The sequence below is a fragment of the Ochotona princeps genome, chromosome 27 (assembly GCF_030435755.1).
Source record: "Ochotona princeps isolate mOchPri1 chromosome 27, mOchPri1.hap1, whole genome shotgun sequence".
Classification (NCBI taxonomy): Eukaryota; Metazoa; Chordata; class Mammalia; order Lagomorpha; family Ochotonidae; genus Ochotona; species Ochotona princeps.
In genome coordinates, this window is record NC_080858.1 from 18,591,757 (window position 1) to 18,707,005 (window position 115,249).

General features: G+C 38.3%; 6 protein-coding genes across 6 annotated transcripts; 5 read left to right on the forward strand and 1 right to left on the reverse strand.

Moving 5' to 3' along the window:
- The first annotated feature begins 25,397 nt into the window (after window positions 1-25,397).
- On the forward strand, window positions 25,398-26,338 carry TAS2R42 (taste 2 receptor member 42). Its single transcript, XM_012931152.2, is given in 2 exon segments — window positions 25,398-26,184; window positions 26,187-26,338. Coding segments are annotated over 2 exon segments (939 nt in total).
- A 9,244-nt stretch (window positions 26,339-35,582) lies between these two features.
- SMIM10L1 (small integral membrane protein 10 like 1) lies at window positions 35,583-35,901 on the reverse strand. The gene has a single exon (XM_004599596.2). The coding sequence runs from the start codon at window positions 35,788-35,790 to the stop codon at window positions 35,584-35,586; it is 207 nt and encodes a 68-aa protein (XP_004599653.2). The 5' UTR covers window positions 35,791-35,901; the 3' UTR covers window position 35,583.
- A 9,646-nt stretch (window positions 35,902-45,547) lies between these two features.
- LOC118760279 (putative taste receptor type 2 member 33) lies at window positions 45,548-63,681 on the forward strand. The gene is made up of 4 exons (XM_058655685.1): window positions 45,548-45,610; window positions 59,918-59,957; window positions 62,756-63,133; window positions 63,200-63,681. Exons 1-4 carry the CDS (start codon window positions 45,548-45,550, stop codon window positions 63,679-63,681), a joined length of 963 nt encoding a protein of 320 aa, XP_058511668.1.
- A 1,732-nt stretch (window positions 63,682-65,413) lies between these two features.
- Window positions 65,414-66,371, forward strand: LOC101531556 (taste receptor type 2 member 14-like). The gene has a single exon (XM_004599602.2). The coding sequence runs from the start codon at window positions 65,457-65,459 to the stop codon at window positions 66,369-66,371; it is 915 nt and encodes a 304-aa protein (XP_004599659.2). The 5' UTR covers window positions 65,414-65,456.
- Window positions 66,372-74,621: 8,250 nt separating this feature from the next.
- Window positions 74,622-75,557, forward strand: LOC101531783 (taste receptor type 2 member 31-like). The gene has a single exon (XM_012931153.3). The coding sequence runs from the start codon at window positions 74,631-74,633 to the stop codon at window positions 75,555-75,557; it is 927 nt and encodes a 308-aa protein (XP_012786607.3). The 5' UTR covers window positions 74,622-74,630.
- Window positions 75,558-91,117: 15,560 nt separating this feature from the next.
- LOC101532258 (taste receptor type 2 member 14-like) lies at window positions 91,118-92,041 on the forward strand. Its single transcript, XM_004599605.2, has one exon. It carries the CDS (start codon window positions 91,118-91,120, stop codon window positions 92,039-92,041), a length of 924 nt encoding a protein of 307 aa, XP_004599662.2.
- Window positions 92,042-115,249: the final 23,208 nt, after the last annotated feature.

Consider the following 115,249-nt stretch of genomic DNA (forward strand, 5'->3'; position numbering starts at 1 on the left):
TTGTTTGGGGCCCAATCCTCACTTGGAGACATGCTGACAGAGAGAAGTGAAACTCAACAAAGCAGGTCTTGTAGCGTCCTCCAGGGAGCGGGACTTTTGTTCATCTTCAGGGACACAGCAGCGCTCAGAATCATAAAGAGGGTCCAAGCACAAATGTCTCACAGATCACCTCAGAACCCATGGAAATAGAGAGAGGAGAGTTGGGAAAACCATGTCCCCGAGTATTTGTCTGTTCAAAGGAGGGCCACGCATGCAGGGACCCGCCTCCGTGGTTCACGTCTCAGAATTGCTGTCTGTCTCAGGGGAGGAGAAAACTGCAGACATGCAGTTTGGAGAAGGTTGGCCTGTATTTTTGAGGCTTTTCCCATGCATAAATCCCCACCTCCAAGTGATGAGCAGAGAGACTCCCTAGAGAAGGGAAATATTGCTGAGGAGAAAAAGGATGAGGAGACTGGTTGAGAAGGATGGAGCTTTACCTGGTATCAGTGAGGCATAGCCATGGTGCTTGACATCTAGGTGAAGAAGAAAAAATGGCATGAGTGAGAATGTGAGTTAGCACTCTTCTTGTCTATGGGAAAAGAAGCTCCCACCACAATCTGAAGCCTGTAAGGTCCTGTATTAGCCTCTCTCTGGAGCTTTCTTGAAAGGGAAGAGAGCGTTTCAGGGCTGCTGTGCTACTGAGTTCCACCCCCGAAGTCAACGTGTGGAAAGCCTCTGTCCTTTCTCAGATCCCTGAGACCTTCCTGCTGGAGATCAGAGCTCTGGGTCCATTCTTGTGTTGTGTTTTGCTCTCTTTTTCTGTGTCAGCACTTTGCTTCTATTAACCTCCTTTAGTGTCTGAATGCTGCATTGTGTTCCAGTTTACTTTCACATCAAGTACACAAAAGCCTTGGCCTGTCTCAAAGATGCGAAGTGCAAAATGTGTTGCAGGTTCCCAGTTGAGAGCTGCATAATCCTGTCTTTATTATTATTTTTTAAATCAGTCTTTCCTCCTCCACCCAAGCTGAAATGTTTTCCTCTAACCCTGGGGAGAGTCGTAGGTGCTACTTGCCACCCGTTTTTGCCTACCTCTAGGTGCGCTCTGAACGGAGCTCAGGGCCAGCAGGGCCACGGAGAGCAGGATCAGCAGCATGTTGCAGGAGACTCTGGAGTTGCTCCCGAGTGTGTGTTGGGAGAGTCAGGGCAGCTTGCTTTATACAGAGTGGCAGAACAAGGGCAGCTTTGAGCTGCATACTGGGTGCCCCTGTGCTGCTGACATCATGTCAACTGCATCCTTTCCTTCTGTTTGGGACCAGAGCCCAGCAGGATGGAGGGCAGTGGAGGAAGTGAGTGTCTCATTTCCCAAATGTACCACCTGTGACTTTGGCCAAGCCCCTGAAGGAACACTGTGCAGTCTTCTCTGTAATATTTATGTTCAGGTTCAGTGCTGTTGGCTCTTGAGTCTGTTTTGTGTGTCTGTTTCTCACCCTCTGCTTCCTTTGCCCTGGTTTTTGCGTGTGTGCCTCTGCATTGGCAGTGGTCCTGTAGCCAGCAAAGAAATTCTTCCATATGTTTGGCTCTTAGGGTAGACAAGCAGCCTGGACCACCATCATGGATGGTGTGTACCTGAATGAAGTTTATTTCCTTACATTTCACCAATAGAAATGGTGTGCCTTTCCCTTTCGGTTTGGGTAACAGAGCTCCTGTTGTTCGCATATGTTGGTGTAAGATGCTGATGCAGTTTTCTTGGTGCTGTGAAGTCTCTGGATCTGGCATTCATCCAGGAAGTGTGGTTCTGGGGTACATGAGCAAGCAAGAACTTTCTGTCTTTTGGTATATGTTGTGGTGTTAAGGCCCAAGTGGCTGACATCACGTAGTCATTTTCTCAACAGCCACATGAATGTAGCCTTCTTGCTGGAATGGTTCAAGGCATTTTGTGTCTGTGTAGGACTCTCCCGAGGTCCTCTTCTTGACTCAGGTGTTCAGTAAGACTCAGGTTAGGCATTATTTCCACCAGAAAATCATTGTACTTATCCCCACTCCTGAAGTGAGTCTGGCTTTGCTTTCAACACCTTGGCTTTCTTGCAAGAAGCGGTTTTGTGGGCCCGGCGGCGTGGCCTAGCGGCTAAAGTCCTCGCCTTGAAAGCCCCGGGATCCCATATGGGCGCCGGTTCTAATCCCGGCAGCTCCACTTCCCATCCAGCTCCCTGCTTGTGGCCTGGGAAAGCAGTTGAGGACGGCCCAATGCATTGGGATCCTGCACCCGCGTGGGATACCCGGAAGAGGTTCCAGGTTCCCGGCTTCGGATCGGCGCGGATCGGCCCGTTGCGGCTCACTTGGGGAGTGAATCATCGGACGGAAGATCTTCCTCTCTGTCTCTCCTCTGTGTATATCTGGCTGTAATAAAATGAATAAATCTTAAAAAAAAAAAAAAAGAAGCGGTTTTGTATCCTGTCCTGCTAGCCAAGATGTGCTTCAATGCCATGTTCTCTGTAAGATCCTCTTGTTCCTCCATTCCCATTCTCCTTCTGAAACGTACTGTTTTGTATTTTATGTCTTATTATGTTGTATTGTGTATATGTACCAAAATTGTGTATTTGTTTCCCACCTTGCAACTGAGATGAACTCGTGGAAAGAACACAGCGGAAATGAGTTAACGCTTTAATTTTTTGGTGCAGTTGTTTGGTCTTGCATTTATTTCATAATGTGTGATGCCTATGTCCTTTTCAAGGAGTTGTTGGTGTTAGAGGCTACCTCCACAGTAATTTCCAGCTTTTTGCTAGTGCACACCATGGTGGCCAGTAAGTGATGGCTCAAGGACTGGCTGCGCTGCCACTTACGTTGGAGACCTGCTGCATGTTTACCTTGTGGATTCCTGGGGAGGAGAGCAACCAAAAAGAAATAGGGGAGCAGTGGTCTTTTGGGCAACTGGCGATGTTTATTTCCAGGGTTCCAGGTTAGATACACTCAACAAAACAATAGTTCAAGGACTACTCAGACTTTGGTCATGCCTGTAAGCAGGGAGTTCAAGGAAAGCTAACTCGGTGCCTTGGTCAAAGAGCATTATTGAAATGGGGACTAGATAAAGCTACTGTCTGCCCTTGGATAGCTGATAAGTCAGAGCACAGATGCTTGGCCTTTATCAAGGGAAGTGCGAAAACACCAGCTAGGACACACTGTAGACAGCGTGCATGGTGGGTGAGGGGCTCTTTACCTCCTTTCCTTAAGCTGCTTCTCAACAGGTTCCCAGCATTGCATGTATCATCCCTTATCTTGTTGGAGGTGTTGCGACACCTGGTCTTCTTGTTTCATCCTCTCCAAAGTTAGTCAGTAGCACTTGGGGAATGAAGCAGAACTCCATTCATTAAAACAGTGCTAGCATTGCTACTGTTCCTCCTGAGAGGTTGAGAGTTACTGATTTGGTCTAGAGGTTCCCATGAAGTTCTTTTTGTTGTTGTTGTTGTTATTTTTCCATACAGAAATGTGGGAATGCAAGCTGGAGATGTGTTGAGCTGAATGGAACTGAAGAGGTGGCTTGTGGTAGACCCTCATGTGGAAAAGTGAGGTCAGAGAAAGCAACAGAGTCAAGATGCAGGCAAAGCTGGTCACGTGGTGTGAGCAGCTGCTGAGAGGGCTGTCATGCTAGAAGGCAACCTTGACCTTCGTGTGGTGTATGGTGGAGGAGACCAGGTGATCCTTGAAATGCCACTGAGCTCAAGCCCTTTCCCTAACCTTCTCCTGTGTCAGCAATAAGTGAAAAGATTAGTGCATGTCGGAAGAATAAATATCAGCTCTGAACGCACCAGACAGACAGAGGCAAAACAGAGACTGTGGGATGTTGATAGGAAAGAGTGTCAGGTGGGGATGGTGTTGTTGAAGTACGAGTGCATCTGTAGTCTACCTGTTTGGAAGCTCAGGTGATTTCAAAGCCTTAGTTGCCTTCGGGTAGGATGTTAAAGCTGGTGAATCCCAAGGGAGTCTTGATTTGTCCATCTGAAAATCAGTTCTCTTCCTTGTTGTTGTTCCCTGGGTGCCATAATAGAACAGCAGATCATCAGTTGGTAACAGAACAGTTTGTTTACATGCACTTCTGGGGGCTAGAAATTCATGTGATTTCCAATTGTAAAGACCATGCTTTGGCGCTTTTCATTAGGTATCAGAGATTGTATTTCTTTGTCATAAAACACCATTTTACTTAAAAGAAGTATTGAATTTTCCCCAAAGTCATGGGACACGTGCGACAGAGAGAGAGGGAGAGAGAGAGAGAGAGAGAGAGCGAGCGAGAGAGAGAGCGAGAGAGAGAGAGAGAGAGAGCGCACGAGAGAAATGCTCTTCAATCCATTGTTGCCTAGCTATTGAACAGCTGAGAAATCGGAAATTCTCCAAGGTCTCCCACATTGTTGCAGTGTCTTAGTGCCTTTGTTGTACTTTTCTGCTTTTCTCACTATGAGCAGGGATGTGGGTCAGAAGTGGACCCTGTGACTTGAAGCATCACCCATATTGGATGTTCTTCCCACATGGTAGACTTTGTCGGTTATGTTTCCATGCCTGGCAGAACCTATTGAATTTCAGCTGAGGGCTTCTGCATTGGCTTCCCGTCGGATACTTTGTTTTGTATGGGCACTTGGGTTTTCTGTGTGTCCACAGGGATCAGACTGCATTAAATTGTTACAGCCCATTTAACCTTATTCACATCCTCCTTAAATTTTAGTTTTCATATTTACTTACTTTTTTGAGCAACAGAGGTAGAGAGGAAGATGAACCAGGAGCTTCTTCTGGGACTCCAACACATGGCGGCATCTGTTACTTGGGGCATGTTCTGATGCTCTTCCAGGTGCATTAGGAAGTAACTGGAGCAGAGCTGGAACAGCCAGGACTGAAACTAGTGCCTTTGTAGGATACCTTCATGACAGGTAGTGGTTTCATCCACTTCACCAGTTCCCAAGCCATCTCCTTTCCAAAGCTTCTGGTACAGGAGTGTCAGATTGTCAGTCACCAGAGCAGAAGGTTCCAGCCTGTGATTTGCTTGTTTCTTTGTTTGTGGGACTGGAGGTAGCTGAAGGGTAAATCGTGCCATAACACTTGCTATTCTGTTTATTTTCCTTCGTAAAGATTTATTTACCTATTGGAAAGACAGAGTTGCACACAAGCGAGAGAGGAGCGTCAGAGGGACTGTACATGAAGTGGAAGTGAGTGTGTCGGACCGTTCTGATCAGGAGTGAGTTGTAAGTGTTGTTGCAGTGTTTTTCTTGATGAGTCAACCAAACAAACCTCTTGTAGATATAAATAACCAATATAAATTTATCACTGAGGATTAAAACTGGGTTAAATGTCTGTGCTGTTTGGACATTCTGTAATATTGATCTATATATTTGAAGGTCAGTGGTATGTAAGTATCGATATGATCCAATGGATTTAGCTTTGAAACTTTCTGTCACCTTTTCAAATTGTTTCATACAAAAACTCATCTGTCTACCTATCTATGCCGTGTATTGATATATCATATATCTTTCTGTCATCTCTCTGTGTCTTTGCGTGTGGGGAAAAATGAGCTCCACTAAAAACAAAGAACAAACAAACAAACATAATTATACTAGGAGATGTTTCAGTTTCACCCTTTCCATTAGATCTCCATTAGGTCCTATTCCATTAGACAAAAAATTATCTTTGTGAGCAAAATGCTTATCACCTTCAGCACCTGTTCACAGGTTTCTGTTGTTTTTTTGATTGCTCTGTTGTGTAAACACAATGATAAAAATTAGTTTTTTGAAGTTTTGCAATGACAAAGACACAAGCAGTGCAGGTCATGCATGATTACTTCTTATGCACACTTGAGTGCGTTTCTCAGCATTGTATCTCGTTGTGAAAGCCTGTGTGAGCTGTGCTAAGCCTTGATTAGCTTGCCACAGGTTGTATAAGACAACTGAAAATGGGTCTGCTGTATGCTGCAGCTATCCCACTCCTGCGAATATATTCAGATCTGCCTGTGAGAGAGTGACCTGCTATAAACCCTATGTTTATAGCAGCACAATCTATGGTGAGGAAGACGTGGCCATCACCAGATGCTTGTTGAGAGAGGGATGCATATGACACAGTGGTCCATCTGCTCCTTGGAATACCACTCAGCCATGGAAAAGAATGAAAGCCTCCCGTTGGCAGCACAGTGGTTCCAACTAGAGGCCATTAGGCTCAGTGAAATAAGCCACTCCCAGAAGGACATATATCATATGTTTTCTGTGAGATAAGGCATCCTCTGTGCAAATTAGAAAACAAATAGCTATCTCGGTAAGCATGTGTATGTACGTCCACAGAGATGTACTTTAGAATGGAGACCAGCATAGCTGGAAGTGAAGATCCGTTGCAGTATGTGTTTCTACTCCCAAAGAAGCTGTTAAATACGTGCTGACAGTAGGATAGTTGACTTTGTACCATTGCCTGTGCAACAAAGCCATGATACACTTGAGTAGCAGACACTTGAGTTGAACTTGTGCGTGTTGTTGAAGGCTTGTGCTATTGTAATAATCTGTAGCAAGCTGTGGGGAGGGTTGTGGGGGAGTGGAAGGAGAAATTGAACAAATTAAAAAGTGCAAGAATCTTAAATTGACTGAATCTTGTGGAGATATTAAGAAATGAATTGTTTTGTTCACTAGGAATTATTAAGCCTTAGTTTGTATGTATGACATGAATTTTTATTATGAGAATCTTACAGAGATGTTATGAATTATTTTATATATGATGTGTTTGTGTTTTAAGCGGTATTGCAGAGAAAGTCGAAAGTGTTATTTGGTTTTTAAACAGTAAAACCTGTAGTGCAAAGGTTAATTTATGATTGAAGAAAGACTTGACCAAATAAATTTGGTGTCCCATAGCTGTGGTTTGTAGTAGTTTTCCTGATTGCCAAAACTCCACAGCCGGTCAGCTGTCACTGTGGGCCATAGTTAGGGGATGGTGAGCGCGTGCACACTTCAGTCATGCTACTTCCCTGCAGACATGGAATAGTTTTAACTCTTTTGCTTTGAAGCTTTACTGTAAGCTTTCATGTTTAGATAGGCTTGGTGCACACGTTCTCATTGTTGAGTTACAGTAGCTTCCCCATATGGAGTATGATCACTAGGCTGAAGTTTTGTAGTCTGAGAGTGATCAGCTTGACCGAACAGCGTAAGGCATGTGAATTCATTCTATAATGTTTGAATGATGGCAGAATTGCCTAATCACACATTTCTCATGTGATATATATATATATATATACATATATATATATGTTGTGAAGTCATATGTGGCTGTATATGTGACTGTATATGTGATTTCCTGTACAAATTCATTGAAAATTGGAGTTGAAACACTTTTTGAAAAGCTTTTGAAATTCATGCATACGCATACACATACACATGAATTGATAAAAATCCATGCTATGGAAAAATGTGCAATGGATGTGAAATAGTTTTGCAGCAGAATATATCACAAATTAAATTGGGGCTTAGCATGAATATACGGAAGTGCCTTCAAAATTTGTTCTTGGGATCTTGATTCAAAGTACTTTTGCTATGTTCCTCTTGTCACCATCCCTACCTCCTGTCTGATTTTACTTTTATAAACTCCCTGCTCTGGTGCTCTATCTCAGCGTCATAAGCACAGGTGTTTTTTAAAAGTCAAAAAAGGACATTGACTCCGATGATGCACTTTTTAGTTACTTTGCAGTGACCAGGTGGTGCAGGTTTAAATTTCATTTAGAAAGAAATTGACTGGAAAATTCTTCTGCAAAAATGTTGAATAATCAAAGTTTGTCCGATGGTCAATGCAACATAGGTGGGTGGGTGTGGCAGGAGTCTAGAGGGATGCCCCAGTTGGGCACACTAAGGACATCTGCCTGCAGCTGTGGCTGAGCAGATATGAGAGCTCCGTGACTCATTGGCAGTTCAGGATTTTCTGTGCGTTAGGGTGACCTTGTTGATTCACGGATAGAGGGAGCTTATGGCACCGGGACACTTCATGACCAAGTGTGTGTGCCTTGACAGCAGTGACACATTCTGTAGTTGGCCCCACACTGCCACATTCGGATTAGTCCCCAGTGTTCTGGGAGCTGAGAAAATCTGAAGTTCCACTGTGAGGGTGTACAGGACCTGTTAGTGTGTGAAATTTTCTTATCACTGGACTCTCTGTCCTGAACTCACACAGTCAGTAGGAGCAGTGGTCTCTTGTGGACCCTGCCAATGTCCTGTTGTACCCCTGATGAGAACTGAATTCCTCAGTGATGCACCACAACCAAGTGTGTCTGCTGTGCTCATGTAGAGATAGGGGAGGAAGGCAATGTGGCTTCCCTTGATGGAGCAAAGTAGCTTCTCAGAACGCTGTCTGCTCCCCAGGGTGAGGATAAATATGAACTCAGTGTGGAGTTCCAGTTCCCCTTCATGGAATCTGCGTGTCTGGTGACCCTGACGCCTCCTGACTATGTGAACATGACCAGATGTTGTTTGGTCTTGATGGGAAGAATGTGCAGGAGCGGTGGTGGCCTGTGGCCTGCCTGGATGGGACGGAGCTATCTTCTATGCTTGCTGCCCTAGACATTCCTTTTCTGCCCTGTCACTTGTGCATGGAGAATTTCTCTTTAGAGTGTGCCTGAAGAACATGGTCCTTTGTTTATTTCTCTGATGTCGTCCCGTGACTAATGTCATTGCATTTCTCTAGCTGTTTTCTCATCTTGAGTGTCTTTGATGAGTTTGAAGCATGTTTGCCTTTCAAGAAACGTTGTCATGTTGTTATTGTTTCATAGTAGCATGTGACCTGATTTGATCATTGTAATCTTCTGAGTTAAATTTGATTTGTCGGAGAGTACAGTAGGAAGATAGGGATATATAGGGAGAATTGTGCCATCTAGTGCATGGGCTGGTTCTCTTCCCCAGTGTTCCCAAATGTCAGGCCTGGGCTGTCCTGAAAGCAGAAGCTGGGATAGTATGGAGGTTCCCTATTCGTGTGGAGGACACTTAAGGTGTGTGTTGATAGAATGCTAGAATTACAACATCCCCCAAACATTTCTTCTCCATCGTCTTGAAAGAAGTTTTATAATACTGCTTCAGCTTTCTTTTGGTGTGGGGGTGATCGTCACTTGCACGAGGAGGAGGAAATGATGTTGAAGTTGTTTACACCATTATGGTGGGTATTGATTGTGTCCCACAGTTTAACCTCTATCTGTTCTCCCTGTGTTCCTTATTGGAGAGCTCTGGTTTACATCTAGTTTGCACTGCTCTTTCCCAGATTTGTGTTAATGCACTGAGTGGTAAGTATAGAAATGGGTGAAGTATTGGAGCCCCTCAAGCCAGGTGGGTGATCTGCTTTGTCTGGGCTATTTCCTGTGTACAGCTTCCCCATCCCTGTCCGTGTGGCATTTGTTGAACGAAGCAGAATGGTGAAAGCAGTTCTCATATGTGTGCATGTGTGTGTTTTCAAGAGCACATGCGCTTGTGCTTGCCTCTGTGTGTGTGTGTGTGTGTGTGTGTGTGTGTGTGTGTGTGTGATGTAGCCTTGCATTTGTGTGTTGAACTCAGAGACTCTGAGGAAGAATGAAATTCTTTTCATCCAGAAGTTAACTTGTGGATGTTGATGGGGAAAAGCTGCCCGACCAATCAGTGCGAAGCAGTCCTGGCTCTATTGAGATGGCTCTGTATGCCCCCAAACCAGTTACCCAAACACCCAGAACAAAGACAGAGGAAAGCAGAAATTGCATGCATATTATTTTATTGATGCTTGGAAGACAGGGCTATGTCCACATTGTTGCTAACTTCTGAAGGAAGGAAGTCTTCTTAGTGTCTTCCTACTCACTTTCTGAAAGAGACAAGCAAGGGAACAGGGATGTTCACAGGCAGACTGTAGGTGACAGGAACGTTTGGGTCCTTGTTGGTTTCAGTGAAGTACCTAAAGACTCCACCATCCCTCTCTCTTCCACTCCCCTTCCTCCCTTTCTTCATCAATGTGTCCTTGTTGACCGTTGACACTCACCTAGCAGATCACATCCTCTGAATGTTGTTTGCAGCTGGAAAGAAAGTAGTCCTGGTGTGGTTCTGTTGTGTTGACACGGAAGATGTCTTAGGATGTATTTATAGCAAGGTTTACTGCAACATATTTGTTAGGAGTGAAGTAATGGTCCCAGACTAAATGTTCAGTGTCAGTGTGTTGTTAAGAAATCATCGTATGGTCCCATGCTGTAGTAACCTGCATATGTAATAATAGAAAGCCAGTGCTCCCAAGTGGGAATGATGTGGTGTTTCCATGTGTCAAACTGTGGTCTGCAACTCTGGCATTGCATATGAGTCTAGTTTTTTCCCATCTATTCCACTTTCGATGAAATCGTGCTCATGTACCTGGGCAGCCAGTAGGAGATGATTAAACTGCTTGGTCCCAAGCCGAGCAAATGGGAATCCTAGTTGAAATTCTAGACCTGGTCACAACTTCACCTAGAGTGGCCATTGTAGCCATTTGAGAAGTGATGTATTGGCTGGAGGTTTGGTTTTTCTGTCCTCAATCAGTCTGTTTTCTTTTTGTTCACATAAGTTGAGCATTTAATAATTGAACGGGAGCATCTATTTACTGAATTACTAAAGGAATAATTTATTTTTCATTGTCTGAATCTAAAGTTTCCCTGGAGTATTTTGAGAATGTGCAAGTGTAGATTATCAACTTGATGTAATTTGATTAATCAGAAATAGGACAGAGAAAGCAGACCAAGAAACCTGCTATAACTGCATTTATTCCAAAAAAATTCACAGTGACTATGGCTGAAACAGATCAAAGGCAATAGCCAAGAAATCAGTTCAGATCTTCCATGTGTGTGGCATGGACTCAACTCAGTATTCACCATACCATTCTATGCAAAACAGGAAAGAGGAATGAGATGCAGGTACGGACTCCATCTCAATTTGATGTGGGATGCAAACATCCCACGGCCAAGTAAACTGGCTCAACAGATGGTTGGCTGAGAGTGAGTTAAACGGCATGTAATTAAAGTATTGACTAGCACGGACTTCGAGCATTCAGGCTTGATAGAAAATGGCAAGTAGCCAGTCATTTTTAGGTGGTAAATTGCAAAAGTATGTCGATGACCCAGAGTCTAGTATGCCCAAGATGAAAGGGTTGAGACAGCACTGCTTAGAAATTCCCTACAAAATCTACAAGAGTTAGTCATTGGAAAAGGGGGTGTTTAGGATAGTTTTTCTTGATGCTAGAGGTACTTTGGAGTACCTGTTGGAAGGATTTATTATGGAAATTTTATCACCTAATATGTGTTAAAAAGGATTGGCAGTAGTATACAAGACTGTGGCTTGTCCCTGTTTCTGTTTTTGGCTTCTTTTAGTCTGAGAAGCCTAGGAAGCAGAGAATGTGGTAGAGAAATAATGTAACTCCTACCTGTGGTTGCTTTGTAGGTTACAGGGAAGATTCTTCCTGAGAAGCTTCTTGTTGGGTCTCCTGTTGTTGTTCTCCTTGTTGCTCTTCCTGTTGGGCTCCTCCTTGGGGTCCTCCCTGGTTTGCTCCTTGAGGTCCTCCTTGTTGGGCTCCTCCTTGTGGTCCTCCCTGTCGGGGTCCTCTTTGGGGTCTTTGTTCTTGGGCTGCTCCTTGAGGTCCTCCTTGCTGTGATCCTCCCTGTGGTCCTCCCTGTTGTGGTGTTCCCTGTTGTTCCTCTTGGGATTCTGCCTGTTGTTGCTGTTCTTGTGTTTCCTCTTGGGATTGTTCCTCTTGTTGCTGTGCTTGTGCTTCTCCTTCTTGGGATTCTGCCTGTGGTCCTCCATGTTGGGCTGGTCCTTGTGGGCCACCATGTGGTGCTCCTCGTTGGGCTACTCCTTGTGGACCTCCTCGTTGGCTTGCTGCTTGTGGACCTCGTTGTGGGCCACCTTGTGGGCCTTCTCTTTGTGCTGCTCCTTGTCGGCCTCCCTGTGGCCCTCCTTGTTGGGCTCCCTGTGGTCCTCCTCGTTGTGCTGCTCCTTGTGGGCCTCCTTGTGGTCCTCCCTGTGGTCCTCCTCGTTGTGCTGCTCCTTGTGGTCCTCCCTGTGGTCCTCCTCGTTGTGCTGCTCCTTGTGGGCCTCCTTGTGGTCCTCCCTGTGGTCCTCCTCTTTGTGCTGGTCCTTGTTGGCCTGCTCCTTGTGGGCCTCCTTGTGATCCTCCCTGTTGTCCTCCTCTTTGGGCTCCTCTTTGTGGTCCTCCCTGTTGTGCTGCTTCCTCTGGTCCTTCTTGTTGGAATCCTCCCTGTGGTCCTTCTTGTTGTGCTGCTGTTTTTGGTCCACCCTGTTGGAATGTCCCTTGTGGGCCTCCTCTTTGGAGTCCTCCTCCTAGCAGAAAATGTGCATGAGGTTAGTGACCGTAGATTCTCTGCCATTGTTAGTCTCACCTTCCAACACTTATCTTTCTTTGCTAGCATTTATTTTTCAAGTGACAATCTTTCTCATTTATTCAGAAAGTTAGGCACTACTCCTCTGAATTCATATAGTGCTTGTGTGGAGACACTCATTCTGCTACTGGCAAAAGTATCTTGCTTGTTTCTACAAAAGCAGAGCTCTCAGAAATGAAAGTCCAAGGCATATGGCCAAGGACAGAAAGAAAACATATATTGGATCTGCCATAAAATCCTAGTGAGTGTCCTCCCTGTTTGGGTTTTCAAATCCTATTCAATAGACAAGCCACTTCCATGAGGCCCAATACCCACCTAGAGAAAATCTAACTGTGAGGTGAAACTCAAGTTGTGGCCTTGCTTAGTGCCCCTCGAATCAAGTTTGGGGAAGGGTGGCCTGCATTTTCACATTTCTTCCATTCATGAATTCCCACTACAAAATAATGGCCAGAATTCTTGCAGAACAGGAACATTGCTGAGCAGAAAAGATTAGGAATGTGATTGAGAATGATGGAGCTTTACCTGCTATCAGTGAGGAATAGTGATGGTACTTGACATCTAGGACAAGAAAAAATGGCCTGAATGAGAAGTTAAGTCAAAATCTGCCAACATTCTCTTAATCTGTTGGTGGGAAAAAGCTTTCCCACCACAGTCTGAAGCCCTGGAAGGTATCATGTTAGCCTTCCTGAGGAGTTTTCTTGAAAGGGAAGAGTAAGTCTTAGGTCTTCTTTTTCATCAGTCTTTCCTCCTCCACCCAAGCTGAAATGCTGTCCTCCAACCTTGGGGAGAGTCATAGGTGCTGCTTGCCACCCGTTTTTGCCTACCTCTAGGTGCGCTCTGAACGGAGCTCAGGGCCAGCAGGGCCACGGAGAGCAGGATCAGCAGCATGTTGCAGGAGACTCTGGAGTTGCTCCCGAGTGTGTGTTGGGAGAGTCAGGGCAGCTTGCTTTATACAGAGCGGCAGAACAAGGGCAGCTTTGAGCTGCATACTGGGTGCCCCTGTGCTGCTGACATCATGTCAACTGCATCCTTTCCTTCTGTTTGGGACCAGAGCCCAGCAGGATGGAGGGCAGTGGAGGAAGTGAGTGTCTCATTTTCAAAATGCGTAACTTGTGACTTTGGCCAAGCTATTGAGTGAACACCATTCAATATTTTTCTCCCATTGGTAAACTTTAGTGCTGTTGGCTCTTGAATCTGTTTTGTGTGTCTGTTATTCACCCTTTCCTTCCTTTGCCCTGGTTTTTGCACATGTATTTATGCATTAACAGTGCTTCTAGAGACTGAAATTAAATTATTCATTATTAAAATTGTGAAGCACATTGGGCCAGCATCACACATGGTGTTTATCTATTTGTTGTGTATTTAGTGACAGTTCTTTTACAGAAATGGCTTTCTTTTCACCTTTGCCGTAGGTGATAATTATGCTGTTGTGTGTTCATTTTGTGTCATAGGATGTTGAGCTGCACTGTCCTCAGACCTACAGAGAGTTGCCTTAGGGTCTCAAGCTGACTCCTTCAAGGAATTCTGGTTCTGAAGAGCAGAAGCAACTGAGATCTTTCTGTCTTTTTTTTCATATATTTGTGGGTGTTAAAAACAAAGTGGTCAACTGTCGCCGCCCTGCAGACACTAAAATGACGAGGAATCTCGAGGGCCTGGAAAAAACAGGAACCACCACTGCAACTGGCACACACACACTGAACGAACACACACACAAACGAATGAATGAAAAGCCGAACCGAAAAGGAGAGGGCAAACGAAAAAGCGGACGTAAAAAGGGAGGCAAAGGAAAAAGCCGAACGAAAAAGGTTTACTGCCGAAAGCGGGCTGCTTACATATAGTTCTCCAGCAATCACTTCTCCCCGTGGGTCCACTGGGCGCTATCTGATAGGCCAGCAATCGCAGTGGGGGAGCATTAGCCTATCCTTGTGACTTCCTGTTTGCCTACTGGCGGGACAAATCCTGCCTCCTGGCCCTAGGCCAGCTGCCATCTTGTGACAGCCCCTCATACGCGTGGGGTCAGCCCCCGGCGCACCCCTCCCCACAGTCAACATGAACTAATGGTTTTCTCAGCAGCCCACATGAATGTACCCTTCTTCCTGGAGTAATTCAAAGTATTTTATGTTTATGGAGGACTCTTGAGGTTGTCTTCTTATCCAAAGTGTTCAATAAAATTCAGCTTAAACATTATTTCCCTCAGAAAATAATTTTATTCACTTTCACTCAAGATAATTTTCTCTAGATCCACTTCAGACATGAGTTTGTATTCCCTTCAACATATTGGCTTTCCAATATGTAGTGTACTTCTGTCCTAGTGTGCTAGCCAAAATATTCTTCAGTGCCCCTTTTTTTTCTGTAAGATACATATCCTCATTCCTCCCCATTATTCATCTGAAACATATTTTTTATCTATATTCTTAATTTTTATTGACTCTGTTTTTCTCCATACATTTTAGAAGTTCTTTATTTAGACTTCTAATTCAGCATCCATGATGTTCAGTAATTTTATTTTAGTTCTGTTTAATCATTTGTCCAGGATTTACTGTGTTTCCTGAAATATCCTTTTAGGTAGCTCTCTCGGTCATTGAGTTCTGTGCTGATTATTTTTTGATGCCCTGTGGTTCCATGTTCATCTCTTCCCTGGATGATGTAGGTGAGTAGATAATCACCAGCTGTCACTTGCTCTTTTGGATGTTGTGTAAGTTTTGTGTTCTTATTGGGTTTTGTGTTAGTATAGTGGCAGCCATGGTATGTTTGGAAGCAGATGTGGCAAGTGAGGGTCATGCGTCTAGAGCCCTTGGATAGATCTTTTGTCTTTGTGGGTGACTAGATGTTCTGCTATGCGTGTGGGTATGCTTATTTTACTTTGTATTCTGAGAGGTTGTAGATGATACTGTAGTTAGGATTGCTACTGCAGTGTGGTTTGCTGCACATAATTTTTTTCCTTGCTACTGACCAGGCCTGTTGTTTCTTTCCCTTGTATAATTGTGAATATATTTTTCATTATTTCTCCAATGTTGTGCTCTTCCAAACCCATATTGGATTGATTTCCTAATGCAATAATGTTGGGAAGTGAGGCATATCTCAAGTGATTAGTTCAGGAAGGATATACTGACTGAATGGATGAATGCTGTTCTTATGGTAGAGGCTTTGTTACCATGTAAAGGGTTCTTGACAACTTGATGAGGTCTGGCCCCTTCTCACCTTCCTTCTTGCTATCATTCTGTTTTGCCAATGCTTCCTTGCCTTTTAAAACATTTTGATGGAGCGTGAATGCCCTACTTAATGCCAATACTAGGTTCTTTTTTTTTCTTCTAACTGTAAACCAACTAAATCTCTTGTCCCATATACTTTATAAATGGCCTAAATTCTTCTGAAAGGAAATGCATTAGTAGATGACAATATTTTAAGCAAATGGGTGTTAGTCAGTCTAATGGGAAGCAGAGAATAGTGTTTTCAGTCTACAAGGTCCCCTTTAGGTGTTAGAAAGACTGCTTCTGGTTTCTTGTATTCAGTATGGGAAAGAATACTGGAAATATGGTGCTGAGCTCTGGGATCACTTGCAGAACTTCTTGTAGGAAGCAAGTTCAGAGGGAGAAACAGTGGGAGGTTCCGACACACCTGCTGAGCATTCTGCGAACACTGTGTACAGCAGCAGTGACTTCAGCTAGCTGAACACTGGACCAGAACAAGAGATTCTTCCAAAAATCACTGAGCTCTAGATCTTTCCATAACTTCTCCAAGGTCAATACACAAACATACATACATATACGTGAATCCTCAGACGGAAGATCTTTCCTCTCTGTTTCTCCTCCTCTATGTATATCTGATTTTCTAATAAAAATAAAATAAATCATAAAAAAGAAAGAAACAGTATCTCTAGATGAAATAAAAACGCACCAGAAGAGGGTTTATGTGTGCTTCCTATCAGCAGTGAATGTCAAGGTTTACTGAAAGTGGTACACAATATTTGGTTCAACACAGCATAAATTTGCTAACATTCACACACAGTCTAATGTTAATCGATTTTGTTCATTGAACACAGTCCAGATTTTTACATTCTCACATTAAATATTAGAAGTGTGGTGATTGACAGATCAAGTGATTTTTAGTGCATTTCTAGCAGAAATAGTTGCAGAACTTCAACCTTAAATCTTTTCTATAGCTACGAAGAGGCATTGTGTTGCTTACAAACATCAGTAGAAAGCAGTCCTGTTGATGAAGGCCTTTAAATACATGAATTCAATTTTTTTTGCTTTAACATAGTGCTTAAAATGTAACTGAGCATGTTTGATTATATGATTATGCCCAGGCAAGCAGTCTGAACAGACGCCTTTTGACTATTTAACAATTATATATTTGAAGTTTTCCATTGCTGAGTGATACATTTCCTACCTAGTTTTTGTCTGTCTTGTAAAACAGGTGTTATGAACATAGGGGGCACCGATGGTCTGAACAACCAATGCTGAGACAGCTTTTTAGGTGTTCATGGACTTAATAATAGTGCTCAAAGAAACTGAGCCATTTTTCAAACATTTATGTAGTCATTATCATTAGACTATTTATTTAAGATCCCTTAAAACTTTTATGGATTACTGACATCAGAATTGGGGGTTTATTTAAAATTTATCTATTTTTATTTGTAAGAGTTACAGAGAAGGAAAAACACAGAGAGATATTTCATCCACTGTCTTACTTCTTAAATAGCAGTGACACCCCAAGGTGGGACAGTGCGAAGCCAAGAGCCAGGAGCTTCTTCTGGGTCTCCAACTCAGAGCATGGTACATGGGCCCAAGGACTTGGGTCTTCCTTTGCTGCTTCCCCAAGCACAGTAGTAGTTAGCTGGATTAGAAGCAGAACAGCTGACTCAAATCAGTGCCTATATGGGATGCCAGGACCAAAAGTGGGACTGAACCTACTATGCTGTGGTACCAACTATGGTATTTTTAAATATGAAAAATTCTAGGTTTCTTTACAGGTACAAAATGAAGGTTCCTTTAGAGATACAGCATTTGAGATGCAGCAAAATATGCTTTGGGATTAGAGCTCTGGATTTAAACCAATAGCCAAGTGATGTGGGTATACTTAAAATTATTTATTTGAAAAAATATGTAATACATACATATACACTTATGTAGATAGATATATAGAGAGAAATGGAGAGGGTGGTGGGGAATGTATTTCCCATCCAGTAGTTCATGCCCCAATTGCTGGAAACCAGCAGCCCACATTCAAACAGCTCACCGTGAGTCACCCCTGGAAGTGGCCGGAACCCAATAGCCTGAGCCATCACTTGGTAGCTCCCAGAGTATGTGTTAGGAGGAAAAGGAATGGAAAGTATAGCTGGGACTCTCGCCCAGGCTGTGTTATGTGATGTAGGCATCTGAATTAGTAGCTTAACTCAAATCCAAATACCCTTTACTGGATGCCTTTTTGGAGAGCTTTATTATTGTTACAGTTTCTGTTTATTTTTATTTTATTTTAAATGTAGAGAGATAGATGAAGAGAGATCTCCAACTTTTTAGTTTACTTCCCATGTGTCTAGAACAGCTGAGCTTGGGCCACAGGTGAAGTTAGGAGCCAGGAATTCAACCTAAGTCCCCCACATAGGTGGCACGGGTCCAGATACTTGAGCCATCATCTGCTGCCTCTCAGGATGCACTGGTTTTGTGACAATCACTGGATGGAGCTTTTGTCAAGGACTCTTGATAAAAGTGTTCAGAATCTCCAAGAAAACAGTGAATTCTCACCAAATATTTAGAAAGGGAACAGAAGCCTAGGCAGACTGAGTATACAACATTAACACTGAAGAGGAGGGAATGGACAGTTTTTTTTTATTATTATTTTCTCAGACTCTAGATTTCTTTAAAATACGAAGTCCGTTTTATAAATGATATGCATTCTAGCCAATATTGTTGCAGAATTGAGAAGACAGATCTCTTTTATTCTTTATTCTTCAAGCTTGAATATGGATTTCAAATGTTGAAACAGCTCAGAGGCAAGTAATTCTGCCAATGATGGTTACAGTCAACTCTAAGAAACAAGAGTGTCCCAAAGGCCTGGCATTTCCTTGTGGAGGAAAGGTGACATCAGACCCTGGGCTCAACCATACAGTTGAGAGCTACGGAACTGGCAGATGCTCCAGGTCAAGTGAGGTGGATACCAGATGACATATGTTACATTTTGGATTTTAAGGTTTTCAGGGATCTTCAAATTAAACCTTATAACACCCAACATCGTTGGAGTACACTGAAAACTAGAAAGTCAAAGTTATTACTTTGAAATAAGCAATGAAATGGAAATTTTAGGACACCAAAAGACATTCAGAGGATTTTTGTGTCACCTCTTTGTTCTCTTCTAAAAGAAATATTATACAACTTTAGGTATTAACATTAGTTTTAGTGCCTCACTTATGATTTTTAGTTTAGGTTCCTGAGCATGAACAAACTCTTATTTTTTTTTAAATTGGAAAAGCAGATTTACAGAGAGAGAGAGAGACAGATCTCCCATCCATGGTTCATTCCCCAAGTAGCCACAGTGGCTGGATCTGAGCTGATCTGAAGCCAGGAGCTTTTTCTGGGTACTCCCACGTGGGTGCAGGATCCCAAGGCTTTGGGCCGTCCTCGACTGCTTTCCCAGGCCACAAGTAGGGAGCTGGAAGGGAAGCAGGGCTGATGGGACACAAACCGGCACCCATATGGGATCCTGGGGCTTGCAAGGTGAGGAGTTAGCTACTGAGCCATCACATTGGCCCCTGAATAAACTCTTAATATTGGGAGGTTAAGCGGACATACAGGGTGATTGAATTGTCTCACATTATATGAACAAGAGCATCAGAATAATATAAATATTACAAGCAATGACATAATTTCTGAGATCAATTAAATTTTGTTTTTATATTTATTTTGCTTATATTCTCCTGTCATAAAATGTTCTACCTTGCTCATTTTGCTATATCATGCAACAGCCATTAAGTGTTCAATGCCCTGACACTCTGACCCCATTGGACGGTTTAGAAGGGCCGGTGGAGTCTATGCAGGAGGCATGACAGTCTATAGGACGCTCTGGGCTGACCAGAGCAACCTCTGGCATAGTTAACACTGGCTGGCAACAGGCCTGGTTGGAGAGCGTGGTAGAGGCCTTGGCTGCGTGGAGCCTACCACTAAGGGGCACAGGAACTGGAGGGAGGCTGAGTTCTGGTCGGGTCACAGTTGTAATCCCTTGGCACAAATATCAATTCGGCTTTGACGCACCATGCCGGATTAGACCACAGCACAGTTTGGTGCTCTGGAGGACCATGATAGACGTTGGACGGGCTCGGCTAGGCCTCAACCCCATCTGAGCCATATATGAGATATGCGTGGGTATGGACGAGCCGTGGCTGGGCTGAAACTCTCAACAGCAGGAACCAGAATGGATTGAAGAGCGGAGCTGGCCGAAGGACCTGCTGGAATGCGTGAAGCCCGACACCATGAAGGAGTCGGAGGGAGGAACCTGAACAGATCCTCTGACAGGACACTGACTCTACAAATAAACGCAAGAAGCATGGAGGTAAATAACCCAGAAGAGGCTTTGGAATGTGACCCACTGGAATACACTTGGCTCGGGTTGGGGCAGACCAGGCTGAGTCAGTTCACGTCATCCACTGGCAAGCCCAAGTGCTGAAACTGTGTGGGGGCCTGGCCGTGTTTGGTTGCGAAAAAAAAAAAAAAAAAGTACAAAACACAAAATGCCAAGGTGAAATGGCCTGTGCTAGCAGGGAATGCAACACCCGACCAGCACTCCTCCCACTGGTTTAGGTGAGGGACAAGAGTGTGATGGGCAGAGCCGGGGAGAGATGCGATACTCATTGGTTCCAATAGAGGTCGGGGCTCAGAAGAGAACCAACCCAGGGGTTAAAACCACCAGCTGATCGGAGTGATGGACGGTGGCGGGCACTGTGCTTACTAGTAGTACATGTAGGAGCCTGGACTGGGAATGCCTCAAAGTTTTTTTTAGGGGGATTCCCCTGAACAAAATGGAGGAATCAAAGCATTAATCAAAAAAAGATGGAAAATGGAGTAGATGAATCAACCACCTCAGCTTTATGCTTCCAGCGGAAAACTGGACAAGGGGAAACCCTAAGATGGACTATGTCAATCAGTGGACTCTGCACCAGCCTCATCATACCTGGACTGTTGCTGATGATATGTTGGTGCTTCTAATTGATCGAGGTGACGCTCTGCTGGCTCTGCCTACAAACCTGAGAGGGCCTCCCTAAGAGGCGGTTGAACTTGAACTGGACAAGTGGGATGCTGGACTCTGTATAGTGTAAACTTTTAATTAGGGAATCTCAACGGAACTTGAGCTGTGGTTATGCATCAAGGTGAAGGAATTCATGATGGGGGAAGGGTTTGGGGTGAAGGGGGGGGAATCCCAGTACCTATGAAATTGTGTCATGTAATGCAATGTAATTAATGAATAAATGAATATTTAAAAAAAAAATAAAAAAATATTATGTTTTAATACCATACATGCTGTATTTTTAAGAAAATGCTTGATTTTAAAAAGTGTTAGCAATGGAGACTTTAGTCAGTATACCTACGTGCTGTTGGATGTTGATGACTACTGACAGCCCAGGCTTAGGTTGCTAAAGGTTAGAGTGATCATGTCCATTTTATTAAAATAAGGCAACCATGAAATTTGGTGCCTAGCTGCACTTTTCTATTTAAGGAAAGAGCTCTCTGTGCCTTTTACCCATGATAGAACCTCATTTCAAAATTGGATTCAATTTTTTGAAACTCTGCCACTGTTTTGGCACTGTTTTATTATGCTGCTCCATCAGCGTCCCCTGGGTGATTAGGCACATTGCGAAGGAATCATGATAGTTGGTGAGGAATCTGTTTGTCTAGCAGTAAATCTCAACAGTGGGTCCAAAAAATTAAGTAAACCATGTTGTAAACAGGTCTAGTGTCTTCAGGCCTCTGTTATTCCATTGATGAAACACATCCAGAGTCGATTTTCTTTCCTTCCTTCCTTCCTTCCTTCCTTCCTTCCTTCCTTCCTTCCTTCCTTCCTTCCTTCCTTCCTTCCTCCCTCTCTCTGTCTCTCTCTCATTTTGAAAGATTTACTTATTTATATGGTTGGAAGTGTTACAGAGAGACAGAGAGCGATGTCTTCCACCCACTGGCTCACTCCATTAAGGTCTACAATGGCTGAAGTGCTTCCCCTTGATGTCCCACAAAGGTGCAGATGTCCCAGTAACTATTCCTCACTGCTTTCTAAGGTGCATCACCAGGGACCTAGGTCAGAAGGGCAACATCTGGGACAGGAATCCTTGCCTATTATGGGATGCCAGCACTGCAGGTGTCAGCTTCACTCAGTATACTGTGACACCAGCCCTAGTCTTGGGATTTCAGAATGGCAAATCAGCACTGGATTCAATTTATTTCTATTTTAAACATTTTTTTTCTAATACTTTCTTTCTTTCATGTTAATATAATATTAATACAAGAGATTCAATGTAGTTCATAAATACAATTCTAAGACTATAAAGATAATGCCTTCTTCCATCCTACCCTCTTTCTTTTTTTTCTTCCTTCTTTCCTTCTTTTCTAGTTTATGAAAAACTTATTTTTAATCAACATTACAATCAAGGAGTTAAAGCTCCACTAAATAAAGGGATCACACATAAAAAGTAAACAAAACAAAACAAAAACCACAACTTAATTAGCATTAACGTAAGCGAGGGCTATAAATAATATAATGGGCAGATGATTATTTTACCCACATACAGTAAATTATAGCTGATCGCAGATAATCACAGGTATAGTAGTATAACAGTCTTAACCACTGCTTGACTAAAATATAAAGCTTGACAAAACATATTTGTAGCAGTAATGATATACTGTCATCACAGTATATCTTTTTGTTGATTTCTTTTGCTTTTTATTATTTTTTTAAAATTTTAACTCTCACATATTAGGGGCTGCATGTGATATTTTTCTTTCTGTGTCCAGCTTATTTAACTCAACGTAATGTCTTCCCAGTTGCATCCATTTTAATGCAGATGTTACAATGTCATTCTTTTGTACAGAGGAATAGTATTATATTGTGCTTATAGATTTGTATACACATGTATGTACATATATAATATATATTTATACTTATATTCATATATGCATTTATGCTTATATACATATTATACAATATATGTTGTATTTATTTATGTACACTGCATATCTATATGCATACACATGCATATATAAAAATGTGATTGTATCACGTATTCTTTTTACATTCATGTAGTGATGAATATCTTGGTTGATAGTATTATTTGCTATTGTGTTAATTACAAAGAGAAACAGAGTCTACTATGGGGAGAAAGTATAAAGATACTGATGGGGAAATTTTTCAATATAAATAATGTATACTTTTCTCTCACAAATTAATTTGCAGTGGAAAAACAGGATGAATTGGGGCCCTATTGATTTAGAGACATGAAATATTTGTTAATTGTAATGTATAAACTTAATTTGAATTCTGATTTGAAAAAAGAGACTTGGACATCTACTATTTATTAACCATTGAACATTAGAGCAGAAGTCAGATATTTACTAATAATTTAGGAATTAGTATTTATTTAGAATAATATTAGTATCAGTTAAAATTTTTATCTTTTTTATTTTAGAATTATTTATTTTTATTGGAAAATCTGATTCACAGAGAGAAGGAGAGACAGAAATAAAGCTCTTGCATCCACTGATTCACTCCCCAAGTGGTGACAACGGCTGAAGCGGAGCCGAACCAAAGCCAGTAGCCAGGAGCTTCTTCCAGGTCTCCCACATGGGTGCAGGGTCCCAAGGCTTTGGGCCATTCTCGAATGTTTTCCCAGGCCACAAGCAGGGAGCTGGATGGGAAGTGGGATCCCATATGAGTGCCGGTTCGTGTCCTAGTGGCCCCACCTTCCATCCAGCTCCCTGTTTGTGGCCTGGGAAGACAATCGAGGATGGCCCAAAGCCTTGTGACCCTGCATGTATCCCTGGCTCCTGGTTTCGGATTGACTCAGCTCGGGTGATTGTGGTCACTTGGGGAGTGAATTGGTGGATGCAAAATCTTCTTCTCTGTCTCTCCTTCTCTCTGTATATCTGCCTTTCCAATAAAAATAAATAATTCTAAAAAAAACCCACATAATCAATGAGATAAGGTAGATTCAGCAGCAAGGTAAAGGCAGAATTGCAAAATCAGATGAAAATTTCTTCCAGAAAATATCAGGAAGAGATAAACAGAAATTTTGTATCTATGTAACTACATAATATAATATAAACATTCATAAATACTCTCTTCCTTCCTGCCCTCCTGCCCTCCTTCCGCCCTCTTCTCTCGTTTCTTCCTTCCTTCTGCCCTTCCTTTCTCTTTTCCTCCCCTCTTTCTTTTCCTCCCTCCCTCTTTCCTACCTTTTCTTTTCTCCTGATACCTTCTTTCTCATTTCCTGTTGTTCAAATACTTACTTTTATTGCAAAGGTAGAGTTACATAGAGGAGAGATGGAGAGAAAGATTTTCCGTCTGCTGATTCATTCACAAAATAGCTTTAGTAGCAAAAACTGGGCTCTGAACCAAAGCTAGGAGCTAGAAGCGTCTTGCATGTCTCCTACATAGGTGCAGGGTCCCAAGGCTTTGGGCCATTCTCTGCTGCTTTCCCAGGCCACACACAGGCAGCTGGATTACACGTGTATCAGATGGGACATGAACCAGTGCCCATATGAAATGAGAGTACTTATACGTGCTACATTAGCCAATTGAGCCACTGTGCTGGCCCCTCATACCCTCCTATTATAAATTTTAAAAAATTATTTAATAATGTTTATTTAAACAAAGTGATAGAAACATTGAAAAGGGCTAAGTTTTTGAAACATTTTTATTTATTTATAGCTACTGTACAGCACACTAGAATAATATTTTTAAATACTAGCAATTCATTATGCTTTTGGTGATATATCAAACCAGGAAGCAAAAATCTAAAATTCCAGTTAATATTTGATGCATTAGTGGCATTTTTTCTTATTTTAACAATACCTTCTTTTGGTTTATGCTTTTCCTCTCCTAGTAGTCTAGATTGATGCATTATGTCTCTGACAAATAGAATATGTACAAACGGACCATGTACAAAGGTAAAGGTATACCGAGGATTGTATTTAGTGATAAATAAAAGGCTCTGAAGCACCTGAGGAAAATCTAGACTGAAATTAGCACAACCTATTATTTATAGATTTGGATTTTTAGAAAAGCAGCTTTAGGAGTTTGTTCAAATATTCTGATTGCAGCTTGTCAGTTTTCTCCTGAAATTCACAGTATCTTCCAGGTTCTGGGCAACTGTCACCCACAGTTTTCTCCCACAGAACAGTGTCTGGACTTAGCTGAGCTGCATCGCATTACATTTCATCTTCCTTTGTCTCATTCCTTCTTTCCCTGTTGTATGAATTTCACACAAAATTGTTTTTTTGAAATAACATAGTATGTTGCCTTTGCAGAAGTCTAGAGTCATACTGGGAGTTCACCAAATACATTCATTGAATAATGAAATTAGGTACATTTGTGTACATTGCTGCTGTGTATGAAAAGCAGCAAATCCATCTGAGTCCAAGTAGAGTAGCATTTCAGGTAAGGAGGAAAAGCAAATCTGTTGAAAAAGACTCCGATTCATGTTTGCGTGCTAACCTACTTGACTGTAACCTTGGAATCACAACCACCAGTGGAAAAGCCTAGGCTGCTGTCTGTGACAAAAAGGATACTAGATGAGTTGTTTTAGAACTTTTTTTTTTTTATATTAAGATGTGACTGTATGGGAGATTGCATTCCTTAGGAGGTCCTTCTTAATAGACACTGAGATAGAAATAAGAGAAAAACTTTTCCGGATTAAATGCGACACAGTACCAAACAAACGGAAGTTCTGATGAAGCCTAGAACTCTAAGGAAACAATGAAGATAACATTCTGAAGTGAACACCAGTCTACAATATTTGATAAACAAGACAGCATTTTAGAAATTTAGATTCTTCTTTCTAATGGAAATGTTCAATGGATGGGATAAAATCTTTCTGACACTGGTTATGACAGAATGCATACTCGGACTCCTGGGGAATGTGTTCATCATGCTGGTAAACAGCTCTAAATGGGTCCAGAATCGAAAGATCTGCTTAGCTGACCGCATTCTCACCTGTCTGGCCATCTCCAGGATCGGTCATCTGCTGCTATCACTGATAGATTCATGTATAATAGAATTCTTTCCAGACTTATATGATATTTACAAACTTGCAAAATCTATGAATATGCTTTGGGCAATGACTGAGCACTTGGCCACCTGGCTTACCACCTGTTTCAGCATTTTCTGCTTCCTCAAGATAGCCCACTTCTCTCACCCCCTCTTCCTCTGGGTGAAGTGGAGAATGGACAAAGTGATTCTTGCACTGGTTATGTTGTCTTTGTTCTTACTGGTGCTTGATATTCTGTGGCTTGATAAGGTTTTTGATATCTCATTGACTGTTAACATCACAGACAAGGGTAATCTGAGTTTATATTTGGAGGAAAGAAGAAGTCTGAGCCTTAAAACTCTGCTTCTGTCCAGCTTGACCTACTTGATCCCCCTTGTTCTGTCCCTGACTTCATTGCTCCTTTTGTTTCTGTTCTTGCTGAGACACACCAGAAATCTGCAGCTCAGCTCCCTGGGTTCTGGAGAGGCCAGCACAGAAACCCACGAAAGAGCCATGAAAATGGTGCTGTCCTTCCTTGTTCTCTTCACAATTCATTCTTTCTCTTCACTGTTGACATATTGGCTATTCTTTACATTGTGGAAAACGAAGTTGCTACTTTCGTATTAAATATCTTTTCCTCAGGCCACACTTTTATTCTGATTCTGGGAAATACCAAGCTGCGACAGTCAGCCTTGAGGGCACTATGTTTACCTAAAATTCACCTGACAGAGAAGAGCAAATCCTTTAGTTTTTATAGCTAAGAATTCTAGTCTTTTCTAAGAGAACAGCGTAATGATAAGATGTTGAAGATCACTGTTTTTCCCCCATTGGATTTCTTTAATTATTGTTTGAAGTACCTGGTCCTGTTGCATTTGACAGTTCATTCCTGATGAGGTGTTATTATTTGGAAAGTAATCATTTTTAAGTATTATCAAAGAACAATTTAAATTCCCAAGTACTATTTCAAAGCAAATTTTAAATGGTTAAGTTTCATATAAAAAAAGATATGAAATTGAAAAGAGCTAGTAATTCTTTAAAAATCAAGGTAAAATGTAAATTTGATAGCTGAGAGTTCTTTAATATGTGATAAAACATTTACATTGAAGACTAAAGTTATTCTGTAAAAAATGTATTGTCACAGTTTCAAGTTCGTGTTTTTAAAGGAAGAAGTCTATGTTCTCAGACATCTTGTTGACATTGAAGCAATAAGATGCTTAAGCGAGACTAGAAATAACATTTTAGGCAGTAGACAAATAAAAACACACATTGTTAACTTTAATTTGAAATTGTAAGTACTAAACTTTATTGTGTTTACAGGTACTTATTAATTCTTCTAAATTCTAGGACATATGCGTAATCAGAGTGGTTGAGTCTTTAACATATACACAATAGAACATAAAAAGCATTGAAGTATCCCACATGTGAGAATCACATTCATGTAGCTAGTATTTAGTGGTTGTGCTTACATTTTTCAATGTTTGTGTTTGTGCCTGCATCTTGTTGCAATATAATATCAGGGCCTTAAGGCAGAAATAGAAATAAGATCAAGATGGAAGACACAGACAAAAATTTGTGACAGGATAATGTAGATTTACTATGTGTTATGGATATGCATATGTAAGTTTAGGCTTCAAAATTTGTGGAAAATGCAACTGATCTTCTAATTCCTTTTACTGTGAACATCTTGAAATGTTTTGTATAAGCAGGGTTGACATAGCAATCAAAACTTACATATGGAAACTATACACTATAAATAATATTAAGGGTGGGAAAATTTACTAGATAAATTATAAATGATATTAACAATAGGTTTTTACCAGTTAATTTTAAATGTGATGGTACAGTATAACATTGTATTGGTGGTATACATTAATATATAATGCTGGACAACAAGGGTTAATTTTAGGGTTTATTCTTTACATTGTCTGAATGTCATAAAAGATGGAATTCAAGGATGTTATGTGCATCCTCATCCTCTCTCTTTCCTTCCTTTTCCTATCATTTAAGATATTCTTGCTAATTTAAAATATTTTAATCACAGAAAAGAATTGACCAGGACTTCATATATAATTCCTGACACAGTCATTTTTAAAATTAGTAAAATTTAACTGAGGGAAGTGATCGCAACTTCAAAATAAAACTAAGTTTCTAAAATGATCTAATCGATTTCTGTTTGAGCATGCATAAAAGCTAACAATAGAATGTGTATTTGCTGATACATAACAAAGACACAAAATCTGTAACTCTGAGTTCTTTTCTAGTGCATTCATGGCTTTTTTTACTTGTAGTGGTTCCTAGAAGTAGAACTGATACTTTTATTTACAATTTTCTGATGTTGTATGAAACTATTTTCTCTCTGTACGTTAAGTTTCAATGCATAAATTGTGTCCCTGGCCAAATCAAACAGAATGTGTGCTAAAGTTAAGGGGGCGGGGGAAGGGCAAACAGAAATAAGTTTAATTCTGAACACATGACTTTGAGATATTCAAAGATCATTTAGACTGAAATTATGAATGATGGAATTATAATTTTCAGGAAGCAGAGCCCTGATGTCTTTATGTTTAGTATTTGAAGAATCCAAACTATGGTTTTTTAGTTACTTCATGAAATTTGGAATATCTTCAAGATCCCAAGTATATGTCATCCCCTCCTTTATCTCATACACTAGGAGTGGGAGTTACCCTGTTTGTGTTATACAGTAGTTCTTTCTGCTTCCGCTTCTATGAACTTTGTAATGTTCTCTCGTGTGTGTACTCTTGCTCTCTTTTTCAGTAACAGAGTGTACAGTGTTTGCACAAGACTAGAGATCTAGTGGCAGCTGACAAAATGTATGCATTGAACAACTACCCTTTACAATGACTTATAGTGTATTTCTGGAACTCTCTATTAAAAAACAACGAAGCCACTTCATTCCAAGTGGGTACAGTATTTTAGCTGGGGAGGAAAATACAAACCACTATAGTTGTCACTATATTTGACTTTAACTTTTAATCATCAACACAGACACACAAAGAATTACTTCAGAATTTAGCAGTTATTTCAAAGAAATTAAAATCAGTCTGAAGGCTTGTGATAATGCATTTCTTAGTGCAATCTTTCTGGTTACAATGAGGCAGAGAAAATGATTTTCCTTAGTATACAAGAAAATAAGTCCAACAAAATGGAGATTTGTGTAAAGACTGAAACTATAACAAAAGCCATGATTTTTTTGTGTCACTGCTCTAAAAAATTTAGTTGTCAACAAGACAGTAATATACAGTGGATTTTTTCCCCATTGGAATGTTCATTGGATGGGTACTATCTTTCTGACACTGCTTATATTGGGATGTGTAATGGGAAGGTTGGGGATGTGTTCATTGCACTGAACTTCTCTGAGTGTTTCAACAAGCACAGGATCTCCTTAGCTGACTTCCTGCTCAGTGCTTGGCCCTCTCCAGGATAGGTCATTGGTTCCTGTCATTGTAAGAGTCATGTGTATCAGAATTCCAATCACATTCATATTGCTATTTATAAAGTACAAATAGCTCTTCATCTGAAGAAAGACCATCTGGTTTGTCACCTGCTTCAGCCACTCTACTTCCTCAGGATAGCTCACTTCTCCCACACGCTATTCCTCTGACTGAAGTGCAGAATGGACAGAGTAGTTCCAGTACTTGTGATTTTTTTGTTTCTTGTATTTTTTTAAAAAAGATTTATTTATTTTTATTGGGAATGTAGAAATACAGAGAGGAAGATCTCCCGTCCAATGATTCATTCCCCAAGTAGCCACAATGGCAGGAGCTGAGCCGATCCGAGGCCAGGAGCCAGGAACTTTCTTCAGGTCTCCCACACAAGTGCAAGGTCCCAAAGCCTTGGGCCATCCTCGGATGCCTTCCCAGGCCACAAGCAGGGAGCTGGATGGGAAGCTGTGCTGCCAGGACTAGAACCGGCGCCCATAATGGGATCCTGGTGCATTTAAGGCGAGGACTTTAGCCGATAGGCTACCGTGCTGGGCCCTGTTCTTGTTCTTACTTATGTTTGATTTTCTGTAGGATAATCAAGAAGGTTAGTGCCTGTCATTAACTTAACACATGGGAATAGAAGACTTCTGTTTGCCAGTTCCTTTCTGGCAACAAAAAGCACTTCCTTTCTGCAGGGAGCTCATGTGGCTGCTAAGATAATTAGCGGCTAATGCTATTTGCCAACCAGACTTAAAATGGATTAAATGGGAATACCTTTTGAGAATAAGTAGGCAAAATCCCAACCTGTCCCTGGAGAAGTGTAAATTTGCAGTTTGAGGGTAGACAGATTTTTTTTCTGGGCCTGGGAAGCACTTTAATGCAGCAAATGGATTTTTGAGTGCCAATAGTGCATTCCAGACAAACCAAACCCGAGCGCTTCAGACTACCTCCCAGGGACTAATTTTTTCAGAATGTTAACTTGGTAATTCTGTGCAGTCCAGAAAGAAGCCGTTGTATTAGAGTTAACTGATTGGTGAAGCAAAAATTAGCTAAAATATAGTTTGCCATGATTAATACCTTTTAAAGTTATTTCTTATTTGAAAGGCAGATCTCTCATCATAGATTTATTTCCCAAATGGCCACAGCTTAACAGATTTGATTTGTGGGTGTGAAATTTCACGTTTTTGAGTCTCCCAGGGTATGCATTAGCAGGAAGCTGGCATGGGGGTGAGGCTGGAACTCCCAGAGACTCTCTGATAGGGGATGTTGGCCTCCAAGGGCAGCCTGTTGAGTTGCTGCGCCAGACTCGCCTATGATAGTGGTTTCTCATCGGAGTGCTGGTTCCAGTGCCAGCTTTTCCGTTCCTATCTGGCTTCCTGCTAATGCACCTGGGCAAGTGGCAGAGGATGGCCTAAGGCTTGGTCCTTTCCGCCTGGACAGGTGACCTGGATGGGGTTCCAGGATCCTGGATTCAGCCTGACCCAGCCTTGGTCATTGAGGCTATGTGGAGAATAAATCAATGGATGGAAGGGCTCTTTGTCTCCCTGTCTCTGGAACTCTGCCTTTCAAATAGATAAATATTTTCAAATTAAGAATATGCCTTTCAATAAAAATATTACACTATGTACTAGAAGTTATAAATAATAATTTTTAAGATTAATTTTAGTGTTACTAAACTTTAATGACAAAGATAAAAACATATGTAAACAACTACACATAGCCATTTCTTCTTGTAAGTGGGACTTAGCAATAAATGTTTCATCAGGATTAAGCCCAGGGTTTCCATATACTAAACCTGCATACATGAATCAATGAGTAGGGGCCTTTGTGTATAATACAAGTATTGGAAATGACTATTAAGAGGTGAGACCTGGGTCAGTGGCTAATTACGTATTCCATCCTCCGTGTTAAAATAATGTTTTGCCATTAAATTCTGCATTATCTTTTGTAAAACCCTTAGTTGAAAACCAAAGATGCGATCCAAGAAAACTGCCACTGATACACAGATAGCATTGTGCATTTTCTTGCAACTTAACCCTGTATCCTATCCTAGAACAGAATAATTGTTGAAAAAGTGAATGTCATTGTCGTCTTGCCAATCACTTTTCCCTAACAAAAACATTTTATAGTCTTCATGTCATCACTTGTTCACATTGGTTCCACCTGACTTACAGAAGAGCTACAGATTAGCTTATAATACCAAACAGACTATCCCCGTGCCCTGCAAGGACACAGTGGCTTGCCCGGCTAATCTTCCACCCCCAAGCACCGAGATCTCTTAGGGTGTTAGTATGTGTCCTGGTTGCTTCACTTCCCATCCAGCTCCTTATTTGTGGTCTGGGAAAGTAGTGGAGGTTAGCCCAGAGCCTTGGGATCCTGCACCTGCATGGACGATCTGGAAGGGGCTCCTGGCTTCAGATCAGAGCTCAGTTCCTGCTGTTGTGGCCATTTGGGGAGTGATCCAGCAGATGGAAGATTTTTCTCTGTCTCTCCTTCTCTCTCTAAAATCTGCCTTCCCAACAAAAACATTTTTTTAAAAGGACTTAAGGAGATATTTTAGTGCACTGAAGTCCTATAGCCTTGAACTTCCCTCAAACAGGAGGACCTAGGGGAACCATGCCAAGAATCAATGTATATTTCAAAGAACAGGATCAAATTTGCTGAAACTCAATGACAGGTGTGCTGCTATTGCTCCTGATTAACATGATAGCTTTTGAGTCAGGGACTTGCTTTAAGAAGGAAGTGCTTCAACTACAAAATTCATACTTCCACAGTAAACTCCCCTTTAACATTGATGAATTCTCTCTACACTGGCTACCTCTTCAGCTGCATTAACCAGAATAAATTTTTATTCACTAACATTGATCAGATGGCAAGCTCTACATGTAGGGAAAATGGACAGTTTTGGAGATGGAAAGCTTACTCGCATAAGCAATCCCGGTTGTACTATTTGTGGTATGGGGGAAGGATCATTGATAAAGATGCATTTTCAGAAGACCAAATAGTATCACAACTTATATATTGACTCTTAACTAACAAGGACACTAATCCCATTGGTGAGGTTTCTATTTAGGATACAACCTCCTTGCAAAGACCCCATTTCCTGGTAGCATAATGTTGTTGGTCAGAATCTCAACATATGAATATTAGTTTTTTCAAAATAGCAGAAACACTCCCCATACTAGTCATAATCCAAGTAGTAGATAAATGTGACTCAACCTAGCCGAATTGTTGGAAATCTTAGTAGTTCTTCTCTTGGTCAACTTTCTTGGAATCTCCCAAATAGAGCCTTTAGCTTACTCTCCATGTTAAAAGTTTGTTGTGTTACTTTCCTGTCCTTTACTTTTCTGTCCATGTATTCTGTCCCTCCATTTTCTGGTTCCATGTTTAGGCCTTTTTTTCTTAGCCCTTTCAAATACTTCACAAGAAAAACCCAGGGGGGTCAATCTGCAAGAGTGTTAACAGAAATTCTGTTGAATCTCCTCAGGGAAGTAACGGACATGGCTATAACACTGAGGGTTATTCCCTTTCCTTCAGGAGAAAATGCTATTTCCCTGCTCCACCAAATTTAAATTTAAAAAATGTGGTAAGATTGTGGGCAGAATATTGCCATAAGTTTCCATATCAAATCATTAGTAGAGAAGACCCTGAATTGTATTTTAAAAACTGATCAGCAATTGCTATGATAATATTTGTTGGAAATTTCAGAAAAGTATTTTGAATTTTCTTTATATTTTAAAACATGGAACTCTTGAAATATCTTTTCACGGTAACTGGAGATTCAGCTATAGTGTGGTTGGCGACTATGACATTGGGAAGTTAACCTCTGTAAATCCCAGACCGCCTACCTGTTAAAAGAGAAAAAAGTCCTTTGTACAGTGTGCATGTGAGAACTGTGGACATCATGTATATAAACAATATTTCATAGCTCCTGGCATTTAAAGCTTAAGTCTTTAAAATGATGCTGTGTGTTCTTTTACTAAGTCATACATCAAAAAATCGTGTTTTCTACTCCCTACCTACATAACTGTAATCTCTTTTGCAGCCAAAATAAACCATAAGACATAGTTACCATTCCTCATTTGTTAAAAATCAGTTATATCCCATCAACCAGCTTTTTCTTTATTGGTAATAATCACCTTTCTGCTTATTGCATGCTTGTGAGATCTCCCAATCAGTCAACATTCATGATGGTCTGAGAATGCCCCATTTATAACCAATAAGTTTCATTTATTAACTGATGGCTACATACAGAATAACTAATTGGGATCTACTGATCAAATCAACCACATTTATTTTGTACTCTGTTTCAGGCGATGCTCTAGTCTTGGGGACAGAGTAGGGAACATGCAAAATTTGGGGCCTAACAGATGTAATCAGAAATACACCAGGCAAAACAAAACAGTAAGTGATTTAGTTAAGCCCAAAGCCTTGCTTACTCTGGTGGGCACTGCATCATTTGAATGAAAATGAAAATCGAGGCCTAAGAGCAACTATGAAAGATAAATGACAAATCTCAGAGCTCACATTTTCTTTGTATCATGTTATCTGCTAGTATTTCAGGGTGTAAAACTGGATAACATACAGTATCTTCCCTCAGAGAGCTTCCTATTTATTGGAGATGATAAATATCAAGTACTTCTCAATTTATAAATATCTAATCTACAGAATATCTATTTCTAGAACTTCTGTTGGAAAAAAAAAAAAAAAGGATGTGTTGGACAGAGTTAGCAGTGAGGAATTACCTAACACCTGACTTGGTGCTGGAGGGGGCAGGAAACAGGATTTTCAGACCGTGTTCACTGGACAGAATAAATGGAATCAGTAACACTGCAGGCAGCTGAGATGTTTACCTTGAGTGACAGCCCCTCTGCTCAGTTCCTCACCGAGCAGCCTGCTTGATGGTTCCTACCCACCACACCATGGTCTTACTCTCCAGAATTCAAAACTTCCACTGAAAAAAACAGGATTTTTTTTCTCATGTGTTTTCCATTTTGGTCATTGCTGTGATGTGCTACATGACAGACACTCTTTGGGGGTATTTATCAAGCACTAAGTAAGCCAGGCATGTTTTTAATTCTTAGGGCAACCTTTCCAAGTGGGTATGTTCACCTTCACTAACAGATAAGGAAACGCGAGTTTGAGAGGCCCACCTCAGGCCACACAATCTGAGTTTATACTTCAGCAGGGGTCTGCCTGACTTCAAAAAACTCATTGCCTCTCAACCAGTGGTTCCTTAGAGAATCTTGAAAAAGATTTATTTATTTTTCATCAATGCATATACACAGGTAAAAAGAAATCAAATAACACTGTTAGACTGGTGGTAAGGAAACAACAGATCTCCCTTTCCCCACTCTTGATTTCCTTTATCCGGAGCAAACCCTTGCATGCTTCTAGCAGTTATTTTTCAGATTATGTCTATTCTGGTTTTTTTTTTTTTTTCACCGACTTGCCTATACTAGATTGTCTGTTCGGGCTCCAGGGAGCCTGCATAATTACCTGTTTTAATTTTGCAAAATCTGCAGGCCACTAATTTATCCCCAGTCTCTCTGGAAAAAAAAAATCTCTAGTTTATTTCAAATATAGCTGACGTTTCATCATTTATTTTTCTTTTGGATACATCTCAACAGAATCATTTTAAGATCTTTCTTTTGGCTTCACACCTTCTCCATCACCGATTTTCTTTAATAAATATATATTACTATTTTAGAAACTTTATGGCTACCCTCCAAGTAACATCTCTCCCTTCTCAACAACCCAGTGTGTGCCAACCTCTTTTCATAGATGCTACAGCTGATCCGTATCCCTCACCCCCGGCTTCCACATGCCCACTTTCAAACAGGTGCTTAAAAAAAAAATCAAACCTGAAAACATCTGCATTTACTTTGTAACCACAGTTTAAGCAATCCCTTCAAACAAAAAGTGTGAGGACTATTTTTATGATCGTCCGAATGTTTCCAGAATGTTCACGGAACAGCCCAATCCCACGAAGCAGGTGGATTTCCTTATCTTTGGCTCAGAGGGCTCGCTGCATGGGCTGCTCACCGGGACACTCCAAGCATGTTCTTATACTCGAGGCTTCAAAATCCCGCAGAAAATCAGCTTTGGTAGTTGGTGCCTCGGCCAAACAGTCTTTTTCCTGCTGACAATGTGTGACTGTCATTGTTTTCTCCCTTGGGACGAAGAAACACGTCTTCCACACAGCTTTCACATCTTAGACTTCTTTCTGCAATGTTTATAATCTAGCAGTCTACCCCCCTTTTCCCCCAAGTTCACCGTTCGGTCTTTTTTTTCCTTGAATATTTTAGCCTCCTTCGGTGCCCTCCGGCAGATCCTTCAGGGAAATTGGTCTCGTGGGTGGTCTCAGCGTGCACCTGCGGGGTCGCTGAGATGGCGCCGGACCAGGGCAGCAGGCTCTTCGGCCTGGCCAGGGAGGTGCGCGGGGAGCGCGGCGCACAGACGCAGGCCGCAGCCGAGCACCCTGGCCATCCGGCTCGGCTCCGGGCCAGGCGCTGAGCTCGGCCGCAGGGCCCAATCGGCCATCACGGGCCCCGGTCGTCCGGCTTTTAAATGTGTACCTGCAAGCGGATGTTGAGGATCACGGAGCCCGCGACGTAGAAGTAGGGGAAGTTCATGCGCAGCTGCCAGGCCAGCTCGAAGAAGGCCAGGAGAGTACGAGAGAGCCCCTTGCAGAAAGCCCCATACGAGCTGGGCACGGCGGCCGGGCTGGAGGCCCTGACGGCCAGGGAGGTCGGAGCCGACGCGGGGGCCATGGGCTCGGGTCGCCGGCAGCCGAGGGTCACCGGGCGTCCACGGGGCCTCCGCCGTGTCCTCCCGGGCCGCGCTGGGCTGGGCTGCAGCGGGCGCTCCGCCTCTTCCTGTCTTTTCTGCTGCGGATATTTACCGTTAGCGCTTAACCCGTGGTGGACCTGCAGAGGGAAGTGTTATGTAACAACGTTGGAGCCAGTCACAGGGATGTTACCTCACTGCAAAATGCAAACGGGAAATAAAATCGCCCGGTTTCCCTTCAAACACAAAACTGGATAGAAACTTTGGTCTGTCTGCTGTGTGCCCTGGGGTGTTAGGAATCTTTCTGTTCGATTTCGTAACATTAACTCTGCTGTTAGGACAGAGTGAGTGGTGTTGCATAAGCCAATACAAGCACAAAGTCTTTATATAAGTAAGACGGATAAAAGTTCATAATGCTATGCCTTGCATTCTCCTGTGTGTAGATTATTAAGAAAAATAAAAGGAAGCACACATGTATACACATAAATACACTTTAAAAACAGGATTTATAGATAAAGTTATATTCCCACCTTTGTAAGCTCACATGGAAATGTAAATAATTTACTCATTGTGATTCACCTGTTAAACCTATGCCTCGGTTCCTATCCACTTCTGAAACTTATTTTTTCCCCCTTTTCTTTCTTTCTCTCTTAAAGGCGGGTTTAGAGAGGAGAAATATCTTTCATCTGCTAGTTCACTCCCCAAATAGCCACAAGACCAGAGCTGAGGGGAATGAAGCCAGGAACCAGGAGCTTTTGCTAGGTCTCCCATGTGGTTGCAGGGCCCAAGGCTTTGGGCCATCCTCTACTGCTTTCCTGGGTCACAGGCAGGGAGCTGGATGGGAGGTGGAGCATCTGGGACACAACCGGTGCCCATATGGGATCCTGGCATTTGGGGGCGAGGATTAGCGAATTAAGCCATTGTGCCCTCTCCCCCCATCCCAACTGCTAAAACTTTAATATCCTGACAGTAACCTCATCCCATAATCACAATGCTCTTTTATTTAAATGATCCACAATTCATGAACTAATGGCTACTAGTTAGTTAATAATTATTATTTTGCATCATGGCTTATTCACATGTGTGATTTCTGATGCTAACATTCACATTACAGTCCACTTCTGGAAACCCTGGTCAAACAGCTGATATCTCATCTGATTAATATCATTCAAAGCACAATTACCTTATCATAACTCTGTGCTCCTACATGTCGGGTTGACATAACTGATGCAAATAATATGTTATAGTGTAAAGCTTTAGTTGTATGTCTCCAGATATGTTGTGTTTTGCTGCTTTTGTGTACCACTATCAGTCCAGCAGAGAAGCAGCACTCAGAGCTACTAATTATGTCTGTCAACCTCTAAGATTGGATCAGAGGGCCCAGGGTGATAGCGTAGCGGTTAAAGTCCTCACCTTGAATGTGTCAGGATTCCATATGATGCCAGTTCTAATCCTGGCAGCTCCGCTTCCCATCCAGCTCCCTGCTTGTGGCCTGGGAAAGCAGTCAAGGTGGTCCTAAGCCTTGGGACCCTACATCAATGTGGGAGACCCAGAAGAAGCTCCTGGTTCCTGGCTTTGGATTGGCTCAGCTCCTGCCATTCTGGCTTCTTGGGGAGTGAACCATCGGACAGAAGATCTTCCTCTCTGCCTCTCCTCCTCTCTGTATATCTGCTTTTCCAATAAAAATAAATAAATCTTAAAAAAGAAAGACACTGGTTCAGAGACTGCAGAGCAGTATGAGATGACGGAATCAGAGGTGCTGCAGAGCTGACGAGGGCTGTTTATTCCATGAACCTGACATTGGAGAGTGGGGTTGGATGAACGTGAATGGCTGCGCCTTTTGCCTTGCCCTTACCCAGCGAAGTCTAATCCATACTTCCTGTTGTCAGTAGCACAGATTGTGCCGTTCCCCTGGATGCTCGCTTGAATCTGGACACTCCTTCCAGAGGCTTCCATTCAGAAGTTCGGATGTGTGTGTTCCAGTGGGACATTTTGAAGAGTAAATCATTAGCCTGTGGAAAATGATCTCTTGGGAGTTTACATGCTTGCCCTGTTCCTTTTTGTGATTACTGCAAATGGAAACCTGGCTGACCGGAAGTAGTAAGAATTATTGGAGCTTTGTATCTCTTAACAGGGTTGTTTGACTCAGTACTGGAACCAAGGTAAAATAAAGTGCTTCAGAAAGATTTCCTGAAAATATATCACAAGGAGAATTTTGATAATATTTTTGAAAATACAATGAAATACATGTGGAGTGTCATGAATAGCTGTCACTCTACAGATATTTGTGAAGCTCCGAAACAGCCAGAGCTGTGCCGATCTGAAGCCAGGAGCCTGGAGCCTCCTCCAGGTCTCCCACGTGGGTGCAGGGTCCCAAGGCTTTGGGCCGTTCTCGACTGCATTTCCAGGCCACAAGCAGGGAGCTGGATGGGAAGCGGAGCTGCCAGGATGGGATCCCAGTGTGCATACAAGGCAAAGGCTTTATCCACTAGGCTACCACACCAGGCCCCAAACAATGGAGTTTTAACATTATTAAACATTATTTAACATTATTAAATATTCCTGAAGACAAATCTTTCTGTTTCTGGTGTATTGCTTGTTTCCTATCCTGTCCAGTGCAGTATAAACACTGTGACAACTGAGATCATGTCTGTCTTGCTCACTGTTGAATGCCAGGCAGAAACATCAACACAAAATGCTTGCTCAAAAGATGGTACCTGAGTCCCCTGAGAATGAGCTATGCTCGGCCTGGTAAAGTAAGTACAGTGATGTGGCATTTGGGCACTGCATAAGGGTTACTTGACCACTGGCACTGCAGTGCTGTGACGGTCTCATAGCTGAAGGAAGGACTGTCCAGCTGCCGATTTTACCCCTCAGCAGTAGATGACCAGCATGATCAGATGTGGGACCCATTTGTATTGGAACACCTCGTTTGTTTGTTACTGGTGCACGACCCAAACTGGACACTCTTCAGTGGTTTCACCTGGTGTGATACCTTGCTTAAAATATTTTCCTCTTGCTTAAGGTAGTTAGTTCCTTTCAGCTCTCTCTTTTTTTTCTATCTGGCTTAAGCAGAGAATAGAGTGATTCCTGTGCTTTGCATATGACTTTGTTCTTATTCTGATTTATTAAAATTATTTATTTGACAGGCAGAGTTATAGAGAAACAGAGGTCTTTCATCACTGGTTCATTTCCCAGGCAGTCACAGTATCCAGAGCTGGACCAGGCCAAAGTCAAAATCCAGTCCTTTCATCTGGATATCCCACATAGCTGGCAGGGTCCCAGCACATAGGCCATATACATATCTTTTGTAGGTACGTTTGCAGGGAACTGAACCGAGAGCTAAGCAGACAGACACTCAAACCAGAGCCTCTGTGAGATCTTGGTATCACAGGTGGCAGCTAAACCAGCCACGTAATAATGGCTCCTATTTCAGTTAGGCAATGTGGATACTTTGAATTGTTGATGGATGCCAAGAGATTACCTAGAAGACACCTGATTTGGCCTTTAAATGTAAAACTGTCTATATCAAAAACCTTACTCTTTTCATATTATCCCTTTCTTATATGCCCAATATCTTTGCTTAATATTACCAATGACCATGGAAATGCTGATAAAAGCTACAAATTAAACATCTACCTGTGATGCCAGCTTCCCACATGGACACTAGTTCCAGTCCTGGTTGTTCCAAGTCCAATCCAGCGCCCTGCTAATGGATTAGGAAAGCAGTGGAAGATGGCCTAAGACCTGGAAGAAGCTCTTGGCGCCTGGCTTTGGATCAGCTCAGCTTCAGCTTTGGCCATTATGCCCATTGAGGTGTGAAGTAGAATATGGAAAATTTCTGTCTCCTCTTCTCTCTCTGCAACTGCCTTTCAAATAAAAATAAATCTCTTCTTTTATTAGTCAGATTTTAGGGTGGGTCTGGTGGGGATTCTTGAGGGTTGCCTTGACAAGGCTGCAGTTCCGTTAGTATGCGTAAGGGCTGGGTTGGTGGTGGGCTGGGTTGGGCTAGGCTGCAGCACCTGTTGATTTGCATGAGAGATGGGACTGAGGGCAGAACTGACCAGGCAGCTGCATTCACTGGTATTTGCATAGGCTGATGTGGATTATAGACTGATCTAGACCCCACGTTAGCTGGCAAACACAAGAGTCAAGTTTGTGGTCACCTCACATGAGGTTTCTTGAGGGACTCGCCAACCTGACTGCTGGACTCAAACTCTGGCCACAGTGAAAATCCCAGGTTATGTGGTCTTGGAGTGTGTGTATGGGGACTGAGCCTCCTCAGTTACTGACATCTGTGCAGTGGACAGAATCCCCAGATGTGCATGGCAGAGTGTACAGCAGAGTAAGGCGAGTGCCACATCAGAAGATGAAAAGCAGAACAGACTGGACTGCTCTCCTGTCTAAGCTTTGGCAGTAAGTGGGTCTGTGGATGCACTAAACCAAACCAAAAGGCCCTGAAAAGATTTTCTCTGTAACAATGAAGCCAAGTATATCTCAAGTTCTATCAAAACCATTCAAGTAACACCCTCACAACATCCTTCCCTACATTTGGGTCCCTAGGCATTATCAAATGACTGTCCTCCATGTGCAGTGCTGATGTGGTTTGGTAGCAAGGAACAGCCACCTCCCCTTTCCTGTAGCCCTTGCAGATACAGGAGAAAAGCAAAAATAAATAAATAAATAAATAAATAAATAAAGGAAGCATTTGTCCTACCCTCCTTTCTCTGTACTTCGACCCTCTTCACGCTAATCAGTGGGAGAAGAAAATTTGTATATATGTATGTGTGCATGTATGTATATATGTTTGTCAAGTCAACTTGGAAAATGTTAACTGTTGTTAAATCTATGTGAATTTATTGAACTCTTCATAATTTTCTGTATCTTTTAAGATATTTCAAAATAAAAAGTAAAAATTTGCTGAGACTTTTCCAAAAATGATAAAAATGTATCAATCTGTATATTCTAAGAAATAATGAAGCTTATGATAAAAAACAAAACTAAAGACCAGCTAACACTTAAGCAACAATACTAAAGAAAACAAAGTAGAAGAGGAAGGAAAGAAGTGGTTTATGTTAAAAAGAACAATTGCTCAACGACACCTGATTTTTAGCAGAAAAAAATGGAAATTAAAATTCAGTGGAATCCTGTTTTCAGTGTGCTTTTAAGCAAAAATATCTTCCATAAAAATAAATTCAAAATTATAATTTTAGATAGGATAAAATTATTAAAAATATAAAGATGAAGATGAACGGAGGAATATAAATCAATGTAATGAATACATGTTCAAGAATATATATTACAAAGTTTCAATAAACAATTTGCCAAATGCCTAAGCATAAGAAATATTTTTGGGAAATAACTATATTGACCTGAGGAACCTGAGTGGGAACAAAAAACTGTTTAATTTGGATGATCTCTGAAGCTCATCTTCTGCTTTGATGATGAAAATTCCATCAGTTCATGAGAAATACTTGTAGGTGTGTTTTACATATTTGTGTATGTGTGCAAGTGACTATTTTGAAGCTGTGAACAATGAAGCTCTTCTATCAAAATGTTAGTGATCAGCCGCCAGATTTTTTAGGGAATTCTAGTTTCCCTAGGGTTCCCACAAAAGTAAGTCATTTTATAAGAAAGCTCTAGATTTTTTTTTCTACTCAAATCTAGAATTGGAAATGCTCAAATCTAGAATTGGTGATGCTCTTACTTATGATAAACTCCATCTAGTAGTTTATACCTTCATGGTATATTCCCTGTGTGAGACCTTAGTTTGAATTAGGTAAAAGTTGAATTTGCTGAATACAAATTACAGGGAAGCTAAAAAAGGAAAACAGTGCAAAACACTGAAAGAGAATATGTCTTTATTTGCATGTTAGCAATGAGAATTTGGATTTCTTGTCAATGTCAGCTGTGAAATCTGTTTCACCCTGTGAGCAAAAAACACATTGTATATGTACAAAAATTAATCTGAGAGATTTTGGGAAGAATAATGTTTTCTGTAAACACTGAAATCATCCATGATCATCATTCTTTGATGATGCACCTACAAAAGGTTAATGTCAGCTCATAAATAAAAGCATATGCATGAATAAATGTCTAAGAAAAACATAGACAGGTGTCCTCAATGGCCGGAGCTGAGCCAATCTGAATTCAGGAGCCAGGAGCTTCTTCTAGGTCTCCCATGCGAGTGCAGGTTCCCGAGGCTTTGGGCCATCCTCCACTGCCAAGGCCTGAATTGGTGTCCAAATGGGATCCCAGTGTGTGCAAGGTGAGGATTTAGCCCCTGAGCCATTGCACTGGGCCCTAAGCAGTTTTCTTGTTAAAGGCTTTGTTATGTATTTCATATACTAGCTTGAATTGTCAGTGCATCTCAGAAAATCATTGGTATTTCCCCAGCAATTCTGTATTTGTATAACATGGTGTGCTAAGATTTCATTCCTTGAGGCTTTGATGTTTTCTGTGATAAAGACATTCAATTCCAAATCAAAAATAATGATGTATCTTTGAAGCAAGTTTTATTCTATCATGAATTATTATTTTAGACTTAATACAAAGTACACAAAGGTATTTATTAGAATAAACACACAGTATGATTCAATGTTGAGAACCATATCTAGAATAAATTGTGATTTTACTGATAAAGTTTATATATACTGAGCAATACTAGATTTACCACCATATGTGAATCTGTAGACAATAATTGCAGAATTAAAACAGGGACAAAAAGAAATAAGGGCATGGCCTGCTTTCTAGACTGTAAGTTTCTGTAGTTATTAAGGTATTTCATTGTACCTATTACTTGACAGAGTTAGAAAGAAGGTGAGGGAGAGAGAGAGAGAGAGATCTTCCATCTACTGATCCACTCCCTAAATGGTTGCCACAGCCAGAGCTTGGCAGGTCTAAACCCAGGAGCCAAGATCTTCCAGGATCATATTCAATGATTCTGTAATTCTAGTTTTAGACATACACCCATAGGATATCAAATGATGTGTAAAGAATTCCTGCAAATGTTATTCATGATAATAAGGAAGAGTGAATAATTATAGAAAATCTGTATAATGAAATAATACAGTCACAGTAAGGAATAAGTTGCATATATATATATATATATGCATAAAACAATATGAATAAATCTTCTGGATATAATGTTAAACAAAAGAAGTCAAAGATGAGAAGAAACTAGATTAACCTAATTCACTTAGAGAAAGGTTGATGGTAGCCAAACTAAGCTGCATTTAGAGTTATATATGTAAATAGCTAATTACAAATAAAATTGAAAGAATTATCATTATAAATTAGATATGATTTTTTGATATTGGCTACAACAGGGAGATTTGTAGATTGATCCAGTATTCCCACATTATCCACAAAGGGTATATACTTAGACTTCTAGAAAACGGTCATAGCCACAGATTATGCTGAATCTTATAAGATGGAATCTCAACACATTCATGAAAAAAGGATGTTTATTTTAGAAAAGGACTATTGATATCCATTCTTAGTTTTTCATGATATAAATTTACATGATAATTGTGCAGTCAGCTCATGTGCATGGGTCTCAGAATGTTTGCATGAAAACAAATGTCATCGAATTCCATTTTCCCTGAACTTTTTGAAGTATTTTCAAAGCTACTGTGTTTTTTTTTTCTTTAGGTGCATGATTATGGACAAGTTTAATGTATAAAGTAGACAAGGAATGAGAAAAACAGTAGCTAATAGCAAATATAACATTTATATAAAAAATTAAAACAAATTTAGTCTTTATTTTTAAAATACTTTATGCACTCATCTTTTTTTGAAATTACGTGAGATTCGATGTGATAGAAGTGATAATGATTTAGGCGTTGTGATGTAGTATTAGTGATTTGTTTAAGAGTTATTTGCCCTCAAGCTCTGCAGTACTGTGATAATCACTCTCGTGTTTGAAAAGTGGGTGGTTGAGTATGTAACATAAATACATAGAATGAAAGGGTTACTCATTTATGAGAGTTACAAGATTTCCATCATACTATATATAATAGTGTACAATTGAAAAACTGGTGAATCCTGTAGTTCTACAATTTTCCATCTAATAATTTTGGACTGCAGTTGACTACAGGTAACTGGAAATAGAGAAAGCAAAGCCATGGATACTATTGCAAGAAGTTGCAAATTTTAAGTTAAACAATTCTAATAATAGTGGATGTATGAACATAAAAGTACATGAAACAAAGCATGTGAAAGCTTTTTGTTAAAAAAGAATTCAACTGAATGAAGAGATATTAGAGAAACTTGAATTGAGATTTACCATCTTCATAGAAAATAAGCTGAATATTATGAAACTTAGTTCTGCAAAAGTTAGCTGATATTTTTAAGACAAGTTGCTGTAAAATGTCATTACACCTTTTGCAGAAGTTGAAACAATCTACTTAAAAATATTTGTGGAAAATTTAGAGTTCAATATAACTATGCTAGTTTGGAAAATGAAGGAAGTAGTTTTTCTAGTGGATATAAAGATTTATCATTGTTCAAATAAGTAAAGCAAAGGACTCTGGCTTGAAGAGACAAGTAGTCCATCAAAAAGGAAGGGCAAAAAAGAACATTCGTATGTAATTCTTTTCTGTACAGATGAATTTGTATAATGATATCACCATAAATTATTAGAATTTTTTTGCAGTAAATATGTTTGGACTGTCAACTTTTCATGCAGACACAAGTCCAATGTGTAACTTGTATCACAAAAGATGCCTAGAAACAATTATGTAATGTCAAGAACACACATATGAGTGGATAATGCAGATTCATTCATGAATTTAATGTTTTATATACAAGAAGCAAAAGAAGATATTAAAATTTTTTAGAAAAGAGCTTCTAGTTAATGCATGATGAGGCAAATCTCTGACTTTATTTGATTACGTATCAATGCACTCACTAATGAAAATACCCAGATTACTAAAAATAAGATCATATAGCTGATGATAAAAAAGATTATTTTGCAAAAGAAGAGGTCTATTATAAGTAATCATTACTGTTATGCTGACGCCAGTTTTTACCAACCTCCATATCACAGCAAAAAAAATCTGATTTTTCTTTTTAAAACTATTTTTTATGATAAAGACCTGGGAGACATAATATATTCAAGAAAAGATTTACCCAAAAGAATACAAGAGATTAAATATCCAGATGAAAAAAACATGTACATATGCATAGCAGGAAGGTCATTTTGGTAAAATACATAAGTTAATGTTGATACTGATCATAATGGAAATACTGAATTTTCAGCTGAAAATTGGTTAGTGTGATTTTTAATTTGGTAGATGATTCTTAGAAACTTCTACTTGAATATTTTCATGTTTCCTTAATGTACGTGTTAGAGTGGGGCGGAAGTGGAGCCAGTGGATAGAATCTTTTTCCATTTGCATCCAAGCAAACTAAATTTCATCTGTTCACTCAAAATAGAACATGGAAAATTGCAACAGATCCTACTACAATAGGTATCCAGAGCTGTTGCCAAGGGAGTCACAAAGGATGACATGTTACACAACAAAAACTAATGGTTTTCACAGTGGTACCTGAGACTCTTTGTGACAGCAGAGGTGATATTTATTGAAATGGAATTAAAGTGGCACTTTCAGAAGAATTATTAGGAAAAAAAACCTTAATTTTTCAGTCTAACAATTAATGAAAGTGGTGTGTGAGATCATTATTGGCTCAGAAGAAATGCCAAGGACACAGGATTGTGTCTTTTTGATCGCCGTAACAATGGAAGTTATAACTGGTGTTTTTGGAAATGGCCTCATTGGAGTAGTGAACTGCATTGACTGGGTAAGACATGGGAAGCTCAACTTCATAAATTGTATCCTCACCTGTTTATCCCTAACCCGAATATGCTTTCTCATCACCATACTGATTGACTCATTTCTAGCAGTGTTTTCTGCAGATCTACATGGCTTTGGTCAAGTTAGGAGAATTAATATTCTGTTTGGCACAGTGGCCAGTTACCTAACTGTCTGGTTTGACACTTGCCTCAGCATCTTCTATTTTTTAAAGATAGCTACCTTTTCCCATCCTCTTTTTGTTTGGATGAAGTGGAGAGTGAATAAGGTGGTTATTATTTATTTTGTGGGATCGTTTCTCCTTTTCCTGATTACCATCCCAATGCTGGATGACTTAATTTCTGCTGCTTTAACCCTAGAAGCAAACAACACTTGGAAGATCAAAGTGAATGAAACACAGACCATTGTTTACTTAGTATTTGCCAGCGTTGGGGTGATCTGCCCCACAGTTATCTCCATCGCATCATTTCTTTTCTTGCTTCTTTCCCTTTGGAAACATGTGAGGAGGATGAAGTTCAATTCCACTGGGTCCCAAGATCTTAGCACTGAAGCACATGTGAAAGTCATGAGAATGGTGGTTTCACTTTTGTTTCTCTTTTTGATATATATTGGGGTTATTCTTGGTATTAGTTGTTGCCAAGTGTTATTCCCTAGCAGGTTCATCTTGCTATTCAGTAAATTAGTAGTATCTGTTCATCCTTTATTCCACTCATTTATCATAATTTTGGGAAACACCAAGATGAAGCAAGCCGCTGTTAGGATTTTGGGTCAGCTGTTCCGCTTTGTAACAAGAAAATGTTGACCTTAAAAAAGTGACATTCTTATAGAGTAGAGGAAAGTAAGTATGGTAAGCATTTTTAGATGGTTTAGAAAACAAATACCTGGGGTAGAATTTTCTCTGTTTAATTAGAAATAGCTATGTACATAATCGTGATTTTACAATGTGTAATATATTTGTAATTTTATAATTTAATAGAAAATATGCATTGTATACATATTGATTGATGTTTGGAAATGTAGGAAAATCATAATGGTTTTAAAGAATAGCTTATCAACTCCATCAGTTTTTAATTTTTAATTGGAAACTTCACTGTTACGTAAGAAAAGCATGAAAAATAGGATAATTTTGGGAAAGGGTATACTGATCTAGGATCAATGGATAAATGTTGCCAATTGGGAATTTTACTTAAAATATGGAACATAATATTAATATTAATGGCTCCTTTTCTTTCTCTCTCTTTTTTTCCTCCCTCACAATCTCCTTCTGCCCTTCCTTCTTTTCTTTATTTCTTCCTTCTTTCCTTCCTTCCTTCCTTTTTATTTCTTTCATCTTTGTTTTTTCTTTCTTTCTCCTTCTCTCTCTTTTTCTTTCCTTCTTTCCTTCTCTCTGCCTTTCTTTCTTTCTTCTTATTTTCCTTCTTTCCTTCCCTTCCTTCCCTCCCTCTTTCCTTCCACCAGAAATAAAAGTCTCGTGGGAGGTCCTAAAACCTATAATGTCTTTGATATTTTCTCATGATTTCTTTGTTTATTTCTTGGGTTTTCCTCCACGTTGAATTGGTGAGATATTTTTTGTGAACTTCAGCATTTGTATTTATAAAGAAATATCTTGTTATCTTTACTCAAGGATGTGAAAAACAAGTCAATACTGTCTTTGATATTGCATGGATGTATTAATAAGATTACTTAGAGAAATATAATTAGAAGGCATAATTCTGAGATTGAAGTCCAGCATTGGACACAGTATTGAATACTTACATGGCATACATGTTAACAAATGATATGGTTTAAAAGGTCAGAATTGTTTATAACTGAGGCGATGGATTTATCGCTGGATCATTTCAGAAACTGACACAAAGTCTGGTTTATTTATTTATTTACATTATGGGAAAACAGAGTTGAATTTTTCTTCTTAATCGATAGCAGGCAGCATTAAAAGAGCCCAAATCCTCCTTGGACAGTAAGAATGAGTTTATAACAGCAGTAACTGGGCGAGATTTGGGGGCATTAGCATATGTAAGGTATTTCACAAGCATTGACGCTTAGAACAATTCCTACCTTAGTAATAGTTCATGTCTCTTCACTTAGTAAAGAAAAAACTAGGGATGCAAAGATTGGATCAATTTTTAAGATCTTTTAAAAAATTGTTTTTGGAAAGTCAGATATACAGAGAGGAGAAGAAACAGAGAGGAAGATCCTCCATCTGTTGATTCACTCCCCAGTGGCTGCAATGGCCAGAACTGCGCCATTCTGAAGCCAGGAACCCAGAACCTCTTCTGGGTCTCCCACGCAAGTGCAGGGTCCCAAGGCGTTGGGTGTTCTTGACTGCTTTTCCAGGCTACAAGCAGGGAGCTGGATGGGAAGCAGAGCTGCCAGGATTAGAACTGGCGCGCATTTGGGATCCTGGCGCGTTCAAGGTGAGGACTTCACTAGGCTGCTGCACTGAGCCTCAAAAGATTAGATCAATTTTAAGACTACATGGAGAAATAATACAGGATCTAGCATGAGATACTATTCACATTGCTGTTCTGAGGTGGATTATAAATCATATATAACTTTAATTCACAACTCCACTTGAGTTTGATTTCTTCAATTCAGTAGGATATTTATGGAAGTGAAGTGAGTGTGGTAGAGTTGCTGTTACAAAGTTAGTGTCAATGTATGAAAATGAGGTAAGAATAACATGAGTAATCTAAATAGCAATGTAATAAGCAATTTAATAATGTAAAGATTCAGAATCTGTGTGAGTGGAAATAAAGACATACAAAACAGAGGGAGTAGGTATCAAGACGAGAAGACATGTAGCTGAGACACAGACAGTACTGCCAAGGGAAATGAAAATGGGAAGTAATGGGCAATAGTAGCTGATAAAATGTAACACATGAAAATTGCATGTAGTGTACAATATTATAGATTTACAGAAAAAGTCAGTAAGAAAAATATACACACATGTATAAACATGTATATACACATATATATGTACGCATATATGTATTCCATGCTAAAGCGTAAATGGATACACAAAAACTTGAAATAATTTATGCATGCAAGATGAAAATTACAATATTTCACTGAGCTTTGTACCGGGCTTCTCTTTTGTAGAAGGCAGTGGCTAAATCTCCATAGCACATATAAAGGGAATTTCTGATAGAGAATTTTATACTCAAGAGAACACTTCTTATATGAAAAAAAAAACCCAAGATTTTAGTTTCTTATGTAACAAAGTATATAGAAACAAGTATATATAGAAGAATGTAGCACAGTGTTAACAGACTAAATAAAGTTGAACTAATAAAAAAAAAGAAAGTAAAAAGAGTATTTGTTTAGTAAGATTTGAAGCACAAGCATTCAAAAGAAAGCAAATCAAACAAAATGGAGAAGCCATGGTTAAAGCAAGAATGAATAAATGCAGAGTTGTGTCTAAACATGATTGTAAATGTAGTACCATGTCACAGTTCCTAGTTGATGAATCAAGCAATGTTACCCATTTTAAACAGAGAAAGTATGTATTAAAAAAGTATATATTGGCTATTTTTTAGAATGCGGATTTAGTCCAAGAACTGGGGTCAGGAATTACCTACAGAGTTACAAATATTTCAAGAGTTATTAGACTGGTACCCAATTGCGGGAAGAATCAGCAAGCTATACTTCAGATATCACAAGCAATGGGCACTCATTTCTCCAATATTCTGGCACTACTTTTATGGAATAACTTTTGTACGATTCCATTTCCTTTCCTGCTACTTCCTACATGGTAGAATGTAAGCATCTCCTCGCACAGAATTTCCAGGGTGAATGAAAAGTGAGTATCTCAATGACTTCTCTCCTCCCTCAGATAGGTATCATGGGTGCCCCCCAATGAGTCTATCTCCTGTTGCACACGTCTTGTACTGTGTGTAACACTGAGTTTGAGCTGAATTGGTAACAGCTCAAATGGAGAGAATAAAGGAAATGTGAATGGATTGCACATAGGTTATACATGCACTGAGTAACTGTAAAGGACTCAATAGTGTCCACTCTTCGATTCATGCATTGAGTCCCCAACATGTAGTACCTAAGAACAGGATGATGCCTTTAAAAAGATAATTTTGATAAAATATGTCAATTAGGGTATCCCCAGTCCATCGGCTGGATATTCTAAGAAGATGCTTTAGGATACAAGCAACACAGACTGGGGACTGACCAAGTGAAGATGCACTAAGAAGTCGACCACCTGCAAGCCAAGGACAAAGACCTCAGAAAAAAGTAAGCCTTTTGACACTTCGATCTTGGATTCTTAGCTTCCAGAGCTTGAAGGAATCAATTCCATTTTTTGTGTTATGTGATCTGTGTACTTCGTTATGTCAGCTCTAACAAGTGGACACAGGACATTCTCTTGCCTTCTCTGTCCTTGCTCTGAATGAAATGAATGTCCCATTGTGAATTGTCATGGCGACTCTGTGGCAAGGCATGGCTTCTCTGAACCAAAGTCCATGAAAAGGGTAATGGTTGCTAACAGTGGACTGCATAAACTCTGAAGTGGATCATCCCTCAGTTGTGCCTTGAGATAGCTGCAGGCCCAGCTTGCCCTGATGAGGCCCTGTAACAGAGGAGCAGCTGGAGGACTGAGCATCTGAGCACTCACAGATTGCTGATGCAACGAATTGGGCGTCAATAATTATTTTATGTTTAAGCAGCCGAGTTTTGAGCGTAATTCTTACGCAGCCAATCTTCAATAACTAACACATCAGAACTTGGATTGCAAAATGTGTATTTCTGTCAGTGTTGAGCAGTGAAGGAGAGCCAATGGGATCCATCACAAAGAACATCTTTAATCAGTTGAGTGGTTGGATGGAGTTGTTGATTTTGTTTCATGGTTTTCAATGTAAGGGATTGTATAGAAACTGTGTGATATAGACTATCAGATTCAGATGTGAAGATAAAATGTGTTATGCATCTCTACTTGTAAATCAATGATGGTCTCCCAATGAAACAGTTGGATATATCTCAACAAGAGGATGCTGGACTGTCTGCCATTGTCTGTATTTGCAATATCAGGATACACAAGAAGTAGTAGAATGATGGACTTATGACTGGCTTCTGAAGGATTATAATATTATAATAATATTGGTAAGAAATCAGTTTGGGGAGGGACTTTAGAGAGGGGCTAAGGGAAATCCCAGAGTCTATATAATTGTATTACAAAATTAAAAATAAAATAGAAGAAAATAAATAATATGAACTCAAGAATTATGAACGTTTCTGTGTAAATCTTCTACCTCCAGAGCCTTCCTAATTCTATTAAAGCTTTGAAATGTTTTAGGATATCTGATTATTTCACTTCTGATGAGCTAAAAATTACTGATTGGGTTATTAATCATACCTAGAAAATGCCTTCTCAGCAACACCCTAACTAGTGTTTGAGTAAATAACTGGAAAAAACAATAACCAAGATAGTTAGAAATTGCTGCTTTCCTTGTTGCACCATTTGGTTCTCCTGCCCCTTACAATCTTCCTAGTAAGATGCGAGAATCCTGTTAGAGTGAAAATGTCTAGAGACTGCAGCTCTCCCTAACCAGACTGCCCCACCTCAATGGCTTTCATGTCTCCAAGGGAGGCTGGGTAAGTCTATCAACTTAGGTTTCTAAAATGATAAGTACTCCAGTAGAGCCTGATTCCTGGAATGCAGTTCAGTTCGATGTGCCTGAAACTAATGATCATTGTCCAGTTCAGTCTGCTTCTCTAACCACTCAACATTCACCCTTTGTTACACATTTTCAGTTTGCAAACAAACCCTCATAACCTTCTGGAACTCCCATCTTAAGTAAGAAATCATCTCCCGGTATGTTAAATGTATATTTTGCTTTCTGATCACATTGAGACAACTATTATGTGTCATGTTTTTATGTGCACTTTGCATTCAGAAAAGAATGAACTGAGTGTCTTCCCATTAAATCTTCTAAGATGTGGTAGCCAAACAGTGGCTGGGTCTTCTAGAAGGTCTTTTCCAAGTACCTGTCCCAGGGAGTCTTAAGCTGAAGGCTGGAAGGTAGAGACTCCTTAAACATCTCAATTTTTGTTTCTATTTGGTTTCTTTTTTTTTTTTTAAAAAAGGATTTATTCATTTTTATTGGAAAATCAGATATGCAGAGAGGAGCAGAGACAGAGGAAGATCTTCCGTCCAGTGATTCACTCCCAAAGTGACCGCACTGCACAGAGCTGAGCTGATCCATGTTAGTGTGCAGAACTGCTCTTAGATTTAGAATAAAATTTAAATAAAAATATAAAAAGGTATGTCACTTACTCTATAAAACCCTACTATAATAATAGTTCGGTGATAATATGTACAAAATTCAAGGAACACCTCAAGTGCTACAACCAGTAATAAGAAATGAATATATGATATAATAGGACCTAGATCAGCATTGATGAGTAAGACATCCAAAGATACGAACATCGTCGTGCTGATAAACTGAGGTGCAATGGGGCAAGTATTCCTGAAACTACAGTTCCTTGGAATTTACAAACAGGTAGAAAAAGAGAACTGATAGCTCAGATTTATATTTATATAAGAATCATAGCTCAGATTTACTTTTTAAATTTGTATAAACATTATATACTATATATTATGCTTTCAAAAGTAGGAGGGTTGTTTTGTTTGTTTCATGATTTATTTGCTGCTTCCATTGACATGTAACTAACAGTCTTCAACTTCTGAGACTTAAACTGGATATTCTGGGCAAATAATATAGGGAGAGTCCCAAATCTCACAAATGATATCAGTAATGTGACTGATGCCTGAATAATAAAATTAATTATGCACATATTTCCATGCCTATCCTCCCCCAAAATGCTATTCATTTCTTACAAAACACCTTCTTCTAATCTGCCAAATATGGAAACCACCAATTAGTGAACTAACATTAGATAACCTGATATCCCCCAAATAACAATATGAAAGAACAGTAAGAACAGTAATAGATATCAGTAAGTACTGATGAAGGAAAAGTAAATTTATATTGGTTTTGAGATATCTATGTTTAAAGTTTTTGCGTCGGTATCTTCTCTACATGAATTGCTACAGACAAAAATGTCAACAAATAAATTAAAAGACGTTACTGAGTGGAAATGAGCTGGAGTAACATTTTCATAAATAGATTTGTAGTTAGATTTTTTGTTGAATAAAGAATAACATAATATTAAGGAAGTAAAAATGAAATTACATTTTAATTTAAAAAGTAAATATAAAAAGCAAATTCATATTGCTTATGTTAATCTTATTCAAAACACCAAAAGCATCTATATGCAGCTAAGCAATATATTTTTATTTCCTGTGAAAATATGTAAGTTGCACATTTTAAAGCAGAAGAATTTTATTAATTTCCAATGAGTTATGGCATGGAAAATTCCCAAATATTCCTTGGTAAAATAACTTCCTTCATCCCAAAGATAACACTGCTGTTCATGGGCATACATATGTGCTTGTGTGGACATTTTTGTTTTTTTAAAAATATTTTTGGTTTTGTTTCAGAGCAAAAAAAAGCATAGTCACAGAAATATAAATTTGTTAAGACACAAAACATACTTATTAACATATTTAGATGTGTTTTCCTAAGTGTAAGGCTGTTTTGACTACTCTTATAATATAACACGGCTTTAAAGTGATTTGTTTGAAATATAAATTACTCCATTGCTCATTGGAACCATTTTTATTGCTTAGGGGTGCTACCAAAATATAAACTAATAATCATGTATTATAAAATTGCATATAAAACGTGTGCATATTTATATGAAAATATTTGAAAAGCCTCTCCAAATGCGAATGTCAGTGTTATTTGTAGGTCAGTTTTGTCCTAAATTTTTGGAGTGTGGTAAGGAATGAAACTAGCAAGCAAATCACCTGAAATATATTTTTATAATTTAGATGCCTAACCTTGTAGCTTAGGATCACCTAAGAAACAATGCAAGGGCCACGGGAAGAGCGGTAGTTACTGTTCATTTACTGTGAGCTCTGGCCTGAAGCCGCAGGCAGGCTTCTCTCAGCTAACATGCATCATTGTCAGCAACATTTTCATTTTCATCTCACACAGTAGAAGCATCTGTATCTGTTTCATTATCTGATTTATTTTTCATGTTTATACACATAATTTACATAATGGATATTATCATGTGGATTACATTAATAAATAGCTTAGTTGAAGTCAAGTTTAATACATTTATATTCAGAAAATGAGTACAATGCAACTTAAACTACCTTGTTGAGCCTTTTATTTATGGAAGAACTTAAACGGACAATAGGAAAAATATATTTAGAATTAGTCTTCAGTGGAAAAAGCTTCTTTTGAAAAGAGAGATGAAATAGATGAAGCATTCTGTGAGTGTTGTGATTTGAATATGATTTGCTTCCTGTACTCATGTAATTTGGTCACCAAAGTTTTATGTTAATGATATCAAGAGAGTGAAAGCTTACTCCACCTATGTTTGCAGGAACAACTGGGAAATAGTCAGGTGGGTTTGAAACTTTGATGTGGAGCTCACGTGGGTGTGTCTTGGGTGGAGACAGACCCACAGGCATGCGTTCTTACCTTCTGCAGCTGCGTGGGGATCTGTGTCACCAGGGAATTCTGATAGCAAGGACTTGACCAGAACCTAAACCATTTGTAGTGTTTGATGTTGAATTGTGAAGCTCCAGAACTGTGAGCCGAAATAAACCTCTCCTTGTTGCGATAGGATAATGAAATCCTAATGGATGCCTTGAGGAATTTCTTCTTGCTAACTAGCGTGATTTAGGAGTCACAGGACCACGAAGAAGTAAGCCATTATGTCTTCTCAATAACATTTGGGGAAGGATGAGATTTTCAGGCAATATTTCAGGCCTCTACCTGACAATGTAAGGAGAGTGAAAATTAATTCATGGAAAAGAATGATTACAGCTGGGTCAAGGAACAACATTTTGCTGGTTGGGTTGGCATTTTAAGGTTGGTTCTGTGGTGTGAATTTCCTTACAATGATGGGTGTGCAGCTTGAGCGCTCTCATTTCCACATCAGCTGTGATGCATTACGATATCTGAACAGGAGAGATTTCTGTGTGAGTAAAATTTAATTGGGGTCATTTTGGCAAGAAAAATAGTTTTCAAAAAGTGAGCATCACCTTCATGCATTAGTATATATTGTACTTCCCAGCTTAGCACTATTCACAAGATTTAAAGAAACAAGAGAATCACTGCGGGTTTATAGATCAAAGGTATAAAGAAATGAGGATCAGGGGAGTAAACAAATAGCAACCAGCATCCTTACGGTTTTCCTTTCCTTTTTCATTTTTTACAGACATGTTTACTACACTCTCAAGTGTTCTTTTAATCTTATTAATGGTGGAATTTATTCTTGGAAATTTTGCCAATGCCTTCATAGCACTGGTGAACTGCATTGGCTGGATGAAGAAAGAAAAACTTTCCTCAGTTGACCGAATTCTCACTGCTCTGGCCATCTCCAGAATAGCTTTGCTCTGGGTAGTATTAAGAAGTTGTTTCTCACCTCCAGATAATCCAGCTGTGTATACATTAACTGAGAGAATTATCCATAACACCTGGACGGTGGCTAACCATTTCAGCATGTGGTGTGATACTCTTCTCAGCATATTTTACTTGCTCAGGATAGCCAATTTCTCCAGTCTCCTTTTCCTTCATGTCAAGAAGAGAGTTAACAGTATAATGGTGGAGCTAATACTTGGGAGCTGTGTGCTTTTGGTTTGCAATCTGGTCATGGTAAACATCACTCAGCATGTGCAGGCAAAACTATATGACACAAATGAGACTTGGGAGATTTTAATTGTTTCAAATTCAACCGTCCACACCCTATCAAGCTGCATACCCTTTGCGATGTCTCTGCTCTGCTTCCTGCTGTTGACTTATTCTCTGTGTAAGCATCTCAGAAAGATGAAGCTCAATGCTAGACACTTCCAAGACTGCAGCACCAGGGTCCACATAAGAGCGATACAAAGTGTGGTCTCCTTCCTGTTCTTTTTTGCTCTGTATTTTTTTTGTGTAGTTCTATCATTTTGGAGTTATCAAATGCTGAGCGAATCTGTTATCCTACTTTGCCGCGCTATTGCTATCATCTATCCTTCAACACACTCATTTGTCCTCATTTGGGGAAACAAAAAGCTAAAACACACCTTTCTTTTGGTCTTGTGGCAAGTGACATTCTGGAGGAAGAGAACAAAAATGCCGAACTCCCTGGGTTTTTCGCAAGAGAGACCTTAAGTGCTACCTAGTAGAAAGTTACTACATTGATATACTTCCTACGCGGTTTTCCATGGTGTATGTGTGTGAGAAATATATCAGTTATACACAGAAGAGTCTTTCACATACTCTTACAACTAAAAACATTTGCATATATATGTGCACAAAAACACAAGAAACATTAACCTAGTTTAATCATTTTCTGTAATTTTAATGTAAAGCAGTTATTTGTACACAGTATAGCATAAAGTTCTCCAAACTTCTAAACACATGTGTCTTTCACAAATATAAGCTAAGTTATGTTCCAGTTAAGGAATGTGTTACGAATCTTTATATACTATTTTGAATTATAAGCGTATTTCAAGAAATCGCTGCTGTTTTCTGTTGAATTTCTGTTGCATGTATGTACTAAACTGTGTTCAGATTTCATTATTTTAATCTCCAGTCTATGCTTAATTCTGAATCAGTAAGATGTATCTTTGAGGCATGTTTTATTCTGTTGTAAATATTTATTACATATTTACTAGAAGGTAGAAAGAATTGTCAGAAAAAAAACATGCACCCAATAGAATTAAAGGTGCAGAATGTATAGTTATTTTCGTATGTGTGTTACTTTTGAACATTATTAAGAAATATTAGAATTAATATGAAGATATGCACACTTTAATGAAATACTTTTTCTGCCCCTTTCTTGGCGAGTGACTTTCAAATGGATAAATCAACTTTTCAAAAGAAATATCAAACAAAAAAAAAACAAGAAAAAAAAGAAATAGCAATAAATAGTCACAAAACTGAGTTAATAAAGAAAAATACACCTGAATATTCATGCGAAGTGGCATCTATGAAATGGAAAACAACTACCATTTAAAGTTACCTTCATGCTTTTCCAGGCTGTTGGAATCATCTGTCCTTCAATCCATTCGTTTATCCTGATTTGGGGAAACAAACTAAAGCAGACCTTTCTTTTCATTTTGTGGCAGGTCAGGCGCTGGCTGAAAGGACAGAGTACTTGAATTCTACAGTTTTTTTTTTTTTTTAATGACAGAGGCAGCGTGTCTCTTCTTGCAAAATACACTACCATATTACAAACATATACTACAAACTTGCTGTAAGTTTTCTTGTTTGGTGTTTGAAAAAGAAAGACATTTCAAATTTATACCTGAGGTTTCAGGTTTCCTTGAATTCTGATTTGTTTGTACATCAATGATATGTTCCGTTGTTGTTATGTTTCCTTTTAAACTTCAGACACTAGGGTTTTGTTTTCTAAAATGTTTGCTTTCAATTAATTTTTAAGTAGCATAGTTCACAATAGTTAAACAGTTCACCCTGGGAAACAACTCAAATGCCCATCGACCGATGCATGGATGAAGAAACTGGTACATCTGCTCTATGGAATATTGCACAGCCATAAAAAGAACGGACTCCTACCATTTGTAACAACTGGAGACCACTAAGCTTACTGAAATAAGCCAGACGCAAAAGAACAAATATTGCTTGTTCACTGTGATATGAGACAGCCAATAAGCAAATTAAAAAATAGATAAATTTGGGGAATTAAGTATATATTCTCATATATGAATTATATAAGGAGACTAGCCTACCAGGAAGTAAAGGTACATCGCAGTAAGCCTCTCTATTCCCAAATACAAGGAAGACTCCCAATGAGACATTTAAATACACATTTGCCATATGAGACTAGATTTTCTACCTTTGCCATGGTAAATTTAAACAACATAAAGTTAAGCTTGCAACTGTTACTAAGGATATACTACTGTGATAAGTTGGTTGGAAGGGTGGCAAATGGCAAGAGAGAGAAGCGGGGAGGGAAGAAAGAGAAAGGGAGGGAGGAACCGGTATGCCTACAAAACTGTATCATGGAAAACAGTAATAAAAATACACATAATAGATGCCAAGTAAAAAATATTTTTAAATATTATGAAACTCAAATCAAAAATAAAATTAGGGCCTGGCGCGATAGCATAACCGTTAAGGTCCTTGCCTTGAACACTCTGGGATCCCACATGGGTGCTGGTTCTAATCCCGGTGGCTCCTCTTCCCATCCAGCTCCCTGCCTGTGGCCTGGGAAGGCAGTTGAGGATGGTCCAAGGCCTTGGGACCCTGCACCCGTTTGGGATACCTGGAAGAGGCTCCTGGCTCTGGATTGGCGCACCTCCAGCCATTGCAGCTACTTGGGGGGCGAACCAGCAGTGGTTGTAAAATCTTTCTTGTCTCCTCCTTTCTCTGTAAATCTGTCTTTCAATAAAATAGATAAATCTTTGAAAAGAATTAGAGTACAAACTGTAAGATGTCATCCAAATGAACCTTTCTGGAAACATCAGAATGCCAGGTATAAAGTCTGTGCTTGTATTGGTACAAATATGTCAAAGACCAATTTTCTTGTAATCTTGATATAAATGATGTAATGATATAAAGTTAGCATGATGTTACAAAAGCAATTGAACTAAGAAAAGTGGAAGAAAACAGTAAAATTACGCTATTTTTCTCAACAAATAATAGCAAGTTGTTGGCAACGCCCGCGTCGCCACGTAATCCGAGCTGAGCGGAGGGACTAGGGTTACAACACAGACAACGCACAGAGGACAACACAACACGCAGTACACCGAATGCCGATCGATGATAGATTGATCTTTATTGCAACTCCAGGCTTTCTTTTATACTCTCCCTAGCTCCTCCCAGTGTTTATCCAGTCCTCAAGTGGCCACCCTAAATCCTCGAGTTCCTCCCAGTAGTGGCCACCCTAAATCCCTTGAGTTCCTCCCAGTGTTTATCTAATCCTCTAGTGGCCACCCTAAATCCCTTGAGTTTTATCCAATCCCTTGGCAGATAACTTGACAAATAGGAAGCAGGAACTTGCGGTTAAGCCAGTGGCTAGATGTATCAGGCCAAAATTGCCAATCCTGTTATGCTCTGAGAAACAAGCTAAGCTGTGGAGTTAATCCTTGGGAGACCGGGGCCTGCAGCAAGTTGTTTTAATTTTCCCTTACGTTGTGTATAGACTAAAAGACCTTGGCAAAGTTAATAGCCACGTATGGAGTCTAGGTTTTGCTCAGTAGCTATATCAGCTTCTAAAACTTATCTTTAAGCACAACTTATGATAATCAGTATTCATGTAATATCGGTCTAGTTTTGGCAAATACCACATGGGATGATGTAATATGGTTAGGAAATGACAATATTTCCTTCTAGCTATCATTTATTTTGGGGCGGGTAATCAGTTCCATTCTTTGGATGTTGCAATTATTATGTGTTAATTGTTTTCTCACATGTGCAGGAGGATTTATGAGGCATTCTCTTGGTCCCTACATAATGATGAGTCATATTCCACGGTCAGGAAGTAAGGGGAGAACTCTGTCAGCTGCCACAGCAGTCCATTGCCATTACAATTTCAGGCAGAGGAAATACCTACAGACCCCACAGATCCTCTTTGGAACAGGCGTGTGTCACAGCTCCAGATGGTATCCAACAATACAAAAGTCCTCCAATGGGTCATGGAGTCTTTCTAAATCCCCAGGTATTAGTACAGTTCCAGGCCCTGCTGCACTTCCTCTGGGCACTGCTGTGTGGCAAATAGCCTCGGTTCTTGGCGAAAAGAGCACATGCCTCAACCTTCACGTTACTGGGGTGAATATTCAGGGTCCTTTTTTCTAAGGTATACACGTTCCATTCAGTCACCGAAGTGTAGTTCTCTCAAGTGGGGCAGTCCTGAGAACTGAGTGAGGGGCCTGGGCTTTCCCCTTTAAAGACTGGATGCAGGGCTTGTCCTCCCAGCTCTCTGACCTCCTGGGTTTGCAGGATTGATGCCACTGAGAGCCTCTGCAGACTGCAGGAACACACTCCACCCACGCGGCTGCTTCAACACTTAACAGATTCTGAGCCTCACAGAGCCCTGACCTACAGGTGGCGCTGCACACCCTGAGCTTAGTTCCCAGGATGCTGCCCTCTGCCGAGTGTTATTTCATTCAAGGGACCATTCTCTGTCAGCTAGTTCTTTTCAGCACAACACTGAAAATAAAGACATAGAGCAAGAGTGTGTGATTCTTCTGTTTCTGACCACTTAGGCTAACTTTGGTTATGACCTCATGTGGTCTTATTCCAAAGGTAAGTGGCTCCGCAGAGATAAATGAGGCTGATAACTTATATGTATTCACTCATTTATATCTATTCAGTTATTTACCTGTACAATCACATATCTCACATTAGCTAGCTATTTTGTGTCATGTGTTCAAATATCAAAGTTACGTTTTAAAATAACACTAAAAAATCTGGGATGAGAGGGTCTCAGTTACGTTGGTACACACACACACACACACACACACACACACACAGAGTTTCAGCCCTACTAGCATGATAGTTATCTTTTCCCTAATTTGATAGCAATATGGGTGCTGATAGATTGACAAACAGAGGGCTATTTGTTACAAAAATTGAAATACACACATAAGAGAGAGGCAGAGAAAGACTTCATTACTTACAACTGGGACCATAGGTATATGTATAATTTCCTGAATCAAAAAGGTAGAAATGAAAGGCACTAACTTCTACGTGTGCTAATCTGCAGGCCTGACATTTACGCTGGAAAGAACTCTAGGTTAGTCTGCACATTCTGACTTGTTACGCCACTGACTGCGGGTGCAGGGCAGGAACTACTCTTGCTGCCAGCCTCACCTTGTCTGAAAGAGCTCACATCTCCCTCGGAGCTGCTGCTCAAATGACAGCTTCCCCCACGAAGTGACAGGGTGCAGGGGTGGACCTCCAGGTGAACTGCTGAGGGATGAGGCAACCGTTGCTGGGGGCGCAGGTTCTGTGATTTTTGTAAAAGCCTATGAAATGTGAGTACAAGGATGCACCTGCCTTCAGCCCCATCTCCACGGCTGTTCGCATTTCTATGTCTTGCTTTCCTAAACTCATCTTTGTTACTTGGAGGAGCCAAGCCTCAGGGATTTCCCCGCCTCTATGCTGGGAGGATGTTTCTGTTCCTCACGTTTTCAGATCTGATTGATTTTGTCTTCTCAGTGTGTCTTCTCTCCAAATAGATGATGTTTGTGAAGATCACATTCCAGAGAAACAGATATGTAAAATAAATATTTTTAAAAAGAAAAGGTAAGTAAACTTTTGTCACATAGGAGTTTTAATCAAACTGACATTTTTATAGTGTATGAGCAGTTGCTTACAGTTTTATCATGTTAGGAACTGTGTATCTGTGCTTGTTCATTTTATGTACCTATACTATATTTAAAAATAGAAAAGCCCCCACATAACATATTACAAAGAGTGTTTTGGTACAAGGGATTTTCAAGTCAGGGGATTTGTTTTGATTGAAGGAGACAAGGGTTTTATTCAGAAATAATTGGAAATGAAGTGCTGGCAAGTGTGTGTTACTTGATGCACACTATAAAAATAATTGAATTCCAAATATATAGCTGGGAGAACAGATGACCAGCTAGTCCATCCTAGAAAAATCAAAAGTTACCAGAAATCATCACTACGCAATTTTTAAGTCATTTATTATAAAGCAGAAACACTCAAATTTATATTCGCTTACCTGTATTATATATATGGATATGTAATATTATATAGCACATATTTGTATTATAAAATGTTGCATGCTTTGTAGGCTTATATGTTTTGCCTTTTTATTTCCTATTCCATATTCAAGAAGCAAAATTAATGAATTAAATACAAAATTATTTAATTTTTTAAATTAATGTATAACAACATAATCAGATGGGTTCTAGCTAAATAGAATTCCCTTCTTGGTCACCGAAAGAATCCCATTGATATTAGTTCCTCTTGATATTCAAATTAGTACATTTTGGATGCTTCTGTCAGATGTTTGAAAAATGTAGAAATACACCACTTTGTGATGTAGATGCATTTATTGTATCTACATGTTTGTGTCCAGTGCAGTTCCATTCAATTATAATGTGTTTCAGAAAGACATTGTTTAAGAGATTTATTTGTTTTATAAATATTAATAAAATATTAAAAACATTCAGTATGGAAGAAGGGGATTTAAATCTACATAGGTTTTCTGAGACTTTTTTTTCCCTGAAACACTAGAGTTTCTTAGAAGGTTAGAGTTTCTATTATTAGAGTTCCTTGGAATTTTCCGAACATCAAATTTAGCATGTGCATGTGGCTGCAGGTAGCTAACATAGTGACTGTCCTGATGGTGCTCATGGTCACGTGTGTGTTTGAGGTTGTTAAGAATGAAGGCACACATACACTCAGACACACAGATACACTCACACTGTAGTTGTCGGCACCAAACTCTACAAAGTGTTAGCCTTCCTGTTGTTTTCTTTGGAAACTTGGAAACCTGTGATAGGAAAGCTTGGAGAAACTGTGTATGACATTCTTCAAATGTTTTTCAATATCTAATCTTCTTATTAAAATAAATCTTCAGTGGCAAAGAGCCACTATAATAGGACATCTTCAGATGGCTAGATGTCTTGTATCTATCTCTATGGTAAGTTTTCAGATTTTCCTAGGTGATGCCTAAACGTCATGAGCACAAATTATGTGGAGGTTAGATGAGGCTACGAAAATAAAAACCCAGCAAATAATGATAGAGAATATGTCTTCATTTACAAGCTTGCAAATGAGATCCAGTTTTCAGGGCAAAATCGGCTGTGGAAAATCCCAGCCTACGATAAGGATATAAAGTGTACACCTTTGAGGTGTTTTCACAATAGTAGAACTTCAGTTCCAGAAACTCAGTGTTGAACTCATCCACTAGCATGCCTTGGTGCCTTCAGCCTCTTCTGCGCCACACAAATTTGAAATGCAAACAAGGCCTTTACTGCATAGCAGAAACCATGTGTTGGTAGAACTTCAGCTCTGGACATTAAGAAATCTCAAGCAGTGATACTGACTTGGTGTTTCTTCTCTTCCAGATATGGTAAATTTACTAGTCAACATCATTTCCATTGTATTACTGGCAGAGTTTATTTTGGGAAATTTTGCCAGTGTCTTCATAGCATTTGTGAACTGTATTGACTGGGTCAGAAGACACAAGATAACCCCAGCTGATCGAATTGTCATGTCTGTGACAGTAACAAGGATTGCTTTGCTTTGGATCATCTATATATATTGGGATTCCTATGTGGTTTGTTCAGCCTTATATACTGAAAAGGTAAGAATTACTGTTGTTATAACCTTGACAGTGATCAACCGTATTAGTATTTGGCTTGCTACTACTCTCAGCATTTTTTACTTGTTCAAAATAGCCAATTTCTCAAATCTTATTTATATTCTCCTAAAGAGGAATACAGGCTGATTCCTTCTAGTGGTACTGCTGGCGAGTTTGGTGGCTTTGTTCTGTAATCTTACAGTCTAAAGTATGAAGTGGATGAAGGACATGAATGAACATAGAAGAATTATGACTTGGAAGGCCAATTTGACCTGCACCCCAAGCCTTTCATATGTGACTGTGATCACTGGAGTAAACCTTATACCCTTTGCCATGTCACTGTCTCTGCTGTTAATCTACTCTCTCTGTAAGCATCGCAGGAAGATGCAGCTCTATAGCCAAGGATCCCAAGATCTTCACAGCAAGATGCATGTAAATGTCATGAAAATTGTGTTCTCCTTCGTCTTGCTGTTTGTCATTTACTTTCTGTCTGTGGTCATGTCAGTTTGGGTGTCTAATAGGCTATGCAGTAAATTGTTCCTCTCACTTTGTTGGGCCATTGGATTCATCTATCCTTCAAACCATTCATTTGTCCTGATTTGGGGCAATAGGAAGCTGAAGCAGGCCTTTTTGCCGATGGTGTGGCAGTTGAAGTGCTGGTTGAAAGAGTGGAAGCCTCCAACATTGTAGTTGAAAACTGTGGATGTCTAAGCACATGAATGTGTGAAATTACACAAATAATATTAGCAGCTCCAAGTTTGCTGTATAGTGTACAACTTAAAGGTGGAAGCGTTGCATAATTGATGCTCATCCATAGTTGTAGCACTAGCATGTGCTAGATGCTCCACAAAAGTTAAAGAAAATTGAAAGATCTGAATTATTGGGTGGAAAAGTGAGGGGAGTTGAATGTAAATACTATTAACATATATGTGTATATGCTTGTACCTGTAAAAAGTAAAATGATATGTATTATTCTCAGTATTCAATATTTAAGGGTTTCTTCAAGATTACTATGAAAACCAGTCACTTCAGATTGTGACCTGCTACAGCCACAGTATCTTTTATTTTCACAAGATACCTGGTTTTTCTAATGCTGCCTTGTTTCACATGCAGGAATTGGTTTCAGTGACACATCTCCTGTGTTTGATCCTCTTTAAAAAATATTACATTAATGTGCTGGTAAATTGATGCCTAGACTGATGGATGTAAAATAATGTGACTTTCCATATCTGTTGGAGAGAACTGGCAAAAGTCTCCAGGATATTCTGGCTCTCTGATGTGAGGTTCAATACCCTGCTGTTTTCCATGTGCTAGATTTATTTAGTCAGCTTCTGCTTTCCCTTTTTGGCAATGAAAGAATGATTGTGTCATGATGCTTATTCCTTCATGTTGAAAGGCAGTAGATCACCTATAACTAAATTGTGCCCGGAATGAGGGTCTTGGGGGATATATTAGTGGGAGGTATGGGGGAAATCAATGGACTATGAAGGTATTTAATGTTGTTGAGCACAGACAGAGGATTTTTGGATTGTGGTTGAACTCATTCAAACTCAGTGACAGATATAGTAGCAACATATTTTATCCAATTGTATTTTCATCTCTTTACTGCTACCAAAAAATTCCCCATTTTGTTGCACGTTTACATATTTATATAATATAAACATGAATGCTTTAACTAAATGTGTACTTAATATGTCCTAAATATAAAATAAATATTGAAGAGATGGAAAATCTGAATTCTTGGGGGTAGAAGTGAAAGGGAGTTTGAATGTGGTGTGTATATGTGTATGCGCATGTCCTTGGAAAAATACAAGTGATACATTTATATAGTATGCTTGGCACCAAACATTTTAGGTACCGTGGTCTTTGTGAAGTTATTAACCAGTTTTGTTCATTTGTAGGGAGAATTTTGGAGCATATATAAAAAATACTCAAGGCAGCATCAAGGCAGTCCAATATACAACTTTTTGCTTTGCTCCATGTGTGTTTTAATTTTATAACATTTCTAGCCCAGAATACAAAATAAATATATCGATACAGCAAAATATAAAACAATGCAATGAATACATCGTTATTTGCATGTTAGAAAATGAGTGTTCAGCATTTCCTCCATCATGGACTACAAAAGACTTTCTCCTACTAGGTGCTTGTGAGACTCATTGGAACTGGGTGAAGTTCAGTTGCGTTTTCTAATAAAATAAAACTATATTTCATTAGACTTATCAGCAAGCATAGATTTCTAGTTTGGCAATATATATATGCAAGTTTTCAGTGGGGGAATGTGACATTTTAAGAATTGTATATATTTATAAGATACATACATATATGTATCTCAAGTGTGATCATTCCTCATTGAATAGAACATGTGCATATAAATGATTTTTTCCATAAAACAAATTTTCTAGACGAGAACAGCAAGAAATCTTTGTGGTGAAATCCGAATTTGGGACAGTGTTTTATAAACAATGGCTGGTGTTTTACTGGTCATATTTACCATAATTCTAAGTGTGGAGTTTGTAATTGGAAATCTGGTCAATGGATTCATAGCGTTGGTAAACTGCATCGACTGGATCAGGAGAAGAAAGCTCTCCTTCGCGGATCAGATACTCACAGCTTTGGCCATCTCCAGAATTGGACAGCTGTGGTTCGTATTCTTTATTATGTTTATTTCTGTGCTTTCTCCAGCTTCACGTGTCACCAACAACATGTCCAAAATAATCATTGGTATCTGGGTCATGACCAGTCATTTTAGTGTGTGGCTGACCGCAAGCCTCAGCATCTTTTATCTTTTCAAGATAGCCAATTTCACTAGCTCTGTTTTCCTCTACTTAAAGCGGAGAGTTGAAAAGCTAGTCGCAGTGACGCTGCTGATATCTTTGGTTCTCTTGTTTCTAAATATTGCAGTGACCAGTACATTTAATGATGTCAGTAAAAGAAACCTGACTTACAGTTCCAGTTCCAGGAAGTCTGTACACATTTCAGGTATTGTTGTATTCAACAACATGGTCTTCACTATATTTCCTTTCATGGTATCTCTGACAACCTTCTTCCTGCTCATCTTCTCCCTGTGGAGACATCTCAGGAAGATGCAGCTCAAGGCCACAGGGTTGGGAGACGCCAGCACCAAGGCCCATTTACAAGGCTTGCAGACTGTGATCGCCTTCCTTGTGCTCTATACTATTTTTTCCCTGACTCTTCTCTTGCAAGTTTGGAGCCATAAGCTGCTGGAGAATATCCTGAGCAACATGGTTTGCCAGATTTTTTCAATGACTTATCCTTCAGGCCACTCATACCTGCTCATCCTGAGAAACACTAAGCTGAGACGGGTCTCACTCTTGGTGCTGAGTTGGCCTAAGGTGCTGACTCAAAGCAGAAGCTGAATCCTCCATGCCCTAGAGGAAAATCTTTTTTCTTGTTCAGAAAAAAAAGTACAGAAAATCTTGTAATGATTCTGCTCTGTTTCATTATTTTAAAAAATATATAGAATGGAACATGGATTATCCAGACATTTTACAGCTTTAGCAAATATTTGGAAAGATATGAATACAGATCACCCAAGTGGAAGAACTCTAGGCAAACAATAATAACTTTGTGTGACTCATTCACCTTTTTGAAATTTTAAATTGTAACATCTCCAATATACAATATAATTAAGTGTATATGTATGCATATTATTGAAAATGGAACTGTGTAACTTTAGATTCTAAAACATGTCCCTGATGTATTATGTGTGAATAATATTTTGCATAAACAATGAATCATAAATTATAGTTTATTGGAAATCAAATAATCAACTTGATTTATGCCTTTGAAAAGTTTCTTGGAATCCTAAAGTTGCTTCAACTTAATTATCCTTCTTCTACCATTTGTTTCCCAAGACATCTTGGGGTGTGTGTAAGTATCATTATTAGAAATATGTAAGTGGGGTTCGGTGCAATAGCCTTGAACTCTCCGGGATCCCAGATGTAGAACGGTAGAACAGTTCTAATACTAGCAAACCCACTTCCCATCCGCTGCCTGCTTGTGGCCTGGGAAAGCCGTCAAAGATGGCCCAAAGCCTTGGGACCCTGCACTCATGTGAGAGACCCAGAAGAGGCTCCTGGCTCCTGGCTTCAGATTGGCTGAGGTCTGGCCATTGAGGTCATTTGAGGAGTGAATCAGCAGATAGAAGATCTTCCTCTTTGTCTCTCCTCCTCTCTGCATATCTGACTTTGCAATAAAAATAATAGATCTTTTTAAAAAAGAAATATGTAAGTGTCTTGGAAATGCATTGAATTTCCCATTGTTGCCTTCAAATATGTTTTATAATAAAATTTGATTGCAACAGACAAGGTTAATAAACCATGGTTTATGATCGGTTTTAAAGTGGATATGACTGGCATATTGGATCAAATACAGTAAGGTTATATTTTCTGTAATCAAATACAACCTTTCTTTTTAAAGAGACACACACAGAAGTGCGTGTGCACACACACAGAAGCCGTCTTTCCTTTGGTTCATTCCTCAGTGATTACAATAGCCAGGTGTAGGCCATGTTGAAACCAAGAGCCAGTATTACTCCGTCTATGTGTCTTATGTGGGTGGCAGGAGCCCAGGTACTTGGGTCATCAACTGCTGCCATCTTGGGTGCAGCGGTAGCACCTAAATTGGAAGCATAGCTTTCAGAATCCAAATTGGCGCTTCCTTCCAGAATGCCAGCATCGTCAGCAACAGGTTAGTCCACTCTGCTGCAACACTGGCCGCTCAAATATCACCTTTTATTAGTGACTTGAACACATAGAAAAAGAAATGAACACAACAGATGATCAGTCAACACCAAGTTCACAGGTGCTTTGCCCCATGTGGCTGGTGTGCATGATGATGGCATGGCAAACATAAAATCTAATTTAACAATAAAATTAAAATGTCAACTAGGTTCAACTCAAAATATGGCAATAAGAGGGATCATAGGTGTGTGCCCTATGTTCTATTTCTCAAATCTTCTATGAAATAGACAGTTGTGTAGCTCTAGGCATTGAAATGAGTTTACTCGTGGTTTATTTTCATAACAAAATCCCTTCAAACTGCAGGCTTGATGTCTGGAAGAGAATTTTCATGTTCATTTATTCATTAAAAAATTTAATGTATCATTTTTAGAGACATTTTGTTAAACATTGTAAGTCAAGAAATGGGCAAGTGGTATAGATACCTACTGAAAAGCAAATGTGCTAATATTAATATGGCATGCAATCAGTATATTAGATATGTTTTAAATATTCACACATCTCTGATATCATTTATTGTATGAGAATCTAATGCTGAGAAGTGTAAACACTGATCTGGTAATACATGGAAGATGCAAGGAAATAGCTACAGTCATTCCTCGCAGAATGGGCTCCTCCCTGCATGCAGATGAGACCTCAATTTTAGAAATTTTTAAGAAATAGAATGATTAAAAATGGCAAGATTAGCAAGTAATATTTTAAGATGTTATTACTCCCCAGTAATAACGAATGCTTTTACAAACTTAGCTTTTATCATTGGCAATTAAATCTAGAAAGTGCCTATAAGTAAGACAAATTTTATTGTGATGTGTATTTGATCATACTGAAGAACATAAAACCATTTGAACAAATGTAAATGTATTGTGTGTATTTGAGTAGATACAGTGAATTCTTCAGGTACCTATTGTGTCCAAGTCCTTAGTCTAATATAATTCCAATTAAATACACAATGGTTTTTCTATAACATTTTAAAAGTGTAATTAAACAATGCATGATTAAATACTAAATACAAAGGGAGAAACCTTTGTAATTTCCAAAGCTTGGGAATTATATTTGATAAATACCAATAATAGATTGAAAAGCTGAGTATAAAAAGGGTGATAAATCTATGTGATTTCTGTAAGACTCATTTGTGTTGGGAAATTGCACTATAATAATTTATACTTCAATATTTTGGGGATACCCAGTGAAACATCTCTTTGTGGTGATGATCTGGTCATATGTGTCTTTATGAACATTCTCACAATGAAGTTGTAAATGTTATCAGCCTCCAATCTTGGGGAAAAAGAATCTTCTTGGAGAACCTTGAGATTTGGAATACTTTTGGTTCCAAAATTTGCATGTTGATTCATTTAATCTGTCTTATATGGATATGTGTTTGTTAAAATAAATCCTCAATAACAATGAGCCATTAAGAAATTTCCAGATGACTGAAACACATCCACCATTTCATATCTTTTCCACTTATTCTCTGTGTTAGATTTTCACATTTTCCTAGATGAAACTTAAACTTCAAGAGCTCAGATTATGTAGAGATTTGACAAGGCAAAACATTGCAAATTAATGAAAGACAGTATGTCTGCATTTGCATGCTTACAAGTGAGAATTCATCTTTCATTCCAACATCAGCTATGGAAGGTTCCAGCCTGTAGGCAGGACATGGAATTGGGAGTAGAAGGCCTATTGAATCATTTTTAATAACTGGTATTCACAGACATAGCATGGACCTCAACTCATCCATTAGCACATCTTGGTATTATTCATCAAGTGTAAAAGAGAGCACTATTTATTTATTTACTTACTTATTTATTTACACATCCAGTACATCCTGTAAGAATGCTCTGGGGACACTTTTGGTCAAGATAATAAAGAAGCACACCTGTGACAATAGGCTTGGTATTTTTTTCCAGACATGCTAACATTTTTAATGAACATTTTTCCATTCTAATAAGGGCTGAATTTCTTCTTGGAAATTTTGCCACTGTCTTCATAGCACTGTTGAGCTGCATGCACTGGATCAAGAGACAGAAGATCTCCTTAGCTTCTTGAATTCTCACTGCTCTGGCGGTGTCCAGAATTACAGTATGTTGTATGATATTAGTATATTGGAATTCAAATGCAATTATTGCACCTACTATTACTGTCTGGTCAGCAATCAGTCATTCTAACATATGGCTTGTTAAAAGTCTCAGCTTATTCCATTTGCTCAAAATTGCCAATTTCTACAACCTGATGCTTTTTCCTTTTCCTGAAACAGGAATTAATACTGTAAACCTTGTGGTGATGTTGGGGAGTTTGATGAATTTTATGAGTATCATTTATCTTGGGGCTTTTAAAATAAGAAACATGCAATACAAAAGATTATTGTATGTATAAGTGTATGTGAGCCATAAGTTACTGTGAATAAACTTGAGCAATGTTATATACATAAAAATAAATCTCTGATGTGTGATGTTCATAATAGACAAGCAATACAACATAAATTTTAAACATATATGAGTTCCAATTTGCAAATGTCTTGGAAAATTCTCTTAATTATGAACTATTTTATTCAATCTGTATTGTTAACTTCATATTGAAGAAATCTTGGAATATATTTATCATTGTTAGGGATATGTAATTTGCTTTGTATTTCTCACTCTAGTTTTCAAATATTATCAGAGTACTTTCTGATTTTAATACAGAGGATTTACAGATTTGGTCAGTGGTAGATTTTACTTATGTATGATACACTCAGAATGATTTGTTGTTGCTGTTTGTTTTAGTCCATTGAGTACTTATATTTTATTGGTGTCAGACAAGTATCCATGTGGTGACAGGAACAGATATTTTTAGAAGCCTTGATATGGCCAACGTAATTCACATTAGCTGTGTCACGTACATGTTATGGCACACATGTAGAGCAATTTAATGATGTGTGAAAGCTTTAAGTTTGAAACATGGAATAAAGAGAAGGGATTGAGGTCACAGACCTTATGTTTCATGCTGTTATATTGCCCACAGAATCAATCGTGTACAGTTTTAGAAAGGAGAATTTGTTTATTCAACATATATTTGGTAAGTAAATCCCTCCCAACTGAGAGTTTATTGTGGGGAACATGATTTTCCCTGATTTAACAAGATTTATTTAACAAGATTTATTTTGAATGTTTTTCCTGTTGCTTTTGGAGACATTTTAGTAAGAAATATGCACCACAAAGAAGAAAGAGGCTTATGTCAGAGGCAGCCACTCAAAAGGGATGTAGTCACATGAACATGGCAGGTAACCTGAATGCTGGCTAAGGTTTACGGCTCGTACAACCCTATACCATTTTCCATGAGAAGCCAAGAGTCATCTGGTGGTACATGAAGAACCAAGTTCAGAGCTGGCGCCATCCCCAGCGCTGCAAGCTCTCCCCCTTTCTCAGGCGAACCCATACTGGGAGAAGACTGCCCTCTGTCTCCACGGGGATTTAAAGGGGGAAAACGGCATTAAAGAATGTGTAATTTGGTGCTTATATTCATTGTTCCAAATTTTTAAATAATATTTTGGTATATTTTTCACCTGCTTACACATAGGTAGAGTAACTGTTTTTGGTAGTTTGCTGATTTAGAGTCAAATGCCGTATCAATTTATCTGTGGCTTAATCTTGTTTCTTTTGCTGGTGGAAAAATCACATAGTAGGCATATAATAATAATTAAAACTGATTACATTATTCCTTGCTTTTAATAAAATCTTTTTTGGTGTTGACTTATAGCACGAAATGCTATACATTCAAATTATGAGATAGTTGTGGTGACAACTGACATTTTTTTTGTGTGTGTGAATAGGTGTCTTGCTAGTGAATGGATGTCTTGCTAGTGTTTTGCAAGTAAGCAAAAAACTTAATTATTAAATAATTTTGAGATGAATATGTTTGAGCATCACCTTCCTGAATAACTTTTCTCTTTATCTCTTTTGTAATGAAATCCATGTTGAAAAGGGAGAGCATTTATTGGTGGTTAAGACGTCAGTGAAGACCCACACATTCCATTGGTTTGGTGCTGGCTCTGACTCTACTCCAAGCTTGCTGCTAACGCAAAACTCTGGAGTCAGCAGTGATGACTCAAGCTGTTGGTTCCCTGACCCTCAAGTGCAAGATCTGCATTGATTCTTCAGCTTCTGGCTTTGGCCAAAGGTAACCTTGACTATTGTGAGACTGTGGAAAGACCAGCAAATGGGAGTTCTTTCTTTCTGTTTTTTCTCTGGGCATCATATAGACTGATAACAAACTAAGAAAAGTATTAAATGTGCACTCATTTCCCTTTTCCCTGAGCTATTCAAACAAGGATACCTATTAGTAATGAAAACAAAACATAAAATAATGGTGTGCCTTCTAGGTTTAATGAAATGTCATATACTTATGGTAACAAAACTGTAACTATCAGAGGCAAATTTCAGTTCAGTTGGTACCTAAAAATTTACAGAAGTAGGAATGTGTAACAAATCATTAAATATGCTGAGAATGTAAGTAGAACTTTGTGTCACTCTTAAATTGTAATAAACTTGTTTTATAGTTTAAAGAAAACTGTTGTTAAAATTTCAACATATCATGAACTTCACACACCCAATCTATTCTATTTAAATTACAGCTAATAAAGCTGTTTAATAACTGACAAAAATCTGTGTAACATATCTTGGAGAAGGTGTGGCAAGGTATTTTACCAATTAAAGCATTTGCTTTGCTTAAAGGAGATTTGTTTTGTTCAGAGATATTTAGGAAAAGAATTACTAATAAATGTAAACTACCTAATAAAAAGTTAAAAACCAGAAAGTTGCTCCTAAACAGATTGCTGTGAGCTGTGTTGAAATGAATATCAATCTCTAATTTGGAAGTGAATAATAATCAAACATTAGCTAAATAGTGTATTGGACATTTCAAAGCTGGAACACTTATATTTATGAATGTATTTGTGTCAAAAAATTTCAAGGGTGATTGGAACAAATGTTTACTTCAAGAACAAAGAGAACACTGGCTTGGAAACTGAGGTTTCACTGGCAGCTAAGCCATCCAGGCCCCCTTGCTGGAATGCCTGGGTTCGATTCCCCACTTGAGCTCTAGATTTCGGCTTGCTGCTAATGCAGACTGTGGGAGGCCATAGATGATGGTCCAAGCAGGTGTATTCCTGACTCCCACATAGGAGACCCTGAATGAGACACAGTTCCTGATTATTCCTGGTCATCATGGGTGCTTAAGGAGTAGAACAAGCCAAAGAGAATTCTTCCTGTCTGTTCACTCTGTCTCTAAAGCTCTGTCTCTCTTCTTCTCTGATAAGAAAGATATGTTAGGAAATCAGGAGCAGCGCGATATGTAATGAGTTAGTTTTCTAAATCTCCTATGATCATTAATTCTGAAAAGAGTCATAATATATGAAGGCCATGTGTGGTGTGCATAGCCTGTACACATGCTTTCATATGTTTTAAGTCTTTTGTAAATCACTTGAAACATTAACTGAAATGTAAATGACATGTAAATAGCTGTTTACACTGCTGTGGTTTGGGGAATACAAAGTGGCAGAAGCTCAAAAGAAGGAAAAAGAAGACTTTTTAATCAAACGCTCAAAGTTGCAGTAACCTGAAGATTGTTTTAACTTCTAGGAGGAGAGGTCTGCAGCTTCTCAATGCTGGGATGCCCAGGTGCCAGAGAGCAACAGCACCCAGCTGTTGGCAGCTTTTCCCAGTTGCCTCTCACAGAGTTCGTGAGTAGAGCACCTCTGACAAGCCATCTCTCGGTAATCAGCTCTCCTATTCCTCAGCTGTAGATTTCTGTCAGGGTCCAGAGGATGGAATTCTAGCAGTTTCTGGCAATTTCATTTGATGGCCAATGACAGTGCTGTCATCAGTAAGTTCTGGTTCTTAGCTGCAGGTGGTGGCTGTAGGCTCGTTTTGGGTACCATATCTTAGGCCTCAGGATAATGACCACTCTTCCCATCAGCTGATTGTATATTCTGCAGAACCATTTCACTTTGATTTTTAATCAGTTCCTCATTTCTCCATTCTCTTGTTGTGCTTCACCATTCTTTTTGTCTAATTTCCAGAACAAATTTCAGAGTGGTCTGTCTCCTGATAAAAAATGTTAGCTAAATGGGAAATAGTAGTTGATTTTTCTTTGTTTACTGAAATGATTTATTTCAAAAATCATTATAACCCAATTGATTTTTTTTCACTCTAGTATTGTTTCTAGCCGTTATATGTATATTCCCACTAAACTGGGATCATTTTGCTTTTTACTTGTTAAGCTAAACTAGGGTCTTTCTGCTTTTTACTTGTTAAACTTCTATTCAATGAAGTATTTTACCTTTTTACTGTAATGTAAATTCAAAATATACTAATCTCAAAAACTTTAAAAAGGGGAGAAAAAAAGAATGGTGGGATGCATATCATCTCCAGATGATTGAATCCCATGTACCGATTTAGACATTTTCTGCATGTTGTGAATGTTAGCTTTTCATCTTTCCGAGATGACACCTAAACCTTGTGAACCCTAACTATGTGGAGAATAGACAAGGCAATAAGCTTCAAACAATGCAAGAAATAGAATATGTCTTCATTTGCATGCTTGCAAATGAGAATCCAGCTTTCTTTGCTATTGCAACTGTGAAACATTTCATGGCCATGGCAAAGGTATAAGGTGTAGTGATAGGGGTTCTGTGTGAGCTGCTGTTTGTATTTTCTGCAAAAGCAGTGTGGAGCTCACAATTCAGCTCATCTGGGGACCTTCCTGCTCGGCTTGGATCACAGGATTTAGGGAAGAGCCTCACCTGCCCATCCAGAAACCACGTGCGGGTAGGAAGAAGAGAGTAAGGAATCCTCAGCCCGTGATATTAGGCTTGGATCTTTTTTTTTTTTTTCTGAAATGAAAAGTGCGATGCTGACGGTGCTTTCCACTTTGGTGATGGTAGAATTTGTTCTTGGAAATTTTGCCAATGCCTTCATAGCCCTGGTGAACTTCATTGACTGGCTCAAGAGACAAAAGCTGATGCCAGGAGATGGAATTCTCACTGCCCTGGCAGTTTCCAGAATGGCATTGCTTTGGGTGATGCTAATGTATTTTCATTCTACTGTGTTTAATCCAGCTTTATATAGTGGACAAGTACGAACCACCGTGGTCATTTCCTGGGCTGTGTTCCACCACTTCAGCACCTGGTTTGCTACTATCCTTTGCATGTTTTATTTTTTCAAAATAGCAAATTTCTCCAACTGTTTCTTCCTTTATCTAAAGAAGCACATTCATAATGTCATTCTCCTGGTACTGCTGGGATCTCTGCTGTTTTTGTATTGTCACATCGCGCTGATGAATGCGAAGGAAATTGCGTTAGCAAGTGATGATGGAGGAAACCTGACTCAGAAGAATTCCACAGATACCGTACACTTCTCAAATATCCCAGTTCTCACAGTAGTAAACCTCGTACCCTTTACCATGTCATTGCTATGCCTTCTGCTGTTAATCCACTCCTTGTATAAACATGTCAAACAGATGCAGCTCAGTGGCAGAGGATCCCAAGACCCCAGCACCAAGATCCACGTGAAAGCCTTGCAAACAATGCTCTCCTTTCTCTTCCTGTTGGCCGCTTATTTTTTCTTTGTAATGGCTATTGTTTGGAGTTTTAGTGGGCAGCACAGCAAACCATTTTTCATATTGTGCAATGTTCTTGCATTCACCTGCCCCTCAATTCATTCATTTGTCCTGATTTTGATAAGCAAGAAGCTAAATCAAACGTTTTGGTGGATGCTGGGGCCGGTGAGGTGTAGACTGAATAAACAGACTCCTTCAAAATCATAGACAGGAAACCAATGGAGAGGTCTGTAGCTGCAAAAATTTTCAGCTGCTTTTTCTGTGAGATAAGTATTTGTGTAATTTCAAAAGGGATTCCAGAAAAGTATTTTACCAAAGCTTATTGTGTTAAATGGTAGTTAGGAGTAAATACACAAAATTTATTGGAAAAATCATGTTTTACCATGAATTATTTCATGCAGTTCATTAACTTATGCAAAGTCTATCAATAATGTTGTCAAGGTAGTTAATCATGTGTATTTTGTGCCTAACTTGTTTATTTTCCAATAAAAGAATTATTGATATATTATTATTTGTGCATTATTTAGAATTGTCAGCTTATCTCATTATCCTCTTATTAATATTTAACTCATTATTGCTACTTTGGGTCACAATCTGTGTCTCATGCATTCACACCAGTGTTTTTACATTTTGTTATTTGATCTTCCAGAAACTAGATGGTAAGAGCTGTCAATCCAAAATAATTTGTGATTATATATGTATGTATACGTGTATTCAAATATATAATTGTTTATCCATATGATGTGAGTTTATTCAACTGAGAATATTCATTTCATTTTAAATAAGCAGCAAACCGATTTTCATATTATGCAAAAATTATGTATATTTTTAAAAAAGATTTATTTATTTTTATTACAAAGTCAGATATACAGAGAGGAGGAGAGACAGAGAGGAAGATCTGCCATCCAATGATTCACTCCCCAAGTGACCGCAACGGCTGGTGTTGTGCCGATCCGAAGCCGGGAACCAGGAACCTCCTCCGGGTTTCCCCATGCGGGTGCAGAGTCCCAATGCATTGGGCCGTCCTCGACTGCTTTCCCAGGCCACAAGCAGGGAGCTGGATGGGAAGTGGAGCCTTCGGGATCAGAAACGGCGCCCATATAGGATCCCGGGGCTTTCAAGGCGAGGACTTTAGCCGCTAGGCCACGCCGCTGCCCCTCCCCCCCGCCGCTGCCCCTCCCCCCAAATTATATATGTTTTAAAAGTGAAAAATATATTTGTAGTCAATCTTATATATGTGTACATAAATAGCACTGAAAATACTAAGTTTAATGTAGTAAGTGAACAGTGTAGAAAGCAGCATTGCTGCTACTGCAACAGAGAATAAACATGTCTTTCATCCTCTTAAAAGTTTCCACATGTAGTTAGGAAGATCATTTCTTATGATTTTTGAATTCAGAAAGATTTCATAAAGTTTTGCCACAGTTTAAATAAATCAATTTCTTCTGAATGCTTTGCACTTTGAACAGCTAATCATCTGCTTCATCTTCCATTGTTAACCTTTGCTTTGCACTTTGGAAGACTCCAATATGGGGTAGCATTGTGTTACAGCAGGATAAACCACAGCTTGTGATGCCAGCATCTCCTTATCAGAGTGCTCGTCTGCATCCTGCCTGCTCCACTTCCAATCCAGCCTGCCCCTAATGGGAAAGTAGAGGAGGATGCCACCATTAGTTGGGGATCACTTGGGGCCCCGAAACCCAGGCAAAGGACCATGAGGCAGTTCCTGCCTCCTGGCTTCAGCCTGGTCTAGCCAAGGCTGTTCTGGGTTATTGTCTGAATAAAACAGTGGATGGAAAATTTCTCTATATTTCTCTCTTCCTCTCTTCAAACAAGCAAATGAATATATCTTTTAAAACAAATAGATTCCTTATCAACTTATCTGGAAAATGCACAATATAAGACTATTATAAAATATTACACATAATTCAATAAACGTTTTCATGTCAATGAAATAACAATGTCTGAAATCTATTTAAAATTAATATATTTTTACAATCATAGTGCTTAAATATCAAAATATAAGAAAGTCTTGGTGCCTTTGATGGCAAGTTTTGTTATAACAAGAAGTTAACTTTGAGCAAAAATAAAATCTCACTTGACAATAAAAATGTTGGTTCTTATGAAATTTGGCATTGTGTAATCCTCAAGGTATAACACATATCTGTTTCATGTGCTTATTTAAACAGCAATCTTTCCCAGTACAGTGGAAACAACATAAAGATGGAGCCATGACCATGGTGTTTCAGTTGACTGCCAGACACGAAAAGCTATCCCATTGAGTAGCTGGCCAAAAATGACTTTTCAGTTAATGAATAAATTGATGTCTAACTAGTTAATTTAGATTAAGACAAGAGGAGCAATAAATATGAAAATCATGAAGAAATACAGTTTCATATTGTAGCACCAGCCTTTTCAAAGTAGAGTGCTTTCTCCAGAAAACAAACAAACAAACAAACAGCTGGACCTTCTGACTTCTAGAGAAAATAGCCTCCATTGCAGCTAGGTCAAGAGAATGAAACAGAGAAAAAGTGGGACAAAGAATGTAGTTGAAATTGATCAAAACTCAGTAGTTGCAAAAGAGAAGTAATTTTAATTATACTTATGTTGTATAGTGTTAACATAATTTTATTATGCTGTTTTATGCTGGGTATTCTGTAGACAAAACTGGCATATGAATATTACAGATTTAGCTTATAACCAGTTACCTCTTAGGTTTTTATTTTTAAAAAACATTTTTCCAGAGGCTGGCATTGCGGCACAGAAATAACACTGCCTCCTGTATGGCTAGCATCCCATAATGGAAGCCGGTTCTTGTTCTGGCTGCTCCACCTCTAAGCACCCAACTAACGGCCTAGTAAAAGCAGTGGAAAGTGGTCCAAACATTGGGGCCTTTGTACTCACATGGGAGACCCAGAAGAAGCTTCTGCTGTGCTTGTCGCTGATAGACTCCACAGCAGATGAGGAGAGCAAATCTCCAGCAACTTAGTTTCATCCCACTCCATTTCTAGACGTAAAGCAGGGTCTGAGACGGGAACAGGGTCCTTATCCACTTCTGTTCTATTTTTCTCTGCCTGAATTGGTAAGCTACAAAAAGGGTGTCAGTGACACTACTGGTGTCTCTGGTCATATTTTAACATCCTGTAGAACATGATATTTGATGTTTGAATTGACAGATAAAAAGAATAACAAGAGCTTGCAGTTCCAAGTAGAAGAAGTGCAAACATTTGAAAGTCGTCCTTGACTCACCAACAGAATGTTCTTGAGCACACACTTCTCTGTGCTCTGAAACCTTCTTCCGCCCCATCTTCTCCCTCTGGAAACATCTCTGGATGATACAGCCTAAGGCCCTCGCATCCAGAAGGCCAGCACCAAGGCCCACTTACAGAACTTGCAGACTCTGCCTTCCTTATGCCTCTGCCGTTTTCCTTCTGTCTCCTACAAGTCTGGAGCTGAGCTGCCACAGAAACATGTGAGCATTGGTTTCCTGGGTTTTTGCTATGACGTATTCATCAACACTTGTGTGTCCAGATTCTGCGAACTAGCAAACTGAGACCTGCCTCTACTGACACTGTTGAGACAGGAGAGCAGTTTCAAAGACACAGAAACCTAAGTTTAATGTGCCATTTATGGGGTCATTGTGCATATTCTAAAGTAAAATTAGTCCATACAATATTCTGGTATATTATAGATATTTGCATCCCCAGTGTTCCCCCACTGTGCTTCAATTTGTGATTTTCCTTTTTTAAAAAAAATTTACTTTTTTATTGCAAAGTTAGATATACAGAGAGGAGGAGAGAGAGGAATTTAAACTTGGAAAACATGCTGAATCAATATATTGCAAAAACTGTAATTATTTCACAAGCTGATACAGCAAGCAGAATTTGTAATTATAAATGAGATGTAAATACATAGATAGTTCAATCTAGAATCTAAATATAAATCCTTCACCAAAACTGAATGCACAGGCACTTTAAGGAAAGCTTACCCTTTGCAAACAAAGTCCTGAAAAGTCAATAAATTCTCTACATAAATCAAATAATGGTTATTATACAAAGCATGTCCTCTCCTGGCTGAATTCAGTAATGACTCATTGAAATAGTACAAGTAATAATGATTATATTACGTAAATATGATTGTTTAAAATGTTTTTCTCTAATCAACCATAGGTAAATTTAGAAAGAAGCAGCTGCATGATCAACCTCTAACTTTAAATGGAAGAACAGGAAAACCATTGCCCAAATCAAAGCAAACGTTTCAGCCACAGCTGGAAAAATCTAACCTCTGTGTTCATTTAATGCAAAAATTTAGAAGATAAACAGATGAAAAACCTAGAAGAGAATGGTGAATAAATCTTAAAAGTTGTGCAAGGAAGTGAGTTGCATGATTTTAAGGAGAGTGTAGATTGTGGTAGCAGCAACAGTCATGTTAGAGAAGCTAACATCGTGGTCACCAGCACTTAATGTGGACTACAGTTTGAGTCCTGGCTGCTCCACTTGCAACCCCGAACCCCCTACCAATGCTTTTGGGAAAGCAGCAGAAAATAGCCTAAGCACTTGCACCCTAGCACCCACATAGGTGAGCTTATCTTGTGCCAGATCCAGATATTGTGGCCATTGAAAAGTGAACTAGCAGATGGAATCTCTTGTTTTTATCTATTTATTTTTTTTTATGTTCTTTCTCTGTGTCGATCTCCAATCTGCCTTTCAAATAAATATATCTTAAAAAAAAACCCTGCACTACTCTGGATACCAATTACAAAAAGTTTATTCCACATGCCTGAGTGGTTAGAATGCATTTCCTATGGTACCTATTATGTCCAGTGCAATCCCAGTAAGAAGCCCTGTGAATCTCAGGAATATCTATAGTAGTTCTCAATGTTCTATTTAAATAATGAGCAATCAGACTTGAAATAGTCCTGGTAAATGACACACACACAGCACACACATCTAATAAACATTGGTAATGAATTTAAAATCTTGAATCTGAAAAAGGAGACAAATATATGTAAGTGCTCATCTGTACTTTAGAAAGTACAGATGAATAATTCGGGCTTACAATTCCTTAGAATTTTCTTGACAACCAATGAAGCACATGGGTGCTGTTTCTGCTCTTGGTGTCACAACATGTGCTTATGAAGTTGTATTTATTTATTTAGTTAGTTAGTTAGTTAGTTAGTTATTTGATACAGTTCTATTTGCTCTGGGATTTCCCCTTCCCCAACCTAAATCTCCTCTTCCTCTGATTTCACCTATTCTATTACAATAGTATAGTCCTTCACAAACACTCATAAGTTCATCATTCTGTTATATAAGTGTACCCTGACATTGGATGTATGAACATTGGCGAGAGTCCAGCATCCTATTGTGAAGAGAAGTTTAATAGTTGGGATTCCATCTTTGATTTGCAAGTGGAAATGCGTAATGCATTTTATCTTCACATTTGGATATGATAGTCTCTGCTACACAGTTACTATACATCCTGTTAAATAGAAAGCCATAAAACAAAATCAACAACAGGAAGAAAAGTAGAAAACTTACAACATGAAGTTAACGAACATCCTACTGAATGACCAATGTGTCACTGAAGAAATGAAAATCAAAAACCTTCTTGAGGTAAACAGTGCTTCTGTATGACCTATGATTCAGTGGAGAAAGTAATAAGAAAAAACACTGTTTTGAATAAATAAAAATAAAAACAAAATATCAAAACCTATGAGACACAGCAAAGAAAAATCATTGAAAGGGACATTTATAACATCAAGTGCTTACAATTAAAATAAATCTCAAAAAATGATCTAATGCATCTCAAATAGTTATTAAAAAAGAAAAAATGAACAGGAAATAAGAAATGTTAAAACTCACAGCAAAAATAAATGAACTGAAACTAAAGAACTACAAATTGCAACAAATTTAAGAAGCTAAGCAAAACAAACTTTTGGCCAGACTGGCAAAGAAAACCAGAGAGAAGAAGAAGTAAAATTAGAGATAAAAAAGAAAGCATCATAAGAAACTAGTAAGATGAATTCTTCTTGCTGAATGGATCCTTTGATAATTATGTGGCATCCCTCTTTATCTCTTACCATATTTTTCACATCACGGTCTCTATTATCTGATATAAAACTAACTACATCAGCTTGTTTTTCATTAGCCTGGAATATCTTCACTTTCAGTTTCTGCATATCTTTGTTGGTGAAATGTGTCTCCTGTAGGTAATAGATTGTTTTAATCTGATCTGCTGATCTATAATCCGTGTATTTATGAAGTTGTAACAGTGAAGATCCTATGGGGACTAGGGGTTGGCAACCCAACTGGGGCGTGTTAGCCTTCCCAAATTTGGGGGAGAAACTAGTGTTTTTGAATAAGAAAGCCTGTATACCACTTCTGTCATCCATTGTTTATAGATCTGTATCTATTTTAAAATCAAACCTGACTGGCAAAGAGCCTTCAAGCTCATCTTTGGAGTCACTCTTGTCCATGTATCAGTTTAAGCAATTTCTGTGTGTTCTCTGTGTTAGGTCTTCATATTTTCCTAGCTGACATCTAAACCTCATGAGCCCAAATTATATGGAGATTAGACAAGGCAAAAAAAGTGCAAATCACTGAATGAGCATGTGTCTCAATTTGCATGCTAGCAAATGAGAATTCGGCTTTCACTCCAATATTAGCTCTGAAAGAGTCCAGCCTGTGACAGCACATAAACTACAAGAGCAGGCAAAGATTTGAACCATTTTGAAATAACCATGTTTTCCAAAAATGGAGAACACACCTGTTAACATGCGCTTGTGTTTTTCTGTTTGACATTGGCTGTGCAATTTTCAAGTTTCTGTATACTTAGAAACCATGTGTGGGTAGAACTTCTGGTAATATTTTTAGGCCTGCAATTTTTGCCCAGTCATGGCCCATTTACTACCGATTGTAATTTCCATCCTTGTAATCACAGAATTTGTATTTGGAAATTTTGTCAATGTCTTCATAACATTGGTAATCTTTTTTGACTGGATCAAGAAAAGAACACTTTCCTTAGCTGATTGGATTCTCATTGCTCTGGCTCTCTCCAGAATTTTTCTGCTTTCAGTAATTCTAATATATTGGGATGCAACTATCGTTAATCCAACTACATATGGTGGATTTGAAAGACGGGCTGTTATTACTGCATGGGCAGTCAGCAATCATTTTAGCATTTGGCTTGCCACGAGCCTCAGCGTATTATATTTGCTCAAAATAGCCAGTTTCTCCAATTTTGTATTTCTTCATCTAAAGAGAAATATTGACAGAGTAATTCTCTTCCTACTTGCTGGGAGTTTTGTCTTTTTCTTTTGTTATCTTTATGTGACTAACCTGGGGTGGACTGTGAAGATGAATGAAAACGATGGGAATGCAACTTGGAAGACCAGCTTGAAGGGCATCCTGTATCTTTCCACAATAAGTTTTTTAACAATAACCAACCTCCTACCCTTTACCACATCGCTGATATGTTTTCTGCTGTTAATCTATTCTCTATGCAAACATATTAGGAAGATGCAAAACTACGGGAGAAGACATCAAGACCCCAGCACCGAAGTCCACGTAAAAGCCATGCAAACTGTGGTTTCCTTCCTCTTAGTGTTTACCATTTACTTTGTCTCTGTGATTACAACAATTTGGAGTTTGGAGAGGCAGCAACGTGTACCTGTGTTGTCACTTGGTCAAGCTATTGAGTTAATGTATCCGCTAAGTCATTCGTGTGTGCTGATTTGGGGAAACAGAAAACTGAAAGAGACCCTTTTGTGGTTTGTCTTGCAGGTGAGATGCTGGCTAATGAAACCACGAGCTTCAAACATATTAGGGAATTATGTATCTTCTAACAGAAAATAAACTGATGGCACTTGTATACATTTTGTATATTCTGTTGGATTTTATGGCTTATGTATTTGAGTGATTTCTAAAGGTTCCACAAGAAAAAATGTTTTACTTAAGAATATTGTGTATATATGTGCATGAAAAAGCTTAGTAAGAATTGGCAGCAATATAACTTCATGCGCAGCAATCTAATTATCAAAACTAATTTAAGACAATTTACTTAAATATGAAGCCATATGTTTCACACACTTGTTCCATATTATATCCCAGTTGAATAACTTCTAATTTATCTCTATTTAGATCTGTCTGCTTATCTCAAAAAATCATTGCTATATTCTTTTATGATTTATACCATTCATATGGCTTACAGCATGTTTAAAACTCACCATTTAAAATCCAAGTGTATAAACGGTAAAACTTCTATTCAAAATCACATATTGAGGTAAATGTTCTTTCATCAATTGTTCTTATTGCATGTTTAATGGAAACATGACATTATATAAAGTATGTATCCAATAAAATTTAAGACTGATAATTTATATTTGGAGAAAATTTTGTGTATGTGCAGCATAGCCAATACTGGAGAACATTAAATTTAATACAAATTGATTAAATGTTTAGAAAATATTAATTCTAAAATTGTAATAAAGAAAAGCACTCATGAAATGTTTTCAGTGTCGTGTAAGTTTTCATATGTAGCAAACAAAATTCTTTTTTTTAGGTTTTGAACTGAGGACTTCTTTTGAAGGTGAATTTTATTTTAAGGGTTTCAGTTTCCTTGTGGATTTCTGGGACTCTAAACTGCTGTCATTTTATCTTCCATTTTTAAAAATAAAATCTATTTGAAAGTCAGAGTCTCACAGAAAGAGGAGACAATGAGGGGATGGGATGGAAGGAAGAGAGAGAAAGAGACTATGAGAGAGAGAGTGAAAGAGAGAGAGACCTTTAGCCCGGGCTGTGTCGGGCTGCAGCAAGGAGACGGGACTTGGTCTGGGTCTGTCATGTTGGTACAGGGCCCCAAGTGATGAGGCCATCTCTGTTGTCCACCAAGCACATTGAGAGCGAGCTGGTTCAAAAGCAGTGTACCCAGGATGCTTACTGGTTCCATGTGGGATTCCTGTGTCGCAGCTGGCAGTTTGGTCAGCTGAACACAGTACCATCTTCAGGACCATAGTTGCATCTGTACGTTTTCCACTTACACAGAAAGCATGTGCTGATGGATTCAAAATGTCTCAGAAATGAAAAGTGAATTACTGGAGTTGAAAGGAGCAGGGATTTGATTGTAAATAATGTGTGTGCTGTGGGAGATGTTGAATGAAGTGCCTGTAAACAGTATTTTCCATACCCAATGTTTTAGGAAAAGTGACATCCATGAGATAATTATACGACCTAGGTAAGCTTATAGAAAGCACTTCGCATCACATTTGACTAACCTTAGAAATATTCAGAAAACATCAGAGTTTAGGAGATCCCACCTATTAGATTAGATGTTTTTATTTAGGATAAACAAGTGCATTTTAAAATGTACTTAACATACATAATTGACTTAAAAACTTTAATAGTGACCCGGCATGGTAGCCTAGCGGCTGAGGTTCTCTGCTTGCATCCCCCGGGATCCCATATGGGCACTGGCTTGTGTTCCAGCAGCTCCACTTCCCATCCAGCTCCCTGCTTGTGGCCTGGGAAAGCAGTCAAGCACAGCCCAAAGCCTTGGGACCCTGTACCCGCATGGGAGACCTGGAGGAATTTCCTGGCTCCTGGCTTCGGATCGGCACAGCACCAGCTGTTGTGGTCACTTGGGAGTGAATCATTAGATGGCAGATCTTCCTCTCTGTATATCTGACTTTGCAATAAAAATAAAGAAATCTTAAAAAAAAAGTTAATTATCCAGATTCTCACAGACTCAATATGTGAAAGTGTAAATCATACTTTTTCACTAAAACATAATTACTAACAGGATTATTTATACATAGTGGGGATTCAGAAACTTTTATACCAGTTCCATTATTGGGACAAATTGTACTAATTAGCAGCAAAAAAGTGAGCAAAGATGTGATAACTGAGGCATATTGAATGAAAAGGTCCAAATTGATTTGAGTCTTTTTTTTTTTTTGATGATGTTTTTATTGTGGATGGCCCAAGGCTTTGGACCATGCTCCACTACTTTCCCAGGCCAAAAGCAGGGATCTGGATGGAGAGTGGAGCAGCCAGGACATGAACCAGTGCCCATATGGTGAGGATTTAGCCAGTAGGCCATTGTACCAGACCCCATCCTTGAGATTTTAATTAAATAATGAGCAGCTAATTATGTTTGCAAACTCAGGAGAGAAACTTTTCTATGCACCTAGCTTGAGAGCCACACTTGATAAATATGAACAGTGTGCTAAAAGCCCTGAGTGTGCAAAACAATGTATTTGTCTGAACAAACTCATCAATGCATGTTTTATTTCTGAAAGGGCAGGATAGTAATCTCCAAATAATAGTTCTTTAAAATTTTCAGGACACCCAGTTAAGCATATGGGTTCCGTGGAAGCAGCCGTTTCTGGGTATGTTCACAGTAAAGCTATGCTCCCAGTGGAAGGCTTCCTATGAGCTCTGGAAAGCTGTGAAGCTTTGCATAGGAAAAACTTGAAAAGCCTTTTACTTTACACCTTCCTGTAAGGACCTAGTGTCTGTTCTAGAACAAATTCTGTGTGGCGCTAGCCCCGAAGAGTCATTTCTAGTGACTAAGGTTCTTTTACTGCTTGAGACCTTTTCAGTATTCCACGAGTCATTTTCCTAGCTGACACCAAAACTTCACAAGTCCAAACTGCGTTCAAATTAGACAAGGCGAAAAGCTACAGATACTGAAAGGCATTATGTTCTCATTTCCATACTCGCAAATGAGAATTCAACTTTCACTGGCACATCAACGGTGAAATGCCAGCTCATGGCAAGGAAAAGAAATGTAGCAAACAGGAGTACTTCTGAACTGTTCTGAAAATTATGTTTTATAGACATAGCATTGAACACATCTAAGAGCATGCCTGGGTACTTTGCTGGTGATAGAATTTTTAAAAGTCAAGAATTTCTTGGCACATCGATTAAATCATGTACTGACAGAACTTTAGTTCAGAATGTTACAGGATCACAAACAGTGAAATTAGGATTGCCTCCCGCTTTTCCCACCCTGATATGATAAGTTTACTGAAAGACAGTTGTCCTCTTAGTGTCAGGCTTTGGTTTTGGAAATGCTGCCAGTGTCTTCGCAGCACAGATGCATTGCTAAAAGCTAGTCGCTAAAAGCTCTCCTCAGCTGACTGAACTCTGATTAATCTGCCAGGCTCTAGAATTGCTTTGCTTTTGGTAATTCAAATATACTGAGATACCTCTGCATTTGGCCCAGCCTTTATAGTGTGTAAGTAACGGTCAATATACTTCTTGCCTGGGAAGTGACGTCTAATAGCACCTGACTTGCTTCCTTCTTCAGGTTATTTTGTTTGCCCAGAATAGTCAAATTCTCACTTGATTTTTCTTCATTTGAAGAGGAATGTTAACAATTAGTTACCTTGGCCCGGCGGCGTGGCCTAGCGGCTAAAGTCCTCGCCTTGAAAGCCCCGGGATCCCATATGGGCGCCGGTTCTAATCCCGGCAGCTCCACTTCCCATCCAGCTCCCTGCTTGTGGCCTGGGAGGGCAGTTGAGGACGGCCCAAAGCTTTGGGACCCTGTACCCACGTGGGAGACCCAGAAGAGGTTCCTGGTTCCCGGCATCGGATTGGCGCGCACCGGCCCGTTGCGGCTCACTTGGGGAGTGAATCATCGGATGGAGGATCTTCCTCTCTGTCTCTCCTCCTCTGTGTATATTCGGCTTTCCAATAACAATAAAATCTTTAAAAACAAACAAACAAACAAACAAGAAAACAATTAGTTACCTTGGTGTTTCCCGGAATTTTTGTTGTTTTGTTTTTTTATTTCGCTGTGATAAACATGACTGTGACTATGAAGGTGAGTGAACAAGCATACCTGGTTTGGAAGACCAACCTGACAGGTATGGTATGTATTTCAAGTAGACGTGTTCTCACTGTAGTAAAGTTTAGGTGCTGTACCATATCTCTGTTGTGTTCTGTGATGTCATTCTGTTCTTTTGTAGCTATCAGGAAGGTGACATCTTCTTGGCATAAGATCCTCAGATTCAGGCACAAATGTCTGCATAGAAGACTTGCAAACCGCGGTCTCTTTCCTTTGGCTGTTTACCATTCTGCCTGCAATCCAGCTGTTTGCAGTTTTTAATAGGTTGTGTAGTAAGCAGACCCATTTGCTTTTTTGTGCTATCAGGTTAATCTATCTTTCAAGATATTTGTGGGATCAGGAGGTTAAAGCAAGCAGCAGGTGAAACGCAGGCGGGAGATTTGAAAGCCTTCAGTCCCAGAACCAGTATCCGATCACTTTTTCTCTTGTAGAAGAATAAGAAAAAGTAGGTTAGTTAACATTTTATACTTGCTCCTTTTTAAAAATTTCTTATTTAATTTTTAAAAACACAGCTAAGGCAGTATTCTACAGAGCTTATTATGTAAATATACAGACAGTTGCCTGCAAGTGTTTTTTCAACAAGCATTTTAATAATTCCAAAATTCAAGGTTGTGGATTCATGTAGTAACAACAGTATTTCACATCTACTTTCCATATTATATTTTGATGGAAGCACTTATATTGTAAACATATTTTTTCATTATTTAAAATTGCCTGCTTGTCTTAAGTCATAATTTAAGTAATAACTGCTATTTTGATTGTTATTTGAACTATACACATTACTGTGTTTTTATTTAAATTTTAAATCCAGAGTGCTTGGATGGGAAAAACATTCAAATCAAAATCGCATATTAAGACTATATGATTGGGTAGAGTTAATTCCACTGTAAATTATTATAACTGTCTAGTAGATAGTGCACAGAATTCTTAGAAAAACAGCCAATCTGTTAAATTCAAGATTATATACATACATTCAGTTTAAATCATGTGTTTGCACATAGTAATTAGTACTGAAGTATGTAAGAATGAACATGATTAATTGAAAAATCTAAGAAAAAATTATTTTTTACAATTGGTGTAATAAAGAAGAAACATAATCACCAATTATATGCAATGCTGTGTTTTTGCACTCTCCAGAGGCCCAAGGCTGGGCCAAACTGAAACCGGGATCCAGGAACTTTTCCACATCTCCCATGTGTGGCAGGGGCCCAAACACTTGGGACATTTCGGCTGATGTTTTGTAGGTCATTAGCAGAAGTGGAGCACACAGGATGCGAACTGGTACCTGTATGAGATGCCAGTTGTGCAGGTAGCAGCTTTACTCACTATGCCACAGTGCTGGCACCAAGGAACGATGTTTTGAAGTTGAATTTGATTGCAAGTATTTCACTTTGATCCTGGGTGTCTGGACCTGTGAATTGACTGTTGTGTTTTCTCTTCTTCCATTTCTTAAAATTCCTCTTAAGATTAAAATAAATGTTGAATCTGTGTATCTAAAAATGATCAGTATAAATGCAGTGCAGAAAGCAGCTAACATAATATGGTAAACTTTTCTATATAAAAATGGGTTATCAAATCTATGTAATCAGCAAATTGAATTTCTAAAATTCTGTTGAAATAGGACAAAATATGTGGACATCATTGACAGAAAGCTCTATTACAAGAAGGAAACACGTAACCTGAATCCCATAACTGAATTCTATTGAGTATATAAAGTCTTTATATTAAAAATATTAATAATATTAGTAACTATTGTACTAAATCAACTCCATAGACCATTTATTTATCATATATCTCCCCAGTACTGTGGGGGGATCCCGAAAGGTAGAATATAGTGCCATGGGGTACACCTTATAGCAGACCACTGAAGCCAGTTTAGAAATGGGGAATGTTTATTAGCCAACTGGCAACCACCCCCACTCAGAACAGCTGTGAAGAAGACAGCCCCGAGCTGTTGGGGCAGTGAGATTTTATTATTTTATGACACAGTCCAATAGGCACTGGGGTTTCCCTTCCCTCTCCCCAAGTTGCTTGCCTTCCCTGTTTCTCTCCCCTCCAGTCTTATACTTGGTGTCTTTCCTAAATTTTCACAAGTCCATTGTGCTGCCACTGAGGTGTCTCCCAACAATGTAGGAGGTTATCAGCCATTTTGATGTGAGCAGGGCAGTGAGCTTTTAAAAGAAAACCTACATCCTGGCAGCCTTTATGCTGGCAAGCAAGCAAGGGCACCGAAGCTACAATAAGCAGGTTAGAGCCAAGTTGAGTGACTCTGTAGTCACAGCTGCAGTATAACTTCTTGGGAATTGGTTGCACTTTTCGTGAGGCTCAGTTCCCATGACCAGGTTCCTCCTGACCAGTGACTAATAAATATACTCTATAATATTTTACCCTGTCACAATATGTGTTGTGTTTACGGTTCCCTCCCAGAAAGTAAAAGACAGCAGAGAGAGTCCTGGGTCAAAACTGAAATGAAAATAATATAATATAAAATAATAAATGGATAAATGAATCAATAAATTACATTAAGACTGGTAAAGAATACAGACGGTGTGAACACCCCACATGGTATGGCTACCCAGCTTCTGGTTTCAATCAAGACTACAAATACATTAGATAGGAACACTGCTCCTAACAAGGGACAGGGAGAAAAAGCCAACTTCTCTCCAAATGGAGGCCATTACTGAACATTTATAACATGTACTGGGATCACTTCTTTTTTGTTGTTTGTTTTTGTTTTCTCAGTGTTGCTTCAGAAGACCTAGCTTTTAATCAGCTGGAAGATCCCACACATTTTCTAGTATTTTTGAAGTTTATGATTCATGTTTTTTTTTTCCTTTTACTTTTCTTCCTTCTTTGGTAGCTTGGGCTGAATTTGTTTCATTGATGGCAACTTCCCCTTTTTGACTGTCAAGAAATGATTGCTTGATGGAGTGTTTCTTTATCTGTGTGGTGACTCTAAGGAGTGTGGTCGGGTAAATGTTGGTGGGAAGTAACAGAATGTGTTTTAAATCTGAAGTTATTTTGTCTTGATTGAGGTGTGTGCCCTAATGGCTAAGGAAAAGGCACAGTGTAAAGATTGTTTTTGTCTTGTTAAGGATATTGTTCAAGCGCAGTGACTACTTTAGCAACAATGGGCGTGTATTTTCTTTTGTGTGTGTACAAAAAATACTGGTTTATTGCTTTTTCAATTTATTATGCTACAAAAATAATTTAGAGCAGTTGTCACAGTGCAAATCCTGTGTCAGATATGTAAAAATGTTCTAGAACAGCAAACCTAAATGACTGCACTGGAAAGAGATTTGGATGGAGGGAACAATGACAGATTATATGTGTGCGTGCATGTGCTGATGTGTGTCCTTGTAAACTGACAAATATTAAGTATCCTTAGTATCTATTAGGAACAGTAATCTGTTTAAGATTATTTCACAACTTTGAAACTTTGTAGGACAACCTTAGAAAATGTAAGGAAAAATTTGTTTATTGATCTATCCATTGGTTTCAGAAGCTTAGAGTTTAAGAAATTCAACATGCCACATAGATTCTTTTGTGAAGTATGTCCTCATATGTTTCTTGGCCAGGCCATACTTGATAGAATAACATTTGTTTTTGGTAAAAGAGCAAAATCAAAAGAAAGTATCTCTTTATTTGTATGTGAGCAAATAAGAATTTACTATTTTCTTCATCATTAACTGCAAAATCTTTCTTCCACTAGTGTGTAAGGATCACAGGATTTGAGTGAAGTCCATCCAAGCTACCTGAGAAATTTTCAGGCGAGAGATCTGAATTATCTGGTAACAAAGTAGATGTTTGCAGATTCTTAAAGGGGGAATTTTATTTTCAAATACACACAGCCTTTTTGGTTTGCAAAGATGTATTCTCAGCACTGATATTATACATTGGGCATTCTCTAATGAACAATGGCTGGTGTTGTGCTGACCGTATTGACATTGATTCTAAGTGCCGAATTCATCATTGGAAATGCTGGCAATGGACTCATCGTATTTGTGAATTGCATAGACTGGGTCAAGATAAGAAAGATCCCTTTAATCGATCGAATCACCACTGCCTTGGCAATCTCCAGAATTGGTCTGGTCTGGTATATGTTTTTAACTGAGTTGGGTTCTCTGCTTCTCCAAGACTTAATGTCCAATGTGAACATGTCAAAATTGATTTATATTATTGGTATTTTGATCAATCATATTAGCATGTGGCTTGCCACAAGCCTCAGTGTCTTCTATTTTTTGAAGATAGCAAATTTTTCTCATGATACTTTTCTCTTCCTTAAGCGGAGAGTTGAAAAGGTCGTCTCAGTGATGCTGTTCGTGTCATTGGTCCTCTTGATTTTACATATTGCAGCAAGCAACATATATATTGGTGTCTGGATGGGAGTGTATAGAGGAAACATCAGTAATATGTGGAGTCCGTCTACACATGCATTCAAGAATTTTTTGTGCATCGAAACAATGTTCACGTTCATACCTTTCTCCTTGTCCCTGATCGCTTTCCTCCTGCTCATCTTCTCCCTGTGGAGGCATCTCAAGAATGTGCAGCTCACTGCCTCGGGATCCAGAGATGCCAGGACCAAGGCCCACGTGCAAGGCTTGCAGATTGTGGTCATGTTCCTTATCTTATACACCATCTTCTTTCTGATGCTTCTCCTACAAATGTGGAACACTTATTTGGGGCAGAGTCATCTAAGAATCATCCTTTGCTCCATTTTTGGAATGATTTATCCTTCAGGCCACTCATGTGTCATGATTCTGGGTAACAATAAGCTGAGACAGGCCTCTCTGGCGGTGCTGTGCTGGCTGAGATGTAAAGCTAAATATGCAGAACCCTAACAGACATTCACCATTTAGAAGATCATTTTGCATATTTTAGAAAAAGATCAGTTCACGCAGAATTCTGATACATTATCAGTATTCATTTCTTCCATTGCATGTCAATTCCTTAGTTTTACAGAAGTGTAAAATAACAATATTGACATGCATTTCCATATTAACAGAAAAATGCTTGTGTGCATTTACATATTTATATATACATACAGCAATACAAATTATGTAAATATTACATCTTTATTATAACTAATATTAAATTCATGTGACTTGATCACCTTTTCAAAATATTCATGTACTATATAACATGAATGTCTATTTATTCCATAAGTGAAAGTGATTAAAACAAATACATTTACAATTCTATTTTAATAAAATTATTTGAATGGAGAATAAGGTCATAATATTTTATATAACAAGTAAGAACTAAAAATGCACTCTGAGAAACTGCATAAATCTTTCACTTCAAAAATGAGATCCAGCTTACAACAGTAATTAGAACTTTCTCATAAACTGTGAAGTTGCTCTATTCCCAACATCTCATATGTCAGATTTTGTATATATTGGACTACATTTATTCTTAGGAACATGACATTTGCATTTAAATATCAATTGTATTTTTCAACATAGTTTTCAAGTATGTAGCAGAATAGGTTTCTGATGGCAATATTTTAGTCAATATTATTCCAAGAAATTGGTAGTCTGAATATACTGTGTTTAATTTCATACCCCAATTAGGCAATTTGGTTGGAAAACAGCCGTGTTGTAACAGGAAACAAAATCACAGTAACATATGAAAGACCAACACATGAGTCACAAGAAATCTGTGTGAATGTTACTAATGTTGTTGAATGATAGAAATAGTGTAGAAGAAAAATTTTCATAAATTATGTTCATAAATTATGAGGAACAGTGGACATGTTTCCATTCTACATTGTTACGTCTCTAATATCATTGAATCCTATAAATTTTTAGAAGCAAAAAGTTCATTATCCATGCCATATGTTCACAAGTAGTCTTTTCTAATTGCAATAATAATGTTTCCAGTACATTTTCCTGTTCTGTCCATGTAGTTCATTTATTCATTAATCATTAAATCAATATATGACTAGCAGATTTTCCATTTGCTATTTGTAGTTGTAGTAATTAAGAACATATTGCTACTTTTAGAAACATATTTCTTATATTTTTCATATATCCATATGAAATACATTCAGATTTCTTATATTTTAGAAACCTGGTTTTTTGCTTACAGAAGTTAAGAAATTAACATCTTCCTGAAGTAACCATCTGAAGGAGGATGGAATGTTATAAGTCATGGAATCTTTAGTTGAAGATTTTTTTAAATGTTTATATGTATGTATACTCACGTTTCCTATTAGGAAACTGCTGTTATGGGAGATTAAAAGATTTGTGCTCTGTCCTTCTCTCTGAAAACCCCCCTTTCCAATAAAAATAAATACATCTTTTTAAAAATGTAGGTGACAACTTTTAGACAAACATAATCGAGGGTGTAGGATAAAAATGAGGAATAAATGATCTTGTGCACGGTGTTCTATGTTGTTAAATCTTTGATATGATTGGCTCTCATGTTTTTTAGGAATGAAAAGCTCAGTATACATATCTTATTTTCTCAAAGATGCCCCTTCCAATGGCAAGGTTAGTGGTTGGAATTGATTTTCTTCTCTAATGTAGTCCATTTACTCATTGATCACTGAGTTTGTGTGGACATTATTTCTTCGTGTACTTTCAGCGATTTATTGGAGAACACGCTAGAAATTGGGAAATGAAATGTTCTAAGTCACCACCCAAAGAAGGATAGAAATCATAATGTTTTAGGTAATGGAATGGCCTATTCATAATTTTTGCAACATTTACACGCACACACACACCCCACGCGCGCGAGCGCACACACACACACACACACGTGTAATTTCTGTAAGTGAATGGCTGTTGTGAAAATCAGGATTTGTCCCACAGAGTATAATATGAATTCATTGACTTCAGTCATCATCCTCAACAAATAGATCTCAAGCACAAACTACTTGACAGGGAGATGATTCAAGAAGCATTCAGAATCTCTTGGAAAACAGTCTTCAAGAGTAAAAAATGTTGGTGATATATTGAAGATTAATTTTTTTCTGGGATTTGCTACTTGATTAGTGTGTATATTCAGATGATAATAATTGGTATTATTTGCTTTTTAAGAAATGTTGTCATAGTAAATGTTGACATGTACTTTGTGTCTTAAACCCATTTCTTTCAGATAGAGAATTTTATCACTTTATGTAATTATTTACAAGAATTATTTTATCATGTATTTAAAAATGTATGCAATTATTAATTTTTGTTTCTGTATGTAAAGAAATTGCTCAAGCATTCAAAATGCCAAGTAATTTAGATGAATATTTATGAATATAGTGTTTTGTGTTTATTATAAGCATAATATTGACACTAACTTTGTTATCAAGTTAAACATGTTTTAAAATCAATTTCAAATAGAACCTCTTCTAATAAAAATGTGTGTGAAATGGATTAAAAATGCCTTGTTATTTATTAGAATGATCATGTATCTCTCTTATGGCCTACAAAAATGGTGGCAAATGTTAATAGTATTTCATAAATCACAGTCTGTTTTCTAAAGTGTATAATTTTTATAATTTTATTTGGTGTAACAATTTGCTTTCTTAGGCAAAATTAATTGTGTTTGTCATGTATGACATGAAGTTTTAAAAACATTCCCAGATAGCAGAATAACTAAATCTACCTGAGATATGCATTGCCTCACATTTCATCACTTCTGTGCTAAGAATAATTCCCATCAACCTCTCTACATTTTCTTTTATGATTTTCAATTAATTTTTAGAATTTTATTTTTAATAATGTTTACATAGCTGAGTGACACCATCACACGGGCCCTGACTGTCATAGGAAGGGCCAGGCATAGAGGAAGGTGGGTGGGATACACTCTTTAGGTTTGTTTTGTTCCTGCTGTGTCTGCAGGGGAATAGGAGGAGAGGGCCATTCCTTGCTGTCAAACCACTCAGCACCCAGGGATAGGAGCTGGTTCTTTAATGACACACCTGAGAGCCCATTGTAGGGAACAGTGTTCTGAGCCTGTTACTTGAGTGGTTTTGATAGCCCTGACATGTCAGTTTCATCGCTTCAGGGATGAGAAAATCCTTCCAAGGTCTACTGGATGACAAAATCCACGTTAGTGCTTCCATAGATTCAGGAACATATCGCAAAGCTTGGCCAGGAGAACTCTTCGACCTATTCTGGCTTCCATCCTCTGACATTGCAGTTGCTGTTACCCTGCTGGCCTAGATGAGCTGACCCTGCATGTCCCCCGTGTGCACCTGGACATGCTGTCTACTGTATAGACATCATCAACTGAGGTCCAATCTCTGTACCCACGCATCCTTTGATTTTCTTTGTCTGGATCAGCCAGGTTTTGAGTTCAGCAGTCCAATCAGGGTGTTCCCCAAGAAACCCCACCTGGGGTTACCTCAAACCTGCCTCATATGTGTTCAGGATCAGGTGTGGTCTGTCACTTGCACCAGCCAATGCACATTCCTGTGAATGTAGCTCGGTTAGTTCTACCTCAGCTCTTATCTCACATGAACCTACAAGTCTTGTGGCACAGCCCAGACAGACCCCACAGACCCAATCCTCACAAATACCAGCAAGTTCTGCAGCCTCGATGGGGAGAGTCCCAATAACCCCCATCAGGCCCACCTCCAGCCCTGGTTTTTATGCATGACAACATAGCCCAGCCTAGCCAGCATCCCATCCTGCTCCTGTGACTTAGCTCAGTCATCCCTGTCCCCGACATAGCCCTCACATGTGCCAACAGGTGCCGCCTTCTTGTCCAGGCTGGCCTGCCCCCAGCCCTGGTTCTTATGCTCACACAGGAGCCTATACTGAGTGTTCTATATGTGCTATTACATTTAACTGTAGAAGCAATCACACTAGCATGGAGTGTAAATGGTGTGTATAATGTAAGTACATCCTTGTATACAATGAGGATGATTCTTAAGATACTCATAATGCCTTATACCATGCAAATGCTACATGAAGAAATGTTATGCTATATTGTCTGAAGAATCAGAATAACAAAGGAGGGCACATATGCAGTACAGGCACATCTCATTTGCATATTTTCAAAAGTGCTGAAAAAATAAAATTGAAATGCATACATAAAATGCCAGCAGTTATAATAAAGGAGAAATTGTGCCATAGAAAGTTAAAAAGATATAGATAAGAATGAATGAAAGAATTCTTTATAAACCTTAGTAAACAGACTAAGAACCAAATATGAGATTTTATAATAATATATAGAAAACCAAAAATGGGAGTATGCAGACATTTTTTAATAAGTTTCAGATTTTATTAGTAACTAATTAGAAAATGATAGTTGACACAGAGTTCTTCGATAGTACTAACCAAAACTATGAAAACCCTATAAATCAGGGTTGTACATCATATTTAATTAAGATGTTAATTACATTGTAGCAAAGCATTCAGAAATTAGAACTTACAGATATGTTCATGTTCTTGGATACTGTCAGAAATCACAATGGATTCAGAAATATTAAAAATTTGTGATATTTCATATATGAAGAACAGTTAAAATTATGTAGAGAAGAGGTTTTTTTAAATTCTTAGCTTGCGAATCACACTTGATGCCTATTAATAATACATTAGCATGTATGATTATAAAATAAAGCATTTAAATATAAGTAAGCTCATTGAGAATCATTAGTTTGTGAAAATCTGGGACAATAATTCATATCTTCTAATTCCTTGGAATTTTTGAATATCCAGTGAAGCACATTGCAACTGTTGGTGCTGGAGGGTGTACTTGGCTATCCTGGGGTTGTTTACAATAAATCTTTATTAGGTATATTAGGCTTGTGGGAGTACTTTGGATGGTTTTAATAGGAAAAAACTTAGAAAATTGTGCATCCATTCCTTTAAACATTTATATGGATTTTCCGTCTGTCAAAATAAGCATGACTAAGTTTTTTCTGTTCATCTAGAAAATTTCCATGTTTTCCATTTGTTATTTTCCTCCCTTCACTTACCCGAGTTATACAGATGTTAGACAATGCAAAAACTACAAAGCATGAAAGGGAATACATTGGCATTTGCATGCTCACAAATGAGAATTCAGCTAATGGAAAATTCCATCCCAAGGAGAAGATTCAAAATATAGGAGTGGGAGGTTGTTTTAGTTCTTTTGTTATTGTTTTCATTCAACATGAGAACTTGGTGCTAACCAGTTCCAGTGGGCCTCAGAATCTTTTAAAATTCAGGAAGTTCACTGCGCATCTAGAAAGCATGTGTAGATTGAACTTCATATCAGGATATCAAGGAATTCTACCCAGTGACCTTAGACTTGCTGTTCCCTTCCAGATATGAAGGGTTTACCTATTTTTAAAATTGTATCCCTGAAATCTATAAAATTTGTTCTCTGTCTATTCATGAATAAGAATGTCAAATAAGTAAGTGAATCAAACACAGCTCCTTCCAGCCTAGTTTTAGGATTTGATTTGGGAAAATTTGTCAATATTTCCATGATTCTGGTGAACTGCATTTTTTAAGTCAAGAGGCAATGGTGCTCTGCCTTTGATCACATTATGTGTGCTCTGACAATCCAAAAATTGCTTTGCTTTGTTGGTATCAATATATTGATATGTACCTGTGATTAATACAGCTTTATGAATTGTGCAGGAAAGAATAATTGTTCTTGCCACTCTTATCACGCAGAACTGTTGAACTATCAAAACCGCTTGAGCAGGACCCTCAGAGCATGGCCCACATCGGGGACCCTGGGATGGGTGGGAGGCTGGGTGTGGCTTCTCTCCTTATTTTTCCCCTCTTCACAGATACAGCAAGGAAAAAAGAGAATGTCAAAATAATAGTCTCACCCTGTTTCCTCTAGCCCTTGACCTTTTGTACTCTTAGCAAACACGTAAAAATTATCAAAAATAAAATTTATAGAATTTAAATAACAATCATTGTTCTTATTCCCTTGGTAATAGTCAGCCCGTAATTTTCTCTGATTGCTTCTAGCTTTATCATATTTTGTTCACTGAAAAGAGTGTTTTCTCGGCTTTATTAGTCTCTGTGTAACAAGGAGTACTAAAATGTAATTATAGTAGTCATTCTGGAGAACTTGGTGGTTTTGTCATGATGTTTCTCCATTTATCAAATTTCTTTTCACTGTAAAAATCATTGAACATATCTTCAAAATTCTAGAGATACTCATATAAATGTAGTATGGAAATGTTGCTCATTTAACTCAACAAGCATTTACACTTCTATGAAAGGCATCATTGAAATGCATATATATATTATATACATATTTCTAATGATTTAAATGTCTTCTCAAAGATTATGCAACTACGGTTGTCTATAAAATGCTGAAATTAGGCAAGATGTGTTGACTTCATTATTACAACAAGATTTGTTATTAGATGGATGTTTTTAACTGATTCCACAAAGAATTCTACTGCATGTATTAAAATTTCATATAGCATCATGGAACAATCCCACTTGATTCTTAATAAAAAGTGTCACTAAATAATTTTTGTTTATTATTATCTACCTATCCCAATATAATTTAGATTACATAAAGAGAAATTTAGAGATTGTGTCTGTTTGCTATTACTTCCAAGGAGTTACAAGATGACACGAGGAGAAACAGGTCAAATGATAATGAATATACAAATAATGAAAATATAAATGGATGAATGAATTACTGAACTATGTTAAATACAGTGAAAACAAAACCCCTCAAAAAATCTACACATTGTAGGAATATTCCAGCTATGGTTTCATAAGTTTACAAAATATTTTAGCTGATAAACATATGCAGATTTTTAAAGAAGTATTTGTTATAAGTTTATAGTTGTAGAAATGCATCCCACAGCAACAGAATGGCTATTCCACATTGTAGAAAAATCAGCATCTTTCTCATTTAAATTTAGGACTTCAGTGAACAATTTCTACATATATTCGGTTTGTTTTTATCGCTCATGTTGATTCTTAGCATTGAGGTGGATTTAGCTCTTCGCATTTAAAAAGTTCCGCATTTTTAAAATATCCTTGACCTTCATGATGCATGTTTTTTCCCCCTTAGTTGGATAGCTTGTGGTGAATCAGTTTTATTGATCTATAGTTTCTTTTCTTGTCCATGGAAGAATGATTTTTTTAATGTATTATTTTACCTCTATCAGGCTGTGAGTTCTTCTTGATCTGGGTAATGCCTCTTAGAAGGGTTGTGAATACAAGGATGTTGGAAGATGAAGTACTATGGATAAAATCCTGAGCTATTTGGTGCTATTTGTGGAGTGTGCCTTACTGGGGAAACAGAATGAGCAGAATTTTTGCCTTGTGAATGATTCAAACCCAGTATGTGCTTTGGCAACAACCAACAAATTTTCATCTCCTTATGTATGAAAAAAGATGAAAAAACCTGCTGAAACTTTAATTCAACACAATATAATACAAACACAGGAGTTTTTGAACAATACTTAATACAACTGTCATAGAGTATATGCTAGATGATTACTTAATGTTAGAGAATGACAAACCCAAATGATTAAATGAAAAGAGAAGATTTGGATGAAAACAGTGTATGCATGTGTATGTGTGTTTTGTTAATCTAAAATAATAGAAGTAATTATTTGTACTAATAACTCAATGATATCCTAAAGAATATAGGCAAATATCCCTGGACACACTTAATGTTTTGTTATTTCCTTAACCTTAGAGGTTACAAATGTCACACAGGTTCTTGTCCACTGTACATATTTCAATTTTTTTCCAGAATACAAATTGCCCAAAAATGTCGATGGTAGCAGTGTAAGAAATGCAAACAAATATTGCTTTATTTGCATGCTAGCCAAAGAGAATCCAGCATTTTCTAAATCCTTCATGCAGAAATCTTTCCTTTCCTTTTTGTGTGTAAGGCCAAAAGGATCAGATTAAAGATCAACTGAACAAGAAAATTACAGAAAAAATCTCGGGAAGATAATCCATCAGAAACATTCACATTTGTAGGATTTTAATGAGGAGACATTACTGAATTTTCAAGAATCAGGTTTATATACCTATGGATGCATAAAGAGATCTTCAGCAGGTGGTCTGAGACATTGGAGCATTCTGCGACAACAATGGTTGCTTTTAGGGTGGCATTTTCAGTGATTCTGAGTGTGCAATTCATAATTGGAAATATAGGCAATGGATTCATAACAGTGGTGAACTGCATTGACTGGGTGAAGAGGAGAAAGATCTTTTTAATTGATCAACTACTCATTGGTGTGTCAGTCTCCAGAATTGGTACAATCTGGTTCATATTCTTAATTAACTTGGGCTTTGTGTTTGACACAATCTCAGTTAAGAATGAAACTGTGGCAAAAATGAGTGCTATTGCCTGGACTATTTCTAATCATTTTAGTGTTTGGTTTGCCACAAGTCTTGGCATCTTTTATTTTCTCAAGATTGCTTATTTTTCTAACTCTATTTTTCTGTACCTTCAGCGGAGAGTAAAAAAAGTGATCTCAGTAACGTTGCTAATGTCTTTTTTCTTTTTGTTTTTAAATGTTGCGTGGACAAATATATACGCTGAACTCTGGATTGAAAGACATAAAGAAAACATGACTTTGAATTCGAGTTTGGGTGATTCTGCCCACTTCCATGGAATTCTCCTGTCCATTGAGATGATGTTCTCGATCGTCCCGTTCAGCCTATGCCTGCTGACTTCTCTCCTGCTCCTCTTCTCCCTGGGGCGACATGTTAGGAAGATGCGGATCAACGTCACGGCATCCGGAGACAGCAGCACCAAGGCCCACGTAAAATGCTTGCTGATTTTTTTTGTTCTTCTCGTGCTGCGCACCCTTTTCTTTCTGTTTCTTCTCTTACAAAATTGGAACGCTGTGTTGGTGGAGAATCAACTGATTTCCATGGTTGCCCAGGTTTTCGCCATGTCCTATCCTTCGGGTCACTCGTGGGTCCTGATTCTGGGAAACAGCAAGCTGAGACGAGCCTCGGTAACAGCGCTGTGGTGCCTTAGGTGGAGACAGAACTGAGCGCCTTCCATCGCCTCGCTTGCAGGAGCATCTGCTGCATTCTCGAAGACAATTGGCTCATAGGAAAATTTATACATTGTAAATTTTCACTTCTACAATTTTTATGAGTTGTGTGTCTTACAGAAGCATACTTCAACAGTGTCTTAACATGCAACAGAAGCAGAATATATAGATGTGTGACAAAAGATAAGCAAATATCAGAATTCTTTAGTGTCATACGGTATCAATTTTTGTGATTCATTTATCTTTTTGACTTTTAAAATATCACATGTATGTGCAATGCATTTAGATAAGAGTGACAAAAAAATAATTTCATTGTTTCATATCCAAGAATTTATTCTAATATAAGGGCATAATATTTCATCTAACATTAGGAATAGAATATATAGTGTTAGAAACTGCTTACAATTATTTAAATACATAATCCAATTTCTAAAACTTGGTAGAAATTCACCAGAATCATGCAGCTATCTTATTACAATTACCCTTGTCTATATTAATGGTCTTGTATGCTAGTACCTTGTAGTATAGTAATCTTTCAGATTATTTAGCTTGCATTTAAAATTCATTGTGCTTCCCAAAGAAGTTTTTAACCACGTAATTTTTAGTTGTGCATCATCTAAATATGTTGGTGTTAGTATATATTTTATTTTATTATGACTTCCTGTTTGACTATTATTTGGAAAACAACCAGGTTGCCATAGGAAAAATATTTTGATTAATTTATGAATGACCAGCAAATAATTCACAAGAACCTATGTTTAATACACATTATTAATATTTCTTGTATAGGCAGAAAATAAATGTTGGAAAATATGTTCAAATAAGATCAAGTTTAGATTTTTTTTTTTAGATTCATTTTTGTAGGAAAGGGAGATACGCAGAGAGAAGGAGAAACAGAGAGAAAGATCTTCCATCTGCTTGTTGGTTCACTCTCCAGGTAGCCACAATGGCTGAAGCTGAGCTGATTCAAAGCTAGGAGTCAGGAGCTTCTTCCAGGTCTCCCACATGGGTGCAGCATTCCAAGGTTTTGGACCATCCTGTGCTGCTTTCCCAGGTCACAATCAGGGAGCTGGACTGGAAGTAGAGCAACCGAGACATGAACTGGCGACCATATGGGATCCTGGTGTATGCAAGGCAAGGATTTTAGTCACTGAGCTACTGCGCTGGACCCTCAAGTTGAGATTTGTGGTTTACAGTGTGTGCCTATACTCTGTAGAAATAGAATTTTTTTCTTCTACCTGTTATTTCTTGAAATCTTTACTGATAGGAGTGTTCAGCTTGTCATTGCAATTTGAAATGAAAATGTCATGTAAAAACTTTTTAAAAAGGAGTAAGAAATAAGGAATGGAGGAGTGGGAGTAGGGAACATAGTCAGGAGACACAGTAGGGTAGAAATGTGAAATGTGAAGTTTGTTTATTTTATATATGCTATTTTCTTATGTAACTATCACAGAATGGTTGCAATGAGCTGCTAATTTCTTCATCTTGTCCAAGCCAAGCATTCTTCTTTGACTATAGTGCCCTTAATTAAAGGTTAGAGCAGATTTTTTTCCAGGTGGTAAGAGGCGCAGATGGTGGAAAGGCAGTAAAGGTGGGGAAATCTGACAGTACTTGGTGCTGATGCAGGAATGCCCTATACTGGTAAAGAGAAGAAAGAGGAAGAGGAGACCCCTTGCTCATGCTTTGTGTATTAATTTCTTTCATGGATATGAAGTTATGCTTTCCTCAAGTAGTTATGCATCATAATCTTTTTATTTCCTTACATAATTTTGCATTCGTTTGCTCTTGTTTGCTTCTGTAATGAAGTGGCTCAAAAACTCGAAGCGCTAAGAAATTTTGGAGATGAGTAACATTTTTGAATACAGAGCTTTCTGTCGCCCCACAAATAAGCATCATATGGACATCTTTAGTAATGAAATATTTTTTAAAAAACATTTAAAATAGCCTGTCTAGTCTTATGCTTCATATTAAAACTTGTGCTAAAATGATTAAATAGGATTTGTTATTTATTGAGAGGATCAGGTAATTCAATCGCCTATGACTCATTGCAGTGAAATATATTAATAACAGATCATACACCAGGCGTGCGTCATTTTTAAAGCTGAAAAATATACAGTTTCTTGAAACTTTCAGCATAGCCAGTAGAATTCCCGGGTACTGGCTGTGCTGTTGATATGTCCTTAGGTGCTTGTGTGATTGTTTATAATAAAGTTTTATCAGAGAATATTGTGTTGCCTGACTGTTCCTTTAGGACTGGGAAGCTTTGAACACAGAGTATGTGAAAAACATGTATGAATTCTTTTAAACCTTTCTATACAAACCTAATATGCATGTTAAAGTCATATTAATATGCATGTTAAAGTCATATGCATGTTAAAGTCATATTAAGTTTCATTTCATTGAATTTTGTTCTCTGTATTCCATGTGTAGATTTCTTAGATGACACACTTCGTGAACCCAAATTGGGTTTACATCAGGCAGTGAAAGAGAATATATGTCCATTTGTAAGCTTGCAAATGAGAACTCAACCTTCACTGCGACATAACTGATGGAAGGCTCTAGTTCACAACAAGGTTATGAAGTATAAAAACAGCAGTATTTTTAAGGCACTTCTCTCTTTTCTTCAGTATAACAAAGGGTTTCATAAACTCAGTGTTGAATTCATCTAGTAACATGCCTACGTGGTATCTCCATGCTGGCCACAGAAATGAGAATCATTCAAAGATTTCAGGACACATTCTGACATTTTGTGCTTACAGAGTTCTAGGCGTGGTCTTACAGAATCCCATCCAGAATTATTAGACTTGCCTCTTACTCCACCAAAGAAAGTTGTCAGCCTGGCTTCCATTCAAATTCTAATGTCTTCAAACCAGTGGTGATCTGCATAGCTCTGGTCAAGTGACAAAACCTATACTCAGCTGATCACACCTCAGTTCTCTGAAAGTCTCCAGAACTGCTTTGCTTTGGGTAATGCTGATGTGTTAGAATGGGACAATGGTTGGACTAGACTTACACAATGTGCAAGTAAGAATGACCATTCTTATTGCATGGATGGTTAAATACACACACACTAGTTTTTTTCCTACCCTCAGTGTATTGTAACTTCTCAAACAATTTCTCAAGCTTTGTTTTTCCTCCCTTGAAGAAGAACATTAACAGGTTCGTTCTAGTGCTACTGGTGAGAATATTGATGATTTTTTTCATGTTACAGTAATCAATCCACATGAGACTATGAAGTGGAAGAGCATCAGAAAGCATGACTTGGAAAACTAAATTGACAGATGTTGTATGTATTTTCAGTTTTTGTTTGTTTGATTTTCTTTTTTGATGTTTTGTGGACAGAGAGAGAGAACAGATGTCAGGTATTTCATAGGTGAAGCTCTGAGATATAGGATATATGTTTCTTATAGATAAAGGATGCTATGTTGATATAGGATGCTATGTTTCTTAGATCTACACCAGTATGGCAGGTGATGGAAGGCAGTAGGTTAAGCCACTACTTGTATGACCCAATCCACATGGAAGTCTTTCACCAACAGAGAGTACATAAAATTCTGAGCAAAATTTATCTTGTCCAATGTGGATTACTTAAACCTACAGTTTATAGGCCCAAAATGACTATTTCAGGCTATTTCAGGAAATACACTTTAAAGAGATTTATTTTGTTTATTTAGAAGGCAAATTTACAGAGAGAGGGAAACGCAAAGACAGAGGAAAGAGTTTCCACCCATGGGTTCATTCCCAGAATGGTCCTAAAGGCTGAAGTGAGGCTGGCCCACGCCAGGATTTTCTTCTGGGTTTCCTGCGTGGGTGCAAGACCTCAACCATTAGGCTGTCCTGCTCTTCCAGGATGTGTGAGTGTCAGTAGTTCTGGGGCTGAGTGAATTTTATGATTTTGTTCACAATAAAGCTATATAAGGGAGTAGTAATCTTCCTGACATTTCTCTTGGTGCTAGGAAATTTTTAGTACAAAAAAATTTTGGGAAAAAATCTGAAATCACTTAAAATTTTATAGACTAAATTATATATATGTATATATTATTACACATATGTAAGTTATATATATATAAATCCTGAATAGAAGTGAATCATTATAGTCATCCTCAGAAACCTAAGATTCCTCTGTGTTTACTTAGTGTTATTTTCCTAGATGACACCTAAATTTCACCTGCCCAAATTGACTAGAGGTTAGACAAGGCAAAACTGTAAATAATGAAAGACAAGACGGCTTCATTTGTATACTCACAAATGAGAAGTCAGTTTTCATTTCAGCATTAGCTGTGAAAGATTGTAACCCATGCCCATGATGGAGGTCTTCAGAGCTCTTTTCCGTACAGCGTCATCTCTTAAGTACTCTATTGAACTTGTCTGTTAAATGCCTTGATATATCTGTTTTGTTTTTTTTTTTTTTTGCTTCACCTTATCACAGAATTTCAAAGAAATCAAGAATTTCACTGCGTCTGTAGAAGTCTTGTTTTGATAGAACTTTGGGTCACAATATTAGGGTGCCCTAACCAACGCCATTTGACATGTCTTACTTTTTTTGTGCAGACACGAAAGTTTACTAAGGAGTGATGCTTCCACCAGGATTTGAAATTGGTTTTGGATATTTTGCCACTGTGTTCATTGGGCTGATGAATTCCATGGCCACTGTGAAGAAAGTCCTCCACGGCTGATCACCTCTCACTTCGCTCATTCTCCAGAATTGTTTTTCTTTGAATGATAAAAGTTTACTGGGATTCCGTTATGGTTAACCTAGCTTTGTAGCATGTGCAAGTAGGAGTTGTCATTTTTTATTGCCTATGCAGTAACCAAGTGCATCAGCTCCTGATTTCCTGTGTGAGTCAATGTAATTTTTGTAAAAACATTCAATTTTTGCGATGTTATGATTCTTCATGTAAATAGGAACTTTAACAGTGTAATCAGAGTGCACTGTTGGGTAAGTGAACACTAAGTAAAAATGAAGACAAAGTAATCAGGTATTTAATGCCTTTCAAATATAACTCTTTTGCTTCAGTGAAAAAGCTCGCTTATTTTACTTCTCTACTGATACATTTTCTAAAGATAGCCCGTTTTTACTTAGAAATATCTTCTTAAGATGCAGCTCCGTGGTACAGGACCCTAAAACACAACACGAAGTTCCACATATAAGCCAAGTGAACTGTGGCTGCCTTCCTCTGGCTGTTTACAACCCCATCTGTAATTGCAGAGATATGCTGTGAGGTAAACAGATTGTTTTGATTTGCACGCTACTGGGTTCGTCTACACTTGGACTCTTGTTTGTGCTAATTTCATTAAAAGAGAGTGAAAACACATATGTCGAATTTTGTTTGTTTGATTTTCCTGTCTGTGTGTATGTGCTTGCCAGCTGATTTGTTGCCTGAAAGTTTGGAAAACATAAATGCTGTAGATCAGATCAGCTACATTGTTTTCACTCTTGTCTGAGAGAAAGTTTATGGGTTCAGTAACACTTTATATTTGATACACTATTTCACAGGTCATTGTATAATTCTAAAAGTGCACCAAGAAAACATTTTACATAGCTTATTACGAAAATTTACAGACATATATTCACTACAAATGTTGGAAAACTAGAAAATGATTATTCTTTCAGGCAAACAAAATAACCATACAAAGTGTTGGAACATTTTAAGCATTAATTTCTACATATTTATAAGAATTTCACATATTTAGTCTATATTTTCTTCTGATGAAGTAATTATGATATATATACATTTGCACACAATTTAGAAATGTCAGCTTGTGTTATGTAACAATTTCTATTTTCCACTGTAATTTTCACCCAACATACATGCCCCAAAGTGTTTAAATTTTCCAAGCCTTCCAATTTGAGGTAGTAAAACCATTCAAACTAAAATCACATATTAAATATTAATTTGAGGGTGAGATATTATTCTATCAATTCTTACTTCATGCGTAAAAAAACACATATAATGCTTATTTCATTGTTTTCAAATCCACAAGTACACAAAAAGTTAAGAATGACAATGTATATATGTAATATATATATATAATATAAATTGTTTATGTGTGTTCCATAATCTTCATTGAATTGTATTAACTTGATTATGAACAGGTGAAAGGCTTGTAAAAATCATTTGTGTAATTAAGTCAAGGAAGAAAGGAGCATGCCATATATTTCCAGATACACTAAGGGAAGTAATCACACAAAGACTGTGAGTTAAGGAAATTTGAAGGTGAAATTTGATATAAAATATTTAATGTTCTGTTGGTCTGTGGGCCTCTGTGTATTCTGTGGGTCATTGTGCATTCCTGTATGCTTAAAATTCTTTCTATATTGAAGAATGGCCGATAATCCAAATCCTATAAAGATTATCAATGTGAATGTGGTATAGAACTATGATACATAATTCAATAAGGCTTTCTATACCTATTAAGATGGTATCTATAAAACTTATAATTCTACCACATTTCACAAAATTCTATGTATAAAAATATTAAAATGAGGTAAAGTGTGTTGATATCAATATTGTAGCGAATTGTTGAATTCTGTACCTGATGGATTTTTAGACCTGTGTTCGCAAAGTGAACTGAACGTATGTCATGGTAAAAAATTTTTTAAGAAAGAGAATGAAGGCAGTTGGGTGGAAACCTCAGTGGGGTGGGTAAGGTGGATTGTATCAGTATGCACCAAACCTGTATTATGAAAAATGTGATATATATATGCCTTATATAAATAAATATGAACCTTCACAACTGAGTCTTCTTTGCTTTGTAAAAGTAGGAGCATCTCCTCTGACAAGAGACCGGCTGTTTTCACAGCTGTAGAGAAAGCTTCAATACATCCCTCCTTTACACGTAAGACATTCTTGAACTTTTTAAAGTTGCATTGCACTCACTTTTATTGCTGGATGTTGATTACTAGTACTGAGATCAAGTCAGTCTTAAACGCTGGAATATCTCATACTTTATTTCTACGATCGGTTAAGTATATAATACATATTTTTCTTCTTTCTTTGGTAAACATGATTGGTAAACTGTGGTGCATTTATTTTATTGATTCATAGTTTCCTTTTCTGATTATTGAAGCACAATAGTGTTTTGATCATTTTTCTTTTGCTTTGATCAGATAGTGTGTCTGTCACCCAAGTGGGGGTATAAAGAGGATTATGAAGGAGATGTTGCTGGGAGCTGGGGGCCGATGGGTCCAATCTCAGGGCCTTTGGTGCTGGTGGCAGAGTTGCCCAGCTGTAAAGGTAGAGGCGTGCTGAAAAGTACTGAAGAGGCCTTCTTCCTTGTGGATACATTCATTTAACACACCAATTGTTTTATTGACATCAGGTCGCTTTCGTCACTATTTCTGTACACATAAAAAATTACCAAGGATACTGAAAATTGAAGCTAATACTACATAGAGTAAACCGGAAAGAAATTTTTATACAATGCTTTGTATAGTGCCATAGACCTGAGCATGCGCTAGATACAAAATAAATGTTAAATAAGGGCAAACATAAATGACTGGAATGCAAATAGATGATCCTGATGTAAGTAATGTATACGCATGTTTATGAATGTCTTTGTAAAGGCAAATTCATATATTTTATTTGTAGTACATGGCTTTTTAGAAACATGGAATTTGCACAAAATGATCAGGAAATTTTGGTACTTTCTAGGAGTGTCTTGAAAAATGTATGAAAAAATCTCAGATCTTGCACTCATGTTTTATAATCTTACTTGATCAGTATATACATTTCCAAAATAAAATGTGTTGATGGTAAAAAAAAAAACAAGAAATGAAAGCAAGCATCTCTTTATTTGCATATTAACCAATGAGAATTCATCATTTCCTTTACGATCAAATACAAAAGACTTTCCTTTACTGTGTGTGAGACTCAAAGGAGCTTGGCTGAATGGGAAATCACAAAAATATTTAGGACAAGAGATATGACTGACGTATTAGTAAACTTGATGTTTGCAGATTTTTAAAGTAATACATTGTATTGAATTTTAAAGAGTCAAGTACCTGTGATCTTTGAGTGGATGTGCTGAGAAATCATCAGTAGTGATTAAGACCCTGGAGCACAGACTATCTCATGAATGATGGTTGCTGTTTTATTGATCGTACTTGGAGTAATTCTAGCTGTGGAATTCATCATTGGAAATATAAGCAATGGATTCATAGCACTGGTGAACTGCCTTGACTGGATCAAGAAAAGAAAGACGAAGACATGTGATCAGATCCTCACTGCATTGGCAATCTCTAGGCTCGGGATGATGTGGTCTGTATTCTTGCCTAAATTGATTTTTGCTTATCACCCAGCTTTAGAAATGACTAAAAAAGTGTCAAAAATGATGCATAATTCCAGGATCGTGTCCAGTCATTTTAGCATCTGGTTTGCCACGAGCCTCAGCATCTTTTATTTCCTCAAGATAGCCATGTTTTCTAATTCTGTTTTTCTCTATTTCAAGTGGAGAGTTAAGAAAGTAGTAACGGTGACAATGCTGGTGTCTCTGGGCCTCTTGTTTTCAAATATTGCATTGTCAAATATGAAGATTGAGCTCTGGTTTAAAGGCCATAAGGACAACAAGACTTCAAATTCCAGTTTAGGTGAGTTTGCACAAGCATTTTGGATTTTTCTGTTCACCGACACGGTGTTCATGATGATACCATTTACTCTTTCCCTGATCACTTTTCTTCTGCTCATCCTCTCTCTCTGGAGACATCTCAGAAGGCTGCAGGTCAGTGCCACGGGAAGCAGAGACGCCAGCAGCAAGGCCCATTTAAGATGCTTACAGACTATGATTGTCTTCCTTGTTCTGTGCACCATTTTCTCTCTGTCTCTTCTCCTGCAAATTTGGAGCTTTGCATTGAAGGGGAGATATCTGATCACAATGGTTTCCCAGGTTTTTTCAATATTGTATCCTTCAGGCCACTCCTGTGTGCTGATTCTCACAAACAATAAGCTGAGACAGGCCTCACTGCATACACTGTGTTGGCTGCAGTACAGGCTCAAATGTGCAGAATCCATATTCCACCTACCAACTAGAAGATCATCTCCTGAATTCCAGAGGAAAATCTGTTCATAAGAACATTTTGTTTATCATATATTTCCAGTTGCACAATGTTTGTTTGTTTTCTTTGTGTTTGTATGCCTTAAAGGTGTTGCAAAAAAGTAATATCTAAAAGCATGGCCTTAGCAGAGTATTAGACAGGCATGTACATAAAGGTGTGAATATAGATCTTCAAGCATTGGAATAGTTTATGGTAAACAATAATGTTTGTTTCCTATGAGTCACTCACCTTATTGAGATTTAAAATGTTAATATTAAAAATGGTAAATATTTAATATGTATTCATGTATGTACTCAATGAGATATAGTCCTATGAAGATAGGCACACAGTGAAGTTCAGATATTACAATATCTATTTAGGGAATATTTACAGAACTCTAATTTTGTATTGAGATAAATGATTTATAAATAATTTTCAGATAAAATTCTAATGCTTTGTTTTGTTACTAAAAGGACCATGTATATCACTCTTTTGTTACCAACTGTGACAAAACATAAAAGTAGTCTGTAAACTGCTTGTATGTTTTCTATACTATGTCAGTTCATATTTTATATTAATTAAATCATACATAAACATATATGTGTATGTACATATACAGATATATATATACACATACATACTTTATATGTTATTTTCACTTTTATGTTGACCAATATAATTGAGTGTGTTTATCTTGTAAAAAATAATGTTTTGCAAATATATCCACAACTCCCTCCATCCCCAACCTCTTGACCTGATCATCATTCTTGCTGTACTAAGACCCCCCAAAAAGCCAGGTTCAGCAAAATTATGCTTCGATGTTATAAAATGCTAAATACTATAATGAAAATAGACACGAGACAGGTGAATAGTAATCTGTAGCCATTTTAAGGTGTATAGAACCCGGTTGTATATAAACTAAAATTGAAATGTCAGTGAAGAAGTCACAGGATGTGGTTAAGAACTTGCATTTTTTTTTAACATATTGGTTACTCAATACTATGTCAATTAATTCCATAATGTTATAAATTGTGGCTGATGTTATGTTGGGACTTTTAATGGATCAGGATGATACTCTGCTGGCTCTCCCTTCAGACGAGAGATGGTCTCCCCAAGAAGCCATTGAACTTATCTGGACAATAAGCTGCTGGACTCTATGCTTGATATATGCTTGCAATGAAAGAATCTCAACTGAACTTGAACTGTGGTAATGCAACAATGTGGAGGAATTCACCATGGTGGGAGGATTTGGGAAGGGGTGGGAGGAATCCCAGTACCTATGAAACTGTGTCACACAATGCAATGTAATTAATAATAATAATAAAAAAGATCCTGGTAGACTTCCAACACATGGAAAGAAAAGCTACTATTGGTGTGAGTTGCTTGCTTGATCAGATCATACTGTACACACATAATGGAACAGTGAACCACATTTCATAAAATTGCACAAGTACTAAGTTAAACAAAAGCGGAGGAAAAACTAACTCCAAAAAGATACACTATAGGCAGAAAAGGAATGGACGGCAACAAAGTAATAAAGATGAAGAGAATTAATACATATTATTACCTAGATGTTTAGCCTTGAAATGTGAAGCTGAATTCTGACAAAGTATTTCAACCTAAACTACCAGTGGAACAACACTGAATTCAAAAGAATTATTTTCTAACTTGAAAAAGTGATACCATTCAGCCCAACCTCAGCTATGGAAGATTCTAGTACATGACTAAAATATCAAGTATAGAAATGAGAGGTTTTTTTGAACTATTCTCACAATGCTTGTGTTTTTACATTAATACAACACTGAACTGACTCATTAGACGCCTTGGTGCTTTCTGCTTTATCTTGGCCACAGAATTCAAAATAAATCTAGAATTTTGCTGCACCTCCAGAAATACTGTGCTGACAGTTTTGAACTTCTGAATAAAGATCTTAGCCAGTAACAAGAGGCGTGTCTTCCCATCCCCCTCTACTCACCAAGCGTAAACATTTTGCTGAAGAAAATTGTTTGCATTCTAACTCTATAATTCTCACAGGATATATGTCAACAGTTTAGGTGAGCATGTTTAGGAGGGGTGTGCAGAGAAATCTTTCATACCCCAGTGAGGAGTAACTAATCTTTTTGTCCCACCCAGTGAGTTATAAGTGCATCCCCACTGGCTGTTTCCTGTCTGTTTCTAAGATTTCCTTGTTGTTCTCTGTCTATCTATTCTAGTTTTGTTTGTTTGTTTGTTTTGAGGGGTTTCTGGAGCGCTCCTGATGGTTATTACGAGAGGGGTTGGGGACCCAAAATTGGAGGCAGGCAAGGACCAGAGAAAGTTCCTCTCCCTAGTCCCGAAGGAAGTTTATTGTTCTTCTGTTTCTGCGGACTGCTCAGGGATCCTGGCTGTTGTTCCAATGAGCTTGTATCCTGCAAGGCAGGATTTGGGCTTCTTCCATCCTGTGTGGTAGATCCAAATGGGGGTGGGTGACCTCAGAGTTCTTGGTCTCCGAAGGCACTCCATTTCCCCGTGGTCTCCTTGGCAGTACAGCCAGGTTCAGCGAAAACATGCTTCAATGCTATAAACTGCTAAATACTAAAATTAGAATAGGCATGAGACAGCTGAATAACAATCTAAGCCATTTTAAGGTGTATAGAACATGGTTGAATATAAAACAAAATTGAAATGTCTATGAAGAAGTCACAGGTTGTGGTTGAGAATCTGCATTTTCCTATTAACATATTGGTTAATCAATACCATGTCAATTAATGCCACAATGTTGTAAATGGTTGGAAATATTATGTTGGGGCTTTTAATTGATTGGGATGATACTCTGCCGGCTCTACCTTCAGACCAGAGATGGTCTCACCAAGAAACCATTGAACTTACCAGGACAATAAGATGCTGGACTTTATGCTTGGTAAATACCTCCAATGAAAGAATGTCAACTGAATTTGAACTATGGAAATGCAACAAGGTGGAGCAGTCCGCCGTGGGGAGAGGGTGTGGGGAGGGGTGGGGGGGAATCCCAGTGCATAAAAAATGTATCACATAATGCAATGTAATTAATTTAAAAAAATGAAATGCAATAAAAATGTTTAAAATAAAAAAAGAAAATTGTTTGCATTCTAACAATAAAATTTGTTTTGGAAACATTTTCCAATATTTTCACAGTGCTTGTGGGTGGCATTGTCGTAATCAACTCTCCACAACTGATCATTGTCTCACTGACTGGGAATTTCCCAGGACTTCTTTGCTTTGTGTGATACTAGCACGTTGGGATTCCGCTGTGCTCAATCAAGCTTCTAATGCTGTGCAACTAACAATCAACATTTTGACCATATAGACAATAACCAACCTCATTACCCTTTTACTTGCTATTCACTCCAGCATGCGTTATTTCCCTAAAAACAGTCCATTTTGTTTTATCCCTTGCAGAAAGAGGACCATCAGAGGATTAACTGCAGTGTTGCCGGGAAATTCTGTGTGTTTTTTGTTCTTTTGTTGTTTGTAATCCTGCAGTGATGACTTTGTGAAGGGGAGTGAACATAAAGGAAATGAGATCTGGACGATCAGCTTGGCGATTTTGCATTTCAAATATAAATGTGATCATTGTAGCTGGCTATGACAACTGAGTAACTCAAATGTAACGCAAGTACTGCTGGGTGAAGTAGTAAGTACACACACATACACACTCACACACTCACACACTCACACACAATTAGAAACTATAGAAGTTTCACACAGAAAAGCCAAGCACGAAATAAATATTTAAATCAAAAGAAACTCACTGAGATTCATTTTGTATTTCTGAAAGTAAAGGATGAGGATTCTTATCTTATTGTTCCTTGATAATGTAAGGACATCCAGTGAAGTACATGGGTTTTGTTGGTGCTGTGTGCTTGGGTGTTTATGGGGTTACCTTCCATAAAGCTCTGTCAGGCAGAACTGGGCTTCCTAGTTTATTCTTGGTAAGTGGGAAACTTTGAATAAGAAAAGCTTGGGAAACCTGTTGTTGATTCATTTAAATCTTTCTGTCTTGATTTAATATGTATATTACAGTAAATCCAGGCTGAAGACAACCAGGATCTCTGGCCACTCTTCCAAATGGCTGACACAGTGCAACTAGTTGGATCATCTTCCGCTATCCTCCCAGTTACATTGTCTGTAAGATGGATCAAAAGCTGGACATTGAACAGGTGCTTTGCATCACAGGTGGCAGGTTACCTTGCTGCACTGAAATTTTGGCCCCTTTGATAATTTCTATAAATATATTTCAATGTATTAATGCAAATTTTATTAGAACAGATACAAGGGAGTCTTACAAAGCTGAATCTAAAAACGCTTTACTTCAACATTAGGTTAGTATCAATATTATGCATATTGCAAAGAAACTGAAAAACTCTACATTAGCAAGTTTTGCTACCAATGAAAATTCATCATTTTGAATCTTCTAGCCATTTCTTTACATGAGAAAATAAAACTAAGAATTATAAATTATTAAAAGAAGTAAAATAATCAGTAAAAATAATTACATGAGGAAGATGCATTCTCTGATTGCAAAGGATAAAAACGGTTTTAAGATGCAAAATGCATTACCTTTCTGGTTAGCAGGTGCTTCCAAACGAATGAACAAGCAATAACAAAAATTACCTACCTGTGCACATACATATTCATCAGGTATTGAATGTCAACAAAACTAAGAAGCTCGGTTAATAAGCAACAATATACCTATTTTGAACACATTGACTTCCATTGGATTGTCACTGGGCTTTTGGGAAGCTTCTTTATGTTAACAACTTTGGGGTTCAGAATTGATAGGAAACTATAATGTGATTGCATTTTTCCAATAATGTGGTTTTCATTTAGGTTCCATATAACTTCAGTGAGATTGGCACACATCCAGAACTCTACTAACAACACCTGTTGGCATGGATGTGAAGGAAAGGTGAACTATTTCATTGTTGGTGGGAGTGCACACTAGAACGACCCTATGGAAGTGAGTATGGAGAGTGCTAAGACAGCTGAAAATGGATTTACTGTATGGCCCAGCTATCCTACATCTGGGAATATATCCAAAGGAAATGAAATTTGCGTTTG

Bases quoted from the DNA above. Each gene is read 5' to 3' on its own strand.
- SMIM10L1 (XM_004599596.2), bottom strand. From the start codon at position 35,790: ATGGCCCCCGCGTCGGCTCCGACCTCCCTGGCCGTCAGGGCCTCCAGC.
- LOC118760279 (XM_058655685.1), top strand. From the start codon at position 45,548: ATGGAAGTTATAACTGGTGTTTTTGGAAATGGCCTCATTGGAGTAGTG. The intron at 45,611-59,917 runs GTAAGACATGGG...CTGACCACTTAG, and splicing joins TAGTGAACTGCATTGACTGG to GCTAACTTTGGTTATGACCT. The intron at 59,958-62,755 runs GTAAGTGGCTCC...CTTCTCTTCCAG, and splicing joins CATGTGGTCTTATTCCAAAG to ATATGGTAAATTTACTAGTC.
- LOC101531556 (XM_004599602.2), top strand. From the start codon at position 65,457: ATGGCTGGTGTTTTACTGGTCATATTTACCATAATTCTAAGTGTGGAG.
- LOC101531783 (XM_012931153.3), top strand. From the start codon at position 74,631: ATGAAAAGTGCGATGCTGACGGTGCTTTCCACTTTGGTGATGGTAGAA.
- LOC101532258 (XM_004599605.2), top strand. From the start codon at position 91,118: ATGGCTGGTGTTGTGCTGACCGTATTGACATTGATTCTAAGTGCCGAA.